The following is a 101509-nucleotide window of genomic DNA, read 5'->3' as shown; positions in this document are numbered from 1 at the left end:
CTCTAAAGTTTATGTAAAGAGGCAAAAGACCCAGAATAACCAACTCAATATTAAAAGAGAACAAAGTTGGAGGACTGACATTACCTGACCTCAAGACTTACTATAAGGCTATAGTAATCAGGACAGTGTGATATTAGTGAAAGAATAAACAAATAGATCAATGGCATACAACAGAGACCCCAGAAATAGACTCGCACAAAGATAGTAAATTGATCTTTGACAGAAGGAGTAAAGGCAATACAACAAAGCAAAAATAGTCTCTTCAAAAAGTGGTACTGGAGCAACTGGACAACCGTATGCAAATAAATGAATCTAGACACAGACCTTCAAAATCAACTCAAAAGGGATCATGGGCCTAAACATGTATTTAAAAATTGACAAAATTCCTGGAAGATAACAAAAGAGAAAACCTATATGACCCCGGGTTTGGTGATGACCTGTAGACACAAGCCATGGAAGAAATAGTTGTTGAGCCATGGAAGAAATAGTTGTTGAGCTGTTGAGTGGAAGTTAAAAACTTCCACTCTGTGAAGAACAATGTCAAGACAATGAGAACATAGGCCACAAATTGATACAAAATATTTGCAAAAGAAACATCTGATAAAGAACTGTTATCCAAAATATACAAAGAACGCTTGAAACTCAACAATAAGAAAATGAACAACCCAATTAAGAAATGGACAAAAGATCTGACCATACACTTCAGCAAAGAACATATACAGATGGGAAGTAAGCATATGAAAAGATGTTCAACATGATATGTCATTTAAAAATTATAAATTAAAATAATAATGAAATACCAGTACCTGCTTATTAGAATACTCATTCCTTGCTGGTGGGAATGCAAAATAGTACATTTTGGAAAACAGTTTGGCACTTTCTTGCAAAATTAACCATGCTTTTCCCACATAATCCAGCAGTGGCATTCCTTGGTATTTATACTTAATGAATTGAAAACTTATGTCTATAGGAAAACCTGTATGCAGATATTTATAACAGCTTTATTCATAAATGCCCAAACTTGAAAGCAATCAAGATATCTTTTGGTTGGTGAATGCATGAACTGTGGTACATCTAGACAATGGAATATTATTCAGTGCTAAAAAGAGATAAGCTATCAAGCCATGACAAGACATGCAGGAAACTTAGATGCATATTACAATGTGAAAGAAGTCAATCTGAAAAGGCTACATACTGTATAATTCCAAATACATGAAATTCTGGAAAAGGCAAAACCATGGAGACAGTAAAGATTAGTGGTTGCCCAAGTAAAGAGGACAGGGAAAGCAAAGAGGAATTTTAGGGCAGTGAAACTATTCTGTATGATACTGAAATAGCGGGTACATGTCACTATACATTTGTCAAAACCCAAGAATGTACAACACCAAGAGTGAATCCCCTTGTAAACTATAGACTTTGGATGATAATAATGTGTCAAGGTAAATTTAACAATTGTAACAAATATACTACTGTGGTGCAAGATACCACAGAGGGATAGCTGGGGAGGATGTGTGTTGCAGGGAGAGACAGGGAGGATTTGGGAACTCTGTACTCTCTGCTCAGCTTTGCTGTGAACTCAAAACTGCTCTAAAAATTAAGTTTATTAATTTAAAAAAGGAAAGTATTATGGTGCCAATTAAGTTGTGGTATCACTTGGAAACCAGCCACTCTGCATTGAAAGAAAAAATAAATAAAATATTTTCTTAAAAAAATTTTTTTAAGTTTATTTACTTATTTTGAGAAAGAGATAGAGAGAGCAGAGGAGGGGCAGAGAAAGAGGGAGAGAGGGAGAGAGAATCAGCATCATTAGCACAGAGCCCAACGCAGGGCTCGAACTCACGAACTGTGAGATCATGACCTGAGTCGTAACTGACTGAGCCACCCAGGCACCCCAGGAACTGAAATATTTTAAGCGTAGATGTGATAAATTCTTTAAAAACTAAAAATTATCCTTTACAGCTTTTCATATTAGAAATGAGAAAACCTCCAAAGCACCTAACAGAGTAAATTATCTTATTACATTGGCTGGAGAAGTACACCCAGTAGTTGAAAGACTTAAAAAGTCTTTGCAGGGGCGCCTGGGTGGCTCAGTCGGTTAAGGGTCCGACTTCAGCTCAGGTCACGATCTTGCGGTCAGTGAGTTCGAGCCCCACGTCAGGCTCTGGGCTGATGGCTCAGAGCCTGGAGCCTGCTTCCGATTCTGTGTCTCCCTCTCTCTCTGCCCCTCCCCCGTTCATGCTCTGTCTCTCTCTGTCTCAAAAATAAATAAACGTTAAAAAAAAATTAAAAAAAAAAGTCTTTGCAGTTGACATTGCTGAATGCCTTCTGAATAAAAGCTCAGAAAAGGGAATGATGATAGTGATGCTTTCCAGTGACACGGTCACTTGTAGCAGTATTGATTTGGCTCCCAATATGATAACTAAGTTAATATCTCATTTGCAGAAATTGTACTTTTGCTATACCAATGGGATAAACCTATAGATGTGGCTAGGCTTGCTGTTTTTCATGTATTCATCCGTTGTCAGCCCCAACTAAAAATCATCAACGATCTTTTATGGGAACACTTGGCAACCAACACAAAGAGTTGAATAACTTTTTTGACAAAAAACTTGTTGCTTGGCAAGAAACACGAAGTGCTGAGTAACTTTTTTGAATCCCATGGTTTATCCTGGAACAAGTCTGTTGACATTTGCGTGGATGATACAAAAGCCAAGGTGAATAAAACTGCTGGCACTTTAGCATGACTCAAGGCAGTGGTGTTAAATTGTTCAGTATTCTTCACTGTGCAGTTAAGAAACAAAACAAAACAAAACAAAAACCAGTTTCACTTAGGAATGTCTTTAAAGAAGCTAGAAACGTTGTTAATTTCATGAAAACTCAACTCTTTGCATATCTTTGCAATATTTCTGCATGGCAAAATGGTGTTTGTGCTGCAGGTGGAACTATTATGGTCCCTCAAAGAAGAGCATCTGTGCAACTGTTTCAGTTGTGAACTAAACAACATACTTTTGTTATGGAACACCATGATGTTCTTCACTTGAAAGAATGACAGATAGACAAGTTATGATTGTTCAGTCTTGGGCATTTGGCAGACATCATACTGAAAATGAACAAAATAAACCTTTTATTTTAAGAAAAATAATTGATCATTTTTCTTACCAATCATTAAAGCGAACTTTCAGGGGAAAATTAGAATACTTATAAAACTTGAATTCACCACCGTGAGTTTGACAGCTCCCTAATATATTCCTTTTTTTTTTTTTTAAGTTTATTTATTTTGAGAGAGAGAGTGTAAGAGGGGAAGGGACAGAGAGACGGAGAGACAATCCCAAGCAGGTTCCACGCTGTCAGCACGGAGCTTGACATGGGGCTCGACCCCATGAACTGTGAGGTAATGACGTGAATAGAGATCAAGAGTTGAATGCTTAACCAACTGAGTCACCAAAGCACCCCCCAATACATTCCTTTTGGATGGATGGTGATATTCATTCATTATTTTGTATTGTATGAAATAATCAACGTTTAGAAGATCTGTATAACTCATTAAATAAAGATTTTTCAAATGAAAACTGTATGATGTTATAGAAACATTCATGAATAAGTTGTCCATTCAAAGTGTCAAATAGACCAATGGATTTTAATGTAACAAAGTATGGAAGTTCATTATTGTGGTTTCTGATTCCACACTGCAGCTAACCACTAAATACTATCTCTGGTCAAGTTTTAGTGTAGTATCAAAGTATATCCACAATTCTCTAAAATAGCTACCAAAATACTTCTCCCTTTTCCAACTATCTATCCCTGTGAGGCTGGATTTTTTTCACATTCATCCACCAAAATAACAATCATAACATATTGAATGCAAAAGCAGATATGGGAGCTATCTCTTATTAACTCAGATATTAAGGAGAAATAAAATACATTAAAATGTAAAACAAGGCTGCTCTATTAAGTAGAAAATATAGTTTCAAATATAGTCTAAGAAATGTCATTTGTGTTACTAGGTAATGGGTTTATTGTTGTTAATTTTAAATGAATAAATACATAGCCAAATTTCAGAACTACTGTGCTAATCTTCTCCTCTGCACACCACTTACCAATTGTTATCAGCCCAATAAAATCAGGTCATAAGTATTTCAGGCTGTTTGAATTGCCAAAGCATTCCCCATTTATTCACAGGAATTTTCATTCTGGCCCCACCTCTGGCCAGTTCCAAATGTTTAACTCCATTTTCTACAGCCCAGCTCTGAGCTTATCTGTGGCAGCTATCCCTTACCTTCTTCCCTGCAAACAAAACTGGAGTTTTGTTTCCCTCTCCTCTGCATGGCCCTGACCTTCAGAGCAGTCTAGGACCCAGTACAGGCCCAAAGGAGAATTTTGGTTTTGTCTAATCCAGTCATGGTGATTTCCTTTCTTTTGTCAAGTTTGTGGACCTCAACCTCATCCCCTTTTTTCTAGTGATGTTTGTTAAAACTGTAAATATTGGGGGCGCCTGGGTGGCGCAGTCGGTTAAGCATCCGACTTCAGCCAGGTCACGATCTCGCGGTCCGTGAGTTCGAGCCCCGCGTCAGGCTCTGGGCTGATGGCTCGGAGTCTGGAGCCTGTTTCCGATTCTGTGTCTCCCTCTCTCTCTGCCCCTCCCCCGTTCATGCTCTGTCTCTCTCTGTCCCAAAAATAAATAAAAAACGTTGAAAAAAAAATTAAAAAAAAAAACAAAAACAAAAACTGTAAATATTGGATATTTATCAGTTAGTGTCAAGAACTGCTAAAGATCTAAGTTTTTTACACTATTTGTAAGCTAATAAACTTGCCATAGTTTCATGGGTTTATGCATCGTCTTACAACCGGAGTAAACCAATGTCTGAACCATGAGATGTGAGAAGGCTATTGAGGAGCCTCAAGAAGGGAAGGTTTTCCTCAATCTTAAAAAGAGACATAAGACAGGGCTGATTCCCTTTTTCTGCCTGGATATTGTTCTTGGCGTATGAAGCCTGGAACCACTGCAACCATTTAGACCCAAGAAGAGAAACAGCCTAGTGAACAAAGCAATGTGTGGAGGATGGCAAAAAGTAAACATGGAGGCAATTTGGCCCTTGATGAACATTGCTTTTATAGAAAAATAAAACAGTATTCTAGAGAACATTGCTGTTCTACAAAACTAGTCCTGTCACCGCCCAATCTCTAGATGTCTTATTAGGTAGCTGATACATTTCCTACGGCGTCAGCCATTTTAGTGAGGGTTTACCTTTCCTTTAATTGACAATATGCAAACTCCTGCAGACATTCATACAAATTATTTTTCCTCTCCCCGGTCCACTCCCATCTGGTTCTTCATTCTCTGGTTTCCTTAGGTGAGAAGACAATGAAGCAGAGCAAAAAGCCCAGGCGTCAGACCCAGGCCCAAAGCAGGTCTCAGGCACATCCTCGCTGGTGAGGCGAGGGTGAAGTATTAAATCTTGCTTGGCCTTGGTTTCCCTATTTGTAACAGGTGGCTAATGAGAAGGGTAAATTCTATGAGGTTACGGTGAGGATTAAAGGAACTAACACATTTAAAGCATTTGGAACAGTTTCCACCTTCTTGCAATCCATAAAAGGAAGATTCAGACAAGGCAGACTTTTAGTGAACCCATCTTTGTTTTCAAACTTTGTTTAGACCAAAATATTGAGTTGCCCCATATGAAGTTACCAACAAGCCAACATTTCTGACTTATGAAAACAGTGATCTCATGTAGTTCAATCTACCCTTGGAAGTTGTGCTTCAGATCAGTGAAAGAAAGCTTTCTTTTCTTTTAGAAAAGAAGAACAGCTCAGGAGCATCTGTGCCAAGCACGGGACATTGGAGATTAAACAGGGGCCACCACTGAGTCGACTTCTGCACAGACTTCTGCACAGACAGAAGCAGGCAGCAAGAACCAAACATCCAAACAAGCAAATGAGATTATATGCATATGACTTGAAACAGTAAAGTGCTGTCAAAATATTATTATAAAAAGTATTGTTCGTCATGTAAGCATTCTTTAATGCCTCATCCATGAAAAAGAAAAGATACATGTCAATAGTAATTTATTTGAAATTTCGGTTTTTCACTTGCAAAGACCAAAATGTAAAGGAATTAATTGGCAACACTATAGACATTGTGAATTTTATTCATTTCATGATCTTGGGCGGGTCACTTGGGCTAGAATAAAATACATTTTCTTAAGCTTTTGAGAGTCTGGTAACTTAGGTGTCTTTTTCATTACATTGGTTTAAATTTAAATTAGAGGATAATTCCATAGTAAGAAATCTGGGCTTCGGACACCCTCTCTGTGGTGCCATCCAGAATGAACCACTCAGAACAATGCTCAGTGAGGATCCAGGGCTGGAGATACCCCTCCACCCCCCCAGTCACCGTTCTGCCCTATTTCAGAAGCAGAGGTGTCACAAATTGGAGCTAGACACGATGGCCCAGAAGAAGAATGTGGTGGCCTCACATTCCCCTCACAGCGTTTCCTGTTAGGACAGGACAGGGAGCTACCCGGTTTCCAGGGGCAACACTCTGCCTTGTTGATGCTTACAAGGGAAGAAGGCCCAGCTCCCACCTCCCTGAGAGGTGTGGCCTCTCATCCACTGAGCAAACCCCAAGGGTGCTGAGGGGGTTAAGGAGGGGCTCCTGAGTGTGGGCTGGGGAAGGGGGAAAAGACTGAATGCTCCAGGTTCATTCTCTGTTCAGAGAGTCACTTTCTGTTTGGAACCCGAGTCCGTGCCCTGGAATTTTGATGTAGGCCTATTGATGCCCATGGAAACCTCCCTGCAGAGTCCTGGCGTGGGGCCACCGTGTGAGCTACACTTGCACCAGGAAGGAGCCAGATCGGGAGCTTCCTGGTGGTCTGAGTTCCAACCCAAATCTCCCTTTTGTTTCCCAAATGGCTTTTATCCCAAGCTCTGGGAAACTAATATAAGCAAAGTTCAGTGAGAAATGATCATGAGGTCTGTAGGGACCCCACACTTTGACTCAAAGCCTGGCCTTCAGGACTGGCACCCTAAGCTTGGTGTCAAGATACTTTGGCTCCTTTTGGAGAAGTGCTGGGCTGAGCATCAGGCGATGGGACTGCCTGACGCTTGGCCTTCTTATTGGCTGTGTATGTTTCAGACTCCTGTGCTAACTTCCTTCTCTGTCCTCCTCTTACCTCATCCTCCCCCCAGGATTCAGTTACCACTGGCCAGGGGAGGGAGCAGGACTCGGGAAGAAAAAAGGTGACCTCAGCTTTATATGCAATGTTCCATTTCTTTTATAAAATAAAAGGTCTTTGCCAGCCTTTTAAGACAAAATAGTAACGTGGTTCTGTGAGGGGTGATTTAATTACTCTCTATTTTTCTGCATTTTTAAACTGAATACAGTACTTCAGATGTTAATAGTGGTGAAATTAGTAGCCATACCCTATTTCTCCTTTTATGTGTTTCTCGTATGTCTTCTAAAGAGCACATTTTTCTTTTAGAATGGGAGAAAATCTTTCTAAAGCATGTATATATATAAGTTTATCTACTTATTTTGAGAGCTGTCTCTCAAAATAGTGAGTACACAGTGTGAGTGGGGGAAGGGGGAAGGGCATTGAGACAGGGAGAGAGAGAGAGAATCCTAAGCAGGCCCCACATCATCAGCACAGAGTCCGATGCAGGGTTGGAATCCACGAAGCTGTGAGATCACGACCTGAGCCAAAATCAATAGTCAGATGCTTAACCCACTGAGCCACCCAGGCGCCCCTTTCTAAAGCATGTATTATGCAATTGTTCACACAAGGTGCAATGAAACAGGCGCTCTATGCAGAGCTGTTTACACACAGAGTGCTTTATACAGAGATGACACTGGAGGACACAAACTGTAGGCAGAGTTATTTGGGAAGCAGAATAAAAACATTTAACACCAAAGCACAGAATAAAACCATAATGTGTTGAACTCTGACTAGGTCAAATGTGAGTACATAAGTGGCACCGGGAACGGGGATGGGGTGGGGGGCACCATGTTCAGCTTCCTCTTCAATTAGTCCATTGTGCAAAAGGAGGTTTTAAGAGCCCTCCAGTAGGCCTGCTGGGAGGAAGCAGCGCGTTGATATTGAACAGAGGGAGAAGCCATTCCCAGGAGAGGTAGGAAAGGAGGTACTCAGGATATATCAGCAGCATATAGATGATACAAGAAGCTGAGGATCAGATTAAATTGGAACCAAGACTTTTTGCTTAATGACTAAGGCTCTCATCATTCAGCCAGTGAGGAGCCTGCAGGGTTGTGGCAAAGCTTCATGGTAACTTTTTTTATCTTGTATATTAGAATACCTAAATGGTGTCCAGGAAAATCCATGCCGTTCATTAGATCTCAGAGTGTAAGTTCACTCTCAGCAAATCCTGCTGTTGCTTTAGACAGTCTCAGGTTAAGGAAATCTGTCCAGATATTGTCAGAGGTTTTGACTTTCCCTGTCAAAATTCCCTGACTTTGCCCCTGTCTCTTCTAGGGGCCCCTGGGTGGCTCAGTCGGTAAAGCGTCAGCTGGCCTACGCTGCAGATTTTGGACTTTTACTTCCACACTTGTGTGAGCCAATTCCTCAAAATAAATCTCTCTTTCTCCTTATCATATATACTCTCTCTATATAATCTCCTATTCATTCTGTTTCTCTGGAGAACCCTCATACACATGCATGCTCATAAAACCTCACGTAACACCCACTAAAAACAGTGAGATAGGGGGGTGAGTGGGAATGGGAGAGGGTCCACAGCTACCACTGTCAGGTTTTAGTTGTGAAAGCTGAAAGGATTGTTAGAAATAATCTAATTCTGGGAGTGCAAACTGGTGCGGCCACTCTGGAAAACAGTATGGAGGTTCCTCAAAAAACTAAAAATAGAACTACCCTACAACCCAGCAATTGCACTACTAGACATTTATACAAGGGATACAGGTGTGCTGTTTCGAAGGGACACATGCACCCCCATGTTTACAGCAGCACTATCAACAGTAGCCAAAGTATGGAAAGAGCCCAAATGTCCACTGATGGATGAATGGATAAAGAAGATGTGGTTTGTATATACAATGGAGTATTATTCGGCAATCAAAGAGAATGAAATCTTGCCATTTGCAACTACATGGATGGAACTGGAAGGTATTATGCTAAGTGAAATTAGTCAGTCAGAGAAAGACAAATATATGACTTCACTCATATGAGGACTTTAAGATACAAAACAGATGAACATAAGGGAAGGGAAGCAAAAATAATATAAAAACAAGGAGGGGGACAAAACATAAAAGACTCTTAAATATAGAGAACAGAGGGTTGCTAGAGGGGTTCTGGGAGGGGGGATGGGCTAAATGGATAAAAGGCTTAAGGAATCTACTCCTGAAATCATTGTTACACCATAAGCTAACTAACTTGGATGTAAATTATAAAAAATAAATAAATTATAGAAAGTAAAAAAATAAATACAAATAAAAATAAAAGGTAACATTATAACAAAGCCTTGAAAGAGATAAGCCAGGCTGATATCTCTGGGGAGAACATTCCAGGTAGAGAGACGAGCCAGTTATAAGGGCCTAAAACAGGAAATTAATTGATAAGTTCAAAGAACAGCAGGAATATTAGTGGAATTAGCTAGAGGGAAAGCAGTGGCGGCAGGGAACAGGGAGGAGAAGGTTAAATCATATTGAACCTTATCGACCAAATGGACTGTGGCTTTTATTCTGAGTGATATGGAATGACATCAGAAAGTTCTGGGCAGAAAGGGCTGTAATCTGATGTACATCTTAAAAGGATTCTTCCAGTTGCACTATTGAGAAGACAGTAACAGAAATCATAACGGGCAGCAGCAAAAGCTGAGAAACCAGTTGAGGCCTAATGCAGAAAATCAGGAGAGAGATTATTATGGTTCAGACAGAGTTGAAATCAGATTATATAGGGAGAGGTAGTTGAATTCTTTATATATTTTGAGTATAGAGTCAATACCAATATCATTTAGGTTCAATGTTGGGTATAGAGAATAATTATTAATAACACCTCTTTTACTTTCAAAAAAGTTCTGATTTTGACAACAAATTATATGATCTTCTTTGTTAAATCAGAATGAACCTCCTTCAGTGTGTTATTGTTTTTTGCACACTGCTTGATTCTGAGTTATAATTATATAGGATCTTTTCATCAATATTCATAAGAGTGACTTGTCTTTCTTAGTGCTTTAGAAAAGTTTAAACACCATAGAAATGAGTTAGTCAATACAGATTTAAAGAATGCATCCTTGAATTTGTTTTGGTCTGGTATTTTTTAAAGAAGTAGCTTTCTCAGTTTTTAGGGTGTGGTCAATTTTCTCAATATCTTTGGCTCATTTTAATAACTTGGAAAGGACATAGTCTGTTTTGCATTCCATTTGGGGTTTAACTTTTTAATTTTCACTAATATGCTCACACTTACATTTTCCAGTTTATCGACTCAGAAATGAAACTGTGTCTATTGAAATTATCCCCCTGAAAATATTTCTCTCAACAGCTTTCGGCCACCCATGGACTTTGTTGGAGTTGTTGTTGTTGTTATTATTTATTTTATTACAAGGGTATTTTCTTTTCAATCATTCTATAGTTATATATAAAAATACATAATAGTTCTATAACTGTAATTACATATTTATTTAATCTTATGTTCAAATGGTTTAAGTGCTTTATTCAGTAATAGATTTATTCAGTCAACTAATACTTATGGAGAGCTTGCCATGTGCTAGGCATTGTGCTGAGCAGTGGGGATATACAATGGTCTGACTGTGCATGCCTCCCCACTCCAAATTCATATGATGAAGTATTAATCCCTAGTGTGATCGTGTTAGGAAGTAGGCCTTTGGGAGGTAGTTAGGTCATGACAGTGGAGCTTCTCACAAATGGGATTGATGTCTTTATAAAAAGAGCCCAAGAGAGCTCTCTCACCCCTTCTGTCATGTAAAGGGTACACAAGAATTCTGCAATCCAGAAGAAGGCCCTCACTGGAACCCAACGATGCTGGCATCCTGATCTTAGAATTCCAGTCTCCAGAATGGCGATAAATAAATTTCTATTGATTATAAGTTATCCAGTTTGTGGTACTTTGTTATAGAAGTCCAAACTGGCCAAGACAGGATACAATGGAGAATATGAAGATAGTCTCAGATTTTACCATGAAAGACAATAATAAACAAGTAGATGTATAAATCAATACAGTAATCATAGTCCATGGAAATAAGCAAGAAGCTTTATGAAGAATAAGGGAAATGAGACCATTTTAGAGAGAAAAAACGGTCATAGAAGAATTTTAGGAGAAGGTGCCACTGAGGTTGAAGGATGAGAAGAAGCCTACCATGGTAAAGAGGAAGGGTCATAACATTTTAGGCAGGAACAGCTTGTGTGGTGGCCTTGGGAGTGCAAAAGAGCTCAGCATGTTTAAGAAAGTGAAAACTAACCAGTGTGACTAAAGTGGAGTAAGAAGCCTCAAATGAAGCTAAGGCACAACTTGCTTCCTTCATTTTCACTTTCTTGTTTTTCTTAACTTCTGGAAAATGCTCAGCTATTAATCTTATCATTTATTGCATCTTGCCCATTCTCTCCATTATCTCCTTTAGGTAATCCAATCAGTCTCTTTAGTTAGTTAGAAATTCACTTAGTATAAATAGTATAAATGTAAATAGTGTAAATTCAGACTCCACAGTGGGGCATGGTGCACTGATTTTCTTCTTCCGTCAGTACACAGCAAGCTTCCTTATAGCTTCCAAGGGTTGTGATTCCTAAGTCCCCTCTCAGTAGTCAGGGAACATAGTATCTGCTTTCTGCATAAAACAGGACCTCAACCTCATCCCCTTCTTTCTAGTGATGTTTGTTAAAACTGTAAATATTGGATATTTATCAGTTAGTATTAAGAACTGCTAAAGATCTAAGATTTTTTACCCTATTTGTAAGCTAATAAACTTGCCATAGTTTCATGGGTGCTAACAGAAGACATGAGACTGCTTGGTCAGAGACAAAGGACTTTATTACTCACAACACAGAAAGTAGTATGAGCTTCTTCCCAAGTCCCATGGGGGTGATGTTGTATGCAGTAAATTTTATTTCATCTCTGAAAAACCCTGAACTTAAGTAACTTGAATCTTTTATAATGGACAGTAAGCAAACCTGCCTGATGTTTGTTCCAGAAGAAGAAACTATTATATTGAAAAGTAGACAAATCTGCCCATTTCCAGAGACACTATTTTTAACTTACAGGGCTGTTTTCTGTGCAAACGTTCATGGAACATTTATTCAAAACAAAAGGGCATTTAGTGACCCAGCTCTTTAGACATACATGAATTCAGAGACTCTGAGTTGTGTCCCAACAATTGATTCCTACCAGGAACTTTGCTTTCCTATTAGGTAGTATGTGAATTCTGTTTTGCATATAACCTTCCAGAAGGGCTGTTCACTGCTGAAAACTCTATGTGTGCTTTTCTCTTGGCAGCGATACCAGCATTCTCCATGGATGGTTACTTCATGTTTAATATGCGAATTACTATAGAATTTGAGTTTAATAAATATTTGCCTAATAAAAAAAAAGAAACAATCTAAATTTGTGGTATTCAACCTCCTGTTTTCTGAACAAAATCTTACACAGAATTCCAATATGCCAAAATGGGGTAAAGGAATTTACTTATTTCAACTGCCTTAATCTCCTTCCCACTCCTCTGTCCAAGGCACGCCTGGAGACACATGTCCTGAACTTGAATGTTCTGGCTCACTGTTTACAAACAGGATTCACATATGTGCTCCCCAGTAATGCATTCTTGCATGTCCCTGGTTTTCTTTTTACTGCCATGCCACTCAAGTCTGCACCAACATTCTTCTGGATATAAATTCTTTAGGCTCTTGAACAATTATAATAAAACAGTTTTATAAATTCTATAAAAGCATTACTCCCAAACCAATGCAGTTTAACTTCATAACATTAATTTAATTTGCCAAATGATACTGTTTTGCTCAAACTAAATCGCTACTGATGATATCAATATAATAATGAGGTCCATGGGGAAGGTTTTCTTCCTTTGTTTGACATGCCTGTTCTTTTCTTTGTTAAAATTACCAGACAACCTTCATTCATATCAGGTCCCATGGTACCACTTGGCCTTCACTTTATGTGAATAATTGTGAATATTCAGTTCTTTTCTGGTATCCCATTGATGAGGGAGCATAAGGCGGCTGACACCCCACAACCAACATCCCCATCCACATGTGTGACATTCCTCAGGCACTCCTGGCTGCCCAAGGACAAAGGAAAGGGAAAGAAAACAAATGGTTAAACTGATAGAGTCTCCATCAGTTTACAAATGCCTTGGTAAAATTACAAGAAAAGGACAATCTTATCAATAGCCTCATCTCTAGGAACTCCCTACTGTCTTATTAATGTTATTGCTTTGCTGGAGGGAAAAACAACCTCAGCTTGACAATAGCAAGGCATCCAGTATCCTAGGAGTCTTCTTTAGCACTTGGAAATCGCTTTAAGAAACTTCCTCTTGACTTTACCTCCCCCAACTCCACAGCATATAACCAGTCACTCTTCACAACCCCAGTGCGGCTCTTTCTGCTCATGGGTCCTGTCCCCGTGCTTTAATAAAATCACCTTTTTGCACCAAAGATGTCTTCAAAAATTCCTTCTTGCTCGTCAGCTCCAAACCCCACCATCACTCCACAACCCTATCACCATGAAAATTAAAGCGGTACTGCCTAATGCCAAAGGGACAATAAATGTGAACGGACACTCGAGCTTTGGTGGTGGGCAGTAGCCCTTGGTTATAAGGGGACAGCTGAAGGATTCAGATAAAGCTCATATGAATTCTCATTAATGTGAAATCCAATAAAAGAGAAAAGGCTCAAAATTAGTGAGTCTAAGTGAAGGGTGTGCAGATGTACTTGTCTCATTCTTGTGACTTTTCTGTAGGTTGGGAATTTTTAAATCAAAAAGTTGAGAAACAACTTTTCATAAAGAACCTGTAGCTCCCAAGAATATGTCCATACCCGCCCCCCACAACCATGAGAAACCTCTATCTACGTCAACCTTTATCTTTTAGATTGAAAAGTTGAGGCTCAGACAGCAGAAATGACTTATGGGGATATTTTGAACTGAATAGGGAAGAATTAAGAATTGAATCTCAGTCTCCTTCCCCAGACTGACAATGAGTTATAGGACCCTCTAGGTCTCAGAGGGTTATGTTCTGCTGAAAGAAACTGGGGAGGATTTCACAAAAGAACTGTGTTTCCAGACCGTCACCAAGCTGACTTCTGGGAAGCTACCAGTTTGTATACCTCACACACATCATAGGCACAATCAAGAGTCCATGGGGCACCTAGGTGGCTCAGTCAGTTAAGTGTCCAACTCTTGATTTTGGCGCAGGTCATGATCTCATGGTCATAAATTGAGCCCTCTGTGCTGGTCATGAAGCCTGCTTAAGATTCTCTCTCTGAGCCTCCCCTGTACACATGTACCAGAGCACAGGCTCTCTCTCTCTCTCTCTCTCTCTCAAAAAAAAAAAAAAAGAGTCCAACATGCATGGAGAAGGAGCTGAGACTTCATTCTGTTATACAGTATCTCATTCTTAAACAGGAGGAAAAAAATCTTTGTTCTTACACTTTAAGAACCACTGAATCTTCCTCTACTCCACAACACCTATGGCTGGGTGGGGCCAGGAGACCCGATCTGAAGCCATGCCCACACCTGCACCCACTTTCTGGGCTGCCTGCATCCCCATACTTTTATTTTTCATCAGTAAAAAGAGATCCTATAAAGTTTAGGGGAAAAAGCCAAAATGACTCTCCATGAAAGCACTTTGAAAATGAGCATATGAAATAAAACACGAAGTGTTTTAGGAAATGCTCCTCATTTAAACCATCATCTTCGGGGTACCTGGGTGGCTCAGTCAACTGAGGGTCTGACTCTTGATTTTGGCTCAGGTCATGATCTCAGGGTCGTGGGATTGAGCCCTGCTTCTGGCTCCATGCTGAATTTGGAGACTGCTTGGGATTCTCTCTCTCTCTCTCTCTCTCTCTCTCTCTGTCTCTGTCTCTCTCTCCCTCTGCCCCTCTCCCAACTCACTCTCTCTCTCTCTCTAAAAAAATAAGTAAAGTTAAAAAGAATTTTTAAACTATCATCTTTCCCAAGGAACAGGAATCTAATTCTGGGGTTAAATAGCTGAATGACCAAAAGACGTGATTGCTGCCAAAAGGGTTGAAATGACTAAGGAGTTGAAAAGAATTGGTGAAGGGTTTGAGCAAGTAACATTATCTCTAATGTACAAAGAGGGTCAAGTTCATGAGAAAAAGCTGGGGGAAAAGTCAAGTTATGTTTAATGTGAAACACAGAAACTATAGGTATTCATCAGAGGAAATTACATGCGGAGAGGGCTCTTCAAAGAAAACCTTATTCCCCCTACTGCAAATATACAGAACTGCAAATATATGACCAACGTGAACTCTCCTTTGGTTTTCAATAAACAGTCAACAACCTCTGTAAGCTATAATCTAGTTCTTAAGGGTCTACACTTACAATTAAGTTGTGGATAAATGCATTTGACCACAAACCTTAGAAGTTGCACAATGTTTTCCACAAATGTTAGGTTCACAGTTCATTAGAAGGAGCCTAGCTCCTGGGCCAGGGTGCCAGCTAGCATTCTGGTGTCTTTGGGAGAGTCTGGTGGTGGGAAATAAAAGTCTGTAAGCTGTCTGGGCAACTGGGAAACAAAAGTTTTTAAGCTGCCTAGGTAACTTTGCTTATTGCTCATCTCACCTCCCTTTGAAGTGCAAAGGAAACCAACGTGGGCTGCTCCACCAGAGGTCGAAAGTCTTGAAATGCCTCTCAATGGAATGTTGGACTGACCAAGAAGGTGGTTTCTGGAGAGAGGTGTTTCTTATAGATTTGCAGTTCCTGCAGTCATTCCTCATCCCCCTCCCCTCCCTGGGTGACACCAGCCAGTTCTGTGCTTGTATCCACCATCCACCTGTTCCCAGTGCACTTTCCAACCCAGATCTTCTGGATCTATCCCCCCATAGACATATTGGATAACCCCACTTGGAGCCCCATGGGTACCTCAGGCCCATGTTCCAAAGATGGCTCAGCAGCTTCCCAGCCCTCACCACTGCTTCTCTTTCTGTGTTTGCTGTCTCATTGGAAAGCAGCACTAGACAGCAGAGAGTCATTCTTAACTGTTTCTGACATCCTCATAAATATTTATGGACCCATCTTCTGTGCCCCCAGCCAACTGTTTTGTCCCCTCTTCCCACACTGCTGCACCATCCTGACTTGTGCTTGTGCCTTGCATTTATTCTCCTTGACTCTATCTTTCAGTGGTGCCCCATTGCCTACAGGAATGAATTCAAGTTCTTCAGCAGAGCGGTGAAGGCCTTTCAATCTGAGTTTTACCTCTCCTCTTCTCTTACGTCTCACCAAGGCCAGAACATTGGCGTCTGCCCACTGTGCATTGTTTCTAGGCCATGTGCTTCTTCCTTGCTTCCCCTCATACCTGAAATGCTCTTGTCCGGCCTTACTTCCTTACTCTGTTTGGCTAACTGCTCACACTCCCTTGTAGAATTGGTTCAGGGGCCTGCTCTTCCCGGAAGTGTTTCTTGCCTGCCTTTGTAGGGTTACGTGTGCCCCTCCACACAGCTTCAGCACCCACAATATGCCTGTTCTTTTTCATGTGTTATAATGATCTCTTTATGTCTCGCTTGTACACTCATCTCCATAATGAGCAGAGACTTTGCGTCCTTAGTATTCAACAAAAACACTTTAGAAACGTTTGCTGGATGAATGAATATGTGATCTAAGTTTACTTTTCTGGTCCTTAATGAACTATTTTCAAAACAAATACCCACAGTATAGATACACCCATCCCTAGCAGGCGCATGTTGGGCACCCCTTGGAGGAAGGTGAGCTCAAAGCTGTACTACTTGCAACAAGCAGCCAGTAGCCCTGGGAAGACTGGATGATTGATGCTATAAGCCACAGATCTGAATGGCAGTGTAATGAAAGTGTTGAAGGACTCAAGAGGTGGGATTGTAATCATGGTTTACTGGTCCTGAGAAATGAACTCCCTTCTGGGGCTTAATCCCTAAAGGGGAGACTTGACTTAGATCAACTCTAAATTCTCTTCAGATTTCAAGACATATCATCAGCTGAAACAAAGCGGCTTCGCCCAAGGATTAAAAAGTGGTGGATGATGAGAAGGGGGCAGACACATGGGCTAGGGACACCCCACTGTGACACTTTAATGTAGGATTCCATTCCTTAGAGCAGTGGAAGACATTTGGCAATGCTAGAGACAGTGTTGCTTGCTCTGACTGAGGTACTGGGGAGAAGAGATGATACTAGCATGTGGTAGGCAGAAGCCAGGACACTGATAAACACCCTACAATGCACAGGACAACCTTCCACAACAAAGGATAATCTGGCCACAAATGCCAGTGTCAAGGGGGAGAAACCCTGCCTGCAAGTTTAGCCCTTCACCTTTGCCTCTTAATTTACCAATGGACCCAAGGCTCAGGTACAGTAGTTCCATACAAAACAGATAAGCCAACACACTCGTGTCTTCTGCAGACCCTAGGAAAGGTCACCATCATTGGACCAGCAAAAAGAATTTTTTTTTTTTTTAATTTTTTTTTCAACGTTTTTTATTTATTTTTGGGACAGACAGAGACAGAGCACGAACGGGGGAGGGGCAGAGAGAGAGGGAGACACAGACTCGGAAACAGGCTCCAGGCTCTGAGCCATCAGCCCAGAGCCTGACGCGGGGCTCGAACTCACGGACGGCGAGATCGTGACCTGGCTGAAGTCGGACGCTTAACCGACTGCACCACCCAGGCGCCCAAAAAGAATTTAAAGTTGTGTGTGTGTGTGTGTGTGTGTGTGTGTGTGTGTGTGTGTTTGAGGGGAAAAAAAAGTTTAGGGTACTCACTGGTTCAGGATTCACTCAGGCAAATTGTCCAGACTATCACATTCCAGTGTCTTAACTAAATTAGGTGGAGGTAGGCAAGTTCGGTTCTGGACAAAATCATGCTGTAGTCACACTCATAATATCCCACCTATTCCCAGAAAACCATCCATTTTCATATTGGTTCTTGCCCTCCAGTCTAGTAGAGGATGTGACACTTCAGTGACCACTTCCTTCTTTCATCTTGGAAACATTTCCATGAAGCCTTGCCAGGATACTGGGGAGCCTTCTTTGATCCCATTCTCTCTGATTCCATAGTTCTTGCGGTTTTTGTTGCACAGCTTAGTGATTAGTTATATATGGTTTGGTGTCATCCATTGACATCTTTAACCATAGTTATATCCCCAAATGGACTGCAAGCCCTTTCAGGGGTTTCTGTGGCCCCATAGTGCCTCCACACCATTGAGTCTGTAGCAGAAATTCAACAAACATTCGTAGGATTGATTTCTATCTTCTAAGGAGACAGCTAATTATAATAAACTAACTTCTGCTAATGGGGAGACTCTGTCCCTGTTAGGTTTACTCTTCATGATTACCTTTCTCTGCACATCCCCTCTCCCCTGGCAACCGTGCCATATTGTAGCAACTCTGACGGTAGAAGTTTCAGACGGGGTAGAAGGAAATGGTATTGCAAAACACTGTTTAGGCCATCAAAAGTCAGAAGGCTCCTTTCCTTCAGAGCTGGCAGAGATGGCAAGTTACAGAGGAGCCCTTTCCTGACTCCGCCCCCTGGCCCATGGGAAGTGGCTGGGGTTTTGCTCTTTTTTACCTCCTTTCCATACCTCTAGCTGAAATACAAGCCAAAAGTGTATGTAGACAGGGAGAAGTAATGGCAGACCCAACTGATTTGTGGATTCTCCCTCTCCTTTCTGTGTCTCTTTATCCCATCCTGTCTTTACAAGTTGATGTTCAAGTTATCACTCGTATATGCTTAGGTTAAGATTCAAGACTGTAACAACTGGGTATTTTCATGGTCCTAACACACAATGCTCCTATATTTGTGATGATACTGACAACACCTGTTGCCATCAGATACTCTTGCATCAGCAGAATACATAAAATTTTCAGGACCACTACCTACATTCCAGGAATGTGAACAGAATGGGAAATGCTTTTAGAAACGATGTGGTTAGAGTTTTAGGATTAATTTAGTCAAGGTACGCACATTAAAAGACTATTTTCTATAATTTCTTGTATTAGGTAGCTGCTCTTGAATACTGGCTCATAATGGAGGGAGTAGCAATTCATGTCAGATTCCCTATCTTCAAATCTTCATTAACTCATATGTGCTAATTAAGATGCTTTGTAATTCTAAGTCTTGATGGAACAAATCCTTGTCTAAGAGTCAGGAGACTTGGAGCCTGATCCCTACTTTGCCACTGACTTTCAGTAAGTCGCTTCACGTCTCCGGTGCCTTGTTCTAAAATGTGGATAATCACACCTGCTCTGCCTGCCTTCCAGGTTTGCTGTGAGCATGAGCGGAGCATATGGTAGTGCTCCCTCTCCTCCATTAGAAAGACTTCTTAGAATCCTCTGGCTATTTTCATCTTGTGAATGGAGCCCCTCGCCTTAACGTGTTCTGTATCATTACCACAAGAACAGCTAGAAGTGTGAAGGTGGGCTCACTAGGAATAGGAGGCCAGACATCAGGCTGCACACTTCACACCCCTCCAGTCTGATTGCCTTCCATTTGCAGGCTTCCTTTTCCAGTCACGGTTGCCCCAACTCTTCTGAAGAGATGGAGACTTAGCTAGCACTGTACAGATGCTGTCTGTTAGTGGCCAGCAGCCCGTGTTGTCAGGGTAGCAGAGCAAGGCGGGGTGATGGCCATCCTGAGTATCTCCTGAGCACCCTCCCTGTCAACTAGGTTCTTCCATTTTACTTTGGGCAGCTGGGCCAGTGCACATGGGCTCCCAGGCTCCCCCAGAGGCCAAACCATCTTCGTGGTCCCACGTTCTCCCACGGCACTGCCTGCCAGCCTGGCTGGGATCCTGCATTGTGCAGAGAGCAGGGAGCTAAGTGTTGGTGGGAAATATTATGCAATTCCTAGGGATTATGGTAATGTGCATTCACCTAAATTTAATCATAAGTATAGACTAGATTATAGCCATCAGAAGTTGTTGATTGTTTACTAAAAACTAAGAGGGCAGTCCAATGTGATCCAACCGTACATATTCATTAAGGGAGAAAAAGGAAGTGCTTTTAAACGTCCCCACTGCATATAATTTACTCTGATGAATACCCACAGAGTATGTGTTTCATGTCAAATACAAGTTAATTCTCCCTCTGGCTTTTTCCCATGAGCTCGCCACTAGGCCATAACTACTTAATCTCACTAGCATTGGAGTTCCAGGAAACTCTTACTAAATTATAGTACTGGAATAGTTCCCTCTCACCCTATCCCTTATCTCATTCTGTCAGCTCTAGATGAATGTACTTTTGGCTCTGTTAGCTCCACCACCTTTTATTACGTCTTTCCTGGGGCCTCACACATGGGACATCTTCAGAGTCTCCTCTCTGTTCTGTTACCTCCTCTACAAACATCCTCCATGAGTCCTCTGGCCTCCAGAAAACTCAGTCTCATTTTGATATCCTAGAAGTGCAGGAAAAAACAACCAGCAATAGACACAGATATGTTTGCTTAAATGCTTTAACATAGAATTTTGGGGACTACCATCAAACCTTTTTCTTCAACATTTTCCTATTGCATGGGATCCCTCTGATTTACATCTTAAACAAGGATCACCACTTTTTAGTTGGGGATTCTAAGTCTCTTCAACAGGGCCATGATGTCGACTCTGAAAGAGTATAGAACTGCTCCTTTTAGGAACAGAAATTAAAATTCAGGATGTTTAGGGTACCTGGCTGCCTCAGTCGGTAGAGCATGCAACTCTCAGGGTTGTGAGTTCAAGCCCCATGTTGGGCATGGGGCCTACTTGAAAAAAGTAAGCATGTTTAACTGACTTATTAAAACATAAGAGATGACATTGGTCCTGGGAAACCGTTATCTGATGATACAGTTGAGTGGTATCAATTGTACTGCTCCATCAATGCCCCTCCCTCTACCCCCTCCAACATGTACACGGATTCCTCTTGCCTTCTCAACGTTTGTGGTCTTGCAGCTTCCCCTCTCTATTTTGCAACATTATTTTCTCTCCCTATATTGGAAGAACAAACATTCTCTAATATTTCTCATCCTTAAAATTTTTTTTAACATTTATTCATTTTTGAGAGACAGAGACAGAGCATGAGTGGGCAGAGAGAGGGAGACACAGAATCTGAAGCAGGTTCCTGGCTCTAAGCTGTCAGCACAGAGCCCAACGCAGGGATCGAACTCACGAACTGCGAGATCATGCCCTGAGCCGAAGTCAGACGCTCAGCCGACTGAGCCACCCAGGTGCCCCTAATGTTTCTCATCTTTAAAAAAGCAAAACTGTCCCTTCATTCCTGGTCTCTCCTAGCTATTGCCTCCTATTTCTTCTTGATGGTTCACCTTTAATCACTTCCCATTCTCTCCTTAACCTGCTCCAGCTGGGTGATGGAAAATGTAGTCTGTAGCTGGGTGGCAGGGGTTTCTGTTACTAGAAAGAAGAAAGGAAGGCCACATGGTGGAACAGAGTTAGCAGCCTGCCACATTAGGCTTTTCCAGAATGTCACAAAGAACTTGGAATGCTTTACCTTAATTAAATTAGGGTAAACTTGCTTCCCCCCCGCCACAACTTTAGTTTGAAAATATCTTTTTTCTGTCCTTGTTTTTGAATGAAAAGCTGTCCAGGTTATTCTAGGCTGACAGTTATTTTTTTCATACTTGAAACACATTATTCCTCAGTCTCATGTTGCAGTTGAGAAGTTGGCTGACAGTATACTTGTTATTCCTTTATACATAAAACTGTCTTCCCTCCCTGGCTGTTTTTAAGATCTCTTTGTCTTTGGCAATCTGCAGTTTCACAATGATGTGGCTTAGCATTGGTTTCTTGCTATTTAGCTTGGGATTCATTTAATTCCTAAATCTGAAGATTTGCATCATTCATCAGTTCCAGAAAAACAAATACTGTATGATCTTACGCTATATATGAAACCTAAAAACAAAACAAAACACCACACTCATAGAAAAAGAGATCGGATTTGTGATTACCAGAGGCGAGAGGTGGAGGGTGGGGGAATCAGATGAAGGTGGTCAAAAGGAACAAACTTCCAGTTACAAGATAAATAAGAACTTGGATGAATGTAATGTATAACATGATGACTAGTGGCTAACACTGCTGTATGACATACAGGAAAGTTGTTAAAAAGAAATCTAAAAGTTCTCATCACAAAGAAAACCCCCCCTTTTTTTTTCCTTGTTACTATATGAGGAGGTGGATGTTATCATGGTAATCAATCCACAATATATATAAATCAAATCATTATGCTGTACACTTTAAATTTCTACAGTGCTATATGCCAATTTATCTTAATAAAGCTGAAAGAAAAAAATCTGCATAACATTTTTTTTAGAAAGTGCAGTCACATATTTAAAAGAAAAACTTAAAAAATTATTACATCCATTATTTTTAGTTGTTTTATTTCACATTATTTTTGTGGGCTATCTATTTAACATAGTTCTGGAAAAGGAAGTTTCCTTTCATATTCCTTCCAAATCAGTTTTCTCTTAGGAAAAAAGATCTTTGGTAGAATAAGAAACATTATCCAGAAAAAAAAAAAAAAAAAGCCTAGCAGTCAATGTACCTAGATAGAAGAATATTGTTTACATCTTGGATTGAGCTATAAACCCAGACACGGTGACAGGGGAATGCCTAAATTAGGCTGCACTCTAGTTAGGCCATTTATCTTCTATAATTTCATTTAAAAAGATTATATATCCTTGCTGCCCTAACATGAGTTCCATTCCAGCATTAGAGTAATTATATGAGCCAAATGGAAGACTGGTTAAGAAATATACAGGATCATAGAGGAAAAATGATGTTTCTAAGTAAGAGAATGACGGGTCTTGGGTACCCCAGAAATCCCTGGTGTGTTTAATGTCACTATTATGTGTGCAATGGCACCTTTTACTGGATGTAAACCAGGTCAAACCCACTCTTAGCCAAATGTAATTGTCTCCTAGAAGAATGATTTGCATGGTGGCTCTTGCAGGTGCTAGTGCATGATTGTCCCCAAACAACTAAGACACTGTGGTTGCCTGGGCATAGATAGGTACCCGGTGAACACGCCTCTCAATTTCCATAGTACACATTTACTTAGCTAGATCCCCAAACCTGACCCATTGACCTTGCCCAACAGAAACTGCTTCAATTGTAGGAGCAGCAATAGGGTTCTTTAGAACAGCTCTAAATTATCTGATGGAAAACTTCATCTTGGCTGGGGACAGCATGTGTTTAGATGCTGTTGCGGGTCCTTGGGGCCACGTTTTCAACACACGTGGTTCATTGGATCTGCTCCCTTCAATCCTAAGTAGTTCAACCTCTGTGTGTGTGTGTGTGTGTGTGTGTGTGTGCGTGTGCGTGTGTGTTTCTCATGTTCACACCACCTTTCCTCTGTCGGCATTGGCAATAACTTTGGGAGGCAGTAGAAAGTAATAGATCTGCTTCGATGACATACAGTCTGAGTAAAAAATCCCAGTGCTGACTCTTACCAGTTATGTGGCCTTAGAAAATTATTTAACCTCTCTAGCTCAGCTCCCTTAAATGAAAAATGTGGATAATAATGGTCTATATCTCAGGGCGCCTGGGTGGCTCAGTCGGTTAAGTGTCCAACTTCGGCTCAGCCATTCCCGAGTTCCAGCCCCATGTCAGGCTCTGTACTGACAGTTCAGAGCCTGTAGCCTGTTTCAGATTTTGTGTCTCCCTCTCTCTCTGCCCCTCCCCTGCTCGCACTCTGTCTCTCTCTCTCTCTCAAAAATAAATTAACGTTAAAAACTTAAAAAAAAATAATGGTCTATATCTCATATGAGGACTGAGTAAGATAAAACAAAGCCTTTAACACATTTCTTGGCACATGTTAAGCACTCGAGAAATGTAAGCTCCTACTTTTATGGATGGTGATGTGAGTAAGGGTAGAACAGCTGTGGAAAAAATGAGCAAGAGAAAATGCCCCAGGCTCTGGTTTCACTTGACCTAGCACTGTCTGTTTTTCTTCTTCCTCCTAATTAATTTCTTGTGCCTAGTACAGGACATGGCACTGTCCTGTATCCTGCTTATATCCTGGTCCTGCCATTCATTTACTGTTAAGTGGCCTTAGAAAAGCATCGCTTAGAATGGGTCATGAAGCAACACATTTCTTGGCTTGACATACAAAAGTGTATTCTTCACCTAGGCCAAGTTGGCTGTGGGTCCAAGGAAGCCACTTTCCTGATAGTAGCCATACAGGCTGCTCACAGTCAGTGCCTCCCAACTGGAAGTGTCCTTGGCAGAGAAGGAGGGTGCCCAGGAAGCCGTGCCCTGTCCTGTGTGTGCAGCCAGTGCTTCTTCAGGCAGCCCACAGGCCAGGACGAGTCCCCCTAGCCCTTCCTTACTGCTGGGCACTGGGATGGAAATGTGGGAGCATTATAATTGACGAGCATTGCTGTTTCTGCCACAGCTAGTCCTTTAGCCTCTCTGTGTCTCAACTTCCTTATCTACAAAATGGGCTGTCATGAGGATTATCAGCACACAGAGGGGTCCTGGCAGGACACACATGGGACATTAACAAGAATCATTTGGTCCTAGAAGACAGTCAGTGGTGGGACCAGGTACAGAGTGAGGATGGAGTTAAGGGAACTATTAAGGGATGGTGTCTGAGGCTCAATTCCTTAGAATCAGGTCAAGCCCAACTTTAAAGCAGAAGGCAAGGGAAGCTGGAGATGCAGCCGTCCTAAAGACAGAGCAGGGCACATCTGAGAGGGGCTACAGAGTGGCATATCGAGACTAACCAGCACAGTACATCATAAACACTCATGAAATCGAAAACACTACATCACCATTCAGCTGGGCTTATAGAGTGGTGGTAAGTGAGCCCACCCCACATTGTCTGGCTTCATTCTATGGTCTTCCTCTCCCCCTTCATTGAGGCACCTAGTAGAAAAGGTTGTGGGAGGCCCCAGGCTGTAGCACAAATCCAGAGGAACATGTATCTGTGACAACTGCCATAGTCACCACACATGTGTGTCTCTCGGATGGTGCTTGGGTCCAGCACTTCTCTTGGCATGGACAGAGCCATTGTATCTCCACTCTACCGCTCTTAGCTCCCTGAGACTCACCTGAGAAGAGTGAGGAATGAACAGGAACCCTAGGAATTCAATCCCCATGGTTTAGAACCTCATCTCCTCTCTCCTGGACTCTTGTAACAGCCTCCTAACTGGCCTCCCTGCTCCGTGCTCCATGCACTCATTCGAATAGTGTTACTCACACTTCAAAAAACACTCAAAGTGAGGCATCTGGTGGCTCAGTTGTGTTAAGCAACCAACTTCAGCTCGGGTCTGATCTCATGGTTTGTGAGTTCAAGCCTCACATCAGGCTCTGTACTGACAGTAAGGAGCCTGCTTGAGATTCTCTCTCTCCCCTGCTCTCTCATACTTTCTCTCTCTTTCAAAATAAATAAATAAACTTTAAAAAACAAAAATTAAAAACAAACAAAACACTCAGTGTTCCCTCATTCACAAAGAAATAAGCCCAAACCCTTCATCCCGTATGTATGTATGTATTTTTTATTTAGAGAGAGCAAGAGACAGAGCACGAGTGAACAGGGAAGGGTAGAGGGAGAGAGAGAGAGAGAGAGAATCTTAAAGATCTTTTTTCCATGTTTATTTCAGATAGAGAGAGAGAGAGCAGAGGAGGACTGAGGATCTGAAGCAAGCTACATGCTGACAGCAGCTAACCCCGACATGGGGCTCAAACTCACGAACTGAGAGATCATGACCTGAGCCAAAGTCAGATACTCAATGGACTGAACCCCCCAGGTGCCCCGAGAGAGAGACAATCTTAAGTAGGCTCAATGCTCAGTGAGGAGCCCAAACCTCAGTGTGGAGCACAATTCCATGACCTTGGGATCGTGACCTGAGCCAAAATCAAGAGTCGACTGAGCCACCGAGGCACCCTGAACCCCTCAGCCTATTATCTGAAGCTACCATTCTTAGCTACCTCCCACCACAGCTTCCCCTTAGGACTACTGCAATCACACCTACATATTCACAATTTCCTACATATTCCCTTTTGGGGTCTTGGCCCCGGATGGCCCTTCCACGCCCACAGTCACTTGCTGAAGCACTATTCTTCCTCTAAGGGCCACAGCAATACCAACCTACATCAAAGTCCCTCTCTTGATCCTCCTTAGAGAAAAAGTCCATTTTTATCCTCCATGTTCTTGTATGACCGTTGTCTGCCAGATGCTTGTAATTTGTTATGTTTGTCTCCTTTGCTAGATTACAAGCATCACCAAAATCATCTCCATTCTGCAGCCTTCTCATGATGCCTGGTGTGGTGTTTTGTGTGCAGTAGATCCTCAATAAGCACTGGTGGACAGGAGGAAATCCGTTTTGAATCTTTTCTGAAAGTAACTCCCACAAAAGCCGGGGAAAGAGAAGTCTCCATTGATAGCCCTTAATTTATTTTTTATTTTTTATTTTTTTAATAATGGGGTTTGTTTCTTAAATTTTTAATGTTTTTTTTTTTTTTTTAATTTTTGAGAGAGAGAGAGAGAGAGAGAGAGAGAGCAAGCCAGGGAGGGTCAGAGGGAGAGAGGGAGCGAGAGATACCATGCAGGCGCCATGCTGTCAGCGCAGAGTCCCCATGCAGGGCTGGAACCCACAAACTGGGAGATCATGACCTGAGCCAAAACCAAGAGTTGGGTACTCAGCCCACTGAGCCACCCAGGTGCCCTGATAGAACCTTAATTTAGATAAATCTCTGGCTTAAAAAAATTTCCAAAACCTCAACCTGCTACAACCTGAGGGATATGGAGCCCTAGAAGACATAACTTGTGGGGGAGGGGGTGTTGGTTAATGAGGAGGGCGGTGGGTCTTTGCCCTGCCCCCAGGAGAACTGTTAAAAGAATTTGAAGAGGGCCTGTGTGCTGTTTTTGCTTTAGATTCAAAGTTCTAGAAGGTGGGCAACACAGTGTAGTTCTCGGGGTGACTTGTGACCTCGCATGTCAAAATCAGCGTGGGCAGGGAGACAGAAGGTCCGGCTTTCCCTTTGACGCCTGTCAAGATGGCCTCAGGAAGTTTGCGTGCACAGGACTCGCAGCAGGAGAGGGTGCGCTGCCAGGATCCCTGCAAGCCTTCTAGCCAACAAATTTATTTGCAAAAATGCCTTCATCTTTATAACTGAGTTGCCAAGGAGGCTTTGCTTCCCTCCAATGCAGTCTGGGAAGCGTGGGCGGCTCCTTGACCTAGAGGGTTCGAAGCCTCAGCCCCTCACTGCTGGGCTCTCTCCTGCGCTCTGGGAAGTTGCGGGTCATTTCCTGCTCGCCTGCCCGCCCCCGCTGGGAGCCAGAACCCGGGGAGAGCACTCCTCCCGCCTCTCCCTTCTGCAAGCAGCAGTTCAGAGGTAATATCCTGTGTTTGTGTAGCCTGTTCCAGCCACGACTTTCCAAAGCCCTTTGCAAACATCAGCTCATTACTGGGCTTCTCCCTTTTCTCACCATGTCAGGGCAAAGGAGACTGGAAAGGGCACACTGTTTTGTGGAATGGGAAAATTCAAAAATCCGTTTTGAATACAAAATAGAAGATGAAAAGATGGGAAAGGTCAGAAAACCTAAGCTCCTGGTTTCAGAATAAAATTCACTCTGGTTAGAAATCAAAAATTTCCCTTCTTTTAGAATCCAGCCACCTGGCTGCTTTCTTGGGGACATTTCAGTAGGGTGCAATCGTGTGAAAACACTGTTACGGGGGCTGTTGCACTGTGTTTGCTAGCCTGTTGATATCACCAAAGACATGACTTGATTTTGTATAGAACAGACTTCATGCATTTATGAAGCTGTTATAACTCTGACTCAGCAGGTAGGAATGAAGCATCAACTACTTTTATATACTTTAACTCACTGATCTTCCTAATAAACTCTCCATTTTACGGATGAAAAACCAAGGCCTCACAGACGATCCAGATCCCTGAATCCACCCACAACTCTTTCCAGAGGGCCATAGGTCTGTATTCTGCTGAATCTGATGGCACACGTGGAAGGCTTTGCAGACCGGACAGGTTCCCGTCTGCTTCTCCTCCTCAATCACTTGTTTCTGGGCTTGGGAACACGTAAGTGAACTTCTCCAGCTTCTGGATGCCCTGCCTTGTTCCTTGGCCCTGCCACGTTGAGTGTCTCTAAGATCAAGTCTAGACTTTCATTCTCTCCCTTCAGCCTTTACTCCCTCTGGGCTCTTCCTAACTCAGGAATTCACCTGGCCCTTATCTCAGACTCCATCTGTCCTGCCCAGCACCACCTGTTAAGGCCAAGCTCGGATTACTACACAGACCTACTTGGAGCAGGGACCTGGGGCCCTTCTACAACCTACCAAAACAAGGAAACTCTTCACCATCTGCATTCCCTAATATAACTTCCATCTACCCAAAGCTTAATTCCCACTGTTCCTTTATACACAGCTCACATAACAGCTAGGCTTCTTGCTAGTAGGAGAGACGCTCCAAACCTTGCTAGTCTGTGAGATAATATCCACTTGCACTGTTTCCTCTCCCTGGAATGCTGTTCCCAGCCCCTGTTTCCACCAGTCAAGTCCTAGTCTTTCTTCAAAGCTGATTTCGAATGCTACTTCCCTCATGCAGCCTCCCCTGGTGCCCTGTCCTACATGTCTCCTTTGAATCCCCAAAAACTGTTATTTCTCTTAGACTGTTCACCTTATGCTGTCCTGTAGCATAATCCTTGTTTTATCCAAATGCTGCTTGTATTGCAAATTCCTGAAAACAAGTCTGTGTCTCCGTTCTTTCTGGTTCTTCCGCAGTACATAGTGTGGTACTTGACACATAATAGATGTCAAGTAAATGTTTGTTGATTATTACATGGATGAATGTTTGCATTACTAGCCACTCAAATATCTGTTGAAACTGGTTTGCTAACGATTCCCGATCCACGTTCTACTTCTGCAGCTGTAACTTCATCTAAACTGCAGGCTTCTATTCCAGATGCCGTGAAGAATGTATATAGTAGTGCCTTACCCTTACCTGGGACACAGCATGTCAAAAACTGAACTGACCATTTCCATCTCCTTTCCTCATCCCCGGGCCCCAGTTTCAATTACTTTTGTCTTTTGCATCTCAAATCCTCCCAGCTTGTACTTTTATGAGAATTACTTCATGTGGGGTTTGATGAGCATCAGAAACTTGATCTGGTAGCCCAGTTCCCAGCACCTAACAGCCACGGATTAATTGGTATCACAAAATTATAGGATGTGAGAGCTCAAAGCGACCTTAGTCCAACCCCTTCATCACAGATGAAGAAACCAAACCCCCAAAGGGATTTGCAAGAACTAGAAGCAGGATTACCACAAGACTCAAATCTTCTCGCTTTTGGCCTAGGTCTCTGTGCTCATTAGATATGACATGACCTTCCTGAGCTCTTTTGTTTCTCCAGGTGCTTCAGGTGGCTATTTTTCAAGTGACTGCATGTTTCAGCAGCTCATTGTCTCTGACTCCCACAGAGCGATATCTGACAGCACAGGCCTTTAGAATCTGTGGCACAGGGCTTAGACAAAGCTGTTGCCTTTCCCAGCACAGTCTGCTATACTGCAAAGCTCATTAACTCCGCTCCAGTGTCTGATGAGCCTATTTCTCCAGAAACTTCCTAGCAGTTAGCTGGTAGGAACTTTCCATTACTAACCCAGTGGCAAATTCAGATTCTCTTCATTTTATCTAACATCCCCATACAAAGCTAAAGATAACCCAGGATACTTTAGGGCTTTGAATAGTCAATCAATTCAAAAAAGAGTTATTTAGAACATGATTAGAAATGGCTAAACGTCCATGGAACACAGTTTGCACCCGATGATATGCCCTTGGACTGAATCATCTCAGCTCACAGGCAATCTCAGAGTGACACTGATTAGAAATTACTCATGTACATCTGCTCTGCTGAGCTAACAGGGGCCAGAGAGTTCTTCCAGCTGGTCTTTCTCTCCCAGGCAGGGAGATGGGAGAGAAATACCATATTGGAGCACCAGCTTCCCACTTTACATATGCGATCTCATTGGATTTCACCCTCTCAGTAACCCCATGTGGTAGTGTCCTCATTTTACAAATAAAAGAACTGACACATTAAAAGGTATAGTCATTTCTTAGCTGATGTAACCAGAAACAGAGCCAGCCTTCAAGCCCAGCTCTGTCTTGCCTCCAAAGACTAAGCTTTTTCTATTTTGCTGGTGGCTTCCTCCCTCCCTCCCTCCCTTCCTTTTTTTCCCCCTTCTCCAAAGGAGGAAAAAGCCATTATGTTTTTTTCAACTGAAATGGTACACAAACCTGAATACATAAAGTATGTAAAAGCAGAGATGCCTTGCTTTATTTATAACTGCCAAAAACTGGAAACACCCCAAATGACCATCAACAGGTGAATAAAGAAGCAAACTGTGGTACATCCATTCAATGGAATATGACTCAGCAATAAAAAGTAAATGAAGTACTGATACACACAGATCAATGGTGAATCTCAAAATAATTATGCTGAGTGAAAGAAGCCAGAAACAAAAGAGTCTATACTGTATGATTCCACTTACATGGAAATTTAGAAAAGGCAGAATGGATCTATAAAGACAGAAAGCAGATCAGTGGTTGCCTGGGGCAGGGGCCAGAGTGCTTACTACAAAGTGGCTGAGGGAACCTTGGTTCATTTTGGGGATAATGGAAATGGTTCTGTATGTTGCTTGTGGTGGTGATATACATATTTGTTAAAACTCATCAGACTTTACACTTAAAGTGGTACAATTTATCATGTGTAAATTATACTCCAATGACACTGATTTGTCTTTCCTTTTATCTTTTTAAAAAATGTTTTTTAATGTTTATTTATTTCAGAGAGGGAGAGAGAGAGAGAGAGAGAGAGAGAGAGAGAGAGAGAGAACGTGAGCAGGGGAGGGGCAGAGAGAAAGGGAGACACAGAAAATGAAGCAGGCTCCAGGCTCTGAGCTGTCTGCACAGAGCCCAATATGGGACTTGAACTGTGAGATCATGACCTGAGCCAAAGTCAGATGCTTAACTGAGTTACCCAGGCTCCCCTCATTTATCTTCTTAAAAGCAGAATTGCTGGGGCGCCTGGGTGGCTCATTTGGTTAAGTGTCAGATTCTCGGTATTGGTTCAGGTCATGATCTCACAGTTCATGAGGCTTCGAGCATCGCATTGGGCTCTGTGTTGACAGTGCAGAACCTGCTTGGGATTCTCTCTCCTCTGCCCCTCCCCGACTTGCACGGTCTCTTTCAAAATAAATAAATAAACTTTAAAAAAAAATTAAAAATAAAAGCAGAATTGTTTTAGTCAATTGAGCAATGAATGGACTTAATTGCTTTAATTGCTCAATCTACCTCACCCCTCCACCCCTTTAGTGACCCTGTGACCTTCCAAAGGGACCCTGGGAGTACCCTGTGGAAATTTACACCTTCAGGAAGCTGTTTGACCACATTAAGCTGCCTCACACAGTCACAAATATTGCCAGGCCATCCTGGCTTTGTAAATGGCATAAGATCAGCTCATTTTCAAGAAAACCACTTCAGCATTCTTACTGAGGACTGGCTGCATAGTTCCAACTAATTAATCACGAGACATCTTTGGCAAGAAAAGGCTTCCGGGCCAGTTATATTCTCTGTGCTCTGAAAAGAATAATGCAGAATTAGGAGTCAATAGATGAAACTGAGGAATGTTACCAGCATGAATGAGTGTCTATATGTGTGTGGTGTGTGTGTGATAGAGATAAATTTGCTTCATACCACCTAGATGCAGAAAATGTTGTTTTATTTTCCTAAATCAAATTACATCCGCTCCCAGTCTCCACTGACTAGAATGATAGGATACACAGTGTCTATTTTTATTGTCTCAAGGCCATGCAGGAGTCCTGGGGTGTCTATTAATCCAGAGGATTTGAGGAAATAGCTCTGTCCTTGAGTCCACCCAGCCAGGTATCCAGTGCCCAGCCTCTAGCTGTCTATTTCAAAGGTCGGTGGCTCTGATGCCCAGCCGGGCACGGGGACCTTGTACCAGGCCTCCAAGTGGACACATCTAGTATTCTGCCATCTTGAAATCAGGCCCCCAAGGCGTGCTGGGTGCAGGAGGTCTTGGTCACTGCTACCTTCAGTGGCCTCAATGCCCCTTCCTTCTCTCAGAGTGGAGAACTCTCCCTTCCCCACCTCCTACCCTTCCTACCTCCCTCCCCCAGCCAGGCTCTCTCTTCTGGTCCCTGGAAACTTCCTCCTCCATAAGGAGCAGATAAAGGAGGCTTTTTTGCTCTTCCTCAGTCAATCCACAGCAGGAAAAGAAAGCCGAGACAGGAATTAGTTTCTTTATTAATAACTAACTGTGTATGCGAGATTGTATTTATATTTATGTCAGATAAGTTAAAAAACAAAATCCAGCAGAGTCCCTTTGAAGATCTAATTGGCTTTTTCAAGCCATTCATGGGTGGGGCAGCATCCTACCCGCAAGTAGAAGGGAGCTCCTGAGACGGTGTACAACGCGGAAGGTTTTTATAGGAAGGAGGGTGGGGTGAGGGAGTCATCAGCTAAAGAAAAGAAAGTTTCAGGCAAGCTCACTTTCTTCTAGGGGAAACAACAGGGGGAGCTATCACACACCTCATCTCCTTTTGGGGGATGGAGGAGGCCCATGTGACAGATTACCTCACTGATGCTGACCAGAAAATTCCTGACTACATTCCTGGAGGAGTTTAAAAGTGCAATTAGGTTGGGTAGGAAGCTCTGGTTTGGTGACTTGGTCTAAGTGATGCTGAGAGAGGACTTTAACTGCCTCCATCTTGACCTCAGTCTGTTCTTTGTAACTGATTAAGTTCTTTCCAGCTTATCTCTTAAGTCAGGCAAAGGACCCAGCGGGCAAAGCATCCCGTGATGGAGACGAAACTACCCCTCAAGCAATCAGGACTGCCTGAGCCAGCAAGACCCCACGTGATTGACCCCAAGACAAGGATCAACAGACATGATCTTCACTGCCCACCTGCACGTACCCACCGACATTTGCCCCACATTTTCCTTATATAAACCTGGAAGTATTGTCAGCACTTGGGAGACAGTCTTTGAGACGCTAGTCCACTGTCTTTCCAGTGTTGGGCTCATAGAAATACATTCCCTTCTGGCTTCACCACCAATTGTCTCTTTGACTTTGGTGAGTGAGTGGCTGAATCTTCTGTTTGGGACCATCCCCCCCCCCCCCCCCCACCTCCCCGAGCCAGGTGTTCTTGCACCGTTGGGCCCTGGTTATACCATCTGGGGCCTGTGATCTTCTTTCTAACAGATCCATGAGGTAAAAAATCATGTTGGTCTCATTCACAGTTGTATCCCCTGCACTCAGCCTGAGACAGTATAGGTGATTGGATATTCATGAATGAATGAGTGAATAGTGTTGAAAAAACAAAGACTACAGGACAAGATGGAGTCACTTGCCCCCAGGACAGCAAACCAAGACTTAACCACACTGTCAACTTCAGCTTCTCCAGGAATGGAATTTTAAACCAATCAATCTGGAATTTTTCTGGTCAGTACCAATGAGGTAATCTGTCACGTGGGCTCCTTTCATCACCCCCAAAGGAAAATGAGGTATGCTACCTAAGACCCCCCCTCTTCCCTTCCCTTAGGGGAAGATGACTTTGCCTGAAACAATCCTTTCTTTTATTTTACTATTAACACTTTGCCCCACCTTCTTTCCCATAAAAACCTTCTATTTTGTACAACGCCTTGGGAGCTCCCCTCTGCTTGCTAGATGGGATGCACCCGATTCGTGAATCACTGGAAAAAGCCAATTAAATCTTCACATGTACTTGGTTGAGTTTTGTTTTTAAACAATAGGAAATGGCTGGAAGGACACACTCCGCACTAGAATTGTTTGGTTAGGAAATGGAGTTCTGCGGAGCACTACCATTCCTATTTATACTTCCTGTATTGTTTGCATTGCATAAAATTGTGTTGAGTGACTGTCATGTTTTCACAGTTTGTATTAGTAAGCTTTTCAAAGCAAGTAAGAAGCACACGTAAAGGTTTTCTTTTGATGCTGTTAATAAGAGGGCAGCTGTTTGGCACCGTAGTTCGCATGTGGTAGGGTTACACTTCGGGGTGAGAAAATGTTGATGATTATATTAGGCCAGATTCAGAAAGGTCAGAGTTTGGTTAAACATCACTAGACATGTGACTCTCAGCTGAGCGGGTGACTGGTTTCTCAGAACATGACTTCATCTTTTCTGAATTTAATGAGACAACTTCTTAAGCATTTTGTCAGGAATAAATGATATCCCCAGGAGATGTGAATTCTATCAATATGGACTATCCCTCTTCCAGACCAGGTTGAGAACAATTGTTCCTTTACATTCGTGAGGCTTTAGATGCCCTGTGGGAGTTGGGAGGAAAAAGAAAAAGAATATGGGAACTAAAATCCAAGGAGCCTCCCAGGAGGCTAAGGTACTTAGTCATGAAGCATTTTATTTCCTCTTCACTCAGGAGACTACAGTTAGGGAAGATCTTTGGTTTCTCTGAACACCCCCCCCCCCCCCGCCCCCCGAGAAAAACACTGCTGGAGAACCAGGAACAGAGATGCAAGTAATCAGACCTGGAAGGACACCGCGGCAGCTCTCCACCTTCCACCCCAGTATTCACTGGAATTACCCGAGGAACTTTACTCAGAGTATCAGGACTTTAGCTCAGACCACTAAAATCAGAATCTCTGGGTGAGTCCAACAGTCTATATATTTTTAACATCAGTGGTTCTCCAACTCCAGCATGTGCCAAAATCATCTATAGGGCTTTTCAAACATGGGGGTTACCTGGGTGGCTCAGTCAGTTAAGCATCCGACTTGGGCTCAGGTCATGATCTCATGGTTCGTGAGTTCGAGCCCTGTGTGGGGCTCTGTGCTGACAGCTCGGAGACTGGAGCCTGCTTTGGATTCTGTGTCTCCTCTCTCTCTGCCCTTCCCCTGTTCACACTCTCTTTCTCTAAAAAATAAATAAACATGAAAAAAACAAAAACACAGGTTGCTGGGCCACTCCCAGGGTCTCTGATTCGTAGGTCCAGGGTGGGCCCTGAGAATTGACATTGCAATAATTTTCGCAGATGATGCTGATTAGAAGATTCTAACAGTCACTCAGAGTCAAGAACTGGCATCGAGCATCCTTCTCTACTTGGGCTTCCACATCAAGTGTCAAGATGACACTAAAGTTTTAACAATAGACCCTGACATAACTAAATTGAGATGGGTCAGGAAATTATTTGCTTATACCATGGGGAATCTTTACTGACACTGGACTGGACTGCTCCAAGAACAAAAAAGAAAAGCTTACCCCATGGTTGCTCATGACTGCACCTTGCGCATAGGATGCTCACTGAGAGACAAAGGCACACACAGGGGAGGAGAGTGCCGTCCAGACAGAATTAGGGGAGTCTAGGGCAAGTGGGTGTGTTCGTGGGCCACAGGCCATATGGCCAGCCCAAAAGGAAACATGAAGCTTTGGTAAATTTACTGAGATGAGATTCTTCGTTGATGTTCCCCATCATTCTGAGAGCAGTGGTTATGGCAGAGCAAGCAGGGCCAGGACAAGAGGAGGCAGGCAAGGCACCTGTCTTAGGCACAACATTGAGCTGAGTGCCAAAAAAATAGTTTATACAAATAATTCATATTTAAATTTTTAATTAAAAAAAATTTTTTTTAACGTTTATTTTTGAGACAGAGAGAGACAGAGCATGAACAGGGGAGGGTCAGAGAGAGGGAGACACAGAATCTGAAACAGGCTGGTAATGAATTAATTCCATTAATTTTGATTTTTTCACTAATTGCATTAAGAGGTTCTTTATCTTGCCTGCTGAGTTCTTGGGGGCCCCTTAGAGTTTGTGTCTGGGGTGAGTGCCTTGCTCTCCTCACCCTGCTGCCCAGCCCTTAGCGAGCATGCACAATGGCTGTGCTCTGTGCAGGGCTTGCTGAACGCAGGAGAGGACGAAAAGAGTCCCTTCCTGCTGCTCTTCTCTACCTCCATCTGCTCTGCTTTTGGGGCTGAGCCCAGTGGCGCTAGCACTTTGATTTCAGCACTAATTATGTGCTGCAAGGCACAGGGCTTCCTTCTTGGGGCCAGACGGGTCTCAGCAGTCAGTGGCTCTGGCTCTTCCCTCCAACGTCCAAGCCTCCCCTGGAGCGGAGCACAGCCCTGCACCCAGCTAAGCCAGCACCGGCTGGCCAAGTGAGGACAGCCCTGTCCCTTTACCTCTCCTCCTCCCTCCTCTTTCCTGACCGGTGTGAAATCACAGACCCTTCCCGAAGAGCAGGCTCCCTATCCACTTTAGCGCTGGGGGTGGGAGTACACAGGGCAGCCTTCACCTTGAGTGAAGGCTGAAGCACGTGACCAACACGTTCGGCTGAGCATTCTCATTTCTGAGCACCTAGAGTGACCAGAGAGCTGTCTTTTATTTAAGAGTCAGCAGAGAAGTCAGGGGTCTGCCCAATTTCCCCTCCAAGGCCAAGGACAATTTCCCCTAAAAGAATACATTTAAAAGGACAATGGGAGAGAAAACCAAGTTTTTCTGAGCACATCCCATGTGTCAGCAGTAAACAAAAGGTTTCAATATAATGGTGTTAAGAGCTAAATACTAAAAATAAGTACATTAAAAAGTAGTTCTCAGGGCACCGGGGTGGCTCAGTTGGTTAAGGGTCTGACTCTTGGTTTCGGTTCAGGTCATGATCTCGCAGTTTCATAAGTTCGAGCCCTGCTTGCTGTGGGCAAAGCGCTATCCTGGAACTCCAAGTATTTCTATCATGTAATCTGTGACCTGCGGGGCTGGCACCCCAAGGAAAGAAGACCACCACAGACAGGAATAGCTCTGACACTGGCTTGACCCCGACAGCTGTCCATCAGGGGACACACCTGCTGCTGAGGAAAGCGCTGGCAGCAAGTTTGCACTCTGACAGGGCGTGGAGTGCAGCCAGGGAAAGGGCTCATGCTTCTTTCGGCTATTTATTGGGACACAATTTATTTTTAAATCCAAATGACACAGAATGTGGGGAGGAATCACAAGGGGAAGAATTGAAACCGATGGAGTCACTGTCTTCCCACAAGAATGTGGCCAAGTCTCTTAACCAATATTCATCCAGTAGAAGCCAGAAAGAGGCTTATTCTCCAGTTATCTTGGCCTGACCCCACCCAGCCACTCTTTCCAGAACCCCTCCCTTCTGAAGGCATCCCTCTTACGCTGATGCCCCATGACCAACACAAGAGGATGTGAGTAGGACATCCCCAGAATTCTGAGTGACTTCAAAAAGAATCTAAAGGCAATTATAAAAGTTCCTATCTGAGAACCCCAGATGTTCTGTTCTGGAAATGCCTGACTGGCGATTTATATGAAAGTGCATCTGTTGTATTGAACTCTGTAAGAAAAAAAGAAAGAGCTGGAGGGATGGGTCAGCCTGAAGTCCTCAAAAAGGAGGGTAAAGCGCCAGCTCTGTGCAGGGAGAAGGTGCCTTAATCAGCCAACAGGAGGAGTGTGGTGGTTTTGGCAGGTAGAACCGCATAATAAAGCTCACCAGTTGGCTTCCAGGACAGAAACCACAGGCCTTTTATATTAGTTTCCTGTGGCTGCCATAACAAATGGCCACAAACTAGGTGGCTTAACAACGCCTTCTCGCATTCTGGCACAGCTGTAGAGGCTACAAGTCAGAAATCCAAGTGTTAGCAGGGCTGTTTTCCCCCCAGGGGAGGCTCCTGCCTTTCTCTTCCCCTTTCTGGTGGTTTTAGGTATTCCCTGGCTTGTAGCTGCGTCCTTCCCATCTGCGTCTGATTCTTCTCCGTCTGTGTGACCTCTCCTCTTCTTATCAAGACACAAACTTTAGGGGGCGCTTAGGTGGCTCAGTCAGTTAAGCAGCCAACTTAGGCTCAGGTCATGATCTCAGTTTGTGGGTTCGAGCCCCATGTTGGATCCCAACAGCTCAGAGCCTGGAGCCTGCTTCAGATTGTGTGTCTCCCTGTCTCTCTCTGCCCTTCCCCCACTTGTGTGTGTGCGTGTGTGTGCGTGTGTGTGCATGCTCTCTCTCTCTCTCTCTCTCTCTCTCAAAAATAAATAAATAAACTTAAAAACAAAAAGACACAAACTTTGAATTTAGGGCCTATTCTAATCCAGTATGACCTCATTTTAACTTAACTAATCACATCTGGAAAGACTCCTTTTCCCAACAAGGTCATGTCCTGAGGTTTTGGGTGGACAGGAATTTATTTGCCCTGATTCTACATTCACAGACCAACGTTCTGATTTTATTTTCTAGAGTTGACCGCATGGGTCCACCACTTGGTAGTTATGTTTCCTGAAACAAAAATTAAGTACCATTCTGGCTTTATTCCCTAGATGCATTTTACTCCAGATTCTCTGGAGTTTCTCAAATGGAAACTTTTACCCACTGTATATGTTTATTCCCCTGGTGGCATTAACAAGAGCATCTTGAAGACAAGTATGACATGTATCCTAGCACCCAGCTCAGCGCTGGGTACACAGTAGTTGCTCAATGACTTTGTGGAATAAATAAGATATAATAGTTAAGATTTGGGTGGCTCAGTCGGTTAAGCGGCTAACTCTTGATTTCAGCTCAGGATATAACCTCGTAGTTCGTGGGCTCGAGCCCTGCATTAGGCTCTGTGCTCACAGTGTAGAGTCTGCGTCGGATCCTCTGTCTCCCTCTGTCTCCATCTCCCCCATTCATGCTCTCTCTCACTCCCTCAAAAATAAATAAATGTTAAAAAAATAATAACAGTTAACATTTTCCTGAGCACTGTGTTCAAAGGTAACACACACGAATGACCAGGTTTGATTATAACAGCAGCAATTTGACATAAGTATTACTTTCCAAATCATTCTGAAAATAGCGACAGTGAAACTTATAATGCTGAGGGTCTTGCCAACAGAGCTCAAGTCTCAAGTCCAGGAGTGACTAACTAGGTTAGTATAGGACAAGTGCTCACAACCTAAGCAAGTCTGCTCACATGGACAGAATTCATTTCTAAAACAGAGGGCCGAAGTCTGAGCCCTTGACCCTGGGGATCCCACAGGGAAACAGCACTCATTAGGCCACCAGAGACCAAGTTCTGTTTAATCTCACTTTCATCTCACCAAAACTACTCACTTTCTGAGGCTGAGTGGGTTAGGAACAGTCTCTGAATTTCCTTCCCCTCAACATTTCTCTGTAGATTCTCTTCAATTTGCCTTTTTTTTTTCCCCACAAGAAAAAATCCTCCTCTTCTCTATGTCTCTTGATTCTTTATACCTCCTCAATCTTGCTCCATTGAATTACCCCCTTTTTTCTCTACCTTCAGTTTCTCCCTCCCTCCGGTCCACAAACACGCTCAAATCTTCCCACCCTAAAAAAACAAAACAAAACAAAACAAAACAAAACACAAAACTCTCCTTGATTCTGCTCCTCTCTCAAGACGCCCTTGCTTTTTCTCTTTTCGTGACAGGAAAGTGTCTGTAGCTGCTATAAAGGCAGGAGGCAGCCCAGTCTGAGACATCATCTGTGTGGTGGGAGAAGGGACCTGGCAAAAGGAGCCCAGAGAGGGAACACCCAGAGGGCAAGGACATTCATTTACCCCCTACCTTCTCACTCCACCCATCTTTGGCTTTGACCCTGACCTCTTTTTATACTCTTCCTCAGCGTGTGGAGGGCGTCCTACAAGGTAACATTTACCACCCACTCACTCCTTTAGAGTCTGACCTCTGCCCACACCAATCTTTCATTGGTGTCATTAGTAGTCTCATAAACATCACCACAGCCTCATTGGAACCATTATGTTGCACTGCTTCTCCAAGTAATTCATGGTTTGGTAGGGAAGAGACACTGCATTGGTTGGGAGTTCACGTCATTGCAAGTCATAGAGTATTCAACTGAACAGTATCTTCACTATAATAACATTTATTATCTACTCAACAAGTCCAGAGGTAGACTGTTTAGGGTTTGCTTAGCAGTTCAGCAATGTCATCAAGGACCCAGGCACTTTCAAGCCTCTTCAATATATTGATATTTTGTTCTCATGCTTGTTTGCTACTAGTCACAAGATAGCTGCAGTTGCTCCGAATATAATCCTCTCATACTGTATTCAAAAGCAGGAGGCAGCAAGGAAGGAAGTTAGCAGAAAAAGAACGTTCCTTTCACCAGGAAGAAAAACATCTTAATTATCCAGAACTAAGACATGGCTACTGGTCTCAGCTTCACTTTTTGCTCTGGTTTCTGAAACATGACCATTTGTCCTTCAGACAAACTGAAAAGGTCTTCTGTGTATCCACTACATCTTTTGTGTACCTTGATTACAGAACTTAATGCTTTCACATCTTTGTTGAAGTGCCTTTCTTCTTCAATAAACCTCACTTTCCACCCCCAGGTTCCAATACCTCATACGTACTTATCTCATATATTTTTCAATGAAGGAGGGAAGGAAGGAAGGAAGGAAGGAAGGAAGGAAGGAAGGAAGGAAGGAAGGAAGAAAAACTCTACCCAAGTCCTGGTCTTTTCCTTTTCTGCCCAGACTTTTTCTACTGGTGATGTCAGCCACAGTGTCAGCCCTGATATGTCTCCCAGGCAGGAGTCTTGCATTTTCAACTCCTGCTGGGACTGGGAATCTCAATGTCAACCACATAAGATGGAACTTGGCATTTTCCACCAAAAATAAATTTTCTGAAATGGGGATAATATTTTTGGAAATATGTCAGTTGCTTTTCTCTATTACAATCCTGTGTGCAGTTTCTGAGCATCCGTTTGCCTCCGGGGAGGTTAGGATTGTTGTAGCAGGAATGTAAAGAGGAAGATAATATTCCATTTTCCCCGTCCAGAGTGGGCTTTCAAAAACAATTGTTTATTATGGAAAATTCCAAACATCTGCAAAAGTAAGCAGAAGAGTATAATGATTCTTTGTGTACTCATCACTCAGTATCAACAATTATCAACCCAAGATCAATCATGTTTCAACTATATCCCACCTACAGCCCCCCAAATCATTAAATATCCAACCAGTATTCAAATTGTCCTGATTGCCCTTAATTGTTTTACAGTTTGACTCATGATCCAATTAAAATCCACATATTGCAATTTGTTCATAAGTTTCCCATTAAAAAAAAAAAATCTATTGGTTCCCTCTCCTCACATTTTTTCCCCTTGTAGTTTATTTGTTGAAGAAACCTAAAGTCTCTGGTTTTGCTGGTCATACCTTGAAGGGGTGATTTAACATGCTCCTGGGTCTTCTGTATTCCTCCAAGCTTGTAGTTAAATTTGGGGCTTATTCAGATTCAGACTGGACTTTCTGGCAAAGAGGCATACTCTGTTAGTGATGTGAGCAGGTGTTGGTGATCACCACCTAGAGCAATTAATTAGGTGTTGCAAAATTATGACATTCTTGTACTCCTTCTTCATTTATTAGCTACATTACTTCTTTAAAGAAAAATGTCCCCTCATCAATTATTTGCTTATCATTAGGTACAACTTGATTAGGAAAGGCTGGATAAATGAACTCTCTCCTGGTTCCTTTTAGCAGGACATTTTATTCCAATGTCACAATATGGGTGCAAGGTGTACCTGCTTTTCATGGAATGATCATTGTTTCTAGATCTTTTCAGTGGACAGAATTAAGAAATAGATTCTACAAAGGGATGCCTGGGTGGCCCTGTCGGTTAAGTGACTGACTTTGGCTCAGGTCATGATCTCAAGGTTTTGTGAGTTCAAGCCTCACATCAGGCTTTGTGATGACAGTGCAGAACCTGCTTGGGATTCTCTCCTTCTCCCTCTCTCTCTGCCCCTCCCCCACTCTCACTCTCTTAAAATACATAAACTTAAAAAAAAAGAAATAGATTCTAAAAAGATAAAACATACAACGAATTCATATTTATACTGTAAAATTAAATTCAGGAGTGCACTGGGGAGCCTGGGTGGCTTATTTGGTTAAGTGTCTGACTCTAGCTCAGGTCATGATCTCATGGTTCATGAGTTTGAGCCCCACATCGGGCTCTGCACTGACAGCATGGAGACTGCTTGGGACTCTCTGTCTCCCCCTCTCTCTGCTCCTCCTTCACTCACTCTCCCTCTCTCTCAAAATGAATAAGTAAACTTAAAAAAAAAATTAAAAAATATTCAGCAGCACATTTTTTTTTTTACTTAACATTGTTTTGTATTCTTACATCTGTATCTCTTTCCTCCCCTCCCCCCAATGATACCACTATAATTACTGGTTTGCTTCATCTTGTAATCCACATATAACAATCTCAAAATAATACCAACACCATTGTCAACAATATGATTACTGAAAACAGGTTGTGTTTGTGTTTTTTGTGGTTTTGGTTGAGGGGGGGTACTTCTCTCTGTCTCACTATGGATGCACAATCAAATTACTCTGAATTAAAGCCCCTTGAAATACCTGACTTCTGTGCATTATGGGGCCAACTCAACACACTGTTAGATCCATTTGTTTAGCTGCTTTCAATTTTTAGGAATTTTTTTCCTTTGTAAATTTAACTTTTTTATAATTGTACAAAATAGTTAACTTGTTTCAAAATCAAATCTACCAGACAGGGTACAGTCTGAGAAGTCTCGCCTTCTATACCTATTTTCTCAACCCTATGCTACCCTTTTTTTCCCTATGGGTAACATTTCTCCCCCTTCTCTATGGTTTATTTTTCCATTTTTAATAATAAAAGTTTATATATACCTATATATGTGTATGCATGTATATATATTCATATTCCTCCCCTTTATCACCAAAATGGTATATTAACAGTTCTTCACTTATACTTTCCACTGATCAATATAATCCAAAAATAACAATGCAGTACTAGTGTATGGAAATATTTACTGTTCCTTTCACTTTCTGTGAAATACCTCTCCATTTTGAAAATGTGAGTAATTCAACCAGACCCCTATTGATGGACAGTTGGTTTGTTGCCAATCTCTTGTTAATCGGTGGTGCAAGAGCAGCCTCCCTTGTGCATGTATCTTTTCCTATTTTTGCTACACTGTCTTTGGGATAGACACCTAAAAGTGGGAAATTCAGGTCAGTGCATAAATGCATATGTAATTATGCTAGATATTGCCAAATTTCCCTCCATAAGAATTATGCCATTTTGCACTCCCACTAGCAGTGTATAAGAATTCCCATTTTCCCACAGCTTGGCCAATAGGATATATTGTCAGAGGGGTGCCTGGGTAGCTCAGTCAGTTAAGCGTTGGACTTTGACTCAGGTCATGATCTCGCCGTTCATTGGTTCTAGCCCCACAACAGGCTCTGTGCTGACAGCTCAGAGCCTGAAGCCTGCTTCCAACTCTGTGTCTCCCTCTCTCTGCCTCTCCCCCACTCACACACTCTCTCTGTCTCTCAAAAATGAATAAAGGTTAAAAAATTTTTTAATAAAAAAATATGTTGTCAGACATTTTGGCTTTTGTCAATCTGCTGTGTGAGAGACGTGGTATCCCGATGAGTTTTAATCGCAGGCGAGGTTGAGAAGACGATTAAAGGCCATTTGGATTTCATTTTCTGTGACTTGTCTATTCATTTCTCTAGTCTGTGTTTCTATAGATTTGTGGTCTTTTTCTTCTTTAATTTAGAAACTATTTATATATTAAGAAAAAATTCTTTTGTCTGTAATTTTTCCCCAGGCTGTTATACTTTGCTTATGGTATTTTTTGCCATGCAAACTTTTTTTTTTTTTGGTAGTCACATTTGTTAATCTCTTTTCTCATTGCTTCTGGACTTAAAGCCTTAGGGAAATCTGCACACATTACACAAGAATTCGCCTATGTTTTCTTCTAGCAGTGGTAGAGTTCAATTTTTCACACTGAAATCTCTGATCCACTTGGAATTCATATGTACCATGTGAAGAATGAATCTTATTTTATCTTTTTCCACATGGCTATCCTTATCCTAAAACCACCTATTAAAATGCCTGTCTTTCCCCCACTGATTTGAAATGTTCCTTTATTAGATGCTAAGTTTCCATATGCAATTGGATCTTTCTCTAGATTTTCTAGTCTGTTCCTTGGTCTGTGTGTCTATTTATTTCCCAATACCACACTGATTTATTTATGGGGATTTTATAGCATTTTCCTGTTTTCCCCACCCCCATTGTTCTTTTTCAGGGGCTTCCTAGCTATCCTTGCATTTTTTGTTCTTTTAAGTAAACAAACCATTCTTTCTATAATTTATATGATGATACACTTTATAATCAACTTTACCTCCATGAGATCATCATGACCTCTGACAATCCAGCCAATTCCATCATCCTGTATCTTAGATGCCTCTTGGAGACAAGGCAGTAGGGAGTGGAAGGTGGAAACGGAGCATTTGCTCAAGAAATCAAATCATCCACAAGGGACTGACATGCTATCCTTTGGCAATCTTAAAGCGCAGGCATACTTTCCTGTTACCCAGAAGGCAATGTCTCAAGTGAAAATTCAAATTGGTTATGGAGAAATAACGAAGATATGTTTTGTTTACATATCAGCACAGGCTTGTGATACATATGCTGCTCAGGAGGGTGATGCTGCTCTTCTTTCTCTTGACTTTCTTATTTCTCTCTTTTTTTTTTTTTTAACTTTAGGGAGGAGGGAAGGGCAGAGAGAGAGAATCTTAAGCAGGCTTCATGCTCTGTGAGGAACCTGACACAGGCTCAATCCCATGACCCTGGGATCATGCCCTGAGTTGAAATGGTGTCCCTTCTTGGTTCTCTCACCAGCATAATCATTCACATCTGGATGGACACCTCAGGCTGATCTGTGTGCCTCTCCTCACACTCCCCAACCGATTGGCTACCAAGACCTATAGTTTCTGCCTTCACAAAGTTTCACAAATGTTTTCCAGGATAATAGATCAGCAGGACCTCAAGGCTCTTCAACATGTTGTCCCACTGGCACCCAGATGTAATTTTCAAAAGAAACACATTCTTTCCAGGGCAATTCCATGTATACACATACATGTGTTCTTCTAACCAACGTTAACGAACAAAGTACACCAAACTCCTATCATGTTCACTAAGCAGCATAAATGTTGATGTTGTTCCTTGTATGATTTAAAAAAAAATTTTTTTTAACGTTTATTTATTTTTGAGACAGAGAGAGACAGAGCATGAACGGGGGAGGGGCAGAGAGAGGGAGACAGAATCCGAAACAGGCTCCAGGCTCTGAGCTGTCAGCACAGAGCCCGACGCGGGGCTCGAACTCACGGACTGTGAGATCATGACCTGAGCCGAAGTTGGCCGCTTAACCGACTGAGCCACCCAGGCTCCCCCCTTGTATGATTTTAAAACAAGTCTCCAGACTGGGGCCAGTCACAATTAAAAATCCATTTCTTGTGGGCTGTGGATAGATCTCCCTTTAATAAATATCTGTACACACATTCAGATTAAAAATTAGTGTGTTTTATCAAGGAACATTTTTAGAATCTAAAAATACTATCAGATTCCACTCTTAGATGTATAGAAAGAGTAATAAGCACACTTATCCACCAAAAGACATGTATAAGAATGTTCATAGCAGCTTTAGCCAGAACTCCAAAGTGCAAACAACCCAAATGTCCATCAGCAAGAGAACGCACAAATCAATTGGGAGGGTTTTCCTTCAATAGAACGTTACACAGCAATAAAGAGATCGGACTACTGCTGAATGCATCAATATGGAGGACTTACAGATGTGAGCATAGGGGCAAAGGAGCAGACAACATAACAAGAGTACATATTACATAGTTCATAGTTCATTATATAGTCTGTATATATGAAGTTCAAGACTAGTAAAATGAACTTATGATGATAAAATTGGAATAATCGTTCTGAGAGGGAGTATAGTCTGGGAAGTGGCTCTGGGAAGTGAAAACTTTGGGGGTAGAGGGAGGCTGGAGATGTCTATATCTACATCTGGGTGGTGGTTATCTGAGTGTATAGCTATGCAAAATTTCACTGAGTTGTATATTTAACATTTATATCCTTTCCTTGATGTAGGTTATACTTTAATAAAAAAATAATAAATCTTAGAGAAACTCCCCTCCCATATCCCCAAAGATAGCAGACTTCTCTAAAATCCCTTGGTCCTCAAATATCCGGTACAAGAAAAACCATGTTCTTGCACACTACCAGGAGTCACAGATCCAAGTGTATGCTATGTAATTGGTGCTCCCTGGAGCACAAAATAGATGCACAGTTTACATTCCAGTCAAAATGGAATTTCTCAGCCTTTGATTTCCCGTTTTCTCCAATCACCATATGAGTGAGTGAAACCTGGCTCAATTTATGAATCAGGAACATGATAAAGTGAGGTTGGAACTCCCATACAGGACAGTAGAAGTCCTCATTGCAAGCACAGAGCTTGCTTTAGAGGCCATTGTAAATTCCTTGAGGGTGGGGGATCGTTACCCTCTCCATTGTCTTGTCCTTTGAGCCTTTAGTACTGTGCCTTTTACTGAACAGAGCAGAAGATCAAAATAAATTAAATGGATGGATGGATGGATGGATGGATGGATGGAACCTTATATCCTCGGTACAACAGTTTAATTATCATTCCTAAATGCATGTTTTCTTTGTGGTAAGTCCTCCTCAAGGCTACATGATTATAACAAGCCTCCTTCATCTCTTCCCCTTCAATTCTATTGTGTCTTTGATGAAATATAATTATATCTAACTGGTATTTTTCTCAGTGTTCTTCCTTGTTGAAATACATCCTGTTCTCATGATTTGTGTCCCATGGTGAAATTTCCAGTGATAAGAGCTGGCATATAATCTTACATTTTCTTTCCATGGGAATTGGCAACATTAACAATTAGAGTCAAGTTAGTTTAAAATACACAAAATATGTGAATACTGGGATTTCTCACCAAAGGCTTAATGTAAAAATCAAACTGTTAAGCACTTCCACCAGAGAAAAGTAACTTTCTCATTAAAAGCCAGCCCTGCCAGCCTGGGACAAGGGCAAGTCAAGGCCCCTCCACCCAGAGAAGGGGTGTGGAATAACTGGGATTTCTTTCTAGACTGGTGAGGCTCACCTGGGGCTGTAGAAAGGAATCGTTTGGCCCAAGGCTACTGCTGTGTCTCCAGAGTTTGGTAGAACAGGAGTGTTTATGAAGACACCCTTCCGTTTCCACTTAAATGCTGCTGATGTCCTTAGGCTACAGGCTGAGGAAGAAAGAAGATCCATGGGTGCCTTCTCGTTGCCACTTTTTAGAACATCTAATACATTCTTTTCACTTTCTCCTACGCCCATCCTTAACTCTCCAGAGAACTGGACTCCTACTGTATGTTGGATTAGACCCAGAACTTAACCGCAGCACATGGACATTTGGAGCAGGAGAATTCTTTGTTGCAGGGCTCTCCTGTGTTCAGTAGGGTATTTAGTAGCATCCCTGACCTCCACCCATTGAATGTCAGGAGCACCCCTCTTCCCAGTGTGACAACCAAAATGTCTTCAAACACTGCCAAATGTCCAATGGAAGACAGAATGTCCCCTGGTTAAGAACCACTGAATTAAACTAATCAGATATGACAGTCAGTACTCAAAACCCAAGGACCCAGCTCCCGCTTGTCTCTACCCCATACAACCTCCAACACTCCCCTACTGATAAGCAGCTGAGAAGGGAACAGTAATATATTAACTCCATGACTCTATGATAACCGCTGGGTGCAGTGTGTGTAGAAGCTATCAGATATAAGAAAGGAAGGTAACAAAATGCAAATTTTATGCTAATATTTTGGTGTCCAGGACATCTTCTGCCTGGAGGCAGGCCACAGAGAACTCACAAAGGATTGCAGAGTTGGTGAGATCAAGGAGTATGTTTAACAAAACCTTAAATGTTTTCTGTGATTCAATTCTTGGATCTCAAAGACTACCCGGTGTTTCTGCAGTGCCTGCACAGCCAAAGAACCATAGTGGGGTGTGGTAGCAGTGAGCAAGGCACATGCGGGCTGGAAGATGGTCCCTAGTCCTATACTGATTGCACACTTCTTTGGCCCATTATGACATACTTTCACTACTGCTTTTTGTCTGTGAGTCTCATCTTGCCACACTGCCTGCGTGGTGACTTGATTTTGTCTGACACCATATCCTTTCTCCTTCTCACAAAGGATCCTACCTAAGTTCCTTAGCTACAGAGGGAACACAGAATCCACGTTGAGTCCATCAGAATACTTCATCTCTGGCCACAGTGACCAGTGACCAAAATTCTTTTTTGAGATTTTTTTTTTAGTCATTGCATAAATTTTTTATTGATTGGATTTCTTTTGTCTCTTTAAAAAAAATATTTTTTTAAAATTTACATCCAAATTAGTTAGCATATAGGGCAACAATGATTTCAGGAGTAGATTCCTTAGTGCCCCTTACCCATTTAGCCCATCCCCCCTCCTACCACCCTTCCAGTAACCCTCAGTTTGTTCTCCATATTTAAGAGTCTCTTATGTTTTGTCCCCCTCACTGTTTTTATATTATTTTTGTTTCCTTTCCCTTATATTCACCTGTTTTGTCTCTTAAAGACTTCATATGAATGAAGTCATATGATTTTTGTCTTTCTCTGACTAATTTCACTTAGCATAATACCAACCAGTTCCATCCACGTGGTTGCAAATGACAAGATTTCATTCTTTTTGATTGCCAAGTAATACTCCATTATATGTATATGTGTGTGTGTGTGTATATATATATATATATATATATATATACACACACACACCACATCTTCTTTATCCATTCATCCATCGATAGACATTTGGACTCTTTCCATACTTTGGCTATTGTTGATAGTGCTGCTATAAACATTGGGGTGCATGTGTCCCTTTGAAACAACACACCTGTATCCCGTGGATAAATGCCTAGTAGTGCAATTGCTGGGTCGTAGGGTAGTTCTATTTTTAGTTTTCTGAGGAACCTCCATATTGTTTTCCAGAGTGGCTGCACCAACTTGCATTCCCACCTTTTATTTTTTTTTTCCATTGAGGCATTTTATTTTCACATACGTACCACATCCCTAGAAAAAAGAATCCCAGGATTTTCCCTCCTGTGCATTCTTGTCTCACCTCCCGACGGTCCATGATCCCTTCTAAGGCCACTAGCACAATGAAACCAAACCAGTGGGATGGGAGCAGATCACTCTGCCACCTTGCTAGATCTTTGAGCCATATATCAAATCTGGGGCCACCACTCCATACCTGTTTAACCTGTGTGTGAGATTCCCTAGCCCTGCGATCATCCCCAATGACTTCCCTAGCCCTGCGATCATCAATGATTTCAAATTTGCCAATGTAACCATGTTTCATCATCACAGCTAGAAACTTGACGATGACCTTGGAGTATGGCCCAATAACAACCTGGCATTTGCCTTTCTTCAGCACTGTCAATGCTCTTGAGAGCATCCACCATTCATGAGCCCCATTATGGCAACATAGAAAAAGGGAGGAAAGAGCTTTTTTGACATTTTCAAAGTTGAGAGAAAAGCTCCCTTACCTCTGTGGTCAGGGACTAGGTGAAAGGCTTATGTGCTGCTGGATGTACCAGGTGCCATGTGGAGAAACCCATCTACACCAGGACATACTAAAACACTACCCAGAGGAAGGAATCCCTGGTGACTTTGAGTCCCTAGTTCTGGTCTTCATGGTGCTCAGAGTCCTGGTTCCCAGCCTTCCTGAGCCTGTACATTTACATCTTCATTTGACTGTATAAACTCCCCCAGAATGACTCCATTAAGTGCCCCTCCAGCTTTTTATTCTAAGCAAATGTGATTTGGAGCTTTGTCCATTGTAACAAGAAAGTGCTGGCAATAACAGACTGTAATCTTCATCAAAGACAGGACTCTATCTTACCATTTTTGTGTATTACACACAAATGATGACCCCAGAACCAGTTTTCAAAAGATTCTTTTTGATTCATTCTGAATACTGAAGTCTGAATAGCAGCAATGCTTAAATAGGGTCTTCACATTGCTGGATAAGCCAGACATTTTCCTGCTTTACTCTCTGTAAACCTACATGCCTTTGTCATGACCGAGAGGGACTGTGCTGACATAAACAATGTTCACATTTAAGGACGACCTGTCTGTGACATGATTCCCCGCTCATCTCCAAGGTGATTTGGCTGGTATCCCTGGGACATGGTGTCTTTCCTCCTTCATGAGTGTCACTTATGAGGCTGTTTAGTCTAAGAGGATAATCTTCTAAGCATGGTTATATTTGTCTAGAGCAACTTGCTAGAGCCTATATTCAATGGATAATATTATCTTTTTAACACCTATACTGGTATTTAATCAGCAGTGCATAAATATATATTTAATATTATTATGTATATATAATATATATATAAACATATATATAATTATGTCAGTAGATGGCATATGGAAATTGAGAATTCATTCCATGACCCTCAAATTCCAATTATTTGAATGTTTGTTATATCACTCCTGGGGGTCAACAAATATGGGAATTGTGGGAGGAGGTCTCTCTGGTCTGATCTCCTCATCTCTTGAAAGCCTACTGATGTGGCTCCTCCAGGCAGACCCTTTCCTCCAATGTTGTAAGCTCTACTTCTAGATCTGTAGGGACAAACATCTCAATGTTCTCAGTCTCATTCTCAGTGGTCAGTTGAGTCCTCTGCATATTTCCAAAATCCACAACTCACAAAAAATAAAAAATATATTAATCATGAGGAGGAAGAACAACCACAGTTTTTGCTTCTGTGAGCTGCCATCTTTGTTTTTCTGACATGCACGTCTTACTTTCTTCTTGCTCAATGCAAAGGGCAAGCAATTCTAATGTCTGTGTCTCTGAACTAGAATCAAATGATAAATTGTTGTCAACAGCTGCAAGGAAAAAAAGTAACACCTTGAGTGCCCATATTATCATGCCTTTTTACTCCTTTAATAAACCAAAGTACAATTGCTGTCATTTGGAAAAAGATGGGTGTGTTTTAAGAAGCACCCAAGAACTCACCCAAACTTCTACTGTTTAAAACCTGATCAAGGGGCACCTGGGTGCCTCAGTCAGTTAAGTGTCCAACTCTTGATTTCAACTTGGGTCACGATCTCACAGTTCATGGGATCGAACCCTGTTTCAGGTTCCATGCTTATCTCTTTCTCTCTGCCCCTCCATTGCTCTCTGTCTCTCTCTCTCTCAAAATAAAAAATCAATAAACTTAAAAAAAAAACCTGATTGAGAATTTAGTTCATTCTGGCTTTTGGCTCAAAAAGAGATTCCTGTAGTTTTGAGAGGGAAACAGCTTGCCACGTGGATAAGATGACTGTTCCATAAGATGGGGGATTGGATAAGAGCCAGTGAGGAATGAGAGGGACAGAAGGAGAATAAAAGAAAAAAAAATAAGAAAGAAGAGTGAAGGTAAAGGGAGTAGATGAAATATCATCAAAACACAGAAGATTTCTGTTTCAAAGAAATATTCATCTTCTCTCCTCCATAAAGTTCCCATTAAAGAGTTTTAAAAACTGCAATCTCATAAATTTTCATAATCATGAAGTTTAGAAGCTCCACAGCCCAGCATGGCTACTATCAAGACCCAAACAAACAGAAAATAACAAATGGTGAGGATGCAGAGAAAGTAGAACCTTTGTGCACTGCAAGTGGGAATGTAAAATGGCACAACAACTATGGAAAACAGCATGATGTTTCTTCAAAAAAATAAAAAATAAAAAGTAGAATTACCATATGATCCAGGATTTCCACTTCTAGGTATATGCCCAAAATAATTGAAAGCTGAGATTCAAAGAGATATTTGTACACCCATGTTCACAGCAACATTATTCACAAAAGGTGGAAGCAACTCAAATGGCCATCAATAGATGAATGGGTAAACAAAATGACACACACACACACACACACACACACACACACACTGGAATATCACACAGCCTTAAAAAGGAAGGAAATTCTGACACATGTTACAACATAGATGAGCCCTGAGAACACTGTGTTAAGTGAAATAAGCTAGTCATGAAGACAAATACAAATATAGGAGTATGCTTCCACCTATGTAAAGTCCCTAGAATAATCAGATTCAGAGACAGAAAGTAGAATGCTTGGTTGCCAGGGGCTGGGAGGAGGGGACAATGGGGGTTATTGTTTAATGGGTATAGAATTTCAGTTTTGCAAGATTAAAAGAGTTCTGGGGATGGATGGTGGCGATGGTTGCATAACAATGTCAATGTACTTAACACTACCAAACTGTGTGCTTAAAAATGGTTATGATTTGGGGGGAGGGGTGCTGTGTGGCTCAGTTGGTTAAGCATCCAACTTCAGCTCAGGTCATAATCTCATGGTTCGTGAGTTCAAGCCCCATATTGGGCTCTGTGCTGACAGCTCGGAGACTGGAGCCTGCTTCAGATTCGGTGTCTCTGGTCCTTCCCTGCTCATGCTCTCTCTCTCTCTCTCTCTCACTGTCTCTCAAAAATAATAAAAATAAACATTTAAAAAAAAAGCCCATAGCCCAAGAGTCACATTTTTCTCCTGGAGTCCAACATCCCACCCTGCTGATCTCCATGCATCGCCGTGGAATGCGGTGGGTAACCTGGGACCTTGTTGGAAATGTGTACATTCAGTCCCACCTCAGACCTCCTGAATCAGAAACTCTGGGCTCTGGAATTACAGTTTTATCAATCCTACCAGGTTATTCAAATGCCCCTCAAGTCTAAAAACCACTGCACTAAGGTAATTGACGTGGAGACAGAAGAGATATGTTTTGAAGACAGAGAAAATATGACTTTGTGGGGGATTGGATACAGAGTGGAGAGAGAGAGGTATCAGTAGGTAAAGGTTGAATGGATACCTGTTGGATGAATGGATGTTTTCTTAAAACTGTTCTGCTCTTGGGGCTCCTGGGTGGCTCAGTCAGTTAAGTTTCTGATTTTGGCCTCAGGTCATGATCTGGTGGTTGGTGAGTTCAAGCCCCACATTGGGCTCTGGGCTCTGGGCTGACAGCTCAGAGCCTGGATCCTGCTTTGGATTCTGTGTCTCCCTCTCTCTGCCCAATCTATTTCTTTGTCTCTGTCTCTCTGTCTCTCCCTCAAAAATAAATATTAAAAAAAAAAACTGTTCTGCTCTTAATTTTATTTTGTTTTACTAGAGTGAGAAAGAAAAAATAAAAGCATGCTTTCTTAAAGCATTGGGTTGGAGAACAGGAAATAGGCCAGAATGGTTGAACTATAATCTTTAGAAATCCACGCAAGGTAGGTTTTACCCAAATGTGTACTTAACTGTACACATGGCAATTATGTAGCAGGTGAATGGTAGAGTCATAAAGCTTACCAGCTGGCCTGGTAAAGACACACACAAAACACACACACACACACACACACACACAGAGTTGCAAGCATACCCTTCTACTTCCTTTTTGTACTGATGTCAGGGGGGGAATGATGTGGAACATGGCTCAACCCTGGGGGATATTCTGGGACAGGAGACTTTCAGCTTTAAAGCTGGGACAGTCCTGGGCAAATCAGATGGTTGGTCACCCTAGTTATAACACAGACTCATAGATTTTTCAAATTTAAAGGATTTAGAGTTTGGGGCACCTGGGTGGCTCAGTCGGTTGGGCGTCCGACTTCGGCTCAGGTCATGATCTCACAGTTCATGGGTTCGAGCCCTGTGTCGGGCTCTGTGCTGACAGCTCAGAGCCTGGAGCCTGTTTCGGATTCTGTGACTCCCTCTCTCTCTGCCCCTCCCCTGTTCACACTCTGTCTCTGTCTCAAAAATAAATAAGCATTAAAAAAAATTTTTTTAATAAATAAATAAATAAATAAATAAAGGATTCAGAATTTGACACTCTGGCTACAGAGTGGAATTACCTGGAGAGCTTAAAAAATATATGATTGCTGGGCTTCACGATAGACCAATTAAAATCAGCATCTCAAGGGTGTCTGGATGGCTCAGTGGAGCATGAGACTCTCCATCTAGGGGTTGTGAGTTCAAGCCCACGTTGGGTGTAGAGAATCCTTAAAAAATAAAATCTTTGGGGCATCTGGGTGGCTCAGTTGGTTGAGCAACCGACATTGGCTCAGGTCATGATCTCACAGTTTGTGAGTTCAAGCCCCACATCGGGCTTTCTGCTTTCAGTGCAGAGCCCACTTCAGATCTTCTACTACCTCTCTCTCTGTCCCTGCCCTGCTGACGCTCGCACTCTCAAAAATAAATTAAAACATTAAAAAATTTTTTAAATAAATAAATGAATAAATAATTTAAGAAATAAAATCAGTATCTCTGGGTGCAATACCCAGGCATCAATATTTTTTAAAAGTTCCCCAAGGGAACAATGAGGCCTGATCTAATCCAGCTTTTTTACTGGCCAGATGAGGAATCTAACGCCAGTAAAAGTTATTTATCCAAGGTCACTCAATTAATTAGGGGCGAAACTCAGGGTTCCTGACTCTGAGGCTAGTGTTCTTCCCACACACCACCATCCTTTTATAGATAATTAAAGATTAATTACTTGCAACCAAGCCCCTGCCCAACCATGCTAATTAGGACAACACACATACCACCTGTCTGGCCCTCAATAAAACAGACCTTTGAGCTTCCAGCTGGGGGCACTCACGGTTGAAATCCAAGACTCTTTTCCTGCTCCCTTCCAACTGTCTTCTCTACCACCTGCTCTGTTCCTAAGTCCCTCTGACTCCTGAGGGATTCAAATTCAGCCCAGATTCCTTCCCCGGGGATCCCCGTTCCTCCTGTTTACAGATTTGGCCTCAACCATTTGACCACAGCACGCTCTCACTTCCGCTTCCGGCAGATGTGGTGGGCACACAGGATCGCTCACCTGGAAGCAGAAGCCCAGCCTGGCAGCGGCCTGCCTGACCAGCGTCCCACCAGGAGAGGCTAACGCGGAGCTCCCTTAATTACAGAACTTCTTTTGTAGAACAAGCTAGAGCCACAGCAGGCTGTGATGTAAACCCTCCTAGGCCGGGAAAGCCAGGCCGCCAGACTACTTGCTGTCTAGCACGAAACCAGCGCCCCTGCTGAAGATGAGTTCAGGATGAAATAAAATGCCTCGCAAAGGTTAGGGTCAGAAACCCAAGCCTCAGGCCTGGCCAGTCTGACCAGGAACGGCTGGACGGTTCCCCTGACCAGGAAAAAGTGCTGAAAAAAAGGTGGTGGTGACATGACTATGGTGAAGGAAAAAGGCATCTTGCCAACAGGACACAGTAAAGTCTCAGAAAAGGAACGAGTGGAGAATGAAATTACAAGTGTTGAAGTAAGTTTCTAGGTTCAAGATGGAGCCGCTCCCGCCAGGGAGCCACAGCCCCAAGAGGAGACCTAGATGACTTTGGGGTCCCTGCAAATCCTCTGCTTGACCCCAGTCAGCCCTGCCCGCCCCCTTACCCCAAACAAGATATTTCCTTTTGTCTCCTCCTTGGTCTTCTTTCTTTACCCTGTAAAGACTTCCTGCCTTTTGTTCTGACCACTTGGTAAAGTGTGGAAGTTTGTGTCGCCCATACTGTCTTCTCTAATCCTCTTTGCAACAGAACAGGAGCAGTCCCCCTCCCTCCCTACAGGTGGCAGTCCTCCCGGGGATACGGGACCCTGGGGTCTCCTGGAGCTGGGCACCCCGCCTCAGCCCTCCTCCTTGCCTGATGGTTTCTTGTGGTTTGTCCCACTGTCATCAAGTGTTTCCTCCTGGTCCTTGTGGCGGCTTAACTTGGAGGACAATGCCAGTCCGTGGTCTGTGGCAGTAAACCTGGCTTCTCTTCAAAACCATGTGGGCCGCATTCTAGACCCACGGATCCAGAATTCCTGGGGAAAGCATCCAGGAATGTGTGTTTCTCAGAAGTTCCCCCAAATGATTGGGAAAGCACAGACAGATTTGGGAACCCCTGCCGTGTGTGGTAAGCGTAGCGGTGGTAGCGTAGCGGTGGTTTCTCCATGCAAGCCGTCCTTCCCACAGTGACCGCCAACGTTCCCGGCGGTGGGCGCTCCCAGCTTTCCCAAGCCTGGTTCCCGCGCAGTGGCGGGCATCAACTCCTTCCAGGCCTGGAGTCTGCGGCTACTGCAGGGGGCTTGCCCAAACTTGCTGGGAGCTGAGGATGCGTGGAGCTGTTAGACCAACACCCATTGCCTTCTGATGCGTAGTTTTGGATTTGGGCAGCCTGTGTTTATTTTAGTTTATTTTTTTAATTTAAAATTTAAGGAACGAATAGTCTCTAAAGCATACAACCTTTAAAAACGGAGACTGTTGACCTAAGACTGCAGTATGATCTACAGTCCACCAGGGGGCCCCCAAGTCCTGTACCGCATGTCCATCGTCGCAAGTCCTTTCTCTGGGTCCTATTCGCTGTTAACACCAATGCTGGAGAAATGCAAAGCCTTTCCAGGAGCCCCTTGGCTCAAGGCTGGATCTCAGGAAATAATTTAACATGTATTTAAAAGCCATGAACTTCAAATCTCTGAGAGCGATGCCTATTGGGAGGACGTCACACACAAGAGAGCAGTGGAAGGAAAGCGGTCAACCCTTTTGTATTAAAGTGCTCTCTCTCCAGGCCTTTTGAGTTAATACGTTTCAAACCCAAAGAATTCTCTCTCTCTCTCTCTCTCTCTCAATAAATAAATAATAAATAAATAAGCTTTTAAAAATGCTGACCAGTGGTGCTTGGCTGGCTCAGTTGGTAAAGCATGATGCAACGCTTGATCTCAAGGTTGCAAGTTGTAGAGATTACTTAAAGAAATAAAATTTTTTAAAATATATTTTATTTTTAAATTTTTAAAAAATGTTTACTTATTATTGAGAGAGAGAGAGAGAGAGAGCGTGAGCAGGGAAGGAACAGAAAGAGAGGGAGACACAGAATCTGAAGCAGGCTTCAGACTCTGAGCTGTCAGCACAGAGCCGGACACGGGGCTCAAACTCACGAACTGTGAGATCATGACCTGAGCCGAAGTCTGATACTTAACCATCTGAGCCACCCAGATACCTCTAAAGAAATAAAATCTTAAAAAAAAAAAAAATCTAAATAAATAAATAAATAAATACTGATTGTAACTTTTCAAATCTTCAGTTGAAAGCAATCTGCTTTCTCTCACCTTTAGTTTTGTTTTTGTGACTGCCGTGTGTACATGTCCTATGGAAGTGGTCTGGAGAGCATTCCAGAGCCTCACAACGAGCCAGCTTACTCTTCACAGGTTGCACATTGGGTCAGTGATGGAGGAGCAGAGGTTTTGCTTGGGGTCCTAGAATGTAAACTTGTCCTCTGTTGATAATGGAGACCTCTGATTATTATTTTTTTTAAGTAATTTTTTTGAAGTTATTTATTTAGAGTGAGAGAGCACAAGCAGGGGAAGAGTAGAGAGAGAGGGAGAGAGAGAATCCCAAGCAGGCTCCACACCGTCAGTGCAGAGTCTAATGTGGGGCTTGAACTCACGAATCGTGAACTCATGACCTAAGCTGAAACCTAGAGTCAGATGCTTACCTGACTGAGCCACCCAGGCATCCCAGACCTCTGATTATTTCTGATTTGATAGACCCAACACCAAAGCCCAGGCAGCTGTCAGCTCATGTTTATTGCTGGACAGGTTTATCACTGGACAGGTGAGGGAACATGCACACATGTTCAAAACAGGATGATTTTTTGAGATAAGGATTTGTGTTTTGTTCCTTGTGTGTTTCTTTCCTATATTTTCCAGGGCTCCTTATGTTTCCATGGACTCACAGCAGAAGCTGCATAAAGACAACTTCTCTTCCTGTTTATTTGATGTCTGCTTTCACTAAAAGTCTAAACTCACTGAAAAGATTATTTGAGGTTTCTAGAGTGGGAGGGAGACAAGATGAGTACAGGGGAAGCTGTAGGGGAGAAGGGTGAGAACTTTGCAAAAAACTGCAGAAGGGGCCAGAGGCTGGCTATCCCTGCAGCAGCCAGGACCACGCTGCCATGGTGGCACCGGTGGAGGCGGCCGTCCTCAGGTGGCAGTGGCTGTGTGGAGGCTCAGAAAGGGGGCGTTCTATCACCCAGACTTCCGGTTCTGGCAGAACCGAGCTGAGGGGGACACAACTGCCACTTCCAGAGGACCATGTGGGCGGCCACCGACCCACCTGCTGTGGTCCAGATGGACTAGAGTCTGCAGAGCCCGCCCTGTATTTTGGGGACCACATAAGCCTTCCCGTTTCTTTCGCTACCCTAGATGAGAGGAGGGAGCTCCTGTAATGACTGAGACTGATTTCTTCTACCTGCTCAGTGGAAGGGCAAGCTTCATTTCATTTGATTCATTGAAATAAAGAAAGGTGACACTTCCTGCACCTCTGGGTTAGTGGCTAATTTACACCCGAGACAGTTGTAAATTCACAGCAGACCTGGAACACAATGCATAGGAAATCAGATGCAAAGGAAATCAATGTCTGATTGCTTCCTTCTTCCTCCTTTCTTCCAAGCAACACTCTCAAGCATTTCCCGTGATAGGCACTGGAGAGAAAGTGGAGATACAGGAACAAAAGAACAGAGCCTCGTCCTCAGGGGTTCTCAGAGAGGAGCAGAGTCCTACCTCCTCAGCCAGGGCTGTTTTGATTACATATTACTGAGCAGGGCCTGGGGTTTGATAATTGCTAATGGCACATAGTGTGGGCTTAATAAGAGAACATCAAGAAAATTTTTAATTGGATGAAATCAGTGTTAGAAAGTGGAGGACGGTCAGTAATGTATCCTACAGACTGAGAGGCACTTTCGTACTGAAAACTGAAGCAAGCCACGCCATACCGTTTGCACAGTTTTTTCTTCAGTGTAGCTTACTGGCAAGGGCAATCAGGAGAGCGAACGGACCAACCATCCAGGGCACTACGAAGCTATCTCCACTCCTATTCTGTGCAGCCATCCAGACCTTAATCCCCAGATTTTATGGAGTGAGGGGCATGGTGGTGTGGCCACAGGGTAGTTATCTAAGGTGGCACACCAGCCCGCCACAGAGGCTGTCTAATAGTTATCTAATATAACTCCAGCTGTGCCCCAGAGGGACGCTCTACTAGTTACCTAAGATGGTGTCAGCTGTGCCCAGAAGGGCTGTTTACTAGTTATCTAACATGTTGCCACCTGTTCCCAGAGGCAAAAACAAGATGGAGGGCCAAAGATGGACTCAGTATTGCCCAAGTGGAGTTCCTCAGTGCCCTGGAGCCTGGGACTCCATCACCTGGTCCCCATCGGTACCTGCTCCCACCTGGCCATCTCCTGTATCCAGCCCTAACTTACAGTTGTCCATTCATTAGATTTGAATTTATGAGGGGTCCTCTGGGTGTGGACACCACTGAACTAGATGAAAATCTGATCTACTGTGAAGAAGGTGAATCAAAGAAAGAGTGGCATTATCAGCCTCCAAGTCCCATTAGGGAAACAACCAGACCAAGCTCCGACCACACTCTCTCCTGTAGAAGATAAGGTGGATCTGGTGGGCCCAAGGGAACGTCAGAGGATGCTCTGACGTTAGAACACATTAGTCATGAGAGGCACAGGATATATTCATTATTCTTTTTTGTCAATTGAGGTATAATAGACATCCAACATTATATCAGTTTCAGGTGTCGATATTTGGACATATTGCAAATGGTCACAATAAGGCTAGTTGCCATCCATCAGCACACATAGTTACGAATCTTTTTTCTTGTGATGAGAACTTCTAAGATCTACTCTTCTAGCAACTCTCAAATATGCAAAGTATTACAAACTATAGTCACCATGCTGTACATTACCTCCCCGTGACTTATACCTGGAATTTTATACCTCTTAACCCCCTCATAGTCATTATTCCTAAGCTCCAAGTCCAAAATAAAGAGACAATAGAGGAATAATATGTATGAGAAACTTCTCACTAACTTCTGTGACTCATGTGATAAAACGTAGTTTTTCTCCTTTGCTCAGATCTCCAACCGTGAGCAAAATACCACAGAACCTTCAGAAGCGGTCCAGCCTCATCCTTTCCCTTTTGCCCTGCATCTCCTTGTGAGAGAGCAGATTAATAAGTCAGGAGTTAGGACCCAGAGATACGTTTTAGACTTACATGCTCTGACAGCTCACTGGAAATCAATGAAGTGTAGTTTAAGAACCATCGCACTGACGTGAGATGGTGTGAGACGGTCTTATTCCCACTTCAGGTGTCTCCCCCTCGGGTTCCACTTCGGATTTTGAACTACTGCATTTTCTTTTCAAAACCTCCCTTTCTGATGGAAATGCTATATTGTTATAAAGGAAGAAATTATCTTTCCTAGCCTGACATCATGATGCTGCCAGCCTTCATCCTGCTGCTCATTGTCCTTGGTGTCATTCCCTCAGGTAAGCTCAAGTTAGAGTAAATTAAAACTTCATCACCGCAAAACTATTTAAGCCAGGGAGGTGGAAATACGGTATTCATAATGTTAGGATGATAAAATGTAATGTATAGGCATCTTTAGGATAACTTTTAAAATGTGGCTCCAATGAGTAATTCTAGGAAATCTTTTATTGCTAAAGAAATCATCACACCTATGAATTCCATAATGTTTATGCTGTTGTCATTTACTGTGCTTTTGCTTTTGAATCATGAACTTGGTTGGAAGCTATAAAAGCAGGAAAAATATTACCCAATGCCCTGAATGCTACTCAGAATTGTTAAAATATTTGGCACAGCAATTTACTACATCAACATTTTTATATCATATCTACTAATAATCACTATATCTGTGTGTATATTTTATCCCATCTATCCTGTAGACCTATCTACAAAGTTTAATTTGTGTGTAGATATATTTAGTATGTTTGTATATCACAATGAAGCAAAAGTATGCATCAAATGTCTATGAACATGTGTGAGTTTTCTGTGACTACTATCTACCTGAAAGTAGGGGAATTCTTAATAAAGGAAGAGAGCATGTAAAAGGAGAGAGGGAGAGACAGACAGAAGAGAAATGGAAAGAGGAAGAAAATAACTGAAAAGTTTAGGGGAGATGGTCATTTGCACCTGCCAGTTATCTGGGTTTGGGAATCAGTTCCCTTTTTATGTAACTTCAGAACACAAATCTTTTCCCATTGCAGCGGAAACCATTTAGAGCCAGGAGCCAGATGGCAAGAACACACTGTTGCCCCATTAGCAATTTGTATTCATTTCTCGCTAGTATTTTTGCCATGCTTGACTACTGCTATTTTCAGATGGAGAGCCAGAGGCACTGAGATCTGCCCAAGTCCTGAAATAAATCCTAGATTGAATAAATCCTAGATTGCAAATCTAGGCACGAACATACCTGAACATTATCATATCTTTAAAAATGTAGCCTTTCCTCATACTGGGGACTCAAAACCAGTAGTTTTTAAGTGCAGAGGGCATCACACCCACTTTCAAATATCACTAAATTTGGTTCCTGCAAAGTCTGAAATGCAGTTGGTCAGTCGTAAAAATAATCATCAACTTCTGTGTGTTTTAGCATACAATTAATACACATGTGTCTGATGTTTTTCTGCTTTAATGCGCTATCGTATTTACTGTGAAAGAATGGGTTCTTACCATTCTTTCCCTAGGGAAGTCACTCACTAGTAAGTGGGGGGAGTTGGCATAAACCCTCTTAGTTCATCTATGATCCTCTTCCTCACACAATGATGGTTACGTAAGAAAATTGGAATTAGAGGGGAGACTGGTACTCATTCTCCATTGCGTAGGCTGCAAGAGTTTGGGAATTTATACTGTGCTGTGGATGTCTGTCACAGATCTATAATCAATCTATGTAATAACCTGTAGTAACTCTCACATTTGTGGATATTTCGAGATCCATTGGCATCTATTTCTATTTTCAGATCAGTACCACCTTTCCTTAAGTTTTGTAACTTTACTATTCATTGCAAAGGAAAAGGTTTCTTTTTGTTACACAAAACTACCTTTTCCAAATCACAAGGGGCAACCCCTCATTTTTATATTTCTGGCTTTGGTGGAAAGAATAATTGTGTATGGCCATGTGACATCTCTTCTGTTGCGAATTCATGCTTTGTGGGTTTGTGTCTGCTCCCAGAAACAGGGGACTGTCTCTTACTCATCTTCCCATCATTCTTACCATATGGTGACATGTGTTTATTCATTCAATAAATATTTACTGAGGGTGTTCTGTATCCTAGGAATGATTCCAGCATGGGATATGAGAAAGGGGGAAAAACAAAATCATTCTAATAAACTCTCACGCTAGCAAGAATCCATTCAATATTTATTATTTGATTTCACCCTGAGGGTGAGCTCTATGTGTTGACAGCAGAAGCCAGCCTATTTGTGGTATGATTTTTTTGGACAGGCTGGTGACAATAGAAGGACAAAACCAAAATATACCAAAAAGTGTCAAAACAAAAAAAATGTGTCTCTCCCAACCATATTTGCTAAGGTTTAAAAGTCTTAATAACTTTTTTACTCTCTTATCTAAGGATAAACAATGATGTTGTCTTCAATAAAACCATAAATAAGCATGTGAATTTTCACTGATTAAGTCTTATCAGTTATTTATACCTCAGCGTGCATGAACTTGTCAAAACTTTACAGAAAGTGTTTTTTTTTTTAATGTTGATTTTTGAGAGAGAGAGAGAGAGAGAAAGCATGAGTGAGGCAGGGGCAGAGAGCGAAGGAAACAGGATCCAAAGTGGGCTCAGCACTGACAGCAGAGAGCCCGATGCAGGGCTTGATCTCATGAACCATGAGATCAAGACCTGAGCTGAAATCAAGAGTTGGACGCTCAACTGACTGAGCCACCCAGATGCCCCAGAATGTGGGTTTTGATAACTGGGTGAGGAGAGACCAGAAAGTCTGAGAGCCTGAAGAAAGGAAAAGAAACGTGGTCAAGAAGAATAAAGAGGCCAGAAGGTCAAGTTATAAGTTTCAAAGAAAATTTCTTTGCCTCAAGTTGGAATTGGGTACCTCATCCAAATCTCTCATGATTCCACTTATAGGGGTTGAAAGAGCCCTAACCTCCTCATGGGTAGTGAGTCCTGTCTAATCCCTTCATAGCTTCAGTTATCTTTACCCAGATGCCTCTTCTGTTGCAGTAAATGGCAGCCAGGAGCGATGTCCTCCAATCAATGGCACATCTTAAACATTGGCTCTTTTTTGTGTCTTCAGAATAGTAAATATTGGGCATTAATAGGTCATATTTTATGGGTGTTTCATGGACATAAAGCATGTGTGAGTTGGTAGGGGCTTACCAATCATCCACCATTTTATTGTTATTGGGAGAAGTTAAATGCCTTGCTTAATGAAGATTGCCTGGTTTGGAAACAAGACCAAAACTCATATATCTAAATCTGAGTCCAGTGGCTCTCAATGTTAAGTAAATATTTGTTGGATTCTTGTTCTAACGAGTGACGAGTTTGGCAAGAGACTCCATGTCCAGAGCCAAGAGCAGAGTGCCCTCCTAGAGCACTTTCCCAGCCTGAGTTCCACATGGAGGAAATTACTGGAATCAGGCAGAGAGTTCCCCACCTGTCTGATCACTTGCATGTGCTCTCCCTCTTCTTGCCTTCCACCTGCAGAGTTGCTTACATCGTCCCAAGAGAAATATTTTGACAAAGAAAATGAGACAAAGATTAAATAGGGAGAGGAGAAGAATAAAGGGGGCGAATCAGGATTTAAGGGAGCAATGAAATTCCTTTTTACCAAAAGAAATGGTGACAAGCTGTAACAGGCAGCACACATCCTCTGAAGATGTGCATTAGACTAAGTGTGCGTGTGTGAGTATGAGTCTGTGTGTGTGTGTGTGTGTGTGTGTGTGTGTAAGGGGTGCAAAGCAAGACTTAATGCAAGGAAAGGGAGGGGACCATGGTCAAGTCTGAAGCAGGATTGCTCCCACTATAAAGCATTGGGTGTCCATCTCTAAGGAGAGTGACCTCAGTGCCCATTCAAGGGACACCAGGGCCAAGCCAGCTGCCAGGTCCCAACTGCAGTAGAGGGAGATTGAGTTGGATTATGGAATACCATCACCAACATTGAGTGTCTGTCTACCATCAAACAAATATTATCTGCGACCTGGTTTTAGAATATCATTCTTCCTGGCAATAGATCGCTTTAAAGTAAAGTATTTTGGTAAATACAATACTAACAACAACACAGTAACAAAAAAAAGCAATAACAACAAATTTATGTTCAAAGACATGAACACATCTGCCACTCATTAACTAGGTTGACCCTGAGTAAGTCACTGCCCCTCTTGGCACCCCAGGATCTTCATCTGTAAAAAGAGGGACTTAGAACATCTTCAAAGTCCTTTCTAGCTCCATTGTCTTCACTTCGTCATCATTTCACTTGTCCTTATTTAGTGCTGGTATTATTTATGAATACAAATGTTCTCCCATCCCTCCTTCATAAAGCGGGCTTCGGGAAATGCAAGCACCCACTCAGGGAGTCACTCAGCTTCCAAGAGCAGTTTGTTGACTTGTCAGTGCATTGCTGAGATGTATCTTAGAATATTGATCTTGTCTAATTTATTTAAAATACAAGTCCATTTGCAAAACTGGTTTACACACAGATTTTCAGGGATCCAGATATTCCTTAAAACAGATGCCACTTGTCCTAGAAATCCTGAGAACATCTGCGATTCTACATCTTCTAGATCAGTGAGCTGGGGCCACTCTGCCTCCTCCTCCCTCTGTGCACAGAAAGTGCCATTGGAGCTTTTGTGCGTTAACTCCTTCATTTGTTCTTTCCCCAAATATCACAAAGTATTTCTTGAGTCGCTAGTCTCAAAGAGTCAACAGTGGAAACAATTTCCTTTCGTTATAATGTTCTATTTTGCAAGGAAAGACTAGAAAATTTCCAGAGCTATCGTCTACATCTGCTTCAGTAACATCAATGACCTCAACTTTTATTTGGGGAAGTTCAGGAAGGTTGAAGATTTAGGCAGAAAGCATTAAAACTTTGGCTTTTTTTTTTTTTTTTTTTTTTTTTTGGTAAGGTCTGTTTGGGTCTAGTCAGCTCAGTCTGCCATAACAAAATACCACAGACTGTGTGGCTGAACAGCAATTTATTTTCTCACGGTTCTGGAGCCTAGAAGTCCATGATCAAGGTGTCAGCAAAAATGGTCTCTGTGAGAATTCTCTTCCTGGCTTGTAAATAGCTGTCTTCTGGCAGTGTCCTTACCTGGCTTTTCCTCGTGCTTGCATGGGGAGAGAGAGCGCTCTCATGTCTCTTCCGCTTCTTATAAGGACACCAGTCCTATTGATTTAGGGCCCCACACTGATGACTTCATTTAGCCTTAGATACCTCCTTATAGGCTCTATCTCCAAATATAGTCACATTGGGGGTTAGGACTTCAACACAGGAATTTGAAGGCACACAAGTATTTAGTCCATAACGGCCAGTACAGATTTATGCTTTTTGTGCCTTGATTCAGACAACAGCTCACCCTCTGACATTGGCAACATGGGTCAAAACATACGAAGGTCCCTGAAAGAGCAAATCTGCTTGTTTCCCTTTGGATCCCGACAAAGAGCAGGATCTAATCATTCTCACAGAGGATACAGCTTTGAGGGTGGCAAGAGCTAGGGATTGTCAAGGTCATAATGTGTAAGTCTACCTCCTTGCAAACTGACAGTAAGATTTTCCTTCCAGGAAAGCGAGTTCAAAAGTACAATTTCTGTTCTCAGGTTCCCTCTCATATGTCCAGAATTATAATGGCTTAGAGTTGTCCAAGCTAAGAAGTCCGTGTGTGTGTGTGTGTGTGTGTGTGTGTGTGTGTTGGTTCAGACGTTATTCAGTTGTTCTCACCCTTCCTGGAGTGTCTCCATCCATTGTGAGGTGGTGTCTTAAGTAAATTGTTCTCACTGGGCTGAACTGGGACACAAGGGCTTTTGGGGAAGGGCAGTACCGTTGGGTTCTTGGCCACTAGGACTACACTCAGATTCGTGTAACAATGGCCATAAGAGCCTATCCAAAAAGGAAGATTGTTTTTCTCACACACCAAGAAATTTGGAGGCGAGCGGTCCTGGGCTGGTTGATGGTCCTATAGTGCTATCAGGGTCCCGCGCTCTGTCTGCCCTTCTATTCTGCCATCATATGTGTGTAGCTTTCATCAGGCTTGTGAGATACCTGGGTGGCCAGATCCCTAGATGCCATGTTCTAGCTCTAGGCAGGAAGAAAAGGGAGCAAAGGGTGAAAGATGAAAGGTGAAATGTGCATATTGGACCAAGTCCATCCTCTTCAACAGTATTTCCTACAAACCTCACCCTGTGGCTTCTGTTTGGATTTAAGTGGCATGTATATGTCGTATGGCCATCCCTAGCTGTAAGGGGCCTGAGAAGGGAACATTTTAAGCTGGCACCATTCAATTCTGAATAAACATAGCATCTGTTACTGAAAAAGAAAGGGTAAGTGGCTGTTGAGCAGGTAACCAGCAGTCACTGTCATGGTGCCCACCCAACAATATTCTCCTGCCAGGGGAGGCCGAGGGAGGACAGCTGTGACCTCCCTGCTTCTCTCCCCTCCAGATTAATTCAGCTCTGGCCCAAATTCTCCAAACACCACTTAGCAAAGTAGCTCACTATGTTGCTGCACAAGGGTGTGCTCAGCAGTCATGATGTGCCAGGCCCCATGGAACTGGGACACAGAAGTAAGAAAGGTTTCATGAAGCTGGCATTTTCCAATGGGGCAGACAGACAATAGACAAAGAAACATATAATATGTTCCAGTGCTCCCATGCAAGATAAAGCATCATTGAGGGGATAAAGTGTGAGGAGGGATTTTAGATTGTGTAACCCAGAAGGACCTTTCAAGGAGATGACATTTGAGCAAAGATGGGACAAAATGAAGGAATGAGCATGGATTCCTCTTCAGGGCAAGAGTCTTCCCCAAACAGAAGCCTACAGGCATGTTCTAGAAAGAGCAGATGTACCTGAAGCTCTGGGGGGGAGGGGTGAGGGCAGAGTGGGAGAGGATAGGGGCCATACAAGAGCCTGGGAAACCATGGCAACGATGTGAGATGTCTGTCTGCGTTTGATGGGAAACCATTTGTAGGATTTGGGCAGGAACTTACATAAACCTCTTCTGCCTTTAAGAGCTGGTTCCATCTGCTGAGCAGGAAATGAACTGTAAAGGGGGCAAGAGTGGAAGGCAGGAAGAAGGAGCACAAGAATCCAAGAGAGATGATGGAACTTGTGACTCAGGTGGTACCAGTGGAGATGGTGGGAAAGAATAAGAGTTATGATGTATTTTGAAGGAAGTTAAGACCAGATGTGGGGTAGGGAATTTGTGAAGTTTAGCCTGAGCAGGTGAACACTCCATCCCTCAGGAGGCTTTAGGGAATTTCAACTCCTACCTTCCCTCCACTTCCAGTAAGGTTTTGCAGAGTGCTGTCCTGGCAGCCACCCAGCTGACCTGCTCCTTCGTGCTGCTCTGCTTGTTAAGAACTGAAGTATCAAAGTTTGAGAACAGTTAGCTTTTTTTTTCCAGTTTATGTATTTATTTTGAGAGAGTGAGGGGGAGGGAAGGGGGGAAGAGGCAGAGAGAGAGGGAGAGAGAGAATCCCAAAGAGGCTTTGTGCTGTGCACAAAGATCACATGAGATCACGACCTGAGCCGAAATCAAGAGTCCAATGCTTAACCGACTGAGCCGCCCAGGCTCCCTGAGAACAGTTAGCTTTTCAGATAACTAAGCACAAACATAAGCTCTCTCCATCATTCATTTGCATCTTCATATACTTTTTGGAACATAAGAGAAAGGGGTGGGAGCAGCCCGAGTATGTAACCCATCTTACTGACACCTCTGTTTACCCCTAGGAGCATTATGAGTGGGTTTCAAACTTCCAGTTACAAAATAAATAAGTCACAGAGATGAAAAGTACAGCATAGGGAATACAGTCAATAAGACAGTAATAACATTGTTTGGTGACAAATCGTAATTGCACTTACTATGATGAGCACCGAGTATTGTACATAATTGTTGAATCATTATGTTGTATACCTGAAATTAATATACTACTGTAGGCTATTTATGGTTCAATTTTTTTAAAAAAGGGTGCATTTTGAATTGCTACTCCCTTAGTAAAGTGAAGTTCTCGTGTACATACTAGGAATGTTTGCTCTTCTTCCTGCTAAGAATCTTTGGGTTTTACTGGGTAAACTTTGGGGTGTCTGGTACATGATCATTGCTCATCATGTGTCACTCAGCAGAAGAAAAGGTTTCCTACGGTAAGCCATACAGTGCAGAATGAGTTGTTGTAGGAGATTAATAGGGCACTGGATATATGAAGAAAGGGGCTATATCTAAAACAGCAATAATAACAGCACCTGGGTGGCACAGTCCATTAAGCATCCAACTTTTGATCTCATGGTTCATGAGTTTGAGCCCCCTGTGGGGCTCTGCACTGAGCATGGCGCCTGCTTGGGATTCTCTCTCTCCCTCGCTCTCTGCTTCTCCCATGCTCATTCTCTCTCTCTCAAAGTAAATAAGTAAACTTAAAAAAAAAAACCAGCAACAATAAAGCTGCCATGTTTTATGTTTGATAGCATAACACTGAAAAGAAACAAAACGTATCTCTAGACTGCCTTCCTAGACCATTTCTTCAGCCTGAGGGTCAAAGCTTGAAGTTGGGGTGTTTCTTGGGCTCTTGGACATGTAGGGGCGGAGAGGAGTGTTAGAACCTGGTTCTTGACCAGGGAAGGTCTTTGTAAGGGAAGACTTCCTCAGGAGGAAGGAAAAAGAACAGCACAGGGGATGTGGTAGGTGCTCAGTGGATACGTGTGCTCAATGGATACGTGCCAAATGCATGAAAAATGGCCCTGACATATTCCTGTCATTGGATTATTCATTAAATAGATATAAAATAAGCATGTGCTGTGGGCTGGCACTAGTCTAGGTGCTGGATAAACATCATCAAATAAAATGGATACCATGTCTGCCATCATGGAGCTCAAGGGAAGGACAGATGATGACAGGTATTCAACACATTGTGGTAAGGACATGATGGAGCCAGATAGGGTGCAGTAGTGGACGATAGCACAGGGGCAGAGACCATGTCTGTAAGGAGGTGGCATCTCAGGTGAGATGTGAGGTTGAGGGTAAGGGGGTGGCTGTGGGTGATTGTTTGGGGATCAAGGTGCTGACCTCATGGTGGGAAAATCCCATGAGAGAGCAAAGCTCTGGGTAAAGCATAGAATCTACTTTCAGCTATGTGTTGTGGGCATGGGGAATGGTTAGGGAACCCCTGTATATGCAAAGCTACCTTTGCTGAACACCTGAAGGTTCAGGCCACAGGATGCTAAACCAGCCATTATACTTTTCCCATTAATTCAGGTTTCACTCGTGATCTTACAGCTGCTGCAGGATTCAGTTCAATTGCTGAAAATGAAGACGCCCTCCTCAGACGCTTATTCCAAGGTTATCAGAAATGGGTTCGTCCTGTATTAAATTCTAATGACACCATAAAAGTATATTTTGGATTGAAAATATCTCAGCTCGTGGATGTGGTGAGTAATCCTTGGCACTAAGCTAAAAAGAACATGCATTCCTTAACCTGTTTGCGAATCTAAGACTTTATTTTGTTTTCTTTCCCCATGTCTACCATTTCAATTTTAAAAATAACTTACTGTGAGAGAAAATCTGCCCCAAGAGGCCAGTGAAATGACCCGAGGAAGGAATGAGAAGTGCTAGAGAGTAAATTTTCATTGCGGCACTATGAGTGTGCACCTCTTTGCTGGGGGATGGATATGGTTGTTAAGACAGGCATTGTCCCTGGCGGGTTTGCTGAGAACCAGGATGAGCACCCAGGGAGAACAGAGGAGATGGAGAGAAGAGAGAACTGAGCCGAGGGCTCATTAGTGTCCCCTGGGCTGATTCGGCGTCACCCGAACTGCGTGAGGGCTGGCAGGGGTGTCTACAGGGAGAGAGGGCAGATGCTGCCAGCACCCCCGTGAGCGCTTGGTGGCCCATCACCCTCCTGAATCCCCTCAGGACTCCACCTGTTCCCCTGACACCACCTAGACCTTAACATTCTCTGCTCATTTTCCTGTTGGGCTCCCACTTCTGACGTGATTGCGTTCCTGGGAAACCAGTGAACGTTAAGCCAGTTCTGCAAAGTCATTCTGGTGCGGTCCCCAAAGTCCCAGAATAATCGTCTCCTGTTTCCTAAATCTCCTGCCCTACCAGTTGCACACTCACCTACCTCAGCTGACTCAATGCCCAAGGATTCCTTCTAGAAAATCATGCAAAACCGATCTCTGATATAACTAATATTCATTTTTACTTTGCGGCCTTACCATACTTTCTGGGTTATGCAATTAAAAAAATTTTTTTTATTTGAGAGAGAGAGAGCAAGTCAGGGAGAGGGGCAGAGGGAGAAAAAGAGAGAATCCCAAGCAGACTCCACACACAGCACAGAGCCTGATGCAGGACTTGGTCCCACGACCCTGGGATCATGACCTGAGCTGAAATCAAGAGTCAGACACTCAACCAACTAAGACACATAGGCACCCCTGGGTTATGCGATTTTGGATAAATATCACCATAATGAGCTGCTATTTGCTTTAATTATTATTTTTTATTTTAAGCAAAGGGAGGTCTTTCTGACAAAATAAATCTCAAAGACTTCACTTAATTTGAATTTACATTTTTCTAATTGCCATTTTCTTAGGATGAAAAGAATCAACTGATGACAACAAATGTGTGGCTCAAACAGGTAACTGTCAATCCAAGCATGATATCTGCTAACCTAATTATTTCCATTCTTTTCTATTTAGAAAGACTCTAAATAATATTTGAAAAATAATTATATTACACAGCATATTGGGTTCCTCAGTAAGATATCTGGGAATGGTTAGGAAGGGTCTATTACTTTTCATTTCCTTTTGCAAGAGTGGGAGAGCTGGTCCTGGAGGCTCAAAGGCATACCCCAAGCAGACTCTGACACGGAGGCCTGGGCCCGCTCCCTGGCTACTTGGAGTAAGTGGGGAAAGATTGCAGAACGCAGTTCTCCCACCCCCCCCACCCCCACCCCCCCTGTTTCCTGCACCCCTCCCCCCTCCGTTTAGGGCACTGCAACTGGAGCAGGCAACCAGGGATCTTAAACTGTCTTTCATCCCCACTGGTCCTCCACAGGATGACTCTTCCCCTAATGTTTCCTCTTGCTCCCTTTCTAGAAAGAGAAAACAGGTAGGACAGAACAAAGTGAATTTCAGAACAAAGTAAAGCCTGAAACAAAATAATGAATACATATTTTCCCGGTATAACTAAAAAGGCATTTGTTTGTTTGTTTTTAATTTTTTAATGTTTGTTTTTGAGAGTGAGAGAGACAGAGCATGAGTGGGGCAAGGGCAGAGAGAGAGGGAGACACAGAATCCCAAGCAGGCTTCAGGCTCTGAGCTGTCAGCACAGAGCCTGACATGGGGCTCGAACTCATGAACCACAAGATCATGACCTGAGCTGAAGTCGGACGCTTAACTGACTGAGCCACCCACGTGCCCCAAAAGGCATTTGTTTTTAAAAGAGGGAACACAAGGAGGGGAGAGAGAGAGAGAGAGAGAGAAAGCAGGTTCCACACCCAGCATGGAGACGCAAGGCTCAATCTCACAACTCTGAGATCATGACCCAAGCAGAAATAGTCAGACACTTAAGACTTAGCCACCAAGGCACTCCCTCACCCCTGCTTGAACTCACAACCATGAGATTAAGACCTGAGCTGAGATCAACAGTCAGAGTCCTAACCGACTGAGCCCCCCAGGCACCCCTAAAAAAGGCATTTTGAATTATTTTTAGCTCTCTGCTTAGATGATTGCTTTTAGCTTGATTACAGCCTGTTTCCTAAGCATCTGTTCAGAGGGGCTTGACCTAAAGTTGTCAGGGAATAACTACCCTTCAAAGCCTACTTTTGCATATGTGACATAAAGGACAAAATACTGAAAGGAGGTGAGAAGTTTGGTTTCATTGGTTGTTTTTTGTTGTTATTGTTATTAGCAATTACTCATTTTTCACTGAATGTCCAGCTATGGCTTATTCTCCCACAGACTTCAAATCTTCCTGGTGAGGATGACCTAATATCTCACTTGATGTTAACATACATACATAATATTTTTGTTTGTTTATATTAAAGTTAATTACCTATTCAAATTCAGGAGACATTGTTCAGTTCTGCTAATGGTTTATAGGAACAGTGAGTGGAGATTGTAGGAAGATTCCCTTGTCTTCATTTAGTGCCATTATATATCTCCCACACAAAAACTTTAGTCAGAGTTACAGAATTATTACCATTTTTACTAGTCTCTAGTCTTCCGATTTTTAAACTGGTAGGTATGTTAGCAAGTTATGAAACGAATCTGCGTATTATTTTACATGCAAATAAAAAATGGCCAGAAGAGGGGCGCCTGGGTGGTTCAATTGGTTAAGCACCTGGCTCTTGACTTCGGCTCAGGTCATGATCTCACGGTTTATCAGTTTGAACCCTGAGTCAGGCTGTGTGCTGGCAGCTCGGAGCCTGCTTGGGATTTTCTCTCTCTCCCTCTCTCTCTCTGCCCCTCCTCTGCTTGTGCTCTGCTTCTCTCTTTCTCTCTCAAAATAAATAAATAAACATGAAACAAGAATTTTAAATCCAGGAGAAAATAATAAGCCAGTAATGTGGATATAAAAATATGATTTACTTACTTACTTACTTATTTATTTATTTTTAAAACTTTCTAAATCATAAATATTTGGTTTTTTTAATATATGAAATTTATTGTCAAATTGGTTTCCATACAACACCCAGTGCTCATCCCAAAAGATGCCCTCTTCAATGCCCATCACCTACCCTTCCCTCCCTCCCACCCCCCCATCACCCCTCAGTTTGTTCTCAGTTTTTAAGAGTCTCTTATGATTTGGCTCTCTCCCACTCTAATCTCATTTTCTTTTCCTTCCCCTCCCCCATGGGTTTCTGTCAAGTTTCTCAGGATCCACATAAGAGTGAAAACATATGGTATCTGTCTTTCTCTGTATGGCTTATTTCACTTAGCATCACACTCTCCCGTTCCATCCACGTTGCTACAAAGGGCCATATTTCATTCTTTCTCATTGCCACGTAGTACTCCATTGTGTATATAAACCACAATTTCTTTATCCATTCATCAGTTGATGGACATTTAGGCTTTTTCCACAATTTGGCTATTGTTGAGAGTGCTGCTATAAACATTGGGGTACAAGTGCCCCTATGCATCAGTACTCCTGTATCCCCTGGGTAAATTCCTAGCAGTGCTACTGCTGGGTCATAGGGTAGGTCTATTTTTAATTTTTTGAGGAACCTCCACACCGTTTTCCAGAGTGGCTGCACCAATTTGCATTCCCACCAACAGTGCAAGAGGGTTCCCGTTTCTCTACATCCTCTCCATCCTCTATAGTCTCCTGATTTGTTCATTTTGGCCACTCTGACTGGCGTGAGGTGATATCTGAGTGTGGTTTTGATTTGTACTTCCCTGATGAGGAGCGATGTTGAGCATCTTTTCATGTGCCTGTTGGCCATCTGGATGTCTTCTTTAGAGAAGTGTCTATTCATGTTTTCTGCCCATTTCTTCACTGGGTTATTTGTTTTTCAGGTGTGGAGTTTGGTGAGCTCTTTATAGATTTTGGATACTAGTCCTTTGTCCGATATGTCATTTGCAAATATCTTTTCCCATTCCATTGGTTGCCTTTTAGCTTTGTTGATTGTTTCCTTTGCTGTGCAGAAGCTTTTTATCTTGATGAGGTCCCAATAGTTCATTTTTGCTTTTAATTCCCTTGCCTTTGGGGATGTGTCAAGTAAAAAATTGCTGCAGCTGAGGTCAGAGAGGTCTTTTCCTGCTTTCTCCTCTAGTGTTTTGATGGTTTCCTGTCTCACATTCAGGTCCTTTATGCATTTTGAGTTTATTTTTATGAATGGTGTAAGAAAGTGGTCTAGTTTCATTCTTCTGCATGTTGCTGTCCAGTTCTCCCAGCACCATTTGTTAAAGAGACTGTCTTTTTTCCATTGGATATTCTTTCCTGCTTTGTCAAAGATGAGTTGGCTATACTTTTGTGGGTCTAGTTCTGGGGTTTCTATTCTACTCTACTGGTCTATGTGTCCGTTTTTGTGCCAATACCATGCTGTCTTGATGATTACAACTTTGTAGTAGAGGCTAAAGTCTGGGATTGTGATGCCTCTTGCTTTGGTCTTCTTCTTCAAAATTACTTTGGCTATTCGGGGCCTTTTGTGGTTCCATATGAATTTTAGGATGGCTTGTTCTAGCTTCGAGAAGAATGCTGGTGCAATTTTGATTGGGACTGCATTGAATGTGTAGATAGCTTTGGGTAGTATTGACATTTTAACAATATTTATTCTTCCAATCCATGAGCATGGAATATTTTTCCATTTCTTTATATCTTCTTCAGTTTCCTTCATAAGCTTTCTATAGTTTTCAGCATACAGATCTTGTACATCTTTGGTTAGATTTATTCCTAGGTATTTTATGCTTCTTGGTGCAATTGTGAATGGGATCAGTTTCTTTATTTGTCTTTCTGTTGCTTCATTATTGGTGTATAAGAATGCAACCAATTTCTGTACATTGATTTTCTATCCTGCGACTTTGCTGAATTCATGTATCAGTTCTGGCAGACTTTTGGTGGCGTTTATCGGGTTCTCCATGTATATTATCATGTCATCTGCAAAAAGTGAAAGCTTGACTTCATCTTTGCCAATTTTGATGCCTTTGATTTCCTTTTGTTGTCTGATTGCTGATGCTAGAACTCCCAACACTATGTTAAACAACAGCGGTGAGAGTGGACATCCCTGTCATGTTCCTGATCTCAGGGGGAAAGCTCTCAGTTTTTCCCCATTGAGGATGATGTTAGCTGTGGGCTTTTCATAAATGGCTTTTATGATGTTTAAGTATGTTCCTTCTATCCTGACTTTCTCGAGGGTTTTTATTAAGAAAGGATGCTGAATTTTGTCAAATGCTTTTTCTGCATCGATTGACAGGATCATATGGTTCTTATCTTTTCTTTTATTAATGTGATGTATCGCGTTGGTTGATTTGCGAATGTTGAACCACCTCTGCATCCCAGGAATGAATCCCACTTGATCATGGTGAATAATTCTTATTATTAATTATTAATTATTAATTATCAATTATTAATTATTATTAATTAATAATTGTTATTATTATAACAGCTTATGCTGTTGAATTTGATTTGCTAGTATCTTATTGAGAATTTTTGTATCCATATTCATCAGGGATATTGGCCTGTAGTTCTCTTTTTTTACTGGATCTCTGGTTTAGGAATCAAAGTAATACTGGCTTCATAGAATGAGTCTGGAAGTTTTCCTTCCCTTTCTATTTTTTGGAATAGCTTGAGAAGGATAGGTATTATCTCTGCTTTAAATGTCTGGTAGAATTCCCCTGGGAAGCCATCTGGTCCTGGACTCTTATTTGTTGGGAGATTTTTGATAACTGATTCAATTTCTTCGCTGGTTATGGGTCTGTTCAAGCTTTCTATTTCCTCCTGTTTGAGTTTGGAAGTGTGTGGGTGTTTAGGAATTTGTCCATTTCTTCCAGGTTGTCCAGTTTGTTGGCATATAATTTTTCATAGTATTCCCTGATAATTGCTTGTATTTCTGAGGGATTGGTTGTAATAATTCCATTTTAATTCATGATTTTATCTATTTGGGTCATCTCCCTTTTCTTTTTGAGAAGCCTGGCTAGAGGTTTATCAATTTTGTTTATTTTTTTCAAAAAACCAACTCTTGGGGCGCCTGGGTGGCTCAGTCGGTTAAGTGTCCAACTTCAACTCAGGTCACGATCTTGCAGTCTGTGAGTTAGAGCCCCGCGTCAGGCTCTGGGTTGATGGCTCAGAGCCTGGAGCCTGCTTCGGATTCTGTGTCTCCCTCTCTCTCTGCCACTCCCCCATTCATGCTCTGTCTCTCTCTGTCTCAAGAATAAATAAACGTTAAAAAAAAAATTAAAAAAAAAACAACTCTTGGTTTCATTGATCTGCTCTACAGTTTTTTTAGATTCTATATTGTTTATTTCTGCTCTGATCTTTATTATTTCTCTTCTTCTGCTGGGTTTAGGGTGTCTTTGCTGCTCTGCTTCTATTTCCTTTAGGTGTGCTGTTAGATATTGTATTTGGGATTTTTCTTGTTTCTGGAGATAGGCCTGGATTGCAATGTATTTTCCTCTCAGGACTGCCTTCGCTGCATCCCAAAGCGTTTGGATTGTTGTATTTTCATTTTCATTTGTTTCCATATATTTTTAAATTTCTTCTCTAATTGTCTGGTTGACCCATTCATTCTTTAGTAGGGTGTTCTTTAACCTCCATGCTTTTGGAGGTTTTCCAGACTTTTTCCTGTGGTTGATTTCAAGCTTCATCGCATTGTGGTCCGAAAGTATGCATGGTATGATCTCAATTCTTGTATATTTATGAAGGGCTGTTTTGTGACCCAGTATGTGATCTATCTTGGAGAATGTTCCATGTGCACTCGAGAAGAAAGTATATTCTGTTGCTTTGGGATGCAGAGTTCTAAATATATCTGTCAAGTCCATCTGATCCAATGTATCATTCAGGGCCCTTGTTTCTTTATTGACCATGTGTCTAGATGATCTATCCATTGTTGTAAGTGGGGTATTAAAGTCCCCTGCAATTACCACATTCTTGTCAATAAGGTTCCTTATGTTTGTGAGTAATTGTTTTATATATTTGGGGGCTCCCATATTTGGCGCATAGACATTTATAATTGTTAGTTCTTCTTGATGGATAGACCCTGTAATTATTATATAATGCCCTTCTTTATCTCTTGTTACAGCCTTTAATTTAAAGTCTAGTTTGAAATAAGTATGGCTACTCCAGCTCTCTTTTGACTTCCATTATAAAAATACGATTTAAATAAGCATATTTTTTCTATGTACCTGTCTCTTTCCTCAGCGATGTATTCCACATTTGCAAGTTACAGGCTGTGGAATTCACAGGTATTTTGAATTAATAAAAATCAGTAAGAAGTGTTGTATTCAGGCTTGCAGGGGAGAGAATAAAAACTTTTAAAGTGCAAATAGGTTTAAGAAGTTAACAGAAATAAAACAAAAAAAACTTCTCACTGCTTCACACACATGCCCTTCCCCAACTGCTCCTTGAGATTAAACTTTTATTAATCTTTCACATAAAACAGTGGTCCAGGGGCTCTTGGCCTTTAATATTGGTACTTTTCACTTTTCTTGAGGTTTTGAAAACATGAGCTCATTTCAGTGAGAGACAACAAGAAGTCACAGCTCCTCTGACCTTAGCCACGACTTTGGAAATGACTTCCAGCAAAGTTAGGCCACCAGCATCATCGTGGCCTGGTGAATGCCTCCAGGTCAACACAGTCAAAACCTAAAAATCTCCAATACCCAAAACAGAGCAAGAGAAATTGTAGGAGTGGGGCAAGCTGACACTCGCAAAAGCCAGCCTGCTGACTTAGGTTCCATTTTTTAGAAGTCACAATAATACTAGACTTTTTCTCATTAAAGTATAGTGGCACACAGTGTCACATTAGTTTCAGGTGTACAGCATCGTAATCCGACAAGCCTATACCTTATGCTATGTTCACAAATGCAGCTACCGTCTGTCACCATGCAAAGCTATTACAGTACCATTGACCATATTCCCCATGCTGTACTTTTTATCCCTGTGACTTATTCATTCCATAACTGGAAATCTGTATCTCCTACCCTGCTTCACCCTTTTTGCCTAACCCTCCCCCACCCCCCTCCCCTCAGGCAACCATCACTTTGTTCTCTGTATCTGGATCTGTTTCGGCTTTTTTGTTTGTTTGTTTTTTAGATTCCACATATAAGTGAAATCACATGGTATTTGTCTCTCTCCATCTGATTTATTTCACTTAGCATTATACTCTCAAGTCCACCATGTAGCAAGACCTCATTCTTTTTTATGGCTGAGTAATATTCCATTGTGTATATATACCACACCTTCTTTATCTATTCATTTATTGATTGACCTTTGGGTTTCCATATCTTGGCCATTGTAAATAATGTTGCAATAAACATAGGGGTGCATATATATTTTTAAATTAGTGTTTTCATTTTCTTTGGGTAAATACCTGATCATCTGATACTTCTATTTTTAATTTTTTGAGGAACCTCCACACTGTTTTCCACAGTGACTGCACTAGTTTACATTTCTACCAACAGTGCATGAGGGTTCCCTTTTTTCCACATCCTCGCCAGCACTTGCTATTTCTTGTCTATTTAATTTTAGCCAGAGAATAATGGACTTTCATTGCATTTGATTTGCAAAAGGTTGTCATCTCTCTTCTCTCATTTACATTTCTCAACCACTTGGAATTAGCAAGGCAGGTATCACATTACCCCTGCCTACAGAGACAGAAGGTTCTAGTGATTGATCTGGCTGGAGTCTCGGTTTCCCCGGTTGCGGTCTTCTCTGCTATATCCAGCCTCTGCACTAAACATTAAGCCCTGCTTCTAAATCATGGGAAAAGCCAAAGTATGAGAACCTCTGTGCATTTCATTGAACCACAGAGAATATTATCATAGCTATCCTGCTCACACAGATTGGATTGGGAGTGCAATGTCATGTACACGCCACGTATGGCACAAACACTATGGGAGCAAAAAGGAAAGATGAATTCTACAGCATGGTGGCAGGCAGGGAGGCTGCATGGAATAGGAAGCACTTAACTCCATCAGGCTGTGATCTACATTTTTATTTTTTAAATTTTAAATTCTTATTTATTTATTACAGTTTATTTATTTTGAGAGAGAGAAAGAGGGAGAGCACGAGTGCACATGTGTGAGTAGGGGAGGGGCAGAGAGAGAGGGAGAGAGAGAATCCTAAGCAGGCTCTGCTCTGTCAGCACAGAGCCTGACAAGGAGCCCAACACAGGGCCCAAAATCACGAACCTGTCTGATGACCTGAACCGAAATCAATAGTTGGATGCTTAGCCAACTAAACCACGCCGGCGCCCCACTTTTTTTTTTAAGATTTTATTTATTTTTTATTTTTTTTTAATTTTTTTTTTTCAACGTTTTTTATTTATTTTTGGGACAGAGAGAGACAGAGCATGAACGGGGGAGGGGCAGAGAGAGAGGGAGACACAGAATCGGAAACAGGCTCCAGGCTCCGAGCCATCGGCCCAGAACCTGACGCGGGGCTCGAACTCACGGACCGCGAGATCGTGACCTGGCTGAAGTCGGACGCTTAACCGACTGCGCCACCCAGGCGCCCCTTAAGATTTTATTTTTAAGTGATCTGTATACCCAACATGGGGCTCGAACCCACAACTTGAGATCAAGAGTTGTACGCTCCACCGACTGAGCCAACCAGGCTCCCCTAGCTCTTTAAAACTAAAAAGGTAAAAGAAAGATAAAGGATAAAAGAAAAGAGATGGTAAAAACAAGATAAAAATGATGTTAAAAAAAAAAAGCTACTATTGGTGTTACACACAGATCTCAGTTTCAGAGTAGCTAATAATCATACCTAAGATTTATTGAGCACTTCCTAAGTGCTGGGTTGTTCTGCTTGGGTTGTCATAGGAATGAACTCCTGTAATTCTCACAGCCGCCTATGAGGTAGGTCCTAGGATGAATTGAACTGACTTGGCCAAGGTTAGGCATTGTTAAGTGAAGTCTGGCTAATGTGGAGAAATCCTCCCTTGCCTCAGACGAGGGAGCTGATGGAAGATGTCCAGTTCTTCTCTTAGCGCTGCTCCTGTGGAGACTAGTTCCTAGTCCTTGGCTTTCCATGTCTCAACTGCTGGGACATCTGATGGTCTAGAAGGGCATTTAGGAGAGAATGAAGTAAGGATTCACTCGATCTGCCATTCATTCCGCAGGGTCTATTGAGAACCTGCCAGATGTCAGCCACGCTGCTAGATCCCGGGGAAGAAGAAGAGTAAAATACAGCCCTGCCTTCAAGGAGAGGACATAGTGTTAGTTGTGTAAAAAATAATGACTGTAATATGATAAGCACCATAAGGAAAATCTACATAAGTACTGTGTCATTACACAAATGACAGTGAGACAGGGAGAAAATCAGGGAGAGCTTCCAAGGGAGGAGATATTTAAGTTAGGTCTTACAGGATCTGTAGAAGTTCTGCAAGCCAAAAAGGTGCAGAAGTCATGAGCTCTTCCCAAGCACAGAACTACCCCAATCTCACACCAGAGCAAACTGACAGGAAACTCTCTCCAGTCACCCCTGTATACCTCGCTCAAAATAAAGACAAAAGTGATGAAAGCCTCTCCTTTTCTCCTGTCCCTCTCGGACACGGAAAGATGCTCCCTGATTCATATCACAGAGAGAATAAAATTCTACCTACTTAGGAGAAAATCACATCTCAGGGCAGCTTCCACAACTGAAATGCTTGTTCCTTTGTTTTTGTTTTTTTTAAATGCAGTTCTTCTGTCTTGTCCGCTATTTCCGTTACTTTCCTCTGGTATATTTAGACATTTTTCCTCCATCCTCTCAACCAAAGACCTTTGTCAAGCACAAATTTAGCAACATCCTGAGAAAGTCCTCTATGGGGAGCTATTTTTATTTTATTGATTTTATTTTGGAAACTCATTTGTCTCCCTCCTTCCTACTTCCAGAGAGTAATCAAAACCCTATAAATCATAAATAGATTATTAACACCAACTCACTAAGACTACACAAGAAAGTACTTAGTGCCAAGGTTAGGAAAACTGCACTGCAAGCACCTTAAAGGTAATGGAAAAATGAAACCACCCTTTCTTTACTGATAAAGAGTTAAGCCCTTGGCCTAAATATTATCATGTGAATAATTACTATGACAACAGATGTCAAATTCACTCACCCAAGAAGCATTTACTGAGCACCTACTATGCATTGGGCACAGTGTAACATGCTGGGCTAGTCACTGTTGGGTGTACGCACCAATAGGACAGTAAGATTCTGAGTGAGTAGCTGAGAAGAGTTTTCTGTTCTACCCTCTTTGTCTTCCCGAGGAAAATAAAACAACCTGAATGTCTGCCAAGGCCAACATCTCAAACTAGCCTTGTTTCTCCAACAGCTGATTCCTGTTTTAGATCAACAAAAAGTTCAGCAAACATATGAAGGCTTTATGGGATAGATCCCTGGAGCTAGTCTTTGAGAAGAAATCTGAAACCAACCTGTTATCGAAGGGACAGCCTTGCTGTAAAGGTCAGGGAGATCTTCCCAAAGTCTGATCATTTTCCACAACTTGCAATGGCATGTTTTCAAGTCTGTGGATTTATCTCTGACCTTCTTTCCTCAGCACCTTCTTTTCCTTTTTTCTCTACAGCCTCACTCTGGCCTTAGCAAAGGAGGCAAGCTTGGTCTTCTTGGTCAAGTGGACCCTAAGAACTGAGCAGGAATTAGGAGTTAGGAATCAGAAATCCTGCTCTGTAAACTTGGGCAAGTCATTTTGTCTCTCTGACCCTCAATCTCTTCATCTGTAAAATAGAGGCAATGCCTAGTTCCTGGGTTAAGAGGTTAAATGAGATCATATGTGTGAATGTGACTGGTACCTTCTCTGGCGTGTAGTAGGGACTCAGTAAATTTCATTTCTTGCTGCCACCTTTGTAGGCTTTTTCATCCTTAATGACAAATCCTGTTTCTTAGCCTTAACAACTCATGGATATAATGCGAATGTGGGACACATAATGTGTCATGTTGTTATCTTTAAGGTTAAAATGAATCAACATTAGCTTGGTTTTAAGAATTTCACACCTGGGTGGCTCAGTCGGTTGAGAATCTGACTCTTGATTTTGGCTCAGGTCATGATCTCACAGTTTGTGAGTTCAAGCCCCATGTCAAGCTCTGCGCTGACAGTGCCTGCTTGGGTTTCTCTCTCTCTCTCTCTCTCTCTCTCTCTCTCTCTCTCTCTCCCCCTCCTCCACTCATGCTGTCTGTCTGTCTGTCTCTCTCTCTCTTCCTCTCAAAACAAATAAATAAATTAAAAAAAAAAAGAATTTCACACCTGACTTTAAGATAATTGAAGATCCCAGGGATGCCTCAGGGGCTACAAATCAAGGCATTATTTGTTCCTTACTACCTCCTGGTCTTAGTATTAAACTAAGAATAACTAGGAGATTATTTCTGTAGTAAAAAAGTCTTTAGGAGCACCTGGGTGTGTCAGTCAGTTAAGTGTCCAACTTCAGCTCAGGTCACAATCTTGTGGTCTGTGAGTTTAAGCCCTGTGTCGGGCTCTGTGCTGACAGCTCAGAGCCTGGACCCTGCTTCAGATTCTGTGTCTCCCTCTCTCTCTGCGCCTCCCCTGCGCTCTCTCTCTCTCTCTCTCTCAAAAATAAATAAACATTAAAAAAATGACTTCGACTTACATTTAAATGAAATTTGGTGCTGGATACTAGCTAGATATTTATGACTGCTATTTCAGGTAATGTATGTAAGAAAGGACAAGGGAATGTACATGATATGGATTTGAAATTGCACTGTTCAGAATTAAGAAAGTTTTTTTCCATTTTTTTCTTAGTCACAGATTAACTTTGATATTTGGCCCTGACATACCCCGTGCTCTCCCATTTTCTGCAATGACACAGCTCTCAGCCTGGGAACTGACTACTTCAAGGTAGAGCTGATGTTTGTAAAGGGCTTTGAGAATCTTGGCCAGGTCGTGCTATATGAACATAGGATATTATTTCTAAGCCCTTACTATAAGAAGGGAGAGACAGGAGATTAGTCTCCAGTTGCCCCCAGGATTTCAGACAGAGCAGGAAGTGACCAGAAAGCCTCAGACCTCTCTAGCAAGATAGAGGATGGTTGGGGGGGGGGGGGGGCTCTGAATCCTCACCCTGACACTGCTGACTCAGCACATGTCTTCTTCTTCCTGGGGCATGGGGCACTGTCAGCATCGTGATGGACACACATCTTGTAGAAATCCAGGGAACCTCTCCAGATGGATGTGTCAGGGAGAACATTCTGATTCCCCAGGTCTGGTTACAGAAGGACACCCCGTAAGGGGTACAACCAGTACAGGACAGTACAAGTGGAGGATTCAGGGCTTCTGACTCTAGTCCAGTGCTCTTTCTCTTCCAGATACTCCAAGGTAAGCAGCATTCACCAAGAGTCCCAGCTAGTCCCTTTCTCCTTACTGGTCAGAAACAAAACCTAAATCACTGTAGATCGCTTTATGTGCTCCCCGAGGATTCAACGCATCCCTTACTCATCGTTTGTTCACCCCTGCCCCAGGTTGGAGCCCACACCCTCCTACTTCTCCCTAACCCACACCACCACTCACGGCTGCTCCCTCCCTTTCGGTCTCAGCTTTAAAGGTGGTCTGCTCAGAACTACCTCCCCTGTCCATCCTGTGGTTCGCTATCATTATACCCAAACGGCACTGCCTTCTTGTGTGAGGCAGCCCCAGGCTGGGATCACATGGCAGCGGTGTGTTCAGCCTTGGGTACTTGTGGAATGCATTAATTCCCTGCAAACTGTGAGCCCAGTGAACCACTACCACTCTGTTATCTCTGGCCACAGATGTTTATCTTGCGGTTGGAGGTCCAGTTAAGCAACACAAACCCTTCTGACTGAAAAGTCCCTCACCCTAGGGCATGCCCCAGTTCCCTTAGAATGGTTTGTAAAACCAGTTATTTGTCTGGTGGGGTTTGCATGAAGGCAGGGGCCCCAGAATTGTAGCTATCCACCTTCTCTGCAAAGTGGAAACAGGCATAAGAAAAGACAGCTGTGCCTGGAGGAGAGAGGAACCTGGATCCAAGAAGCAGGCAAGTTTGTTCCCAGCAATCTTTATGCTCCAAATGGAGGAAGAGTGAGATTGGACTTGGTGGCTGAGCTCACCAACATCGTCCAAGACGGAGTTGCTCAAGACGGAGCTAGCACGTAAAAGCACAGTCCCAGCCAATCTGTTTCTTTGTGTCTATCCCTGGGACTCACTGCCTGCCTGAGACCTGCTCAGATTCTCCCGGGATCAGCTGAGAACCTTTTAGTTGCAAGTGACAGAGAACGCAACCCAAACTGGCATAAGCAAAAATAGAACGTATTGGCTTTCACAACCTGGAAAGTCCAGGGACAAAGCTAGCTTTACATGCAGCTTGATCCAGGGACTCAAGCAATATTCCTGGGGCCCAGAGTTCCCTCTGTGTGTCTCTGGGCTCCTCGTCCTCTGGGTTGACCCCATTCTCATCTCAGTCCTCCTCTAATGGCAGCAAGGTGGCCATATGAGCTCCAGCCTCAAAGTGCTTCCTGTGTTCAAGTTCAAGTTCTCTTTCAAGAAAGAGAAAGGCCAGCCTCTTTTCCAGTGGTTCCAGAGGATGCATGGTATGTCATTGTTTCCAAGTTGGTTACCTGCTGTCCCTGATCACAGTGGGCAGGTGTGAGGTACAGCCCCATTTCTGGGCCAGAAAGAAGAGTCAGATCCACCCCCAGCTGGTGGGTGACAGTGCAGTGAGGTGGTTCTCCGTGAGGAAATGGGGGGTGCTCTTACCGGGAGAAGGGCAGGTGAATTGGAGGCAGCAGGCAATATATATCGACTTTATTTCTTAGTTCATTGTTCTCCTCTTTCTGTGAAGATCTCTTGACATGCCACTTCCTCCTTGAACAAAGCCTTGCATAAGTAGAAGTCAGCCAAAGGCTTCTGTTATTACAGTTCATCTTCATTCCATAATTTCTCTCCCCGTTTGTCACCGAACTTGAACACTGTGTAACATGCTTATTTATATAATTCCTCCACCTTTTGTCAGATATTTTACCAGTAAGGCCAACTTTTCTGTTTTTATTGTCTTCATTTTCTTTTTTTACCAGAGGAAAAGATGGAATAAAGCTAGTTTTAGCTTGAGTACAGTCAATAAGCTTTATAGCTATCAGCTATATATCTCTCTTAAAAAACAGAAAACAAAAAAACCAACCAAAAAAAATGAAATACTTAGGTATAAATCTAAATATGTATGGGGTCTGTAAGTTGAAACTACAAAACACTGATTTAAAAACATCAAAGAAGACCCAAATAAATGAAGAGAGAAATGATACTCCTGGATCAGAAAACTCATATTATGATGTCTGTTCTCCCCCAATCAATCTATAGATTCAAGTCAATCATAATTAAAATTTCAGAAGGATTTTTCTTGATAGCAACAAACTGATTTAAATTTTTTTTAAGTTTATTTATTTATTTTGAGAGAAAGAAAGAGAGAGAGAGAATGAGTGGAGGAGGGGCAGAAAGAGAGGGGGACAGAGGATCTGAAGTGGGCTCTGTGCTAACAGCAGAGAGTCTAATGCAGGGCTTGAACTCACGAACTGTGAGATTATGACCTGACCTGAGTTGGTTGCTTAACTGACTGCGCCAGCCATTCAGGTGCCCCTGATTTAAAGATTTATATGGAAAAGCAAAGGAACTCGAATAGCCAAAACAATTTTGAAAAAGGAGAATACAGTTGGAGGACTCACATTATATGATTTCAAAACTTACTAGAAAGCAATGGAGATTAAGAGAGTGTAGTACCAGGGAAAGGAGAGACACAGATTAATGAAATGGAACAAAGAACTCATAAATAGACCCACGCACATATACAGTTAATTGATTTTTGACAAATGTGCAAAGGTAATTCAATAGAGAATGTTTAATCTTTTTAACAAAAGGTGCAGAAGCAATTGGACATCCATATGTGAAAAAACTCAAAAACCTCATTCTATATTCACATCACAATAAAAAAAATTAACCCCAAATAAGGATTTTAGATCTAAATGTAAAACCCAAAAAACTGCAAAATTTCTAGAAGAAAATATAGGAGAACTTGAGTTAGGCAAATATTTCTTAGATATGACATAATTCCTAAAAAATAAAATTGGTAAAATAAGCTTCATCAAAGTGTAGAATATCTGTCTTATGAAAGACACTGTTTAGAGAATTAAGAAACCACAGACTGTGGGAAAATATTTGCAAATCAAATATTTGATGAAGGGCTCTTATCCAGAATATATAAAAGAAGTCTAAAAACTCAGTAATAAAAAAACAAACAGCTTGATTAAAAAATATGCCAAAGATTTAACAGCCACTTCACCAAATAAGATATATGGGTGACAAATAAGCACACGAAGAGATGTTCAACATCATTAGTCATTAGGAAAATGCATATTAAGAACCATAATGAGATACCATTTCATAACTATTATAATCAAAATAAAAACTGAGGCAATACCAAGTACTGGAGAAGACTAAAGAACTAGAACTCTCATACATTGCTAGTGGGAATGTTAAATGATACAGTCACTCTGAAACACAGTTTGGCAGTTTCATATAAAGTTAAACATACACTTACTAGGACACCTGGGTGGCTCAGTCTGTTAAGCATACAACTTTGGCTCAGGTCACCATCTCATAGCTCATGGGTTTGAGCCCTGCATCAGGCTCTCTGCTGTCAGGGCAGAGCTCGCTTCTGAGCCTCTATCCCCCTCTCTCTTTGACCCTCTCCCACTTTCTCTCTCTCAAAAATAAATAAATATTTTTAAAAATGGATACTCTTATTATATGGCCCAACCATCCCACTCCTGGGTATTTACCCAAGAGAAAGAAAGAATGTTTTTCACTCAAAAAACTGCACAAAATATTTATAGGGACTTCATTTGTAATCATTAAAAACTGGAAGAATCCAGGGGCTCCTGAGTGGCTCAATCGGTTAAGCATCCAACTTTGGCTCAGGTCATGATCTCACAGTTTGTGAGTTCAAGCCCCATGTCAGGCTCTGTGCTGACATCTCAGAGTCTGGAGCCTGCTTCAGATTCTGTGTCTCCCTCTAGCCCTCTGCCCCTCCCCCACTCACCCTTTGTCTCTGTCTCTCTCAAAAATAAATAAACATTAAAAAAAATTTTTTTTAAAAACTGGAAGAATCCAAATATCCTTCCTGGAGAAGGATAATAAATTGTGGTATTTTCATACAAGGGAATACTACTCACTAATAAAAATGAACAAATCACACACACAAAAAATGAACAAAGCACTAATATAACATAGAAGAATCCCAAATACATTATGGTCAATAAAAGCAATCTGTATTGAAAGGCTGTCTCCTGTATGATTTCGTTTATATGACCACAGGCAACATTATAGGATCAGAAACTAGATCTGTGGTTTCCAGGGGTTGGGAATGGGAGAGTGGATTACAAAGGAGCAACACGAGGAACACTTTTTGGGCAACAGAGCCGTTCTTGTGTCTTGATGGCATCAGTGATTATACAACTGTTTGCATAGAACACCATACACAAAAAGGGTGAATTTTATTGTACGTAAATTTTTGAGAAATAAGCCAAGTGAGAGGGAAACAAAAAATGCTACTCTGGGTTCCCTTGAACATTTCTGAGATTCAGACCTGCTGCTGGTGGTACAAGTCTCCTTAGCAGGAGACAAATTATTCATAGGAAGGAAAATGCACTTGCTTTTCAAAACAGGCAGAGGAAGAGTAAAAAGAGAGAAGCCTGTGAGTACCAAGTAAACATGGTAAATACTTTATTAGTTTGGGCTCTTAAACTGTCAATCTTCATATACATGGGTTTCCATAAATAGTCACGCAATCTTTTATCCTTTAGCTTGTAGCTTTTTAATGAGCCATATCCTTTTAAATTTGTTTTGTCTCAGATAGACAATGTCTCACCTGGAGTGTACAGTCTCATACTTTTTCAGGCATCATGCATATTTCAATATGTTACCATCTAGTGAAGTTGCCCATCTGCTGTCTCCTGATTTTTTAATGACAACATTGGCATCGCTGGGCTCCAGGAAGCCTCACACTGGGCAGGCACACCCTTGAAACTTTCTGAAATGTCATTTCATATTATCCTACATCATTACTCAACTGTCTACATGAGGGACAATGGGATAGAAGAATTTAATTTTCAGGTCAGATTTCATAAGATTCTGGATCTAAAATCTTTTTAAGAAAGTCCACTTCTGTTGTAATTGGATCACCCATACATCATCCTCTTGACCTTCATAAGCCAATCAATTAATGGTCAGGTTTGTTAATCTGGGTCCATTAGCTCCTGTAAAACATGCTAAATGATTTCATTGTATTATGAGGAAAAATATATAAGTATGTGAGGAAAAATATGTAAGTATCTGGAGGCTAACAATATTAGGAATATAATTTAAAACTGTAATTGAGTGGTCACAAAATAAATTCAGATTAGAACTTAAAAGGAAATTCTTGGAAAATATTTTTTCATTGGGATAAAGTTATGTTATCAAGACTAATCAGTGGATACTGGATGTTTCATATTAACATACTGGGTGGATGTTTGTCCAAGACTCGAGCGATATTAAAAATTGTTTGTATCCATTTTCATGAGATTAAAATATTCCTGGGCCAACTCTTCTAGAATAGACTGAGTTAGATATATCATTGTTTTTCTTTTGTTTCTTAAGAGAAAATAGCCTGAAAAAATAGGTCACCAATCAATGGTGTCTGTTGCTCAGACTCTCCATTGGGAAGTAGATATGGCAATTTTGGAAATCCCAGGTAGGAGGGCTGTGTGGGCCTGGGCAAGATCAGAGGCCAGTTGGGCTCAACCTGTATCTTGAGCTACAGATAAGGTCGTAAGATCTAAAATGGATGAATTTCCCTGTTTTAAATAAAGCACTGGATTAGTAAATTCACATAAACTTGAAGATTCTAAAGTCTAATACACTGAATTTTCAGACTAAAATTTCGGTATGCTTATTTAATGCAGGAGTGGACAGACCACAAGTTACGTTGGAACCCTGATGAATATGGTGGAATTCGTTCAATTAAAGTTCCATCAGAATCTCTCTGGCTTCCTGACATAGTTCTCTTTGAAAAGTAAGTATCCCAGAAGAAACATACACTGGTCAGATTAGGACTAGAGATGGCAAAGCCTGATTCTGGCAAAATGATTAAGAGAAATGTACAGATTTAAGTAAGAAGAGAACTGATTCTTTTTGAAATATTGTTTGACACCGTAGTAGTAAAGTAATAAATACAAATAGTAGAGGGGTGGGCAAAACCCCAACTCATTAGTGTCCAACTGCTTTTACCACAGTGCAGATGGACGTTTCGAAGGCTCCCTCATGACCAAAGTCATAGTGAGATCTAATGGCACCGTCATTTGGACCCCTCCAGCCAGTTACAAAAGTTCATGCACCATGGACGTCACGTTTTTTCCGTTCGACCGGCAGAACTGCTCCATGAAGTTTGGATCCTGGACTTATGATGGTACCATGGTTGATCTCGTTTTGATAAATGAAAATGTTGACAGAAAAGACTTCTTCGATAATGGAGAATGGGAAATACTCAATGCCAAAGGGATGAAGGGCAACAGGAGAGATGGCACCTACTCCTATCCGTTCATCACTTACTCCTTTGTTCTGCGCCGCCTACCCCTGTTCTACACCCTCTTCCTGATAATCCCCTGCCTGGGGCTGTCTTTTCTGACAGTGCTCGTGTTCTATTTGCCTTCTGATGAAGGAGAAAAGCTTTCGCTATCAACCTCTGTTCTGGTTTCCCTGACAGTTTTTCTTCTAGTAATTGAGGAAATAATCCCATCTTCCTCAAAAGTCATTCCTCTCATTGGGGAGTACCTGCTGTTCATAATGATTTTCGTTACCCTGTCGATTATTGTTACTGTTTTCGTGATTAATGTTCACCACAGATCTTCTTCGACTTACCATCCCATGGCCCCCTGGGTTAAGAGACTCTTTCTACAAAAACTTCCTAAATTGCTTTGTATGAAGGACCACATGGATCGCTACTCTTTCCCAGACAAAGATGAGAGCCAACCAGTGGTGAAAGGTAAAGTTCTAGAAAAAAGGAAACAAAGACAGATTAGTGATGGAGAAAAAGTTCTTGTTGCTTTCTTGGAAAAGGCTGCTAATTCCATTAGATACATTTCAAGGCATGTGAAGAAAGAGCATTTTATCAACCAGGTGAGTACACTGGTATTCATTACACTGCTGCCATTGAAATGTGCAAGAACCAATATTCTCACATCTATTTACAATAAAAAAACTGTCACTTTTAAAATGTGACATTATTAGCTATCTGCATTTCACGTGTAAAATGTAAAACAAGCCCTGACATGAATAAAAATTTTAGTATGGATCTTTAGGAAGCAGTTCACAGAAACAGAATGGGCAAAAAAGAAGCAAGTCTAGATTAAGCACCATTCCTTGTAATTAGACTTGACTCTATTTAAAATAATGTTTTATGTTTATTTTTGAGAGAGAGAGAGTGAGCAGGGGAGGGGTAGAGAGAGGGGGACAAAGGATCTGAAGCGGGCTTTGTGCTGATATCAAGGAGCCCAACTCGGGGCCTGAACTCATGAACTGTGAGATCATGACCTGAGCCGAAGTCGGACATTCAGCTGACAGAGCCACCCAGGCGCCCCTATTTAAAATAATTTAATTTTACATTTTAAATTGGTTATCCTGGTCTCTGGTAATTTACCTCTCATTTTTAGTTCAATGGTGGTTATTTCTAGCCATAGTATTTGGAAATAAAAGAACAGAATTAGACTTCGGGATTAATGTAAATATACAGTGTTCCAACAGATATTTTGGTGAGGGAAAAGGGTGTGGTTATTTGGCTAACATTAAAAAAAAAAGTGTGGCACGAGTGTGGATTTCCTACTCAAAACAGTTCTGGATTCAGATCTTACTGATGCTTAAAACAAATTTTAAGACAATTTGTAGGGTTCAATTATTTTACTCTAAAATAAGTGCAAATTAGTGCTAAGAGCCTGATCCCATAAACAAAATTATGGAAGACATTTTTTAAGGAAACATGTGTCTATACTTTATCTAGATACTACCTAGCATATTCTCTTACTATTTGTTGTGTTTTTCACCCATTGCTATAGAACTAACATTTCAGCTATTTTTTTTTTTTTTTTTTTTTTTTTTTTTAGAGAGAGAGAGAGCACATGCTTGCAAGTGAGCACAAACAGGGGAGGGGTAGAAGGAGAGAGAGAAGCTTAAGTAGGCTCCATGCTCAGAGTAGAGCCGGATGTAGGGCTCAGTCTCACAACCATGAGATCATGACCTGAGCCAAAATCAAGAGTTGGAGGCTTAACCGACTAGCCACCCAGGTGCCTCTTTAGCTATTCTTAAGGGTTGTTCGTTGTTGTTTCTCAACATCTTTTAAAAATTTGAATTCAGGGGCGCCTGGGTGGCGCAGTCGGTTGGGCGTCCGACTTCAGCCAGGTCACGATCTCGCGGTCCGTGAGTTCGAGCCCCGCGTCAGGCTCTGGGCTGACGGCTCGGAGCCTGGAGCCTGTTTCCGAGTCTGTGTCTCCCTCTCTCTCTGCCCCTCCCATGTTCATGCTCTGTCTCTCTCTGTCCCAAAAATAAATAAATAAATTAAAAAAAAAAAAAAAAAAAAAAATTTGAATTCAAAGACTCAACTAGCTTTTTTAAAAATGATAAAAGTAACACATGATCAGGGTATGGAATTTGGAAAATACAAAAAATATAAACAGATTTAAAATAATTAATAATCCCACCACTTAAGATTGACACTTTAAACACATCTTTTTTGTGTTTTTCCCCAAGGTTTTATTCCTAAACCTCTATGTGTGCAGAATGCATTCTGGTTCTACATCAGTACCTATGTCCCCTCTCTATAAGTCCTGTTCTAGTCCATCTTCAAAAAACCCCATACAGTAGAAATGTGACATTTCTTTTCCTTCAAAAGAGGAAAACTGGCACCTGTCCTTCAGACCTCCTTGGCCTCTCAACATGTTGCTGCTTTGACCTTGCTCTTATAGGCTTATTCCCCACTCTCCCCCAACTTCCCTTCCTCCAAAGGGACTAGATCTTCCCTCTCCCCTGCAGATTCCTGTCATCTCATGGTCACTTCTCCTCCACGCAGTTTTCTGGCATTCCAGAGATAATAGCAGCCATACCCACATGTAGAGTGGAAGAAAAGAAGGCTTATAATATTTGACCATGAAAATTCTTAATTTATAAGCTTATGATTCATTTCATATATGAGGTCAGGAAGATCTTAGTAAGAGATACTGACTTTTTATTTGTGGAAAAATCAGTCCTTTCCCATTTGGATCAATATTGTTCTACAAATGCATAAATGATTCAGTTGTTTCTATTTTACGTCTTCTATGTTGATGAAAATGTTCACAGGCTGTTTCCTTTGGGCACTGTTATTACAGAAGTCACGGGGGAGAATCTGAGCCTATGTTGCAGGGGATGTGTTAGGTGAATTTGAAAAACGAAGTGCTGTAAATCCAAATATTACTGTTTTTCAATCCCTTGAAATGAATTCAGAACAGTTGCCCTGCATATTGAATGGAAGGCATCTTTTTCTCTTTTGCAGGTAGTACAAGACTGGAAATTCGTAGCCCAAGTTCTGGACCGAATCTTTCTGTGGCTCTTTCTGATAGTGTCAGTTACAGGCTCTGTTCTGATTTTCACTCCTGCTTTGAAGATGTGGCTACATAGCTCCCACTAGGAACACATCTCCAGAGCAATCTAAAATACCATAAAGACAAAATCACACCTTAGAACTGACATCCAGCTAGCATGTACATACAGTACCCAAATGCATGAGCTTTTTGGAAGGGTCAGCGCCGTCCTCAGGGAAACTGAACACTGGTAAATGTGGGTTTGCCCACAGTAAATTCATGATTGCCACTGGAGGGAGTTGGGTTTAAGTAAAGCAGAACCCCCTCAGGTCCCTGCCTTGGCTTCTCCAGACGTTCATGGAGTCATATGGTCCAGGTCTGACATCACAGCCAGGACACACTAGGGCTGCAGGACTAATGCCCCCAGGAAGCAGGACCAAGGATGCACACCAGGAATTCAAGGCAGTCTCTGAGTCAAGCTGTTTGTGTGCACAGACCTGGGTCTCCTGAATCTACTGGTGTCCTTGGTGGTTTTGCCTGAGTTTGCAAACTGGTGCCATGTGTCATGCCTTTGTCGAGATGTGTATGAGCAAATCTCAACAACCCTCTGGGGAATCACACTGGTCCAACAGGTCTGGCGCAGATCGCTTGTTATCGAGAAGATTCCAAGATGCCTGTTAACTAAAGCCCCTCCCCTTCCCCCCAACAAATGTGGTATTTGTTAAAAACAGTCTCTTGAATGTGGTAACCTTTAAGGCAGGTGGTATTCGTGACTTATTCATAACACTGTATAGTTTTTCTGATGGTGAAACTAGAACCTACTGTGAGTTGTGACTGGCTCTAAGGGCCATATCAAAATAACTTACAATAGAAACACTGTTATCTGTTGCCAAGAGTGCAGTCATTAAAATGCATTATCTTTTCCTAGAAAATAGAAGTACTGAACATTCTCTGATAATGGGTTTTTATGTCCTCACAGCCAGTCTAATCCATTTCAACAGTACTCTCAAGGCTTTCCATTCTGCTTCTTTTCTTCCTTTCTTTCTCTTCCTCCTCCTCCTCCCTCTGCCCCCTCCTCCCTCCTCTCCCTCCTCCTCCTCCTCCTCTTCTTCCTCCTCCTCCTCCTTCTTCTTCAGAACATTTAAGTTCTACTCTCAGCAAATTTTAATTATACAATGTAGTGTTATCAACTAGTCACCATGTTTTACATAAGATCTCCAGACCTTATTTATTTTATAACTGAAGTTTATACCCTGTTGCCAATCTCTCCCTATTTTCCCTCCCCATCAGTCCCTAACAACCACTTTTCTAAGTGTCCACATGTAAGTGAAACCATGCAGTATTTGTCTTTCTCTGTCTGATTTTTCTCTTCTTAGCACAATGCCCTCTGCGTTCATCTATGTTGTTGCAAATGACAGAATTTAAGGCTGAATTATATTCCTCTGTGTGTGTGTGTGTGTGTGTGTGTGTGTGTAATCACATTTTCTTGATCCACTCATCCATCAACAGACACAGGTTGTTTTCATACATTGGCTATTGTGGATAATGCTGCAATGAACATGAGAGTGCAGATATTTCTTTGAGAAAATGATTTCGTTTCCTTTGCATACACCCAGAAGTAGATGGATCACATGGAGTTCTATTTTTCATTTCTTGAAAAACCTCCGTAACTTTTTTTATAGTGGCTGTACCAACTTAAATTCCCACCAACAGTGAAAAGGGGTTTCCTTTTCTCTACATCCTTGCCAACATTTGTTATTTCACATCTTTCTTATGGCAGGCATTCACACAGCTGTGAGGTGATATCTCACTGTGGTTTTGATTTGCATTTCCCTGATGTTGAGCACCTTTTAATGTACCTGCTGGCCATCTGTATGTCTTCTTTGGAAGCATGTCTATTCAGATCCTTTACCCATTTTTAAATTGGGTCATTTGGTTTTTTACTGTTGAGTTATATGAAATTTTTGTATAGTTTGTTAGTTTTCATACTAACCTCTTATCAGATACTTAGTTTCCAAATATTTTCTATTTCGTAGGCTGTCTTTCCATTTTGCTCATGGTTTTCTTTGCTGTGGAGAAGTTTAGTTTGATGCAATCCCACTCGCTTATTTTTGCTTTTGTTGCCTTTGCTTTTGGTGTTAAATTAAAAAAAAAATCATTGCCAAGATGCCCTCCTTTGTTTCCATGTGTCTCCCTGCCCCTCTGGGAGCACTCGTCACCCAACTTGCCAACTCCCTCTCGAAGATTCATCAGGAAGAGTCTGTTCAGATGCTTTTTGCCCTCCAAAATTGTTGCTGCCAAATTCTGATTTTAACTTGAAGTAATTGTTCTTTTTTCCAAGATTTAAATCTTAATCCATTCTGGACTATTTGGTTTGGGGCATGTTTCTCATAAACAGTTTACAGCTGAGACTTGGGGTTTAACCTTTTCACATGTATTGTTACCACCCAGATGGTTAGTCTTATTCATGCCATTTTGTTTTGTGTTTTCTGTGTAATGTTTTCTTGTCCTTTTTTTTTGTTGTTGTTGTTCCTTTTCAGCTCTGACTGTATTTGTCTGTTCCTTCCTCTTTACTGGATTGAAAGTTATGCATCCATTTCTATTAATTTATTAATAAACATATTCAAATTTCTTTAATTGGTGTTGGGATTTAATGCCCATAGCCACCACTCTTGAAATGAAACAGTTCTTTTAGCACTTTCCCTTCCCCTCTTCTTTTATCACCTTTTATGTTTTGCTAAATCATCCAAAATTCTAATTCCAGGTTATTAATTTTTTATGTTATGTGTCTCTTTCCTCTGAATAATTTATTGACAATACATTTTGTCTACAACCACATTATAAACAAGTAATTGGTTTACTCATTTCTTGGTTTGCCACTTTTTTTCTCCTGTTTTCCTCTTTACCTGATTTATTTCATTATCTCAGAGGAATACACCTCCAAGCAATTCTTTCAGAAACTTTTGAGAGTGGTTACCTTTCTGAATCCTTGCACTTCTGAAATTGTAATGTATTCTGCTCTCATAGGTTGAGGATGGGATTTTGAGTTCAAAATCTTTCATCCTCAGAATTGTGAAGATATTATTCTACAATATCCCATGTTCTAGATGAGAAGTATGGTGAAAGTTGATTCTTTTTTTTTTAATATATGAAATTTATTGTCAAATTGGTTTCCATATAACACCCAGCGCTCATGCCAAAAGATGCCCTCTTCAATGCCCATCACCTACCCTTCCCTCCCTCCCACCCCCCCCCCCATCAACCCTCAGTTTGTTCTCAGTTTTTAACAGTCTCTTATGCTTTGGCTCTCTCCCACTCTAACCTCTTTTTTTTTTTTTCCTTCCCTTCTCCCCCATGGGTTTCTGTTAAGTTTCTCAGGATCCACATAAGAGTGAAAACATATGGTATCTGTCTTTCTGTATGGCTTATGAAAGTTGATTCTTATTCCTTGTTCCTATAGATTCCTATTTTTACCTTGATGAAACTCTTGGACTTTTCTTACTATCTTTGGACTTTAGAAATGTCACCTGAAATAAAAAAGAAAAAATGTCACCTGAATGCTGTATGTGTCTAAATACAGGGCTCTGTCTCTGTCTCTCTCTCTCTCTCATTCTCTCTCTTTCTCCCTCTCTGTTTTTATCTTGGCACTTGATGACTAATGTCTTTATTCAACTCATGAAAATTTTCTTCTCTAACCTCTTTTATTATTTCCTATCCTCTATTCTCTCTCTCCTCTCTTTTTGAAATTTCTAATAGAAGGATTTTGGTATTCCAGGATCTGTCTTCCATGTTTATTAATTTATTAACTCTTCTCTCATTACTTTTTACTTGTTTAATTGTTTACATTGTCAGCTTGATGATACCCCTAACTAATTTGATAGTCAGTCATTGTCTTCTCTGCTATGCAGCCCACCTACCAAGGTGAGGTTTTGTTTGTTAATGGATGAATCATGGATGGATATTTGCTAATGGATGAATATTTGATTTCCAAGAACTCTAATTCTTATTTTTGGATGTCATATCTTCTATAATAACTTGGAGGGATACTAATTACAGTTACTTCAAAGTCTTCTGTTGTCTGTATTAACAATTTTTCCTCAGGGGTTACTTCTTCTACTGATACTTTTTATGCTTTTTGTGGTAGTTTTATTCCCATGTTTGTTGATTTTTGACAGTTTGTTTACCTAACAGTGGAAATCATTTCTAATGACAGAATACCAGGCTCCAGTTGCTTTCCTTTACTGTCTATGTCCAAGAAAGCATTTTTCTAGAGTATGTGAGTAGCTCATCTAATACATTCAAGGAACCCCTTTCTTCATGGCAGCCATAAATAATCTTGGGCTAAACTATTTCTAAACTAAACTATTTCACTGACTCCAGTGCTCACTCTGGTTTCTCATGTGTCAGAATGCCCACCAGATGGGACAGACTGTGAAAGCCACTATGAAAAGTAGAGTACTGCTGCAGCTGTGCTTGGTCCTTTACTTGATTACTCAACAATTATACCTGAAGTCTCCCCTGTGTATAATCTTAGAATTGTTAGAAAGCAAATAATTTCTTTGGTGGTCCCATCTTTCTTTCATGGGACCAAAATTCCACTGCTCTGTTAGGTTTTATCATAAACCTGATCTGTGCTGCATATTTCAGCTATTCTCCACCAATCTGGTCTGTGAAGATGCCTCAGGCAACTTTCCAGTGCAGTCATGGATGTATTCATTTTACATTTATTTTGATATATCAGTAGGATTTGGAGGACACACACACACACACACACACGCACACGAAATGAAACATATCAACCAGCTTTTTTTTTTTTAATGTTTATTTTTGAGAGAGAGAGACAGAGAGACAGAGAGAGAGACAGAGCATGAGCAGGGCAGGAGCAGAGAGAGAGGGAGACACAGGCTCTGGGCTCTGAGCTGTCAGCACAGAGCCCAATGTGGGGCTCAAACTCATGAACTGTGAGATCATGACCTGAGCTGAAGTCAGATGCTTAACTGACTGAGCCATCCAGACGCCCCCAGCCAGCCATTTTATACTGATCTTTTCTAAATCTCAATCCTTAATATATATGTCCAATTGTATATGGAGACTAGGACACTGAAAAATCACCACAGGTGACACTATGCCATGAGAAGAGTGTGGATCTCTTTTAAGGACTCTGATTAATCTTGACTTTACAGGCTGGTGGATGCTGGACACAATAGGGACTGGAGAGATGATTCTCTTAGGAATAAAATTGCTAATTATTGACCAAAAAAAAAGTGAAGCACATCTTGAAGTCAGTGATCCACATATGTTGTTAGATTTGGCAGGATATCCACTCCAGTGGGGTTCTTCACGCCTCGCTGTTTATAATCTCCTGGACATTTGCACTGGTTTCCAAACTGTTTTTCCTGCTTCCAGTCAGATCTCCATCCTCTTCATACCCAAATAGCCTTTGTCCTTTTCAGACCTAATCTCTTCCTCCCTTGTGCCCTTGATCTCTCCTCCTGGATATGGTTTCTTTAATTACTCTGGCTGTCTTGTAAGGCTCCCTTTCCTAGGCCTAAAAAGTACCCAGATCTACTTTCATTTTAGAACAAACACAGGCCATAGTGAACCGAAATAATAGAATATTTTCAAATAGCCCGGACTGCTTTATTACAGAGATTCGTGCCATTCTAATCACCCTCAAAAGTAGTTATAAATTCCAAAACAGAAATCACATTTATATATATTTTAAGTGTGTAAGTAATATTTAACACAGTTTATTTTTCAACATATACCAAATTTTATACCATAGAATTATATTTTTATGTGCTATGCACACACATTGTAGAACATTGGGTTCCTTGCTTGGTCTACATATCTATTATTTCTCTGTACATTTTACTGGGTTTTTTAAAAGGGAAACAACATGGTGAGGTGGAAAACGAGAGGGCTCTAGACCACCTATTACCTCGCTCTGTGGGCTGTGGGGCCTTAGGTGGGTCACTTGCCCCCTCGGGGGTTTTAGTTTCCTGGTCAATTAATTAAAGGTTAAGATTCATAGTTCTCTCCTGCTCTAAAATTCTATACTTTGGAGATTTTCACAATTTTTAAAGCACACAACTTCTAATTAAAACTTTGTTTCTTTGGGAAAATGTAATCTTTTTACACTGCTTTAGAACAGGATTTGCAGGGATACATTGTGATGAAAATCAAGGCTTCCCTGCTTTAAATCCCTGACTGGATTGTGGATTCAAAGGGCAAATCACAGTTCTTTCCTTTATTGAGAACACTGTTGACTTTAACTCATTACTTAACTGTATCTAACTCATTAGTTTGCTAGATAAATGACAATACTAATCTTAGAAAAATACATTTAAATTCAAATTCAGTTTTAAAGTTTGATAAATACTGCATGAAACACTTTCCACAGCAAGCCTCTTTCTGACCAGACACAAATACAGCAAAGGTCAAACGTTTATATGTGTACACACAGCTTTTCAAATATGGAAAAGCATAAATATTTAGACACCTCAATAACCCAAAGATAGTAATGACAAAGGATAACTTTAAAGCAAAGAAATTTTAATTTCAAATGTATAACAAGAAAAATCTATGGGAGTAAAACCTTCCAGCTCTTGCAACCGGGGAGCAGGGGTGCAAGAGCATGTGGCTATGGGGGGCCCAAACAGACCAGCGTCAGTCACTCACTGCTGACAAAATCCAAAGGCAGAGAGACTAGTGGCGAAACCAGAAAGGAATGTATTTCCGTGAAGCCAACACCAGAAAGACAGCAGACTGATGTCTCAAAGACTGCAAAGTGCTGAAAATACTTTCAGATTTGTATAAGGAAAATGTGGGGCGAACGTCATGGGTACACACAGGTAGCCAGTAAAGGTCAAGTGGACCAGTGTCTTGGAGTCAGTCACATGGGGTCTTGCTGGCCACAGAGCAGTCACCATTATTGTTTGAGGGACAAGGGTTTCAGTCTCCATCACGGATGCTGTGCCTGCAGCTAGGTCTTTTGCCTGAGTTAAGAGACGTGTTAGAAAGAATTTAATCAGTTAGAAAGTACAGAATGAGGTGAAAATGGAGGTAGATAGTTGATGTCCCCCTTCACTACTTCCAACAAGTGGATGTTGTGAGACCCGTACAACTGTCCATCACAAGTGCAAGCGTGTGGGACACACACCTGCACAGACCCACAGAGAGCTGTCCTAAATTGTCCTTATCCTTCACATCTCTGCTCACACCCCACTTCATGAAGCCTTCAAAGAACACGTGGCCCAACTGCTGTCTCTGACAGCCTGCGGTGTTTTCAGGCTCTGCTAGAGAGTATAGAATGTAATTGTCCCTTTGTATCTTATCAAGTGAATTTTATTTCCTTAGTTATATCATAGCACATCGTTTGTTACAACCCCAACAGTCTCTCTAATAGAGCTGAGTACATGGTCAAGGCCTAATTAATATCTGTTGATTAATTTTTTTTAATGTTTATTTATTTTTGAGAGAGAGAGAGAGAGCACAAGTGGGGAAGGGGCAGAGAGAGAGGAAGACACCGAATCTGAAGCAGGCTCCAGGCTCTGAGCTATCAGCACAGAGCCTGACACAGGGCTTGAACTCACAGACCATGAGATCATGACATGAGCTGAAGTCAGAAGCTTAACGGACTGAGCCACCCAGGTGTCTCATTCATTAATTAAACCAGCACCTAAAATGAGAGCAAACTTGTACTCTTTCTCAGCCTCTTCCAGTATTTCCAGCTGTGTGTGTGTGCTCTTGTGTGTGTAATTTTCAGTGTGTGCCTTAAAGAAACATTTTCTTACATTAAAACATTTCTAAAATATTATTATTATACTTTGAAAAATTAATAATTCCACACTCAAATTTATAACTAGCTGAAAAACAGCCTAAATTTGTAGCTGGCTTGTCTAAAGTAGCATTCAACCCATAGTGTTATGCCTCTTAAATCTATTTTAATTTCTTTCTTGTCACTGACTTATTGAAAGGACCAGATCAGTTTCCTCCAAGAAAGTCTCATTTTGGGGGTTCGTCTGGTTGCTTGCCTCTGGTGTCATTTAATGTATTCCTCTGTTTCCTATATTTCCTATAAATTGGAAGTTATGTTATAATTCTGGCTAAATAGTTTTGGCAGAAGACATCAGAGATTATACTGTGTAATTCATATTGTACCATGGGAGGAGAATACTATTTGGCTATCTCATCATTAGTGTTAAGACTAATCTCTGGATCCAGATGATGACAGTCCGATTGCTCCACCTACCCAGTGGTAAATTTAGTAGTATAGCCTATGACAATAACACACAGCAAGGTTATGAAGTCTCTTACCTATGACCTTGGGCCCCTTAAAGATGGTCTCTAACCAGCTACATTAGAACACTACAATTTCCACAAAGTAACATTTTTCCGCTGGCTTGAACCTTTTGGCTGTGTCATAATTCTTTCTCAGAGCACCTACTATTATATATTAAAGTGAAATCATTTCATGAACACCATGGTGACTACCATTTATGTTTAACCTAATATGAATTCTTCCTTTGCATTAAGACTTTCTGTCAATAAAATAACGGTGAAAATAAAAGTATCATTACTTTTTTAGTTCATGGACAATCTTAGGTTTGGGAAAACTAGCCAAGAGCAGCAATACATCCAGTGGTGTATATTATCACACTCCAAACAGAGTGACCACTATTGGGGTATGGCAGCCTGGCCTGTTGTACAATTAGATGTGCCTCTGAGCTCAAAGGTAGTCTCAGCTTTGGGCAACAAAAGGAGATCCAGCCAGGCCAGAAGAATGCAGTATAAAAAGGGAAATCATATTAAAAAAAAGAATACACATTATGAAGATTAACTCAGGCAACCTTCTAAACAGCCCTCTGAGGAAAGCACTACCACCATCTCTGCTCACAGGTAAGGGTCCTCTTCATGGGCAAAAAGTCAACCCTCAGGAGAAAAGAGTGCCAACAATCAACTTTACTCTTTCTTCTGCTGGGTGTGACAGGTGTGGTGTGTGACTGCCCCTCAAGAAGCCTGCTTAGCATATGCTCCAAACTAATGCCCTCAAGAGGGTTCTGGTTTTTCATAGGTGGCCTAATGGGTATTTTGATAATTCTACATTGGCCTGTTCCACACATTGCAGGATACTTAACATCCCTAGTCCCCAGGCCTAAATGACAATGGTCAT

General features: G+C 41.8%; 1 protein-coding gene and 2 long non-coding RNA genes across 5 annotated transcripts; 2 read left to right on the top strand and 1 right to left on the bottom strand.

Annotated features, from left to right (window-relative positions):
- The first annotated feature begins 5103 nt into the window (after positions 1-5103).
- LOC131506081 (uncharacterized) lies at positions 5104-6207 on the top strand. Its single transcript, XR_009258722.1, has 2 exons — positions 5104-5441; positions 5794-6207. It is a non-coding gene; the product is annotated as an uncharacterized LOC131506081 (long non-coding RNA).
- A 34570-nt stretch (positions 6208-40777) lies between these two features.
- LOC131506671 (uncharacterized) lies at positions 40778-54826 on the bottom strand. The gene is made up of 3 exons (XR_009259088.1): positions 54640-54826; positions 41331-41477; positions 40778-41002 (listed from the first exon to the last, which is right to left on the bottom strand). It is a non-coding gene; the product is annotated as an uncharacterized LOC131506671 (long non-coding RNA).
- A 5263-nt stretch (positions 54827-60089) lies between these two features.
- Positions 60090-95666, top strand: CHRNB3 (cholinergic receptor nicotinic beta 3 subunit). 3 transcript variants are annotated; one of them, XM_058720508.1, is made up of 6 exons: positions 60090-60371; positions 69346-69497; positions 70661-70705; positions 88690-88799; positions 89020-89902; positions 92307-95666. In XM_058720508.1, exons 1-6 carry the CDS (start codon positions 60317-60319, stop codon positions 92439-92441), a joined length of 1380 nt encoding a protein of 459 aa, XP_058576491.1. In that variant the 5' UTR covers positions 60090-60316; the 3' UTR covers positions 92442-95666. The 3 variants fall into 3 exon arrangements, with proteins under 3 accessions (XP_058576491.1, XP_058576490.1, XP_058576492.1); XM_058720507.1 differs by having other exon boundaries at positions 60092-60371; positions 69325-69497; XM_058720509.1 differs by lacking the exon at positions 70661-70705 and having other exon boundaries at positions 60093-60371; positions 69325-69497.
- The last annotated feature ends 5843 nt before the right edge of the window (positions 95667-101509 follow it).

This window comes from Neofelis nebulosa, chromosome 3 (genome assembly GCF_028018385.1).
Source record: "Neofelis nebulosa isolate mNeoNeb1 chromosome 3, mNeoNeb1.pri, whole genome shotgun sequence".
Classification (NCBI taxonomy): Eukaryota; Metazoa; Chordata; class Mammalia; order Carnivora; family Felidae; genus Neofelis; species Neofelis nebulosa.
This window is presented reverse-complemented; position numbering and strand designations above follow the sequence as displayed.

Coding starts and splice junctions, on each gene's coding strand:
- CHRNB3 (XM_058720507.1), top strand. CDS start 60,317: ATGATGCTGCCAGCCTTCATCCTGCTGCTCATTGTCCTTGGTGTCATT. Junction 69,498..70,660: donor TATCTCAGCTCGTGGATGTG/GTGAGTAATCCT, acceptor CCATTTTCTTAG/GATGAAAAGAATCAACTGAT. Junction 88,800..89,019: donor GACATAGTTCTCTTTGAAAA/GTAAGTATCCCA, acceptor CTTTTACCACAG/TGCAGATGGACGTTTCGAAG.